The 118278-nt window shown below is 41.2% G+C and overlaps 10 protein-coding genes across 18 annotated transcripts; 3 read left to right on the forward strand and 7 right to left on the reverse strand.

Annotated features, from left to right (window-relative positions):
* The first annotated feature begins 692 nt into the window (after positions 1–692).
* dnmt3ba (DNA (cytosine-5-)-methyltransferase 3 beta, duplicate a) lies at positions 693–21105 on the forward strand. 3 transcript variants are annotated; one of them, XM_084553490.1, is made up of 26 exons: positions 693–1185; positions 2555–2691; positions 2790–2935; positions 5464–5584; positions 5696–7419; positions 7519–7642; positions 7786–7845; positions 8042–8097; positions 8454–8603; positions 11596–11661; positions 11774–11923; positions 12009–12116; positions 12873–13002; positions 13422–13535; positions 13631–13675; positions 13762–13841; positions 13996–14108; positions 14361–14544; positions 15532–15616; positions 15827–15972; positions 16101–16191; positions 16299–16447; positions 16552–16637; positions 16718–16787; positions 16924–17042; positions 17632–21105. In XM_084553490.1, exons 2-26 carry the CDS (start codon positions 2568–2570, stop codon positions 17771–17773), a joined length of 4383 nt encoding a protein of 1460 aa, XP_084409616.1. In that variant the 5' UTR covers positions 693–1185; positions 2555–2567; the 3' UTR covers positions 17774–21105. The 3 variants fall into 3 exon arrangements, with proteins under 3 accessions (XP_084409616.1, XP_084409615.1, XP_084409617.1); XM_084553489.1 differs by lacking the exon at positions 693–1185 and having other exon boundaries at positions 2077–2691; XM_084553491.1 differs by lacking the exons at positions 693–1185; positions 8454–8603 and having other exon boundaries at positions 2077–2691.
* Positions 21106–21191: 86 nt separating this feature from the next.
* On the reverse strand, positions 21192–23458 carry LOC311494443 (uncharacterized protein). Its single transcript, XM_084553503.1, has 2 exons — positions 23300–23458; positions 21192–22691 (listed from the first exon to the last, which is right to left on the reverse strand). Exons 1-2 carry the CDS (start codon positions 23440–23442, stop codon positions 22385–22387), a joined length of 450 nt encoding a protein of 149 aa, XP_084409629.1. The 5' UTR covers positions 23443–23458; the 3' UTR covers positions 21192–22384.
* Positions 23459–25462: 2004 nt separating this feature from the next.
* LOC311494444 (uncharacterized protein) lies at positions 25463–26194 on the reverse strand. Its single transcript, XM_084553504.1, has 2 exons — positions 25912–26194; positions 25463–25715 (listed from the first exon to the last, which is right to left on the reverse strand). The coding sequence occupies exons 1-2, from the start codon at positions 26179–26181 to the stop codon at positions 25566–25568; spliced, it is 420 nt and encodes a 139-aa protein (XP_084409630.1). The 5' UTR covers positions 26182–26194; the 3' UTR covers positions 25463–25565.
* Positions 26195–26231: 37 nt separating this feature from the next.
* Positions 26232–35609, reverse strand: LOC311493817 (uncharacterized protein; the record flags this gene model as incomplete). Its single annotated transcript, XM_084552601.1, has 9 exons — positions 34654–35609; positions 32507–32731; positions 31715–31879; positions 29753–29824; positions 28468–29649; positions 28236–28355; positions 27312–27361; positions 26373–27097; positions 26232–26269 (listed from the first exon to the last, which is right to left on the reverse strand). Exons 1-9 carry the CDS (start codon positions 35272–35274, stop codon positions 26232–26234), a joined length of 3198 nt encoding a protein of 1065 aa, XP_084408727.1. The 5' UTR covers positions 35275–35609.
* A 1407-nt stretch (positions 35610–37016) lies between these two features.
* On the forward strand, positions 37017–45903 carry LOC311494438 (oxysterol-binding protein-related protein 2-like). 3 transcript variants are annotated; one of them, XM_084553496.1, is made up of 14 exons: positions 37017–37208; positions 37515–37660; positions 37785–37893; positions 38142–38217; positions 39023–39157; positions 39484–39581; positions 39663–39845; positions 40371–40478; positions 40562–40651; positions 40734–40860; positions 41307–41426; positions 42643–42766; positions 42905–42995; positions 43762–45903. In XM_084553496.1, exons 2-14 carry the CDS (start codon positions 37624–37626, stop codon positions 43862–43864), a joined length of 1401 nt encoding a protein of 466 aa, XP_084409622.1. In that variant the 5' UTR covers positions 37017–37208; positions 37515–37623; the 3' UTR covers positions 43865–45903. The 3 variants fall into 3 exon arrangements, with proteins under 3 accessions (XP_084409622.1, XP_084409621.1, XP_084409623.1); XM_084553495.1 differs by having other exon boundaries at positions 37017–37660; XM_084553497.1 differs by lacking the exon at positions 37785–37893 and having other exon boundaries at positions 37018–37660.
* Positions 45904–46568: 665 nt separating this feature from the next.
* Positions 46569–53918, forward strand: LOC311494440 (proteasomal ubiquitin receptor ADRM1-like). The gene is made up of 10 exons (XM_084553499.1): positions 46569–46600; positions 48134–48361; positions 48445–48561; positions 48732–48855; positions 48940–49026; positions 49128–49230; positions 50416–50657; positions 51797–51954; positions 52228–52330; positions 53594–53918. Exons 2-10 carry the CDS (start codon positions 48152–48154, stop codon positions 53695–53697), a joined length of 1248 nt encoding a protein of 415 aa, XP_084409625.1. The 5' UTR covers positions 46569–46600; positions 48134–48151; the 3' UTR covers positions 53698–53918.
* Positions 53919–54104: 186 nt separating this feature from the next.
* Positions 54105–62484, reverse strand: cables2a (Cdk5 and Abl enzyme substrate 2a; the record flags this gene model as incomplete). 2 transcript variants are annotated; one of them, XM_084553493.1, is made up of 9 exons in its annotated part: positions 54105–55549; positions 56782–56986; positions 57140–57246; positions 57841–57938; positions 58027–58195; positions 58271–58370; positions 58526–58603; positions 61453–61545; positions 61931–62484. In XM_084553493.1, the coding sequence occupies 9 exons, from the start codon at positions 62482–62484 to the stop codon at positions 55409–55411; spliced, it is 1545 nt and encodes a 514-aa protein (XP_084409619.1). In that variant the 3' UTR covers positions 54105–55408. The 2 variants fall into 2 exon arrangements, with proteins under 2 accessions (XP_084409619.1, XP_084409620.1); XM_084553494.1 differs by lacking the exon at positions 58526–58603.
* Positions 62485–66987: 4503 nt separating this feature from the next.
* On the reverse strand, positions 66988–71023 carry xkr7a (XK related 7a). The gene is made up of 3 exons (XM_084553500.1): positions 70473–71023; positions 68184–68383; positions 66988–67987 (listed from the first exon to the last, which is right to left on the reverse strand). Exons 1-3 carry the CDS (start codon positions 71006–71008, stop codon positions 67032–67034), a joined length of 1692 nt encoding a protein of 563 aa, XP_084409626.1. The 5' UTR covers positions 71009–71023; the 3' UTR covers positions 66988–67031.
* Positions 71024–72463: 1440 nt separating this feature from the next.
* Positions 72464–82226, reverse strand: rap1aa (RAP1A, member of RAS oncogene family a). 2 transcript variants are annotated; one of them, XM_084553501.1, is made up of 9 exons: positions 82185–82226; positions 80625–80758; positions 78815–78902; positions 78181–78249; positions 78040–78096; positions 77814–77954; positions 75830–75973; positions 75116–75231; positions 72464–73199 (listed from the first exon to the last, which is right to left on the reverse strand). In XM_084553501.1, exons 3-8 carry the CDS (start codon positions 78869–78871, stop codon positions 75145–75147), a joined length of 555 nt encoding a protein of 184 aa, XP_084409627.1. In that variant the 5' UTR covers positions 78872–78902; positions 80625–80758; positions 82185–82226; the 3' UTR covers positions 72464–73199; positions 75116–75144. The 2 variants fall into 2 exon arrangements, with proteins under 2 accessions (XP_084409627.1, XP_084409628.1); XM_084553502.1 differs by having other exon boundaries at positions 80625–80780; positions 82185–82194.
* Positions 82227–87904: 5678 nt separating this feature from the next.
* On the reverse strand, positions 87905–109093 carry kdm5bb (lysine demethylase 5Bb). Of its 3 annotated transcripts, none has more exons than XM_084553487.1 (28): positions 108528–109093; positions 107106–107183; positions 106588–106710; positions 106328–106498; positions 105769–105825; positions 104688–104843; positions 104208–104301; positions 103691–103809; positions 103144–103302; positions 99681–99800; positions 99437–99595; positions 99154–99335; positions 98878–99040; positions 98645–98764; positions 97855–98049; positions 97394–97575; positions 97132–97256; positions 95816–95966; positions 95588–95702; positions 94719–95074; positions 93871–94009; positions 93606–93785; positions 92141–92302; positions 91330–91815; positions 91156–91240; positions 90838–91046; positions 90486–90752; positions 87905–89050 (listed from the first exon to the last, which is right to left on the reverse strand). In XM_084553487.1, the coding sequence occupies exons 1-28, from the start codon at positions 108678–108680 to the stop codon at positions 88913–88915; spliced, it is 4644 nt and encodes a 1547-aa protein (XP_084409613.1). In that variant the 5' UTR covers positions 108681–109093; the 3' UTR covers positions 87905–88912. The 3 variants fall into 3 exon arrangements, with proteins under 3 accessions (XP_084409613.1, XP_084409612.1, XP_084409614.1); XM_084553486.1 differs by having other exon boundaries at positions 104178–104301; XM_084553488.1 differs by lacking the exon at positions 105769–105825.
* Positions 109094–118278: the final 9185 nt, after the last annotated feature.

Here is a 118278-nt window from a genome sequence, read left to right on the forward strand (position 1 = left end):
AATGCCCGAGGAGGGTATAAGGGTTAAAGACGCACACACAAACTCTGCCTCTGGTTTAATGGCTTCACTTGTTCTGTTGATTTCACAAAATGGCCACCGAACGTTTTGGCCTGGAAAATCATAGGTGTTTCATAACAGATCTACATTCAGGAGAACTAATTCCAGGAACATTTTACAGTATGATTAATTATGTCTCTTGTTTTACAGGGACATGTAATAAAACAACAACAAAAAAACCCCGCATCGCAATGATCAACAAAACTCGTCCAGCTTTCCTCGCACGTAAGTGAAAAGCGGTTAGGCGCCATTTTGTTTCTTTTAACCGTCATTCCGCTCTGGGTAGTGGACAACATGTTTCTCTTTCTATTTCATAACCACAACAGCCATTAATGCCTGATATAGTGACAGTGATGCTGACTTCGTGGGATTGTTTTCTCCTCAGACAACCACAATCGTTGGACGTGACACAGCCGCCATTACTACACTGCCATAAACGCTGGAGTGGGATTAATTATGAAGTTGTGCGAAAATTGGCTAGTTTAGCTAAGGTTTTAGCTAGCCAGGTAGCTACCATATTTACATATTAGCTAGCCAAACAACATACAAGTGAGTTAAAAACTCTTCTACTCAAATGAAAAATAATATTCAACTCTTATTTTCTGTCAATAAATTGCAGCAATGTATTTATTTATAGTTGTTAGCCTTACAAAAGAGCAATCTGCCAAATAGGCTAAGCTAAAAACTAACGCTAATACCACGCAAATTCAGCTTTGCTTATTCGGCAGCTAAATTTCAATTGGTCAAATTATTGATTAATCTGCGCTAGTTTTCATTGGGATAATTGACATACTATTGTGCGAAATTGTCGTGGCGTACTTGTTTGTCCGCTGTTACATTTGTGGCCAACAGAAAATCACTGTGTTTTTTTTTTTTCATCTACGATATGGTACTAGCATTACCGTGATGCGGGACAACATTTGGCTGAAACTGTGCTTCTTCGGAGGGGGGTGGCTGTTTCGGGAGCCAGTTTAATGGCTAGCAGTCTTCGATGGGACAGCCTCCCACATCTGTCGACCAATGGGTTAATCCGGACGTCACAAGGGCCCATCTCCCATCAGAAATTGCTTCGGGACGGAACTGAGAGTCGGAAGGAGGACCGTCTGTAGTAACAGGGGAACTGCCGAGGTAAGTCTTAACTATTTGTGTATATACAGAAACAAGTCGCTTTTGCTTTCTCCACGGCTTTTGAAATATAGACTGTTTACTGGTGATACATACATAACCATGCTTTCACTATCGTTTTATTGTCTTGTTCTGTTGTATATCCAGCCTTTTGCCGGCTCTCAACACAAAGACCGGCTCATACAAAACCCACGGAGACACTAGCAGATAGTTCCCGTGGACGTTTTGACTTCCTAATAACTGCAATTGACTTCAATTAGTTTCTTTAACATCGGTTGTTGAAATCACTGCTAAATGCACTGATAGTAACGCTGTAATGACATTTTCCTAAACGGTTGTCGGATGGTAAGGATCAGTTTTAGCCACTTACTATAACATTAAATGATAAAGATTGCTTCTCCTCGTGAGAAACAAGACTGGCGGTGCTGCACCGTGCGTGGACTGAGAAAGAGGAATCTGCAGAAATGAAATGCCGGTCGGCGTATTGTCACTGCACCGCCTCAGATGCACTTTATTTGTTTGTTTTTCTTATTGATTTGAGTACTTATGTGGTGGCTTAAGTTTCCTTTTCGGAGAAAGTTGCGTGAACTGAGGACGTTCGCGGCAAAAAAGAAGACAACGCGAGATTTCATCGACGTTTTCTATACATTGAGGAAAAGGGGAGGGGAGAGCTGCAGCGTGGCTCCAATGTCCCGCAGCTTATACCATAGCTCCGTGTCTCTATGTACACAAGCCAAGAGGGCAGTCAAAAGCAATCGAAAGATGTACAGGTTAATATTTTTAATACGTGTCAGAAAGCCTTAATGCTCCACAATCAAGACAAACAATAGGGGATTAGGCAACCCACCCACTGGCCTCATACCCACCACCACCCCTAGAAGTCAGTCACTGGTAAACACTAGCTTTAGCAACATTTACTGCTAAACAGTACCAATGTGAAAGTTACAGGAAAAGCAACACTAAATGATTGTGTGTGTGTCAGCGATTTATGAATCGCTGACCTGCAAAAACTACAGCAGTACACATTACATGCAGCATCGCTCAAAGCGCTATTACACATAAATATAACTTTACAAAGAAGAGCACTGGCAGTAAACAAAGGCTTGAATGAAAAGTTGGCACTCAGTTTTTCACTGGAAAAGTTGTGACTTAATAATTAACAATTATAATATTTAAACAATGAAACAGTCCATAGATGTGGGCTGGTATAAAGCCGCTTATGGGCAAATGGTTTGCTTTAATTTAAGGACTGGGTCGCAAGGTATTTTGCAAGGTTATCATGCAAATTAGGATTCACTGTCTTGCTTGTACAGGACAGGAAATGCCAGTGATTTAGCAGCTCCCTCCACCTAATGTTGTTTTATTTTTTTAGAGAGAGCCCCAAGATGGAAAGTAGACTGATTGTGACTCCTGACACCTCCCGTGATAAATCCAGTCGTTTTTATGTGATGACCTGGGTCAACAACCTCCTGAAGACAAACTTCAAAGATGTGGGGGAGATGAGTTCAGGTGATTCATGAGTTTTCTAATGCAGCTTTTCAATTTGCTTGGTTGCTCTAGCTTACTTTAATCACTCACTGCCAACCTGTTTGTGTGTAATTGAACAGGTGCGTATCACTGTCAGATCATGAACCACATTATACCCGGATCTATTGACATGACCAACGTGAAGTTTGATGCACGGACTGATGAAGACTGTAAGCACAACTTTGCTCTCCTTCTTGAGGCCTTCATCAAGCATGGTATCCCAAGGGTATGTACATCAACTGTTGTCATTTACTGAATATATCCATTATTAAGGAAGCACTTACAGTACAAGGGGTGTTTTTGCATGTGTAGATCCTGTTTGATGATTGTTTCACATATGATACAATGCAAATATGGTACAGCCAGGAGCACTCACTTCCTGGAATCTGTGCTTGTTGTCTCGTCACCATTGTTACAGAAGTGGAGTCTGTGCTTGTTTGTTATATTGTTGTATGCTTTTGTATGCATTAAACAAAAACACAAAACACACGAAACAAACATGATAGAACATGATTGTTTTGTGAGCTTTAGAGATCTTAAGCAAATGTTTGTACAGGTTTACCAGCGGCTGCCTCCTGTATCTAGTCTTGATAAGCTATGAACGAATGACCCTTATCGTCATTGTACACACAACAGTGAGATACGTTCTGCTTCTCTCCATTCACCCATAAAAGACACAAAGACAAAAACAAGACAACAAGACATAAATAGTAAATAAATAAATCTTAAGGTAATAGCAGGAAATTAACAGACACAGATATTAAGATCAGCAGTGAATAAAACAGAAATAGCAGCTTGACTTAAAATTAAAAGCAGCAGCACGAATATGGGAAATAATAGCACCAGAATTTAATCTAATCTGCATCAGATTTGTGCTTTCAATGCAACCCTTATTTGTGTATGTTTTCACTGCCCTTTACTGGTTGGCAGTGATCCAAAGGAGGAGTGGCGTATGAGATGTATGTTGTCCCTGAATAACCCATTTGCCGTTGTTACATCCCTAGACCGCACCAGGGAAATTTAGCGACAAACACACGACAAGTCAGACTAGAGGCCAGATTATATTTTATAGTAAAACTAAAAGTAACCTAAAAAAGCTCATACGGATACACACTGGGGAAGGATTGACCTGGTATGTAACACCCCTACACTTACAACAAACGACATACAATGAAGTTGGGAGTCAGAGTCGAAGAAAAACCTAGAGATCTATTTTACCGCCCAAAACATTAGAGAAGGCTTTACACACAAACAGTATGGAAGGATTGGATCATGTGGTTGCACCAAATAAACAAATCTAAACAATATAACAAACAAGACCTGACTAACGTACTTGTCTAAGCTAAAAACAACAAACAAAAGGCCTTACTGTCGTGTCTACAAAGAGGCATTATCAAAAATATATAAGCGACACCACCAATAATCTTTTTGCTGAACGAGCTGGGTCCGGCTGGGTCCCTTTTCATAAGGGCCCTGGACAACAGTCGAACAGTCAGGGGTTGAATCAACCAATTAGCAGGAACTATCAGACTTCACAGGTGGAAACAAGCCTATTAACCTATTTAGTGGTATCCCAATTAGGGAGCTCCAGCCTGTTGATGCACTGCACGATGCAGGTCTTTCCTCAGCAGATGTTCTACGTCAGTTTAGGAGTGAGTTGTTGCCCGGCAGTACACCTATATTTGTGATGAGGGTGTTGTAGGTGTGCCTCCCTATTCTTATATGCTGTGTACTGCCCAAAAAGAAGTCCAAGGTGCTTATCAAGATAGGATGGAATGTTTTTGATGTGTAACAACACTAGTTTCTCAAAGTACTTTACTTCCCATATACACTTCAAAGTAGTTTTTTTAGGCACTGGCATGTTGGTGGTGGATTGAAGGAAAGTGGGAACAGCAACATACTGAAGAGAGATGTTAAATGTGTCTGAACTCTACAGCAAGCTCATCAACACATGCTTTTAGTACCGATTAAGGCCGCTGCCTTGCTCGCCTTGATCGGCTTGATCAGCTTGATCGGCTTGATCAGCTTGATTCTCTCCAGTAATTACCTGATGCTGCTGGAAGTGCCAGTGTTGACTTATCATCAGCTGGATGCATGAAGGGAATGTCAGATTAGCTGAAAAACTGGTTGAGGACATTCAGCAGTTTGCCATCATCATTTGTCAGGTTTTGTAGTCCCATCAGTGCCTTGTTACCGTTCCATATGCTATGTTGTTGTTGGCTTTCTGCACTGTTTGTATTTGCGGTTTGTGGCCCCGATGCTTTTTGGGAGGAGCAGTGTCTCGCATAACCAGACTGGAACGTGAACACAAACAAAGTTTGGCCACACAGGCTGATGCCATCATGCACATAGGTGGTTTAACAGATCCTGGGTTTATAAGCTGGCGCCAGCGTTAGGAAAATATGATCTGATTGTCCAGGATATGCTGCTGGAATATTGATGTAGACCTGATCTAGTGTCTTATTCTCTCTCGTGTGGAACGTCACATACCTGCTGACTGTAGCTTTATAATTAGTGATACAGATATAAGATTTGTGTCAGTCGTATGAAACATCTAAAGAAAACTACAAATAACTGAAAATGAAAAAATCCAGTTTTAAGAGGAAGGAAATGTACTTTTGGATTACTAACATTTGATACTTTCTTTGCTGTTAGGGTGTAACTTTGACATCCATTTTTGATCAAACTGTATTTTTCAGTAAGATGTATTATAGCATTTTTAAATGTTGACACGTCTTATTTTCTTTGCTGCAGGCCATTCCAGTTCAGAATCTCATAAAAGGGGATTTTAAAAGCAACTTTGAGTTCCTGAAGTGGTTCAAAGTTTTCTACACAGCAAATGTGAAAAGTACAGTCAACAGATCTCCCACGTCCCGTAAGTGTAATTTAACTATTTCTTTCACTTTGATTATGAAATAAGACGGTGTGTATATATGTATACATATACATCACTTGTGTAGTAATATTTTATCTCTTACTTTGTCAGGAAAATCCAAATTGGAATCAGACACGGAAGAGAATGGCAATCTAACACCAAGTAAAAGATTTCCTTACAATGAAAAGTGGAAGAGTACTTTCGTTTGGGCTGACTGTAGTCCGCTTGGAGAGAAATATACCTACTGCACCTCTTGTGGCAACAACCTAAGCACATACTTTAAAGGCATTTTTGAACTTAGGCGACACATGGAAACAAAGAAACACATAAAAAGAGCTAAGATTTTCAAACGTGTTGGCCAGAAGAGCCAGGTTGTTGAGCCACTGCCCTGTAGCAATGCAGCTATTCGGTTTATTCACAGTCACTTTAAAACTGGATCTGTGAAAGGTGAAAAGGGGTCTAGGAATTTTGTACGCTCTAAGCTCGGGTCGCAGTACCCTAAACATATTGTATCTGTTTGCCAACACACTCCTTACTGCGCTTACATCTATGGAGGGGTGTCAGTAGGAAAGGATGACACTGTGTCAGTAGTCCTTGTTGGGTTTTTTGACGCTGAAGCGTCCTGTCACTCCATCTACTTTCTGGACGCTCTTCAGTCAGTTGATGATGCAGGAGATCAAGCAGCAGCAGTGGTGGAGACCCTTAAGAAATTCGGGCTAGCCACAGATAATCTTGTTGCCATTTATGTCAGTGGTAATGCTGTGGCCTCAGAGCAGATCTGCTCACAGCTCAAGGAGCTCAACCCAAACATAACAGCCTTAGGTGGCTTGTACACCCTCGCTGATGCTGCTTGTCATGCTGGGGTTAAGGAACTCTCCAGTCAGACTCAAGAGTTGTTGGTAGACCTGCATGCGTATTACTCCTCCTGCCCCACTGAGAATGACAACCTCAAGGCCCTTTTTGGCTCCGATGTCAGTGGGGACAGCACATCATTTGACCTTGACACCAGCTGCCATAGATTTTGCGTGTTTGTCACAAAAATCTTGGAAATATGGTCAGATCTCAGGTTGTACTTTAGCTCTTGCTGTGACGACAACAAGAAGGCTAAGTTAATCTGCTCCCAGTTGAAGGATCCCAAAGTCAAGGCAACATTTATGTTCCTGGAGCAGGCCTTAAAGCCTCTGCACAGTTTCCATAGGCAAACACAGGGAGAAAACCGGGCTGATATGCTGCTTATCCTAGAAGAAGCCAGTAGCCTGCTAGGCACCTACACCTCTTACTTCCTTCATTCTCAAGCTGTTCTTCGCTTTCTCAAGAAACGGGATGCCCAAATCCTTAAGAACAAGGGGTGCCACTTATCAAGCCCTGAGCTCTACCTGGGTGGTGAAACTGTGGAAGACTTCCTGAAAGAGTCTAAAGAGTCACTACCACTGTTACATAAGGAGGCCTTGTCATTCTACATTGCAGTCACGGGTAGCATTGCAGAGAGGCTGCCTTTAAATGACGACACGCTAAAGAGCATCTCTCAGCTGCTGAACCCCCAGAAGAGGGTGGGTGTGACAGGGAAAGAAGTAGGGGATCTTGCAACCAAGCTGGGAATCTGCAGCTCCCAGGAGGCGGTCGAACAGCTCACTAGTGAATTCCTGAAGTATCAGACAGCCGAGGAGGGAGAGAGTGAAGAGGGAGCAATGGAAAACTCAGCAGTGGTTTCACTGGAGAAGCACTGGACAGGTGTACTGAAGGACACCAAGCCAGATTCAGTCTTCAGGAAGCTTGTTTTGACCCTGCTGTCTTTCCCGTGTCCTCCACTTGATGCTCAGCAAGTTTTTACTCAGGTATGTGAGTAGATGAGCCGTGTCACCATCTTTTCTCCATTTTAGCTTTTGAGAGTTTTATTAATTTTTCTGGCTTTTTGGCTGTATGTCCCATCTAAGGCCTTAGCGGGTGACATTGGCGCACCATTCTCTGAGAGTGAAGCCTTAACAGATAGCGACTCTGAGACCGACAACAATCTCTCCGACAGCACCAGCAACAAGGACTCCAAAATTTACGTTAATGGTAAGAAGAAAACCAGTTCATCAGTTAAACAAGTAGGGTAAATATGCATCTAATTAACTGTAATAACCTGATAAATAAACCGAATTTCATTATTAAAATGAGCAGAAGTAATGACATTACTACACTTTCATGTCTTTCTCTAGGACTGAATGGCCTTAATGTGGCAGTGAAGCCATGTGAAATCCGCCTTACAAAGATAAACGGTAAGGAAAACAATTTAATTTACATAACTTTAAGAAACTGCTGAGTATGTACTCATATAATGTTGAATATACCTTTATTTTGTAGGATAAATTCTTCTTAATCTGTAACTGAGAAAAGTTAAATCTTTTTTATTTAAGTATTTTGTAGGCATCATCCTCTGAACTTTTATTTTGAACATCCTTTATGTTTCCAAAGAGTCACTTACTGAACACAACGGCATCTCTGGAGTGAATGGTGCTTCGTGGAAAGAGGTAACAGATATTCTTCTCCCTTTGTGTGAATTCTTTGTTTTTAATGACAAAGATCCAGTGATTTTTCTGACTTTAGAAGCAAATGTGAAGTCTATTATTGGAACACAAATACTGTCAGCTACCTATGATATCTGAAACCAGAACAGCACAGTAAAATACATTTTTGTGAAAGGAATCTTTCACTCTTCACTCCCTCTCATATATATTAACAGCTTGTTGCTCTTCTGTATACCTTTCCTCTTTGTAATCACTGGTGGGATGAGGTGTGGTTGGTCTTCCCTGATGTGTGTGTGTTTTGGTTAACATTTGCACGTGCATGATATTTGAATGTGTAATGGGAGTGTGCTATCTCTCAGGGGACCAGTAGGGGAAATCATGACTGGGTCAGCAGCTTGCGCCAGAAGCCACAGACTCGTACAGTGTTTCAGGCTGGTGCTAGCACCTGGTCCAAACCCATAGCTCTTGATAAGGACAGCAAAAATGTTCCGGAGTCTCCACGTGAGGTGGTAGGTATACTACTCAGCGTATACTACCAAAATACTACTACAAGAACAAAAACTTAAATGAAGTACCTGACAACAAATGATTCAAAACCATGTGTTAGAAATAACCTACTATTTTATATAGGTACTATATCTATATATATTATTGTGACAAATCAACATCAAAATTGACACTGTTTAGGGTATTAAAATATCATTGATTTACAAAAAGTAAAAAAGATCTTTGTCTTGCCTTGCCTTAACTTTTCTTGTAAACTGTTTTGCTGACGTTCAGGAGATACCTTAAACCACAAGCGAAACTTTAGTTAGAGACTGGTTTATTCTTTTATGTGGTGTTTCAGTCAGCACCATCACAGCTGCCTGTCTTTGTAGCTTTTGATTCCTTTGGCCAGGTATCAGATTAAGAAAAAGCTTAAATTAACTCATCTACTTGACTCCTGTCACATAATCTGATTAATTAACTATTTATGTTAGTGCCCCAAAGTATACAGTTATGTAATATCATTCAGCTGACTCTGTGATATCTTAAAACATACTTTTATGAGAGGGCCTTTCATGGGTTTTACTTGAGTTCTAAGTTTAATTGAGATTTAAATTTTTTAAACATTGTTTTACGTGCATTTTTTAAAATGGCAGATTATTATCATCATCATAGTGATTTGGCGCAAACCAGCACTAATGTATTTCCTCAGACTTAGTGCTGGCCAATCAACAGAGATTTATTTTAGATTCTATGATCTATTTAACCTAAACTACACTGCAAGAGGAACATTTATCCCGTTTTTCCCATTTCGTGTGAGAAAGCTCACAGGAAAACTGGTGGCCTTAATCAGTCTTTATAGATACTGTTAATAAGTTTACAACCTACATAGTAGGGGTGTAACGATACACAAATATCACGGTTCGATACGTACCTCGTGCTTGTTAATTATTTGTGAACCAACAATTTATTCTAACATTATACAAAATATGAAAATAAAAAACAGAATACGATCTCAAAGTGCTGCCTCGTAATAAGTTAGATAAAATATTCTCAAATAAACAAAATATATATAAAATAAGCTTTCCAATAAATCAAATATTTTCAAATAAACAAAAAATATATGAAATATTATAAAAAAATAAAACAGCGTGTTAACAAAGCTTTTCATCTGCTTGAATGCCGAAGTCAGCTGCATTTGCAGAAAGGTGTTTTTTTTCCCTAGTAGCAGTGATATGCACACTCGGGTGGTGCCGTTTCAGGTGAGTGAGCATGTTTGTCGTGTTGCCGGAAATGTACTCGATCTCAGCTGAGTGTGTCGGCACGCTCCCCTCGTTTTATCCCCTTGTCTTTCTCCGTTGCAATATTTAACCAGGAAGCCTAAGTGTTGCCAAGCAGGAGACTTGAAGCTCTAGGTTATCACAAGCAGTAGCAATGATGCACGTGGTGCATGTGTAGCTGCAGGCTACACAACACACACAACTTCCTTTCTGGGAACTCACCCATGCACAGCCCTGTACCAAACCAAACGTCCTGTACTGAAACCGCTCAATACAAATACACGTATCGTTACACCCCTGCTACATAGTGAATAGTGAGTTATTGTGTTCGCCTGATAGATCTCTTTTGAGGAAAGGGACAAAAGAAAGAGAGTCAAGAACCCATAATTTGTCTTTGTTAAGTGTACAAACGCAAAATGACAGGTGTAACTGCTGTGTGATATGACTGAGTAATGAACATCAAAAGAGCCAGCCACTAATATTCAGACCGACCTCTGACACACCCTCATTTAAGATTCATCATTTGCTTTGTTCACCTGGTAAAGTGGCAGCGTATACAAATGTGAAATGACATGGAAACCTCCTAAGCATTATACTAGCTGTCTAAAAAAGGGTTACAGTGCAGAAAACACTTTAATTGATCTGGTACTTCCAGTTTGGTTACAACCAGAGGTGGACAGAGTAAACACCTTCACTACTTGAGTAAAAATACAGATACTCCTTGTCAAATATTACTCCAATGCAAGTAAAAGTAGCTTAGTCAAAATATTACTTAAGTACTAAAGTATTTGCTTAAAAAAATACTTAAGTAAAAGTATTTAAAAAGTATCTCAAGAAATACAGGAAAGGGAAGTAGCTTTATGTCATAATACAATCCACTGATGCGATTCTAAGGCACGCGCACCCATCCACCCACCCACCCTCTCTCTCTCTCTCTCTCTCTCTCTCTCCCCCCCCCCCCCCCCCCCCCCCCCATACCGCGACGTGCCTTTTCAGGTTTGTAAGACGAGTTCTTGTAGGCTGTGATATAATTTGCTCCGAAAGCACAACAAACATTTAAACTGAAACGAATCAGTTTTTGTGGCCTTATCTCAAACATGGGTTTGAGATAAGGCCTCGGGTGCTCGGTGGAAGTTTCTCCAGTTGTTTCTCCAGTTTCTTCCTCCATTGTATGGATTGTATGGCATGACGTATACGACTAAGACAAACCATATGCGAATCAGCAGAAACAGTTTTTCTCAGAATTTTGAAAAAAATAAATAAATCAGTTGACGTAAGCTCAAAAGTAGCGAGTAACGAGAGCATCAACAGAAATGTAGTGGAGTAAAAAGTACAATATTTGTCCTTCAAATGTATTGGAGTGAAAGTAAAAGTATCCCCCAAAAATAATACTCAAGTAAAGTACAGATACTCAAAAACTGTACTTAAGTACAGTACTCAAGTAAAGTCGTTACTGTCCACCACTGGTTACAACACAGTCTACTAAGCTGCAGTGAACAAAACAAATAAATGAATATGAACGCATGATGACCTCCATTGTTTTTACATTTTTAACAGATTCTTTCCCTAACCAACTTTGATCAACGCTGACTGAATGTTGTTCGATCTAGAAACATATTCTCAAAATGTAGATACATAAAAATTATAGTTATGTTTATTCTCCACAAAGTACACAGGTCTTCTCCTAAATTATTATTCTCTTTCTGACTGTGAACTAAATGTGGTCAATTTTCAGTTGGAAGAAACATCACCGCCCAGTAAACTCACACCAAACAGAGGACGACGAAAACATGCCTACCAGGTAAAAGTCCCACAATATTGTTGCTCTCAGACTCTGCTAGTCATATTATAAAAACATCTGTGTCTGTGTCTGTGTTGAAAATATGCTTAACCTGCGTTGGTGTTTTGTGCAGGATGGGAAAGGATTTCTCACTGGAGAGCTGGTGTGGGGTAAACTGAAGGGGTTCTCCTTGTGGCCTGGGCTGGTGGTGCCTTGGAAAACTAAGTTTGCTCCTCCTGGTATGCGCAGGGTGGAGTGGTTCGGAGACGGGATGTTCTCAGAGGTTAGAACTACAGTGCTTGGCTGTGAATGGTCTACTTTAGATGATGAAACACTTGATTTTTACATCATCATGCTTTCTCATGCAGGTCTATACAGACAGTCTGACGCCATTTGGTTCCTTCTCCAAGTTCTTCTGCAAAAATTCCTTTGCCGCCTTGCCCATCTACAAGAGAGCCATCTACCAAATCATCGAGGTAATGCATGTGTCTCTGTGTTGACAGCCAACATGTAAAGTGACCAATTTATTACATCCTGCGTCTTAAGACTGATTTTCATGTCATTTCCATGCAGTTTCTCTTCTTCCACACCCTCAACATCTTCCTTGCCTGTCATAGTATTTCTAATTGCAGTATTGTGAAAGAATGTAGAAGTCAAGAAACTACAGCTAAATAACCTTCATGCTAGTGGCACTGTAATGCTGTGCGGTGCAGCTTTGTCACTGTCAACAAACAGTGAGTGGAAAGTTACAGTGTAACAGCAATCTGTCTGTTCTTTGAGTTTGAAAAAATATATAATCTAAATGTTTGCTGAGACAGAACTTTGCAAAATAATCAGATCAACGCTACTTAAAAAAACACTTCAAATGTGGGAGCTTCTCGTTTGTTGGACTCTTACAGTGAAAACTGTATGTGGTAGTGCCGTTGGTATCTTAAAATGGTTTACGTTGTTTAAATCCTGAGGCTTTGTGGTTACAAATGATAGCATGTCAAATCTGATTCACAATCAGTTGATGCTGTTAAAAATACAGCAACAGGATTTTCACTAGGCTCAAATTTCGATCTGTGGGGTTAACAACAGATTAAAGTTCAATTATGAAACACACTTTTACAAAGTTAACAAACAGGAGATAGACCATTTGGCCAAGACGTTTCACAGTATTATCATTGCGTTGAGTAACACTAAGGTGCCAGGAAATGTTTCACATGCTTAACCTCATCTCTAATCTGCAGTTGGCTGGTGAGCGATGTCGAAAGTCTTTTGCTGAAGCACATGGTAATAAAGAAAAAGAGCTGAAGCTGATGCTGGACTGGGCTTTTGAAGGATTTCTGCCCACAGGACCTGAAGGATTTTTACCTCCTGGTATGTGCACATTTATAAACCCTGAAAAACCTCTACTACAGATATTTTGTAGCTGTAGGTGTTTACTTTAAACATGAAGTGCCGGGTTGTAAGTACATTTCACACATTAAGGCACTTCTTCATGGCTCATCTTTTTGAAAGCTCGAGAAGGTTTTAGATAATTCTGATAATCTAAGTATTAAAGGGCTTGTGTTTAAGACATAGGGACATCTAGTGGTGAAGTTACAAATTACAAACATCTTTCCAAGCACGTGGAAAAATCTACTTTGGACACTACTTCAATGTAAGAAGCTGATTGGAAAATCTCATTCTAAGTTGAGAAAGGAACAATGATTCTTATTTTCAGGTGATTATATACTAATGAAAACTTGTTCTTCAAATCATGAATGTTTACACAAAACTTTTTCCTGGTCCTTAAGATTCCGCTGCACATCAGGACTCTGACTCCGCCCTGTCCGACTACCAGCCCCCGCCTAAAAAAAAATATGTTCTTAAAAACAAATCAAACGTCTCTCCCGTCATCTTTAACAGAGGTACTTGATATTTTTCATTATGCTCCTATACATGTGAAGAATTACGTAATCGTTTTTTCTCCCTTATTTATGATGTGTTTCACTATTCTTCATAGAATCAATACCAGAAAAGGTCAAAGAGAAAGGCAAAACAATTGAAGGTACGTCTGAGTGTGGAAGAGGTTTGTGATTATAATCTTCGATGTTAATACAAAATTCTTAATGTTAAAGTCATGTTTTATTTCAGATTTTTGTTTGTCTTGTTCGTCATCTGAGATTGAAGTGCAGCACCCGTTGTTTGAAGGTGGTCTTTGTATAAAGTGCAAGGTAATCTAGTAACACAATGATCTATCTCTGTCCCTAACCCTATGTGGTCTGCTTTACTCCATCCCAGCCCAATCTCTGAATGTTTAACCTCCATCTGAAACAAAGCTGCAACTAACACCCGAAACTCTGCAAACAACCTTTTCACCATTTGCAGGAGAACTTCTCAGAGACGCTGTATCGCTATGACGAAGATGGCTACCAGTCCTACTGCACTGTGTGCTGCGCAGGCTCGGAGGTCATTCTGTGTGGCAATGATAGCTGCTGCAGGTAAACACTGCCCAGGTGTTATTTTTCTCTCTCTACTATTTTTGGCAGCAGTTCTAGCAGTCAGATGTTAATGTGTCCAACCTTCTGGTGTATTTTTTCATTTACATTCCTGTCAATTTTGAACCATAATAAATAGCAAATATGGGCAATGGCGACTGGTCACCCTCACACACTTCCACTCAGAGGGCTCATGAAGATCGTTATCATCTGACATGTCTCACCTATGTTCTTGGGTGTCTCTGTCTCTCACAGATGTTTCTGTAAGGACTGCCTGGACATCCTGGTGGGCCCAGGCACCTTTGACAAGCTGAAAGATGTCGATCCCTGGAGCTGCTACATGTGCAAACCAGCAGAGTGTAAAGGTCTCCTCAAACTCAGACCAGACTGGAGTGTGAAAGTTCAAGACTTCTTTGCCAACAACAGCGCCATGGAGTTTGTATGTACAACACTTTACTCCAGTTTATTTAAAGAATGATTACAGTGTTCTGATGATAAGTCGAGATTCGTCTGTTCTTTAATGGAAACCGCCTGCTTTTCTTCCACTATACGATGATTTAGTAGTAGACATGGGAGTCAAGCTACAAACTAATTCTCATCTTTGTTTTAAAGGTTTATTGTGGTTTTGGCTAGATAAACAGCATGTCCCAGATTTGGCAAGAGGACATTATTGGGGTTACAAATAATATTGATTTTAATAACTACTGATTGTTGGTCAATAAAATATCAGACAACACTGAAAAGTATCCATCTACCACAAAGACATAGTGCTGTGTATATAGATGTGTATTAGTTAAACTTTGGTTAAAACTTGAAGGACATTAATACTGGACATTTTAGGCCGTTAGTGCGGCACTGAAGTGTCACCACCTCAAGAAATTTTGCTTAAAATTCAATTTAAATTATAATTGTTCAAATAAATAATAATACGGTTAAATTATCCTCACCAGGGGACTTTCTTATGTGTAGTATTTTATTATTATATCTTAATTGAGGACTGGTAGAGGGGCTATTTTGTGATGTTGCCTTCAGCTCTGTGTATGGACCAGTCTGCTCTGTTGACATGTTAAGTCATCAAACATGTCACATTAGGAGTAAAATCATTATTAAAAGTGTCAGCCATGCCACTTTTATTAATAATGGGTCACTTTCAACTGTAATTACTGCTGGAAGCAGTGTGGAGGACTTGTTCCTGGATTTTTTTTTTTTAGTAATCTGAAGAACATGGAGCCATTTTACTTCAGAGTGAGAAAATATTCAGACCTAGATTTTCCTATATGTCTCAGTCAGAGCTTTTACAATAAGCGTTTGAAGTGGACTTAAGTTTATTTCTCGTGTCAATGGCACAAGCAAGTTAAAGAGAAGATCAGGGGTTTCATCTCATTTTTTATTCTAGATGTTTACTTGTGTTTGGTTTTTGTCACAGGAGCCTCACAGAGTATACCCCTGCATCCCCGCTGATCAGCGCAGACCGATCAAGGTGCTCTCGCTTTTTGATGGCATCGCAACAGGTGGGCTCAAATAAAGTCAAAAGTCACCATCTTAGTCAACACTGCACTTACTTACACCAAAGCAATACACCTACAAAGTGAGAAGCACTTTGTCAAGACAATAGACACATCCACACATCCAGGGTTCTTTGCTTTACTGCTGAGATGTGTGAATTTATTTTGTTATTAACTGTTATTAACTTGTTTTTAAATACTGTGGCCTCCTAACAGGATACCTGGTGCTCAAAGACCTGGGCTTCAAGATTGAACGCTACATTGCATCAGAGATTTGTGACGATTCGATCGTTGTAGGGATGACCAAGCACGAGGGAAAGATTGAGTATGTCAACGATGTTCGCACCATTACAAGGAAACATGTGAGTACAAGCTGGAGAGACACTACTCTGAAAAATCACCTGAATTCAGTCATTCATTTAAATTCATTGTTGATCTGCTTGTTACTTGCGTATTAAAATATAAACCAAACTTGTGCTTTGTGTTTCAGCTGGCTGAATGGGGTCCATTTGATCTGCTGATTGGAGGCAGTCCGTGTAACGACCTGTCGATGGTCAACCCCCTGCGAAAAGGATTATTTGGTATGGAGCGTCTAAATTCCTGCATTTGCTCAACGGCGAGTAATCTCATGTATAAACTCGTATTTAATGGAGCAGCCTCTCTGTTTGTTTGTCTGTTTGTCCTGCAGAGGGCACCGGAAGGCTCTTTTTCGAGTTCTACCGCATACTGACCTTGTTGAAGCCGAAGGAGGGAGACAACCGTCCATTTTTCTGGTTGTTTGAGAACGTGGTTTTCATGAGCGCCAACGATAAATCAGATATCTGCAGATTTCTCGAGGTGACTATATTTGATTATCTTTGAAAGATCACCGCCAGCCATACGGCTTGGAACAGACTGCACTAAGATTTAAAGTTTAATATTTTAATTCTGCCTTTTTTCAGTGTAATCCAATTCTTATCGATGCAGTGAAAGTCAGTCCCGCTCACAGAGCACGCTACTTTTGGGGAAACCTTCCTGGCATGAACAGGTACGTACTCATACATTTATAATCCTTCCATTGAGCATATTGATTGTTTAGTTCACGTTCCTGTCCGTGCTTTCTTCTAGATCTGTCGCTTCATCTCTGGATGACAAAGTCAGTCTGCAGGATTGTTTGGAAGCTGGACGCCAGGCAAAGGTAGAAAGAAGTATTTAGCTTAATTGATTTTCATCCTATTTTTCATATAATGCTAAGTTTGTAGTTTGTTTTTGCATTAACAGTTGTGTGAGTTGTTTTTGAGGAGCTGGTTAAATACTGTCATCTCTCCCTGCAGTTTGACAAAGTCCGTACTATCACAACAAAGTCTAACTCCATAAGGCAGGGGAAGACGGGATCCCTACCTGTCACCATGAACGGCAAAGAGGACTACCTGTGGTGCACCGAAATGGAACAGTAAGCATAACATATTACTGTTTGTTTCCAGGGAGATAGTTCCTGCTGTTGAGATGCTAATCTTGTTCTGAATTCAGAATAAACATTGATCCCTTCCTCACCGTGTTGGTTAAGCTTTTGTAAAAGCTGAGGTTGTTTCCAAGTGAAGACACATTCAGTCTGCAACCGTCTCCAAACAACAAGCTCTTTCAGTTCATTTTGGGTTTGCAGGTCAAATGTTTGAGAAATTAATGTTTTATTTAGGGAATAGTTTTCAGCGTGACTTTCAGATTGTTCAGATAGACTAGTCACACTAGTTGTGTCTTTGACTACAGTTACATGGACAGTATTTGTTCAACCTGACTGAAGTCATTAGATTCCACCTTCACCATGTACGTGGAATAAATGATCTGATAAGATAAATGTGTTTATACGCCTCGATCTCATTTAGTGCTCTTCAGTGTGCAGCATTAAGTCTTGATAAGTACACGTCATCAGAAATCTAAATGTGGTCAATGTTCACACAGGCTGCCACTGCATCGTGACCTTATAACTCTTCTCTTCGTTTGAATGATATTTATGACATGATGTGTGTGTTTGACACTTTTAGGATCTTTGGCTTCCCCAAACACTATACGGATGTCAACAACATGGGCCGGATGCAAAGGCAGAAAGTCCTGGGTCGCTCGTGGAGTGTCCCTGTAATCCGTCACCTCTTCGCTCCACTGAAGGATTATTATGAATGTGAATAGCAACTGAATGTGAAGTGAATCTTCACACCTGAGCAGCAGCGGTAAACCAAATTCTGCCCTGCATTAATAGCTAGTTTGAACTCTCTGGTATCCTTTTACCCTGTGATTTCAGTCATGATCCTCTATCACCAGCAGACACTTTCAGTTAGTTTTAATTTTTTTTTTTCAGGTTTCGTTTGAGAAACGACAGTGCTGTGATTAATCAATAATGGTGCTTCGAACATAGGCCTGTGTCACTAAGAGAGATGAGGCTGCCTCACTTTTAACTTGGGAGATCACCATGGTAACCGTACCATGTTAACATCAGAGGACCAGATCAAAACATCCAAAACATCTAGTCTGGATCTGTAGAGTCACTCTGCATGTCAGAGAGCTTGAAAACCTGCTGCATTCAGTTGCTTTTGACAGCAGCACAGACACAGACAGTTGTGAGTAAACAATTAACAAGTTGTCTGCATCGACGTAAAGGGGGATCATGGGTTAACTCTTTTCTGCTGGTATGTGGACTACAATCTGGTATTGCAGGTTTTACTTTTTCTTGAACCTTTTTTAAATCCATCATGTGTTTATAAGAGTTTATCATGACAAAAAGGTGCTACAAAATGTCTCCTCTCAGCTTGGCACAGGCCCAATCTCTCTACCTCAACATGGATTTATTGGGTGAAATCTGCAGTTACACTTTGTTAATTTATGAATATGAAGCATGTTAGGTTTCTGTGTTTTATGTAGTTTTATTGTGTAATCTTACCAGGGATTTTAAGTGTGATCCTGTTCTTCCTGACTAGATCATACATATGGATTTCATCAGTGAATTTTTTACTTAAACTTTTTACTCTGCATTTTACTAGCCCTCCGTGGTGGATCAGTGACCTCGCTGGGTTTGCATTGGTGCTCACATCTTATCCATTTTACTGTTGACTGTTATTTATACAAGACCAAAAAATATTTTCAGTCTACTCACTGAAGGGCTGTGACTGTTGACAATATTTTAACTGGAGTGTCTAATATACCACAGAGGCCTGACAACATGTCATATCAGCGTCTCCAGAAGTAGGCGACACGTACGCAAGAACAGTCTTGGTGCATTTAATCCATTCTGCAAAATGTGCATATTATATTGAAAAAGGTATCTGAAAAAAGCTGCACAAAAGCTAAAAACAACAGCGGCATGAATCTTCCTCAGGGTCAAACAACAACACACAGATGAAGAACAAAAGACTAAAGCATACGTCTACTATGGCTTTGTTCTGGTCTGGTTTGTTTTTGAAGCAACACATCGGCAAATTAACAAATGATGAATAAATATAAATGAAAGACAAACCACTAAATGAGAATGGAGCACCTAATTCAAAGCTGACTGATCTATAACATCATTAGGTGAGGATATATTGATGACCCACCTGTTAATGAGCTTGAGAAGCGTACTGTTGTGAGATACCAGCATTTTTTAAATCATGTTGCCTCAGTGATAAATAATCAAATTAGACCTTCAACGATGCAGCGAGCCATGAACTCATTCAGCTGCTGTCTGGGCCATTATTTGTTCTGGTTGTGATAGAAAATACACTCCGAGTATGTAGTCTGCTTTATTCTTAGCTGTAGTCTTGTCATAATATAAACAGTTTATTCAGCTGCCGGAGACTTGGACAACTGTCAAAATATGGACCGTAACCATGAAAAACACATTTGATTCTCCTTTAATGTTGTTTAATTCTGCCAACTGTTGATTTTTATTTATTTCCAGCAGCCTCCCGTGTCTTTTCTTGAAAGCCTGTTTTTATTATTTATGTACTATTGACAAGACAATTACACAACCAAAGGTCAAACACCTGCTTGTCTGAAATGAAGCTGGCATCATGAAACAGACAGACATTGGGATAAAAATAAATGAAACTGGAAACACATTTCAAAGAAGTGTATAAAACTGCTGGAAACAAATAGAAATGACTCGCAATTAACTCTCACTGTGAAAAGAAACGGGATGTTAAGGAAGTATTTCATGGTTATAATCCATATTTTGGTCATACAAGCATTTAATTCATAGTTTATTTATTCACCTCATTTTTTATCACAGTTCACATCAACCATGTTTTCTGATTGTTTGTCCATCGTGCTGCTGTGTGAGAAGAAAAAACACTAATCTGTGCACCTAATTCTGATCTGAAACTAAATGTGATCATTGCTCTGTTGATATTCATGCCTCTTTCTTGGCTGGAAGCTGTAGCAAACAGCTGCAGTTGTTAGTTAATCAACTGATAGTTTCATGAAATGACTTAGCAAATATTTATTTTAAACTGTTGTTTATTGCTCTTCTCAGACATCATAGTAGCTTCAAAGCAATCAATGTGATTCATTAGTTTCTGATAGCTGATTAGTCATTTTTCAAGCAAAGAGTTGTTTTAGTCATGCAGCACATTCACTGTTTCCAGCTTTCCAAACAGGCCCCTTTTGTTCCCACTAGTTTTCCTCGAATAATCACAAACTTTCAAAAGTGTCTTTTAAAACTAAACAAAACATTTTGACCGAGCAGCTGTGAGGGCCATATTTTCCAAAAATAGTTGTTCTCATTTGCAAACGTTTCGAGACATTGGTGCCTTCAACTGTCTTTCAGTGACGGCACTTTTTACTCCAAGAAAATTAATTTTCACAGTTTTCTGATGTTTTATTAGCTGAACATTTTGTTGATTAATCAATAATGAAAATAATGATTTGAGTGTGCGTTGTTTGTACACGTACGAATGTCTTTTATTTTTACCTCTTTTAAATGTTTGGTGCGACAACTTCTGTAACGATTTTAAAACACAAACGGTTCTGTTCAGGTGTTATTCATGGTTTATTTTCCTGTGGTTGATCACACATTATTATGTGACTGTACTGCATTTGTTTATAATAGTCGTGACGAACGGGCCTACAGTGAAATGTTGTGGCTCTTCGGTGGTGCTGTGGTAACGGTGCTAACTTTGCATGTACGGTTCTGTTTTTTATTACCTCTGATCTTAGCTGGCAGCAGATGAAAATGAATTTCTTATGGTTTCTGTTTTGCAATATTTTCATTGTTTAGTTGTTTGTTTTTATTAAACAAAAAAAATGTTGTAGAGAAATTAGAATATTAGTTTGTGGTGAAAACAAAAGTCAGGGCACAATGAATAGAAGTGTGTGATTTGTACTCAGACGTAATCTCTGATTAAGGGCAGATTTTTTTTTTTTTATTTTGTATTTTTTTTTTTTTATTGTATTTTTCATTTCTAATTTTGACTAATTTAGCTAAAAAATACATTTCTTTAGCCAAAACCTGTTTAATCGCTTGACTAATTAAAGATGATTTAAAGGGCTCTGGTCTGTTAATAAAAAATAAATGAATAAAAAACTGCTGCAGATGTGTCTCTGCAGGGTCATTATACGCAAGCCCCCTCCTCTATAAACACTCTTTAAAGTGTTTGATCATTTATGTATTTTCTAAGATCGACAATCAGACGCCTGCTTTAAGCAATGATTGGCCTGCTCTTCTCTTCAGCTCTTCATTTGTTACAGAACTAATTCTTGCATTTTTCAGCAGAGCGCAAAGCTCTGAATGTCCCTGATACAACTCTCCAAAGATGTGTGCTGTTATTCCAACTTAAAAATAAAACCTTTAGCACATTAGGAATATAAATACCAGCTCCCCTTCTCCATGACGTCTGTTCTTCCCCTGCTTTCCAGTTTCGTCATTCAAGAATACCTTTATTCCCAGTGTGATGGGACAAGAGGTCTTAGTACTGAGAGACTATGAACTTGACCATGAAAGTGCCTCTGCTGTTTATATAAAGTGATGAAACACATATACTCCCAACACAGCAGCTACACGGTGATCACAAGTAAACTGGTGAATCATTTGAAACACAGCTCCATTTGGACCAGACTTTTGTTTACATTCTTAAACCTGCTGTGTTAATCCTACTCAAAAATACTTCCTCAGAAAATATTAGCAGCTCTCTTTAGGGATTTTAAATCCAGCATTGTGATCATACTACATTACTGTCTTAATCTGTTGGCATACTGGCAAATGTCTTCACTTCCTGAAGATCAAGGTGGACATGAGAAGAACAACTCCACAGTGACGTAGTGACAACGACATCTAAAACTCCACAGAGGACCTTTAAGATGCCTCAGTGGCTTACACTGATCCCAGGGGGTTTAGGTTTGTAATAACTGCCTCATGTCAAACTTTAAGTGTAGTCTGTTGATTAAGTATAATGGTGTCTCATTTGAAAGTCTAAAGATTAGTTGGTCCCCTTTTCCACGCTGCTCTTGAATGCAGCATTAGTGTGAGCTACTCTGAGACCTCCTCTCACATTTAGCAGCCAGTGACACAAATGTAAACACCAGTTTGCAGCTACTTAAACCTCCAGAAGAAGAGAGTCTATGTGAACCCTCAGACTTCATTTGTCTTCATTTGTACACATTTTAAACTGGAATAATTGACCTCTGTTGGGTCTTTTCCCTTCATCTATGACTTGTTATTGCTCTGCTGTTTAACCCTAGTTAAAATGACAATGTATTTGACTTGACTTTCTACACTCTTTATTATAAAATATGGATTTGTATGTACACAGTGGTGCAAAGTGTGAAAGGTCACTTGGAAGGTGGCGCCGCTTCCCATGGTTTCAGCATCCGGTTCATCTGAGAAGGCGTGGGGCTCTCGTTGCTCGGCTGTATGTCCAGTTTTGTCACTCCAGGGACTTCCTTTCCCTCCTGAACCAGTCGCATCACCTCCGCAAAGGAAAGCTGCGTTGTCTCTGTGTGTGCGGATGCTTCTGCTCTTTGGTTTTTACCGGAGTCAGTGTCTGAGTGTGAAGGCATCCTCTGCTCAACAGCTGCCCCATGAGAAGAACAGGAGCTCCATTGTTTGTAGCTGGTGCGGTCTATGGGCTCAACAAACCTGGTGATGACAAGACAGGACATGAGTGTCTCCAGTTAAGAGTACATGATGTGAATGATCTCGAAATGTGCTTCTCCACAGAGTAAAGAACATGAACATTGTAAATAAAAGTATTGCCATTAGATGCACTGATATCTCTGTAAAACACGTGAATTTGAAGCATATTTACATATATCTCTCTTTTCTTTTTTCATTAAAATCTAAAAACAGCAATTCTGGAAGAAGTGAAACGACCTCCACATGGTCCACCAACCTTCAAGAGTAAAATGCTGCTTAAAAATAAAAATAAAAATAATGATTATAATGTTATAGGGGTGAACTTTCTCCTGACCACATATTATTTTACTTATGCTGTCATTACAGGACATTTCCTTTTTATCCAAGTATTGATTACTGTCAAATAATCTGCATTTTCATACAGTTAAATCAACTTGCTCGCATCATTTATTTAATGTTTAGCTACTTAATTCTATGCAGATAAGTAGTTTAATATAATATATTGCATGTGAAATAATAACATCAACTCCACAGAATAGTCCAACCATTTTTTTTTTAATCTGAAGCAGAAAGAGTAAATACAACATAACAACAGCAAATAAATAACCAACCTGTTATAAAAGAACAGTTTCATGTCCAGTGTTTCTGCTTCGTCTCTGCTGCTGTCGGACGCGTTTAAAGATTTCAATCCAGCCACAAACCGCTGATCAGCATCAAAGTTATACGAGTCAAACCGCAGGAAAACAGGCTCCATGTTCACTCTGGTTTGAGTCAAATTCTGCCCATGTATCCTCAGCTGATGGTAACTTCCGGTACTGTTTGTATTTGGCGTCAACAAGTTCATATAAAGAAGGAACAGAGCTGAAGAAAGCAGCAGAGCGTCGCCTGCAGCGCCCCCTTAGATGTAAATCGGTACTGCAGCGTCAAACTGACGACCACCCTGGGAGGAACATCAACATCTTACACTCAAATGAACAGGGTTGGGTAGTAACTGATTACATGTAATCTAGATTACGTAATCAGATTACAAAAATCAAGTAACTGTAATCAGCCCAGACTACAATACAAAAATGCGTAATTAGATTACAGTTACATTGTTGGGGATTACCTGATTACATTTTATCATGCAAACAATGCAACTTTTTTATGATAGCCTAGCCAGTGTTTTCTATCCCCAGTGGGCTGACGGTGGTCCGCCAGCCTCTTGCTATCTGGGAATAGACCTGTTCCAGTCGGCAAAAATACGTTCAGTACTTGGCAACATCGCCACAACTTTGAATTAAAGACAGAGGAAAATAAGATTGTGTATGTCTTGTACAAGTTGTGTAAAAAGTAATCCTAAAGTAATCAGATTACGTTACATGTTTTGGGTAATCCAATAGATTACGTTACTGATTACAAAATTTGCCATGTAATCTGTAATCAGTAATCGATTACATTTCAAAGTAATCTGACCCAACCCTGCAAATGAAAGTAGTAATAATTAAGGTAGGTACAATTACAGAAGTAATATCAAATAAATAAAAGTGTGTAAATAATAAAATGTCTGTAAATGACAGTTTGTATGAATTTAAAACAACATTTCCACAATAGTTTATAACAACACTAACAACATCATATTATTGGGTTGTTGTCTTTACATGTTGGGATAAAAGAGTTTCTATAGCAATGTATGTCTTTTTAAGAGACAATGGAGGTGGAATGAAATCAGGGTAGATAACATGCGGCGAAGCTCCTCGGACACCCGATTAATTAATCTGAAACAAAACCTAAAACCACAAAGGAGCTTTTTGCCCACGAATAGCACAGGTTTCCATTTGGTGCCCACGAACCAGGCATAAAGGCTGCTGTGATGTTCTCATTGTAAAATTAAGGAGATTCTGTTTTATTTTTACTTAATTTAAATGAATTAATTAATTATCTGCAGCTATAAGTAACCCATAATCACTACTGAACTTTTGTTAAAGTTTTATTTAGCAGTGCAAATCTTCAGATCAAGCTAATCACCTAAATGTCCTAAAACTAATTTTATCTAGGACGTTTGAGGTGTTGGTTGCAGTTTGCTTTTTCATCTTGTTTCTTGTGTAACTGGGTTATGGTGGACTGAAGGTACTCCGCTGGGGGAATAACCAGCATAGTTGTGAGGAACAGTAGAAGATGAACACGTGTGGTGAGAGGAAACGTGACCCCGTGTGATTGTGGGCGTCCTCCACTCCCTCTGTCCTTGAACGCAGCCCGCCTGCTGCAAACTGAGAGAATATCTGAGCTCCTGTCTGACAGTGAATCAAAATTTCATCTCTATTTTTATTTATATCTCTTACTGTATTTATATAATTAAAGTTATACATGAGCTGGTTGTGGTTCATTTAATCGACTGAAAGTCAATACTCACTCAATTGGAGGATGAAAGGAAGGGGCTCATGCTCCAAACAGGTGAGGAAATCTCATCTTGTTAACTACTTAGTGGTTACTTTTTCTTTTTTTGAGCGTGTGAGGTAACAACCAGACCTGAAGGAGCCGATCACTACAGAGTAAAGCACTTTCTGAAGCTTAAATAAATGAGTCCAGTTGCATGACGGTAAAACAAGACACATATGTAGATAAATTACACAGTTAAATGTAGGCCTGTTAAACATTTATTAAATCAATGGGTTCATTTCTACAAAACACCTTTAAAGATAGTATAAAATCAAACACAAGTATGTAACTGAAACAAGGATTAAGTTCACCTGTGAAAGGAGATGAGAGTTTTTAATTGCACCAAAGAAATCTAACGGTTTACTGTCAGTTCTCCAGACCCTGGAGCTACATGTAAAGATTACAGATCACATTTGTTGTCTGTGGCATCAGTGTAAGAGCTGCCGTTTCTCCTGCCGCTCAGATGGAGTCTGCAGCCACGCTCACAGGAGGCGAGTATCTGTGCCGGGGGAGTTTACCCGGGTTTGACGTCGGTCTCTGGGTGGAGCGAGACGAACGAGCAAAGCAGAAGCTCAACGAGCTGCTGGAGCTGCACTCGTAGTTTCCCTCCTGATCAGAGAAAGAGATGGCAAACTTGTTTCAAAGGTGGATGAAATAGTGGACACTCTTTATCTATCTGTGCAGCTGATCGCATGAGTCAGCATGAAGTGACTTTGCACTACTCCCTCTGATTAACATCCTGGGACAAATATTTGTCTGTTAAAGCTTTAATCACACAGATCAGTTAAGTATGATAATGACTGACCTCAGCTGTGACGGTACTCAGGTTGTGTCTGACGCTCTGGATCAGGCTGCCCGTCTTCTCCTCTCTCTGGGTTCGACTGGCCTCCTCTCTCTGCTTCATGAACCTCTGGTTGACGATCCTGGTCACGCTGTCGTTCCTATGCAACGGGGCGGCGGGAGGCCTCGTTGGAACACGTTCCACGTTCTTCAGGCCGTTTTTCGTTTTCTGGCCTGCACCAGGAACTGGTCTGTCCACCCGGCCACTCACCCTGCGTAGGAATTCTGTCACCATGCCGTACCGGTTGGCGCCGGTAGATTTGCTGGGTGTCTTGGCGCTGTTGCTCAGAGAGCTGTGGCTCTGTCCTGCTCCTGATCGCGGACTGCTTTGGCGAGCCCATGTCAGGCTAGAATGGCTCTGGTGCGACAGGTTCCACAGTGCCCGATCTCTAGAAGTGGAGGTGGAGGAGGAGGAGGAGCTCAGACTGGAGGATGAGTGAGGAGAGGAGGCACCAGATGCAGAGTGTCTCCGGTACAGTTTGGGCGAGGAGGTGGAGGCTCTGGGCCTCTCGACTCGGCCTGCTATCCCATCCAGAGAGGAAGACATGTGGTGAGAGCGGGCAGACACCAGGGAGGAGACTCGAGAAGGGCTGTTTCTCATGGTGACCGAACCCTGAGTCCCATCTGTCTGCTGACCAACACTCACCATCTGTGGCCTCATGTGGGTCTGAGTACCTGAGCAGGCCACGTCCACCCATCGGCCTTCTGATCTCCCCCTCTGCTCCTGATAACTTCCGTGAGCTGTCTGCCTCCAGCTGGACGTCATTTCCTTCATGTCATCGCTCAGGTTAGCAGACGAGTCCAGACAGAGCGGAGAGAAGGAGGTTGGCGGTGTGCACCAGGGAGAGAGAGTGTCGACAGAATCTCTGTCTGTGACTGGGCTTTGCTTCAGCTGAGCCAGCTGGACTCGACGGGCTGACGGGGGACTGTAGTAGATACGAAAGGCTGACTTCTCTGGGGCGGTGTGGCTTCTCTCCTTGGACATCTGCTCGAAGTCAAGATCAGGGAAGCTATGCGGCAGAATTATATGGTCCCATGTCTTAACCGGGTCCTCGTGGTCCACCTGGGCCGCCTCCTGGTTCAGATAGCACCAGTTCTTCGTCTTAGAGCCGTGCGGAGGAGAGTGTCTTCTGAATCGTTTCCCCTTTGAGCTGCAGATTATATGAAAACACCAGGAGATGAGTGAGCTTCGATGAACTCACAAACATGCTGCCTTAAAATGCAACTTGCAAGCTTATTGGTTCCAACACAGGATGTCGTGTACTCGACAAGTGAGCTCAGCCACTCATGAGGCTGTCAATACCACGTTCATATGGAGTTTGCCAAGAAACCATTTGAAGGCACAAATGTGCGAGAAACACTGACCTGTCAGCTTCACATTGTTGTCCATCATGAAAAAGGCTGCTGACGGCACGCTGAGCCAAGAGAGAAAAAACATGTTAGCTGAATAACCACTGAGTGAATATGTCAGCTGCTATTCTGTGGATTGCCATCTTAAATACATGTTCACGGTCCCCAGAAGATGAATCTGAATGTATGTGCTGATCCTCTGACTGTGGTTTTAAGGAAAATCTGTCCACGTCCTGTAAAACTACTAATATATAATGGTAGCGATGGGAAAGATGGACATGTTTATGACTTCCAAGTAATGTCAAGGTGTTTCGACAACAACAATATGGTGCTTTCATGATCTCTGGCTGATGTTAGGCGTCTTCTGGGTTAAATGCAGTCAGTAATAAGGCTTTTAAGAAGTGGAAAACAGAATTGTGATAACTCGCTGCTTGCAGTTAAAGCCCAAGTACAGCCTCACAAAGCTGCTGGCATGCTGCGGAGTCTTTTTTTACTATGGCAAACTAAATGTTCGTCTGAGGAAAAGAGGGATTACCGTCTAGTCAGTGGAGTAAGGAGGAAAAACAGCCAGTAAAGAAATAAATCTGTTCCTTCAAAGCAGCTCTTGAGTCACGCTGTGATTAAAACTCTTTTTCTATTTGCATTTCAGCAAGCAGGTGGAAACAAAACAAAAGCTGAGGAGTAGCACATTTGAAGAACTGATTTTGGACAATGCAGTTGCATGTATTTTCGTGCAACACTTTTCAACATGCCCGTCTTGTTTGGCTGCGGCCGCTGCAAGAGATTAGCCTAAATACTTTGGCCTGAGTCTTTTCATGATGCCTGTTGAACCGAGGACGCGCCGCCAGAGAAACAGATCATCAGCAGGACTTCCCGCTGTATCACACAGCCTCACGCGCAGCAGGCGACGCACGCCTGAAGGGTAAACACCATCCTTACCTCAGCTGCCGTGGCCAGAGTGGCCTTGGCCGCGCTGTCAGATTCAATCCGCTCATCTCGAAGCTCTGCGCCGAGGTCTTGCAACAACGTTTGCAGCACGGAAATGGTTTTGTCTTTAATCTGAATAAAAGAATCCAAACATATTTACATATTTGCACCTGAACATTTAAAGAAACAGATATTTAATGTTTGTTATACAGAGCACAGATAAAGCTTATTTAATTAATTGTACCTCTTTTCCCTCCAGGTCGGGCCCTTTAACTTGACACCACTGATGGAGGATCCCGAGAATCTGCAGTGAAAGTTGCATTTTTGTATCCCTGCAGCCATCAACTAGATCCGTTTGGAGGGAAAGTGCTTTACTCATTTGCATAGCTTTCTTCTTCACCTCTGGGGTGCGGAGGTCTTCTGCACACTCCTGCTTACACTGCGACTCCTTTAAATTGTGACTATCCGTGTAGGAATCCCAAACATATCCCTCCTTGTGAACAGAGTTCCTGAACGCATCTTCTGCTGTCAGTAGCGTGTCCATTCTCCTGATGAAAGCCAGCAGCATGGCCTGCAGAAGCTCTAAAGCCCCATTTAAAGACTCCGACACGAGTGTCGCCTGTGGCTTACAGTTCAAGTCTACATCCACCTGAGAAGTTAAAGAACAGGAGGCAGATGAGCCGTGATCGCTTTTAGGTGGCACCGTCAGGAGCTGAATGGCTGAACTCAAAATGCAGGCGTGATCTCTGAGAGCAAGAAGAGTTTCAAAGTCTTTCACGGTCATGCCATTCAATCCTCTGTCAAGTTTTTTGTTGTCACTCTCATGACTGTCTGAAGGGTCCCACTCTCCGCCTACAGGACCTTCTCGAGTAATGTGACAAGCAGCAATCATCCCTTCAGTCTGTGGCTGGCTGCAAATCAAAGATGCCTCAACATCACCTTTTGCTTTCTCTGACTCCTCGTCCTGACCCTGCTCGTACACCTCAGCTCCCATTTTCAAACTTTTCTGTCCCCCCTCTCTGTCCTTCATCTCTGCTGATAAATTTTCCTCCAAAACACCCCGGTTCTCTTCAACCTCCTCTTCCCCTCCTCCTCCTCCTCCTCCAATTTTCTCTCTAAGATCGCTCATCTCCGCTCTCAGCCCGCGGTTCTCCACCTCCAGTTCGACGATGCGCCGGCTCAGGAGCGTGGCCTCCTCTTCCACAAGTTTCAGATGAACTTTGACCTCCACCTCCCTGGCATGGGCGGAATTCTGTTTGCCTTCAGGTGATTGGATGGCGTCTACGTCGCCGTAGGCTGAGCGGTATTTGGCCAGCTCTTCGCGCATGGCCTCGCTCTCTGACACCAACTTGGTGAGCTTCTTGCACATGAGAGCTAATTCCTCTTTGGCAAAGTGGAGCTGGCACTTGAGATCGGCGCTGTCATCCTTTTGGCAAACAAGCGACAGTGACGGCAATCATAATCACATCAAATAACCCCCGGGTGCAGCCACTATTAGAAATCAGACATGAATTACAAACATATCAAACCTCTATCTGCTGAGAGAGCCTCTTCTCCGCCTTACTGACGGCTGATCTGAAGCTTTTCTTCTTCAAAGTGCTCTGAGGAATAGAAAGTTTGATCATGAATGCCATGCATACACTCATACTTTGCCCCATAACAGATCAGACTTAGCAACTACTCACTGATGCATCATTTTAAAGTGAGTTTTAGATCCTTTAGGTCCTAATGTCTTTAAGATTTAGGATTCAGGTGAGACTGCATACATTTTTATTTGACTTCAAAACAAAGCTATTCATGATATAGAAATTACCTGGATACTTTAGTAAATGTATAAATACAAATTAATGAATAATTATGCATTTATTGGTAGATTTATAGAAGATTTGTATCATTCTCTCATATGTGTGTCAGGGAGCTGTGGCGTAGTGGTTAGAGAAGCAGCTTGGGACTGAAGGGTCACATGTAGGTGTCCTCACATCCCCCCTTGTCCATGAGGAAGCCCTGCTCTGTGTGTACACACCACCGTGTGACAAATTCTCCATGAGGAATCAATAAAGGAATATTTCTTTACTATTCTATCTAACTTCATGATTTTCTTGTACCTTAGTTTTCAGAGAGGACTATAGTGCGTTAAATGTGACAGTTTCTCACCTCCAGCTCCTTCCCTTCTCCACATGAGTCAGTTTATTTGTGAGCCTGGGCATGAGAGGAATGTAAGCTTGTGTCTGCCGGCATTGTCTCTCTCTTAAACACTAGACAGGATGTCACTGTGTTAATAATAGGATTATCTTAGAGGGTGCAAGCATAAGGAGTGAGTTTTCAGTTCAAGGTCAGTGGCTCTGGGGGCTGTATGGAGATACTATGACCTGAAATGTGATATTTCAATGGAAGTTTCATGGTTTGAACATGAACTGAACATTTGGCATAATTTGTGCAGCCGCTTTAGTCTTTTAAGGGCCCTATAAGGATTTTGTTATTGTTCAGGTGTACGTTTCCGTTTAACTCCTACTGACAGGGTCGCAGACAGTCGAGCAGCGGAGTGAGTCTCTGAAATCCTCCTTCACATCTATCTCCTCTGTGTTTTGTGCTCCTAGATTAGGTAATCTAAGTGGATTTCCCTGCTGGGATCAAGGGGACTAGCAGCTGTCTCAGATGAGTGGACCAAACTGAGCTCATGCCAAAGCACCGAATCCTGGATTAAACCGAACACGTGTCACCGTAGTGCACGGCGGTTCTCAGCACCGAGGGAGGAGGGGCCGCAGGAATACAAGGTATACTGTGAATTCAGTCAGTGCCAGGGAGCGGTCTGCCGCCGTTTGATGGAAGCATGTTTAGTGATGGTTGTAGGTCACTATGTCTGCCCAGCTTTTCTGAATGCCATAATACACGCTGATCCAGATTTAGTTGGGCTTAATGCAGGCAGAGAGGGAGAAAGCAAGTCTATTTTTGTAATCTCTCGCACCCGCCTTGCTCGGCCGACGACATCAGCTGTGCCTGGAGTTCAGGCTTCAGCATACCAGGCTGCTTCACCCAGCCCAGGCACCAGGCAGCTGCCGGCCGAGCCCCTCCGCTCGTATCGCTGATCCGCAACCAGGGTCATGTGTCACCTGACATCAGTGGGATGAGGTGGACAACTGGCTGGATGGGTGCAGCTGTGTGGGGGAATGCAGAGGAGGACGCCTGACCAGAGGGATGGAGGTTTATGTTTCTGTCAAGGTTTATAGGTCGCATATAGAGACCAAATGATTTATTAAAGAAACCCTTCTGACATGTTTTATGAGAGTAACGGCTTTTGAGGCAGCTTTAAAACCTTGTCAGCTTAAGATTTACGCAAAATCCTAAATGAATTTAATTTACGTTTAACTGGCTGATCCCCTTTATTCACATTACTGAGCTCCAGGTAACACTATTTTAGTTTATCATTAAAGAATAATTAAAACTTCAAGGATAACTAGATAATGAGAATGTGATGGGGGGCTTTCACGTACGTTCACCTCTTTGGCTTTCTCCACCTCGCTCTGTAAGACCTGCTTGGCCACTTCCAGTTCCTGCGTCTTTTCACGCAGAGCCTCATTTTCCCACTCCAGATGGGAATTCTTCTTCTGCACCGCCTCCAGTTCGCTGTAAAGGCGCAGGGACACACTCTTTGCAACCTGCAAGCCATAAAAAATAAAAACACCAGGTTATTGTCCGGAAATCAAATCTTTTTCGTTTAACGCAGGGGAACATATTCTTTGCGGCAGTTGCCTTGGTAAAGCCGAGAGACTTTACAAGGAAATTCCACCATGTGTGAGGATGGAGGGGGGTTGAGGCTGACAGGAATCCTACACCACACACACCCTGCCCTGGTTCACAGGAACAGAGTCAGTTCAACCCCGGTGATTGACCCGCTGTGATTCTGATAAAGAGAGCTCTGCTTTCATTCTGCTTCACTCACGGAGAACAGCTCACCACATAATTACACTGCAGTTTTACAAAAATATAAACAGGATGCATGATGAAGACATTTCAGCCTAATGAAACGCTTGCGGTGCGGACCAGCAGCAGGGAGCACTTTACGGCACAGCAAACAGCCGTGACTCAGGGTGCAGTCGACTGATTCCAGTCCTCCAGTGTGTATGAACAAGACGATCGCTATTTAATGAACTGAAATGAGAGACATTTTGTGGCACCGCAGCAACAGGAAGTGCAGTGATTCAGTCAAAGTCAACTTTGAGAAAAGGAGCTTTCACTATTGCTCGGTGGTGAGTGAGTTTTAACAAGACCGCAAGACCTCTGACCTTGATATCATGCTCCAGGCTCCTGACCAGCTCCCCGTCCACCTGCCCAGTCTGAGCCACTCGGATGCTGCGGCGCTCGGCCTTACGCAGGCGGTAATGCAGGATGCGGCACGTCTTGTTGGCCTGCTCCAGCTGCAGTCGCAGCTCCTGGAGCTGGTAGACCTCCTCCTCCTGGAACATGTCGCGCATTTCCAGCATCTCACAACGAAGCTCCTCCACCTCGTCCTGGGAGACATATGAAAAAAAATTAAAAACAGAAAGAGTCTGCTTGTCCTGTTAACCTGTCCAACATACACATACAAAAAAAAAAAAATTATGTGAAAGTGGGACTGAGAAGGCTACGTCTCTACCTTTGAGTCAAATAGTGCATGAGGCTGGGAAGCTTGGTTGATTTTGGACAAAATATTTCCACTCAGTGGGACAGTGTCAGATTTCAGACTTGGAAAATTGGTTTCCAGACGGCAGCTAAGAAAGGTCATGATCAGAACATGTGAAGGAGAGATCTTTGTCTGCATCGCAGCTTGACCTAATCGCAGGGTTCCTTCTAGTTCGGTTTGATTTTGGAAATATGAATGAAGTGTGTTACTTTGCACAGCCTGAGTGCGTGTTGTGCACATGAGGAAGAGGAAAGCATCTTAATGAGACCAAAGTCCAAAGCCATTATGATGGAAATCCTGCTGGATGGTTTAGTTAAAAACTCCACATATATCAAAATCTACAGTTTTATCTTGCAACATCATTTCAGACACTGGAGAAGGATTCAAACTCTTTATGACTCTAGTCTGTACTATGTTCAATGTAGTTATGAAGCAGAAAGAACCAGTGAGAAGGAACCTCCTGGTTTACCTTTCAGAAATTTAAAGTCATTTTAATATTGAGCACTTCTTTCCCAATTTTTATTTACTAACACATTAATTGTTTTATTCGTCCATCTGATGCCCTAATGTGCTCTTTCTGCCATAAGGCATCTATTTATATAACAATAATTATAATTTGCATAATCAGTGGGAGTTGTTACTTCTGAGTAACATCCTCTTCAAAGTTGTTCAGTTATCCAGTTATTAATTCCAGATATCTAACTTGGTGTTCATTTATATAGAAGTTAAAACCAAGCAAACATGGGCGTCTCATGACAGCCAGTGACTGTTGTTCAGCACAGTCAGACTTAAATTCAATAGATGTTATGTCATATATCGTCACTGTGCATTGTTTTAGTCTAGTCTTTAGTCTTGATGAACACTAGTAAATCTCTACCATGCGAATCCTTCTCAGCTCTGCCATTCTCTTCATATGACACAGCCAAGGAGGCATCGTGACAAACGCTATCCAGTTGCATCATGGGAAATATTTTCCACATTGTTTTCTGTTTTGTAGCTTGATTAACCCATAGCTACTTGTGACTTTCTTCAAATTTGACTCCTCTCTTTAAAATCTTGCCTTTTTAACTCGTACAACTTTATGAAAGTGCAACACTAAATGACTGAATCATTCCTTTAAATGCAGAAAAGGGAAAATAAACAATCAATACACAGGCACAGAGCCTTTGGATGGGTTCGGTTAAACGCCTAACTCAATCAAAACAAAACCCTTTTTAGTTTTCTTAATATCTCTTCATAAAACAAATCTCACACAATAAAGGAGGGGCATAGGTTGTCTCCAGATATATTTCTGCAAATAAATGAATGAGCTAGTTACTGCTTCGAGTTTCATTTCCTGCCCGTTGAAATGAACTAATAAAAAGAGGGAATGCGGTCAGCAGTGCCTCCTCTAATCTAATCCTATTTGAAACTCAGTCAAGAGTTTCTCATTTACAATCAAATCTGAGAGACATGGCGACTTGTTTCATTAATTTCCACCCTTTTACCTCTTCTGATGAACACTGATAATTTAAGTCAGCAGTGACTCTTGATTCTTGCCTTAGAGCAGCTCCTCACTTGAAGTCACTAATGAAGACTGACATGGCCTATAAGCATTTACAGAAAATCGGCTCTGGTGTCTCTGGACTCTCAGACATCCAGACGCTACAAGATGTCATAAATAAGCAAAAACGAAAACTTGGAAATTCACATCTACATCGAGGTAATCACCATTTCAAACTAAACTGAACCAAAAGAATTCATTAATCAGATTAAGGTGGATTAACTTACTTTCAAATACTCATTCTCTGATCTCAGGTCTTCAACTTCCCTGACAAGATCCTCCGTTGTCGCCCCCATTATGAGATCCATTAAAGCCCCCGAGGAGTTAAACAAACCGAGACCACCTCCGGCAGCATCCGGCTGCAGCGCGCAGGTATCTCTCGGTGATTTTACGCACGGTTTTCCGTCGCCGTCCGGGCTCAAATAAGCTCTGCCGTCTATCCAGCTTAAGTCATTGTCGCTACTGGTGGAGTCCTGCTTGTTGCCCTCTGAGGGGCAGTCTGAGATTTCTGAGCTGCTGTCAGAGTTGGAGAGTTTTCCAGACGGACAGCCGGAGTCTTTGCTCAGGTCCTCTGAAGCGTTGCTTGCGTCGGACAGCTTCCTCTGCGCGCCCGGGCTGCTCTGGCACTCAGTGCTGCTACTTGAAGATACTTTCCCTGCTCGCTTACTCTGCGGTCCGGATGTTTTCACATCCTTCACAGATTCACACTGACCTGACTGCGTGTCCTTTGAGTAGGAGACACTTTGTCCATCTTTTGCGGACACGTCCTTCCTCTTCTTCTGGACCAAAGCATGGTGCGCTCTTGGTTGCTTCTGGCTTCGGAGCGTTGTCTTTGCGTCTCTGTTCATCCCGACTTTTATTTAGTCCCTTCTTAGTTTTCTTCAGTTTCCAAACAAGAGAGCAGCTTTTCAAGTCAGATGATCATCGTGTTTTATTATAAAATATCCGCAGCTCACAGCTCACTGACTGAGGAGGTCAGACTGTCTGCTCCCCATCCTCAAGACTGAAACAGAGGAGACAGATATCACAGTGACCCATTGACAGTCGCAGCAACACAGCCTAGTTTTGACTTCCGTTCACTGCTTACAAAATAAAAGCATTTCAAAATAAAGTAAAACTATATTTCTAAATTCATCTGCAACCAAAGCACATTTGTAAGTGTGAATTTAACCCCGCTGGATATTAACACATGTCTGAAAATACAATAATGATTAAAATCATTTAGTGTGAAAGAATTTGTTTCTCATTATGGAAATCATTAAAAAGGCACCCTAGCTACCACCAACCCTGACTCTTTAGGGTTTAGATTTACATTTTAAATGTAATTGTGATATAAACGTTGAGTTAATTGATCACATGTGTAAAGCTGCCACCTTGTGGATCATCTGAGCTTTGTTTGTAGGATTAGAGGAGGACTTCTGAACTGATGTTTTTCTGTAACATCCATCAGCCAGCATGCAGATATAGAGTCAAACAGATGGCGCTCATTCACACAGGTCACATCAAATTATAACCATCTAAATCACATCTCCGTTGTCTTGAGACTGCTCCGCATTACACCAGAGTAGGTGTGGAGTCTGTGGACACCGAATATCCACCATAGAAAAATAGAGACACATAGAGAGGGAAGGTCCGGATGAGGAACAGCCTTCACAAAGAAAGTTTAGTTTAGTTTAAAACTGCTTAATTAATAATGATTCAGAACACAAGGAGCTCTTTTTAATCTCCACAGTGCATTAATGAAAGGGATATTGGTTTATGATTTATGAAGGAATTCTAAATCATATCTTTATTTATAAATAATTTATCAGTTCTTTATGAGCCATTACAAGAACACATATAGGCTGCATGGCCATGAAACCACCCACTTCCATTTGTATATTATACATTTTTCTCTTTCATTCATCTGTAGATTATCCAACTTTATTTATGAAGCACTTTAACCACCAAAGTGAACCGTAGTGATGTACAGAAGAAATAAATAAAAGACACAAATATAAAAAACAAACATAAAACATTATATTTTTAGATTTATTCACATTTCCAGGGCCCCCGCGACTCTTCACAAGACAAATAGTTGCAGAATATGAATGAATGGATGAATGAATGATTTATTCACATTATAACTGCAGAATTAATATATAATGACTTGCTGCATTATTACTACAACATGAATTAATGAGTGTTTTATCAAAAAATGTGGCTCACATATCTCACAGCTGACACAATATAACCAAATCCATAAATGTTTTAGCTTACATAAACGCATTAAACGTAGGTAATTGTGGTGTAATAAGATATAAACCTAATTCCAGTCCTTATTACAGTATTTTTATCTGAGTATTAGTATTTGCACAGTGAAAGGGGGCAAATAAAATGAAGAATTATATCTAAATAGTGTTTACCCCCAAGAATCCCTTAAAAGCCTGTGCCATAAATGTTCAATTATTTAACCAATTAATTACCACCATGTTTGGAGTTAACTTGAACCTAATTATGATCATTATTTTAAGGTGAAAATGTGGGTGTGTATTGTTACATACTAAGTACTACTCTTGTGTTGCCGTTTTAATGTCACATAAATGAATGTGTGTTGAAAACATTAATAGTTGCTGGATCTGCTCTTTGCCTTCTATTTCTGGACAGCTGCTGGCTGCGACCTGATTGGCTGACGCAGCTGTCAATCACAGTGTCCTTCCCGCCCACTTCCGCCCAGCTTCAGAGGTGCAACACTCTTCGATTGTTTATGTTTCCAGCGCATTCATTTGACCTTAATTCCCAGGTATATTTAACTTAACTGTATTTAAGTGTCCGTGTCAGTGACTGTGCAGGTTCGACAGTGACCGTGTAGATGTCCTTGGGTGATTTCTGCTCCGGCTGACGTTTTAAATCACTGCAGCGGCGATGCTAACGGCTAGTTAGCTAGTGGGGACGCTAGCTGGTAGTTGAGGCTCTCTCAGGATCAGAGCGGCTGACAGCGAGCTGGCAAGCCGATATTATTTTAGTCATAGTATGCACTGGATAATGTTTGGCTTTAACGACCCCAGGCAGCTGCTCTGCTTGGTTTAACGAGCTGTTCGTGTTGCAGGTGGTGTGTTTGGCTGTCTGTGATGCTTGGAGGGCGACTGGGCTGCAGGGACAGGCCGATGATGGAAACATGACTTCTGAGTAACGTTTAGTTACTTTCTGTGCTCAGTATGAACAGCGAGGAGGAGTTTTACGACGCTGAAACAGGTGAGAGAGGCTAAAGAATATTAATATAAATTCAATAAACCTGCTCATTTTGCCTGAATGAATGAATGAATGAGTGTGTGTGAATCTGTGTTTTCCCTCTTCACCATCCTCTGGGTATCATTAGGGCTGGAGTCAGATGATTCCTGTGAGGTCAGTTTTAAAGATGCCCTGGTGTTTGAAAGCAAAGGGACTGAGGGCAGCGCCTCACAGGAGAATGGAGTACTGGAGCGCAGGTGAGAAATCTGCAGACGAGTGGTATGCATGTATGTGATGTACTATGTCTGCATGCATGTTTCCACATGTGTCTGTGAGAAACGTTTGGAAGGTTTCGTCATGCATGCACTCACACGTGTTAGCTGAGGAAGCCAGTGCAACCACATTTTTGTGCTGTCCTCTGCAGAGCGTTTGTAGCGAGTCAGTTTACTCCTTCGTCTGATTTCTCAAGATCCTTTTAATCTCGTCTGATCCAAATGTCTGCCAGGAAAACGCTGCCAGCCGAGATGATCTCCAGAAACAACTTCAGTGTGTGGAATATACTGAAGAAATGCATCGGCATGGTGAGTACTACCCGCCTCTGAACACGTGTCTGACAATACAAATCTACAAACTTGCCAGTTCATTAGGTACACGAGAGCACTAAATTCCCCTTCATGACTGTTATAATGTTCAGTTTATGTTGAAACAACGTCAGAAAGCTGGTAATTATGATCATTTTAGGGGGATGTAGTTTGTGGTGCTGTTAAACTGTATTGAACACAGAATTGTTTCTGTCATTTAGTCTAGAAACGTGTGTCGTAACAAAACTGTTCAGTTCAACAGTACTACAAATCATATCCTCCACGATGAAAACACAGTTGAACCAGCAGCTCTTTTTATTATTTATTTATTTTAAACAAATCAAGAATACCATAACCTTCATGAAGTTAAATTAGAATACATTCATTTTCACTAGTGTACCTAATGTTTTGGCAAGTGAGTCTATAGGTACAAACAAGCTGCAGTTAGACTATGGGCTGGTGTTTTTTAGTTTTTAATTATTTAACACCTTACATAATTTACTGTCATTGCTTTGCTCTTTGATCAGCCACTATGTTTGTCTTTGAAAATGATTTTTGCAGCCATCTGAAAAAAAAAAAAAACAGAATAAGTAAGATGAAAATGTGAATAGAGGGAGCATTAAAGCCAAGCAGTGCTTTTGTAATGCTTAAAAGTTAAGTGATATGATGCATGAGCTGCACAAGTGATGTCTTTTGTTCAATAGTGATCTGCTACTCTTTAAATTAGGTACAACACTTTGTTGTTTTTTGTTATTTACATCATATGCATCTTAACTCAGTTGATTCTTTTGTTATGGTGTCACAGGAGCTGTCCAAAATAGCGATGCCTGTCGTGTTTAATGAGCCACTGAGCTTTCTCCAGAGAATCTCGGAGTACATGGAGCACACTCACCTCATCCACAGAGCCTGCAGTTTATCTGACTCTATAGACCGCATGCAGGTAGAGATGACACATCAACGTGATGTTTTTCTCCTGGAAATTAATAAAACTGATCTCATGCTGTTTAAGTCATTATTTGGTCTTTAAAATGTTTGGAAATAGTGGAAAAATTCCCATGAATCAGTCTACATAAATCTTTTTTTTTTGTTCAGTAGTCAAAAAAACATTATTATTGCCTCTCACACAATGCAAAGAAATGTTACTCCCACAAATGAAAAGCAGGATTAAAGGATTGTTTGGAGTTTTTACTGTAGAAAATGTCTGTCTATTTATTTTTCATCAGTCCCTGTAGCGCTCCTCTGATTCACTTTATGTCTCTGTTGTAGGTTGTTGCTGCGTTTGCTGTTTCGGCGGTAGCATCTCAATGGGAAAGGACTGGAAAGCCATTTAATCCTTTACTGGGGGAGACATATGAACTCATAAGGTATTGGACAAGACGGATAGAATCTCTGTTACGCCTCGATGATCAAACTCTTTTCAATTGAAATGATTTTTCTTTTCAAAGAGAGGACGACGGATACAGATTGATCTCGGAGCAGGTGAGCCACCACCCTCCTATCAGTGCCTTCCACGCTGAGTCTCTGAAGCAGGACTTTGAGTTTCATGGCTCCATCTACCCAAAACTTAAGTTCTGGGGCAAAAGTGTGGAGGCGGAGCCCAAAGGCACCATGACGCTGGAATTACTAAAGTGAGTATTTGTGTTTTCCGCTCGCTCTGCTGTTGAACAGTTGTCATTTTTATTCAGTGTGAGGCTGCTTAGCTTAGCCTAAAGTTTGGAAATGGTAAAGGCTACCTTAAACAAGGCGACGGTCAACTGTTTGCTGCTGTTGGGTAGTTGATAAACATAGTCATAGTGACCCTAGTTTTGGCAGCGTGTCCTGCAGCATTGCCACTAGTTGGACGTTTGACAGTACCATAGCTCAGTTTGTTGAATGGACAGTGGAGAGATCACTCTGATTGGCTGTTCAATTTAGCAAACTAGTCCCTGAGAAGAGAAACTGATGAAAAGTAAACAAAACAACGAAGTCCAAATGGCATGCAGAAGGCTCTTCTAGTTTCTCATCTTCATTTTATCAATGTTCAAATATACAAATATTTTCTCAGTTTTCTGCAGTTCCCAGTCTAAATACTAAGTTAACAAGTTGTTCCTTCATATTTATCTCAGATGTGAGTGTGATAACAATCTGTGCATGTTGTTCTGATTTTGCTACAGACATAAAGAAGTTTACACTTGGACAAATCCAATGTGCTGTGTGCATAACATCATCTTGGGAAAACTCTGGATTGAACAATATGGAACCGTGGAGATAGTCAACCACAGGTAGAATATCGCATTAAAGATGTTTATGATTTTTGGATGAGTGGTCATTGGTGACACATTTCTTTTTGCTTTCAATTAACCAGCACTGGAGAGAAGTGTGTGTTGAACTTCAAACCGTGTGGGATGTTTGGAAAAGAGCTGCACAAAGTAGAAGGTCACATCCAGGACAAAAGGTAAGAGCTTGACCACAACAGCGCTGTCGATAAGACATTGTGGTTCCTTTTCTCTGATTGGAGTGTGGTGTTGTTGAATCAGTAAGAAGAAGCGGCGAGTGATTTATGGGAAGTGGACGGAGTGCATGTACAGCGTGGACCCCAAGGTTTACGACACACACAAGAAGTCGGAGAAGAAGAGCGGGGGCGACACAAAAAAGCTGAAACCGGTGAGAAAGCACAACGAGATTCTGAAATCTGCTTGAGGTGAAATGCCGCTTAAGAGTTTGCGCTCGCGTTTGTCTTTAACGTGTTTTGTATGTGACTTTTGCTCATCACTGTGAAACTGTTTTCTCAAACGGTATCTTTTCCTTTCACAATACCATGCAGTGGCATTAGTAGAAGGTAAGGTAAAAAGTGTATTTGATATCTGTAGTGTGCTACTGCTGTTGTCTAGTTCGAGTTATGTTCGAAGTGTAGTGTATGATTAGATCATTGCCAGCACTAATCCATAATGCCTTGCAATGACGTGCATTGTTGCTTGAGAGACATGTTGAATTTGTGGCAACTGTAGTTCTGTGAACGACCTGTTTGCACCCGAACTGTTCGTACCGTAGGCTCAACACAGTTAGTCCATGTTTCATTTACCTGAATGCGTCCCTGCATCTGTGTGTAGGATCATGGCTGTGAAGCCGAAGAGGCAGACGAGGTGCCAGAAGTTCAAGAGACTGTGACTGTGATACCAGGAAGTGCCTTACTGTGGAGGATAACGCCTCGGCCCGCTCACTCGGCACAGGTCAGTGTCTCACGCAGCTGCTTTGGATGAAAGCTGGTTATGTTACCTGAAAAGAAAACATGGCAAGGATCAACTACTGTCATGAAGTTTGTATTTTGATGGAGGAGAAGTAGTTAACATAGTGTACTGACCAGATAGTATTCAGCATAGGATGAGCTAACATTGGTGGATCCCAGCAACAAACTCCGGGACTGGCTCTATTCTTATATATGAGTTCAATGTGGAGGTACAACTTGTTAGCTTAGCATGAAAACTAGAAACAGGTGCTAGATGATAGTTAATCTATAAACCAGCACACATTGACTGGTAGCTCAGCTGAGGCATCTGTCGATAAATGTCATTCAGTGGTCTTTATTTAAGCTGCTTTAGCCTTCAACCAGAAGTTGTGCTCCGACTACTGGAGTTTTAAAATCTGAACAAATTTTCAAATCATATTGAATCACATACGGAAGAAGACTCAGACACAGATATTCACTTCTCTAATCTCAAACCTGCAGGATTTGAGACATAACAGCACAACACACACTACAGGGTGTTACTGAGATTATCGTGTCAGATCACTGAATGCACCACCTCATGTGATCTTACAGGGAAGTGGTAAACAAAATGGCGACTCTGTTGCAACGGCTCGCTGTGACTTTGTAATATTTTGCAGTGAGAAAACCCGCCCACCAGAAAGCAAACCCTCAAACAGCTCTTTGAAGGTATATCAGCAAGTGAGCACCAGCTAAAATGTCTTCACTCAGACTAGATCTCACAAAGATAAGACAACCCAGGTCACACACGTAGTCTGCCATCTTTCTATTTCGTTAGATTTTTAAGTTCGATCTGTTTGTTGATGCTCCATAATCAAATACACGTTCTCACTCAGCTACAGTGATATCTAGCCGTGCAGATGGTTTTGGTTTTATTTGCTCATTTTAAAGTTATCTGTCTCTGAGATTTCTGCCTCCAGCACAGTTCAGTAGACATGAAAGGATTTTTGTTTTGTTGTGCACATAGCCTTGAAAAATGACATTTAAATCTTCAGATGTGATTCAATCTTCTCTGCAGCTACTCTTCAAGCAAACAAATGGCTCCTATTTAAATCACAACATGTTCAGCATCTCTGCACAGAGATGATGCTGCTGCTCTTGAATATTTTATTAGAAGCTATGTGAGCAGCAGAACCAAATGTCTTTTCACCTTCATTTTGTCACGTCTCTTCTTTTTGTAGATGTATAACTTCACCAGCTTTGCCATGACACTAAACGAGCTGGAGCCCGGCATGGAGAGACTGCTGCCGCCAACAGACTGCCGGCTGAGGCCCGACATCAGAGCCATGGAAAATGGAGACATAGGTAACTACAGCCTCACACTAAACACAAAGAAACAACATTTATACATGCCGAGTAAAACTGTACATATGTGCTTTTTTATTACCAGGACCTTCATATGATCCTCTAAAGACTTTTTCATTCATTTTTGTGTTTTTATAGAGTCAGCAAGTACAGAGAAAGAGCGTTTAGAGGATAAACAGAGGGCTGCACGCAGGGAGCGCTCCAAGGACGAGGAGGAGTGGTCAACCAGGCAAGTCTTTATGAGGCTTTGTACAAACTTTTCTATTTTCTAGATCTTCCATTTAGATATAAATCTCGTTATAACAACTGTGATGGCGGTTTAGTTTAATGGTCTTATGTTGGAGAACCTGCTGACGTAAAAGTCACAATGGCAACATTATTACTTTTATCAAATCAAACCTTGTAATGCTTCCAAAGTCAGAATGTCAAACCATGAGATTAAAGACCACAAACGCTTGAAGTTAAACATGTAGAGTCAACAAACAGTCTGGTAATCAACACGGCAAAAACACCTTCACACACAGTTTCAGAAAAAATCCTCCAATCATACAAGGTACAGACACACCAAACCGACATCAAAAAAATGCACTTGAACACACCACACCTGAACACCTGAATCATGCAGATCAGTTGGTCTGCAGTTAATGTTATACTAGATGATCATGTCATTGAATGCTCAGATGAGATGTAGATTAAAAACAAAGAGAGCCCCTTTGGCTGTTTTGTTTACTTTCGTCACTTCAGTTTCTCCTCTCCTTTATGGGTTCGCTAAACTGATCAGCCAATCACAGTGATCCCTCTGACTGACTTGTTAAATGCTAAACTGACTGAACAGCCACCAACAAGGTTCTGACTTGTGCCAATGCTGCTGGACACACTGCAAAGAAAAGGACCACAGACACTCACTGACAGCGCAACGCTGGCAAACACTGACTACTGTTCCATATTTCTGGTAACGCTGTGACTAAAATCATGTCTGTTTCACGTCTCTTCAGGTGGTTTAAGCTGGGAACGAACCCTCATACAGGAGCCGAGGATTGGCTGTACACAGGGGGATACTTTGACAGGAACTACACAAACTGTCCCAACATTTATTGACACAGGACGTGCTCAGTGTAAAGATCCTCTGTTTTGTGACTTTGTTATGGCCAGACACTCACTGGTACTGTGTCTTTGTTAGAATCAGTGACAACTGATTATCTGCAACTGACTGTGAATGCAGAGAAGTGTAGTAATAATAATAATAGGAATTTTTAGAGTTTACTTACTGTAAATGTTGACACCTTTATCTTTATACGCCCCAAACATGTCTGTTACACGCCACCAGTCTGATCCCTGGAGTGGTGAAGCTGCTGCTGCAGGACACAAAGGATCTCAGTTTTAGTTCAGGTAACATAAACTGTAGGCGACCCACACACTTCTGTCAGGATACATTCAGGTATCGGGGGTTATTTAAACACATCTGCTACTTTTATATTTGGAACCTAGATGTTTATTTTAGTTAGCACTAAACCTCCCTTAAGTGTCACAAGTGTTTCTGTGAATAGAGACTTACAGTAGAAATGGAAAGCTGCTTCTAACTGCGTTTACTGCCACAGTAAACAGCTGTTGTTGGTACATTATATCTTTGTCCGCTGTAACATAGATGAGGTGTATGATTCCTGGTGCATGCATGGTCACCAAGATGATTGATTACACAAGTTAAAGCCATAAAAACCATTTTCTGCACTGAATTTAATTCATTTAAACTTTAAACTAAAGGGATACAGACAGTCTGTCTCCATAGCCCCCTCAACCACTACGCACTGTGAAACCGTTGTTAAGGCACTAATCATCTGTACTGAACGGATAAAAATAATGATTAGGAGAAACTCCAAGCCTTACTTCTGTAACATAACATAAAAAGACAAATCTCAGATTATCTCGTCTTTCTTCTGTTAAGACCTTCTGGGCCACTAAACAGGAAGTATTATGTTGTGGCTTTAAGCTACAACCTGAAACATGTTTTTTGGCTCCATTCCATGTTTGCTGAATTAATCACAATAGCAGTTTTTTGTTGCACTGTAGCTGTGGATGTACAGACCGCTGTCATTAGAGTAGTTAAATGCCGGCAAAAAAACAACAACATAAAAAAGTGATGATTTCTGTCAAGTTCAGTGGGTTTAAAGAACATCTTGTTTCCAGATGGTTCATTTCTAGTGGATTCTTGGATGTTTAACTGCACATTGACTGTGTCTCCCAGGGGAGGTACACTTACGCAGTTAGAAAACCTAAGGAGAAAACTGTGTCATATTGACCCCTGATAGCCTTTTGTCTACACGCATGCACAATAATGAAGAGACACTATTCCATCAGTCTGAGCTGTGATTTCATGCACAATAAATAAGACAGGCCGCTCCAGGCTTCATTGACCTATGCAAACTGATCTTCACAGTCTGCCCTCCTGAAATGTGAAAAATAAAACACTAAACTCCTCTGCAGCTAGTAGCCAGTGTGTGCTTCAGACACCACAGAGGCTGCAGCCAATGAATGTCATTTGTGCTCGTAGTGTAACACTTACATACAGCGCTGCGGTTGTTGGACAGTGTAGTTTCTTTTTCTTTTCCAAGCACTAACTTTGCGTAAAACTGCACATTTTGAACACCACAGTCCTATGCACATAAATGTACAGTGAAATGTTCATCATGTCTTCCCCCAGCTCTTATCTTCACTCTGAATTCAAAGCACTTTGTGACGCTTGCAGCCGCTCAGAGCTGCAGGTACAACCTCATAGTCCTTCTGTTCTCTTTAACCCTCCTCTCTCTTTGTCGAGCCTCCATTTGAAAATGTTTACATTGTATGTTTGTTGATATCTTGTCCCCCTCTTCATACTGTCAGACACACACAAACATATGCACACAAAGCATATTTAAGAAATAAATTATGGACTACAAAATTGTCAGCCTGTCATTTTGTCTCATGGTTCTTTCAGCGTGTGTCCTGGTTTGCCAAACTGATCGACACAAAATCAACCCAAGTGTTTGCAGGGGATTTAAGGGAAAGTGAAAAAGAACCAAAGCAAACATTCCTTCATGAATTATTTTGAATTATTATGTCTTCTTTGCCCTTTTTCATCCAAGTCATTGAAACCCATAAAAACAACATGCTGACTTCCTTACTGGTTATACATTTAAATAAATAGTCGACTGTTTTCCTCTGCAGATTTAGCACAGTGTGTATTTATGGCAGCATGTGGGTTAATCTCACTATTAATAATTATGATCATCAAAGGTAACTAGAGCTTTTTGCTAATTGTTTAGCTAGATTAATGAGAACAATTATGTAAAATAGAAAATTTTATATATTTAGACTAAACGTTTCACAGGTTATAATAAAGAAATCTCTGTCTAAATTTAGTTCAATCGTGTATTTTAACTAAAATACCTAAACATGTACAGAGTCACCGGGACACACACCTCCAATGGGAAAGTTTGTTCGCAAAGATTATAAAGTAAACTCCACACTACAGGCCGTGGCGACATATGTCTCCACTATTAAAGAAACGACAACTGAGATGAAAACCGACTGTCGCGGCCACGCAGGAGAAACCAGCGGTGAGTTAAACATGGACTATCCGTCTGGAGGAGCCCACAGTGCGGCTACACACACTGCCATACATGTACATAGAACAGGGTACCGTGATCTCTCTACCGAACTTGCTTAGCGCGTTTAAAGCCCGCCTTATTGACGCACGGTTCGACCAATCAGAGCGAAGCACCGGCAACGCTCGGCCAATCACAGTAATCGTCACCGACTTGGACCGTTCTGCGGCCGCACGACAATTCAGAGAGAAATGTGAGTATAAACATCTTATGTTTTTTAAACACGGTTAGAGTTTTTGACACGCGCGGCAGGTGCATGTTTAGTCCGTGTGTCTGAGACGTGAAGCCGCGGCTTAGTCGTGACCGCACCGAGCTGAAAACAAGATGCTAGCTGCAGGATGCACAGTCATCCGAGATGCGTCTGTGGCCGGAGTCTGCTCCAGTTTCTGTTATTATGGGAGCACTGGGACCAGTCCGAGTCCAGTTTATATTGTCCGATTCAGATGTCCCTCTAAATCATGGGCTCTGTTGGATTTTTTTCTATTGTCATGTCAAGTCAGGAAAGCTTTACTGTCCCTTAAAGGTTGTGACAAAACGATGCGTGTATATTAAACAGACGAGCAGGTACACAAAATGTACATAAATGAATACACAAAGAGTAGTTACATAAAAGCTGCCTTCATTGTCCTCAGTTATTCATTCAGAGATCATGTGTTCATGGGTGAGAATAAAAACAGTATATTGTGGCGCTGCAGAAATTAGCTGATTAAAAAAATAGAATTAATCCTCAAATATTCCTGTAATATTTCACCAAAACATGTCCTCAAATGTGTAGAAATAAGCCATTTAATGACCTTGTTTATTTTTGACTGGGAGAAATTAAGTTTAAAATCTATATAGTTGCATTTCTTATACTATATGTGTGTCTGATGCCTTCAGGTTTTCTTTTAATACGTTTTATTTAAGCAGGATTAAAGAGTCTCATATATTTATGTCCCACTGTTAAACACACACTTGCCAGTTTGTGGTACAGTTAAACTGTCTTCCTGGCTGTTATAATGTTCAGTTTATGTTTAAGCAGTGTTAGAAATGTCATATTTCAACTGGATGATCATTTTGGAGGATGTAGTTTGTGGCTCTGTTAAACTGGATTGAAGTGTTTCTGTTATTTAGCCCAGCCCACTCACTGAACTGAGGTTGTCAAAATAGCAGACATGTGTTGGCAATAGTACTACATACAGCCTCTAAAATTAAAACACAATTGAACCAACAGCTCTCTCAGTTCATTTAGACAAACACTGAACACCAGAACCTTCATGAAGCTAAGATTTAGTGCAAGACTGTTATATTAGAATGAATTCATTTTCACCAGTGTACCTAATGAAATGACAAGTCAAAGAGACTTGGCAGGATAAAAAAAAAAAATGTTTGGATGTGTTAAAAAAGAAAATATAGCACATGACTGTAATTATTAACCACAACAATCAGATGTTATAATTTATCCCTCTGTCTATGATGGAACAGTCTGGACATAGACAGTATTTTTAGTCATGATTGTGATGCTAAATTTAGTATGGATTGTATTGTATGGATGTCAGACTTAAACACAGATATTAGAAGTTTGAGGACATGATATCACACACTTTCCTAAGAAATATGTTAGCAAGAACAAGTCTGTTGTATATCAACTGATGTATTTTTCTAATCTTGTAAAGTTATCTTGTATGCTTAAAGTCAGTAAACTGCCTGTAACAATCTGAAGCCTCCCTCGTCTCTGCCCTTGCAGCAGTCCAACCTCCTCATCATGGCGTCTGGAGCATTGTTCCCTAGCATGGTATCTGGCTCCCGTGGCTCCTCCAGCAAGTACCTGGTGGAGTTTCGGGCTGGTAAGATGACCATGAAGGGCAGCACGGTGACCCCAGACAAGCGTAAAGGTCAGGTCTACATCCAGCAGACTGACGACTCCCTCATCCACTTCTGCTGGAAGGATCGGACCACTGGGAATGTGGATGACGTAGGTGACGCTGTCTGGACGTTTCTGACTTGTGTTTGACTTTTTACTATTACTCTAACTATATTTATGTCCCATTCACGTAGGACCTGATCATCTTCCCTGATGACTGTGAGTTCAAACGGGTGAACCAGTGCACCACCGGACGGGTTTATGTGCTGAAGTTTAAAGCAGGGTCCAAAAGACTTTTCTTCTGGATGCAGGTATGCAGCTGCTCCATGCATTGTTTTACCTTCAATCAAGGTGAAAGTGATCAGTGCAGAAAGAAAATGTTATGTTAACTAATTAAATAAAATGTATTTATTTAATTAAATAGCAAGCACGGAAACGGTGTTAGATGAAACGTTTCTCAGTTTTGTTTTTCTGATCTCAGGAGCCGAAGACCGAGAAGGACGAGGAGTACTGCCGTAAAGTGAACGAGTATCTGAACAACCCACCCATGCCGGGCGCTCTCGGCAGCGGTGGCAGTGGAGGACATGATCTGTCTGCACTGGGAGGTAACAGACGCTCACTTCCTACTTATCATATTCAAACTCCGTCACAGGCACCAAGCTGAAACGTCTCTATGTTTGCATGTCAAGGGGAGGGCGGTCTGCAGAGCCTTCTGGGTAACATGAGCCACAACCAGCTCATGCAGCTCATCGGACCAACCGGACTGGGAGGCATCGGTACGTACCTTCTTAACAGAGTCCACAGGCTGTGCAGCCAACAGTATAAAGACCTTTAAAGACAAACGTCTTGTCTCTGTGTCTGTGTCTCTGAATGTCAGGTGGTCTCGGGGCGCTGGCTGGTCCAGGTTTGGCCAACCTTCTGGGCAGCAGCAGCAGCAGCAGCAGCAGCAGCGTTCCTGCAGCCAGCAACTCCTCCACAAGGTGCCTTTTAGGCGTATTATTTTCATTACTGCTGGAAAACTGTCAAACATAGAAGACAAGACATTGCCAAGATGTATTTGAGACAGAAGGTTTGCCAGCTGAAGCAATGAGAGATTTTAAAGGCTAATTCTTCACTATCAACCTTTCTGGTAATACATGTTTAGAGCTGAAATTTCCAACAGGAGGGTTTCAACTGATGATTATTTATATTATTAGATGATGTGTAGAGTATTTTTCAGTTAGAGATTTTGGAGGCAGAACTGATATTAATGTATTTCATATATAAATAGAAACACAAACATTTGTGATAACTGTCCCTCTTTTAAGAACGGCCAACAGATCAGATTGATCGCAGACAAAGTATCAGAAACCTCCACTGTTCCAAATTGTTTTAAATGTGTCGTTGGCGTTGCTTTACTGCCATTTATCATTTATTGGCCAGCGTATATGCAGGAATTGACATAGCTGCATTAAGCTAATTTCAAAGCTAATTGTCAGTTTCTAGGTTGATGCTGGATAACAGTAGCCTGGTCGTTACCATCCTACGTTTCCGCCCGAAATTTGATTTCGGTCTGGCACGGAGTCTGGCCAAATTGCACTTCCGCGGTTCGCGTGTAACCGCGCCAATCAGCGAACAGTTGAGTGATGACGCGGAACTCGCATGCCGAGTTGCTTGTAGTCCAGCGAAGCTTGTAGTTCAACAGCATAGCAACAATGGCGACGGAGGAAGAGACGCTAGAAGCCATCCGCGAAGTTGTCTCAACTCTCGAGAGCATCACGGAATTAAAACCAGAACAAGAGGCTTGTCTTGTCAATTTTACAAATGGCAAGGACGTCGTAGGTCTCCTTCCAACTGGCTTTGGGAAAAGTTTGATTTATTTAACTGGAAGCGGAAGTGGTAAGCGTAAGAGCCTGAACTCCGGCGCACAATATACGTCATTACCAAATGTTGCTGATTGGTTAAGGGAACTCCAATGATTTTAAACCTCAAAATAAGCATCCGCCCATTACGGAGACAGATTCCTATTACACTGGGCCAGACTAACGTGCCAGACCGAAATCAAATTTCGGGCGGAAACGTAGGATGGTAACGACCAGGCTAGGATAACAGCGCCTCCTGCTGGACTGCTGTCCATTAGGTGATCTTTAAGAGACTGAATTATGGCGTTTTATTTCTCCTCTCAGTCCATCCACGGCCGTCACCCCGACCTCTACATCTACTGCCAGCCGGCTCGGCTCCACCCAGGTGCCCACCACTCCCATCACTCCCTCTGCCACCTCAGCTGCCTCCCCGACAGCCACCACCCCCTCCACCCCTGCTGTGTCCTCTGTGGCAGCAGGGGCGGCCAACCCCACACAGCCCATCCAGCTGAGAGACCTGCAGAGCATCCTGGCCACCATGAACGTACCTGCCAGCAGCCAGGGAGGTGAGGAGTCGACTGTAGAGAACGTAGCTTCAAGCGGACCGAAACCTGTTCTCACAGATGAGACAGCATGAAAACTTTAAAATTCACAGAAGGGAACATACAGTTAGGTACAATTAGGCCTAATTAGAGAAATTTCATCAAGCAGCGTCTGTGATACAGTTTAACATAATAAATTAAGATGCAGAAGCAGGAACCCCCTGAAATAATGTCTGTTACAGTTTGGATTTAATCTTTTTTTTTCATCTTAACTTTGCTTCCTGCTTCAGAGACACTGTTTATCCTTATCACCATGACAACAGATTCGAAACTAGATACTGCTGAAGGAGTCGAACGAGAATGAAGGTAAAACAGGGCAAGAAAAAAGGGCCGAAGAGGTGCGGAAAAAGTGCATCAGCTGAGGTTTTAGCGGCTGAAAACTTGCCACTGTTCACAACTTGCTTGTATGTGACAGTGACTAAAATAGAAATTCAAAGTTCTTCTCACCTCTATGGAGCTTTGTAGAAAATGTCAGCCTGTCTTCTTATTTGACCACAGCAGGGAGCTGTGTTCAGTGAATGGAGTTAAGAGGACACAGTGCAGCATTTAGCCCCTAAACACCTTTTCCTAACAAAACATCTGGGTCTTTAGCTGAAATTATAAATACTCGAATCTGAATGAATGCAATTATTACAAAAAAAAAACAAAAAAAAAACAGTGAAAGTAGCCTAATAAAAGCAGGTCCATCAGTGGTAAAATAGGACTTGAAGAGTGGAGGTGTAAATTATATATCTACTGTGAGGTTGCTTTCAAGAATGGTTCCATAAAACAAGAAATCAGCAGTTTTTTTTCTTACGTTTTATATTTAAAAGGATGAATGAATTAATAAATGGGAGACTGGTTGATGATGAAAATAAAGTTTGTGTGTTTGTGTGTGGACAGAACTTTCTTCCACAACTTCAGCACCAGGATATCCTGCTGCAATTGAATGCACCAGTGGCTGCAAAGTAGCTTTTTGCTCAGATGTTGACAAACACATTATCATCTAGAGGGATGTACTTCCTGTCCATGATACAGCCTCATAGTATTTGTTATAGAAGGTATTTTGTAACTGGTTGGTTTTAAAATCTGGAGAACATGTGTGTGGTGTTTCTTACCTGCAGTGGACCTCGCCAGCGTCCTGACACCGGAGATCATGGCTCCCATCCTGGCCAACCCTGAGGTGCAGCAGAGGTTGATGCCCTATCTGCCCTCTGGAGAGTCTCTGCCTCAGAGCTCAGAGGAGCTCCACAACACGCTCAGCTCTCCTCAGTTTCAGCAGGTAGACTGTTTTGCAACATGGTCTTGAAAACAACCGATGGTTTTCTTTTTAGCTCTAGAAACACATGTGCCTCAGTTCAAAGTGAAAACCACATACCCTTGCTTGTGCAACACATCTGATAAACACACAAATTGCTCCTGGGTTTATTTTCCAGCTTGGCACTAAACTTCACATTTTTTGTCCTTCGAGGCAGAAACAGATTAAGGTCGAGTGTGAGGCTCTTTTGTTGGTATTTAATGTCTTGTTGTGGTATTTGTGCTTGTTCCTCTTCAGGCTATGAGCATGTTCAGCAGCGCTCTAGCGTCCGGACAGTTGGGGCCTCTAATGAACCAGTTTGGTTTGCCTGCAGAGGCTGTCGATGCAGCCAACAAAGGAGGTCAGTATGTGGCTCACATCAAGCAGAAAAACTATCTTTTATTTTTACAAAGCATATTCTGATTGTAATGAATTGTACCTCTTGTTCACCTGGGCCCAAAGGGAAATACTTTATTTTTACTTCATATCCCTTATCTGTCATTTGTGGGCAATTTGCAAATAAAGCACTTGGTTATATGAAATGTAAGGTATTGATTTAACCTCCAAACAGAATATTTTCTCATTAACTCCCGATGTGAGGGCAAACAAACATTGAATACATATCTTTTCTTACAAAACATTTCCAAAGAAGGCACTTATTTCAAATAAAAAATCGTTTGCTGGCAGTTTTCTTCTTCCAGCCTTCCCCTTATCGATTCCTACTCCGTTCATCTTTTCAAACACTTGTTTTTCTTTCTCCACGTTTCTGTCTCCCCTCGAAACTCGTCACCTAAGGTTTACGCCTCTTGAGGCAAACGTGATGAATTATTTATAGCATGCAGAGAGAAATGACTGGATCAAGTGTTTATATACATGGTTATATGGCGCGAATATTTTCCTACTGAACAGATTATCAATGGTTTGCACCAGCTCTCTTAATCCGATTCCTTTCTAATCAGGGCAGTCTGTTCTGACTCATATGGGCATTTTATTTAGCATCCTTTAAAACAGTTAAACTTGAATCTGAACGTGAATCAATTGCACAAACTTCTCAAAGTGTAATGCAGCCTGTGTTTTCTCTGTTATTGTGGTAAGTCAGAATGTCTTTGGAGAGAAAGGTCTGTTTGCAGAGCTGTGTGTAACGTCCTCACGCATGTGCACGAGGCAAACAACAGTGGGCTTGTAGATAAGCAGCTCAACAGTGCTAGTAGAGGTCAGTTTGCCGATAATAGGTTTAACTTTGAAATACAAAGTTTTATAAAACCTCAAAAAAGCATAAAACGGGATGACAGAATGAAGTTTGAATTAAGTTTCCAAAGTTGTCATTACATACAAGGAGAGAAGTACAGCTGTGATTTTGTAACAAGAAAAACTCTAGTATTTGTTTTCTTCTGATAGAGATGTAGTGATTAGTTGATCAATCAATGACAAAAAAAGATACAGTAGCTGCTGCTTTTCTCTCATTTATATAGTTGTACACTGCAGAAATTTAATTCTGGTACTTTTTGATCTTCCAGAATATTTTACAGGTTTTAAAGGATGATCAATAAACTACTGTAAATGACACCGTCAGTTAAAATGGCCTGTAGCTGCAGCTCTAATTTCTGGACATGTTTCTTCACAGATGTCGAGGCTTTTGCCAAAGCCATGGAGACGGAGACAAAGTCAGACCAGGACGGGGACTCCAAAGACAAGAAAGATGATGATGAAGACATGAGTTTGGACTAAGTTACCTTTTAAGATACCAACTAATATTATTTAATGTATTTATTTAGCTACCTCTGCTGTTTTGATTAAGGATTAAGATTATGGTAACTAGCAGAATCTGTGTGAATTAATATCTAGTGATTTAACTGAACATGTCCTGTACCTGCATGTCAGCTTGTAGCCCATCTTGTCTGAACACAAGGGAACAGTAAAGTCATACAAACACACTTATCTGTTGTGTTAATTTTTCACCTTTCTCAGCAGTTGTGCTGATCTGTGAACAATTACTTTAGTTTTTATTTAGTACCGTGAGTGAAAAAAAAACATTGCATACGCACAGAGGAAAACAAACAAGCTCTTCACTTTTCACCGTCTTAAAATATATTTCAAAATCATTCATTTTACAATACAGTTTTAACACACGACGGACATTTACCAGTTAGACACCCACCGTACATTTCCTGCAGTAACAGACGTATTATTTGGTCTGTTACTGCATGTATATTTTTAACACATTTTTCACCACGGTAGACGCACAGGATAAACTGAATCACCATCACGTCTACAAAGAAATGTGATTATACTCCCAAGATGAAAACGTTTAAAGATAGACCACAGTGAGATGGAGAAATGTCAATGCTAAGTAATTACTTATTATGATTGTTAACCATTTCTCTGCCACTGAGGTTTCAGGCACTTTTTCCCCCCACACATGTACACCTATCTGTCTAGTACTCGCAGAAACAACTTTTACATCGATTCATGTAGCCATGAGTCACAGAAAAAGCCACACAATCAATTATCTTCGACTGACTTGCAATAGAGCACAGGTGATTTCAGTGACGACTTCTTTGGGTTTGATTTTATGAGCTATTTAAAAAATGAAAAGAAAAAATTCCTGAGAACTGAAAGATGACAACTAGCAACTAGTCCAGTGCAAAATGTGTCCCTGGATAATGACATAGAATAACAACAAAAAAACACATTTACTATAAATAATATGACCCCATGGTCTTGTTTTTGTTTTTGCTTTGTTGTTCGTTCGACAATAAACTCCCAAAGCTGCCAAGAGTCTGAACTAATGTCACTATCGGAGATAAATCTTAACAACTGTGATACAAACAGTATAAAATATCAAAGGAACAAATTAAAGGCCACGTCCTTCACTAAAGATGCTTTCCGCCCACAGTCTACAGTATCATGTTTCAGTCTAATGGCAAAAAAATGCTTCAGTGTCACAGTGGGTTTAAAAGTCATTTACAAAAACTCCACAATATGTTTTTTTCGTCAGTAAAAATAAATAAATACACACGGACTGTAAAGTAATGAGAAAGGTGCAGGTGAGGACTTTTTTCACAAACACAGACATCACAGCGTACGTTTCATTTAAATAGACGTCAAGAATATTCATTTTAAAAAAAATGAATATAAACGAGAAACCAAAATAGAAGCACAATCAACGTGCTCATTGAACATCTCTAACATAGAGCTCATGACTGGATCAACACCTGAACGTCACATACATGAAGACATTCGACACATACCATCGAGTGTAAACCAGTTATCTGTGATTTACAGTGAAAATAAATACCAGAAGTACCAGAATTATTCCTTTTAAACACCACGGCTTATAGGCTGGTTGACCCATCACGCTTACTCTGGTTTGAATGAATTCTTCTCACACACACACACAGACACACATGCTTGCTGGTGTCAAATGCCACCACGTCCACTAACCCTGCTGCACCAGTCTGCGGTAGTGCGGCATGACCTTGCTCTCCGGGAGGTAAAGTCCCATCTCCAAGGCAACCAGCACTGCGAACTCCAGAGGAATCAGCTCCCGTCTGTTTATACGAAAACGCTCCTCCAGCTTCTGCTCGCCCACAGGGAGAATAACAGAAGAGTTTAAAGGGACGAAGTGGTTTGAGACTAAAAACTAAAAGAAGAAGCAGATGACGATGAACTATGAAATATTAAAAGTGTGGGTTCTGTGTCCCGGCGTTGCAATGTAGCCAATAAAAATGTGGATTTTGTCAGCAGTAATTATGATCTTTGTAGGCATGGACCTCAAAATAAATAAATGAATTTACTTTTATTAGATAATTTGAGACCTTCTCATATTTCTTAACAGAGGTTGCTGTGTGGACTACAGCTGCTGACCTGCTTCCTTAAGCTACAGGTGTGTCAGTATAGGTGCGGTCTGTCAAAAATAAATACTACCTGCAATAAATACTACCCTACTGAGTTTTTACTGAGTGATGCATAAACATCTATTTAGAAAACCTATAACTGTGCTTCTGTGTTGTTTTTTTAATTCATTAAACTTGTTGACCATTAAACTCTTATTGATAGAACAGCACAATGAGCAGATCAACACCAACAGTATGTGTCTTATTAATGTAAACATAGAAATAAAAGATCTATATTATATTCCAGCCTTTCAGAGTGACAACAACCCCTCATCAGGCCTGATCCTGTGAAGCGTGACGCATAAAAAGTGGTGGGAGTTGTTTTCGTGATATTGTGTCGTCCCTTTTAGTTTTTATTTTGTTTTCAAAGCAAACGGAGAGCACGCTGAGCTGGCTGACTAAGCAGATAAGTCGCTGCTGCAGACCAAAAAAAGCTATTAAAGCCATTTAATTTTAGCATCTGATTCACTGCACTGCAAACTGAAACACCAGCTGTTCTTCTTGGGCTCAGTGAGTGTTATATACCCTCGAATTGTGGGACCTGAGATGTTAAACTGCAGTTGCTGTTACTACGGAAACCACAGGTGGCACCACTCCAACCAAGATTACAATTATGAGGACTTCAATAATTTAAAAAGTTATTCCACTTTGTGTGTAAACTGAACAAACAAAGACTGGTGTTAAATGGAAATATTTAAATTAAATGTTTAGCATTAGTTAGATATCATTATTTAGGACATGTTTCCAGTCTGATAGAACATACGCTGTTGACAGGATAAACAACACAGAGCTAGTATTACATGTGCTACAGGTTTGTCCACTTGTCTTTTTAACATTAGAAGGTAACAAATGAACTTGCCCTGTTTTTGTTTATATTCTTTTTTTAATGCTGTGTGTGTGTGGAAACATTACTCACATCAATGAGCTGCTTGACGTCGGGCTTCCGCAGGTCGCTGCTGATCTTTGCAGCCAGCAGCACACACGCTGCCGCCACCAGCTTCCTGTTCTGCTTGTTGAGACGTCCCTGCAGCACCAGCTTCTCAAAGTAAACAAAAGCCATCGCTATGGTGACCGGCTGGAGGCCGCACTCCTCACTCACGGCCCTCATCTCCCTCTTCAGGCTGAGGGAAGGGAGAAGACACAGTAACTGATCTGTTTTCTAAGAAAGAGTGCATTGTGCGTCAACTTTGAACCAGATTCAAAACCAAGATTCAACCTTTTAAAGGCTCTTAGACGACAGACTGAAATCAAAGGGAAATTAAATATGTCCACACCTTCTTATCTTGCTCAGTGTCAGCTTAATGTGAGGGAACTTCTCTTTGAAAGTCTCATTCATGTCTTTCTTCAGGTCAGACGGTTTCACATACTCAATAACAGTCGTCTGCAGGGATGGAAAGACAAAGCAGCTGATCAGAACAGATTACTGCTGCCATAATTCACGAGCAGAGTGTCTGTTAAATGCTCGTTTCACACACACACTCATGATAGAGGTTATAGTCTTGTGACGCAATCTAGTGAGAAGCAATAAAAATCTTGTAAACAAGGCATAATGGATGTATTTTACTCTCTAACATGGCTGGAGGTTGAGTCACAGCTGCTCTGTGAGAACAATTTACTAGTCAAATGATCTGACTCTGAAACAATGGTGACACAAGTAACCATGACATTTACAAAAACCTGGTGATCGAAGATCTATACACAAGTATACAAGTCTATACATACAGATCAGTAACTATTTTTCACATTTTTAATACCTGACAGAATTAAATGTAATCAAACAGCGTGGAACAGAATTATGTATTGCTATATTTTTTCTGTCATTCCCAGCGGTGTGTAATAATCAATTCTACAAACATATCTCAGCATCAATCTAGAAAAAAAAGGGTTTATTCACCTATTCTTTTGCTAAAATCTTCACTTATATGTGTTGATGAGATGATGATTAAGAAATAATGAAAATAAAAGCCCTGCCCACCACGTATGATGCAAATATAAGAACCCTCTTGTGCCTCCCACAGGGCCACTGAGGGTCGCTGAGCAGGTTGGGGTCGTACTCTGCCACCTCCTCTGTGCCTGAAACACAGACAGAGCAAAGTAAACAATGACATCTACGGTCAGGAGTGTGCCAGGGTGTGTCAGGGAGCTCAGACTGGAGTCATACATGGGTCCTGTGCCACGCTGCTGTTCAGACGAGCAGGGGTAAAGTTCTTCTGCCCGTTGCCACGGAAACGCGACTGAGGGGTGTGAGCTGTGCAGTTCTCCGTTGCGCCGCCGCCCTTCTGTCTCACCAAGGCATTGGTCGGATAAAGGAACTGAGCGTAGGACACGGTCTGGGGAGGAAGAATGAATGTCAGTGACAGCACCGTTGCTGGACTTCTATGTATTTCTACGTATCAGACATTCACCTTGCCATAGGCGCCCAGCTCCACACCTTCCAGGGAGGGAAGCAGGTCAACAGCCACCACGGAGGACAGTCTTTGTCTCTGAACCTCCAGCTTGGGATCACTGTTCATAAAGAGACACACTTATGTGATTTACAGCACATGCCGCAAACACACTGCCCTTTGCTGAGAATGACATGGATCACACAGAGGATGATGGAAACATAAAAGCGAGGAGGGGTGGGTGATCTCTGCTTGGGACGGTGCCTTTCTTTGTACCTGAGATGAGCACTCTCTCCATAGGGCAGCACTGAGAAAGCAGCATATAGCGACCGCTTGGCACAAATCAGCATGATCCTGCAGGACACAGCAAGTACAGGCAGACAAAACAGATGGTGTGTCAGTCTACAGGCAACGACTACAGTCACTGCTACTCAGCGGCTGGTGTAGGCAGGCCATTCATCAGCTGCATTGATGAAGCCATTTCTATGCAGATCACTACCAAAGCTACACAGCCACCTACAACAATCTGAAGCTCACAGCAGGAGGAGGCACATCTGAGCTACTCGTGTATTACTGTTACATTCAAGTCACAGAGGTACTTTTCAGATCTGGATCACTATTTATTCATCAAACAGAAAGTGGTGTTGAGCACTTAATATTTGACTCTGTCTTCAGTGATCTTAAATGTCTCCAGTTAATACACTGTTTAGTTTGTTAGATAAAATAAGACACTTGAAGGCATCCCATTGGATGTTTTCTTACATTCACATTAGCAGATTAATCAATAAAAACATGTGTTAGTTACAGAACTATGCTCATGATGCAAATATAAAGAGCTTTTTCTAAACCCAGGCACATAAAGCTGAAAGCATTTGAACCACATGGATCAAAAAACGCGAGAAAGAACATCCTCTTTTTCTATGTGTCATCTGGGTTACACTGAAATATACACCGCCTGGCCAAAGTCACCACCTGGATTTAACTAAGCAAATAGGTACAAGCCTCGTATTGGATAATTACTGCATGGGCGATTATCTTTCAGCTGGCAACAAGTTATTTAACCCCAACTGATGTAATGAGTAGCTTCTCATTTCTTAAACAACCATGTTGAAAGACACATCACGTGTCATGGAAAAGTTTGTTTGAGAAGGGTCAAATCAGTGGCATGCATCAAGCAGAGAAAACTTCTAAGGAGATTGAAGAAACTACTAAAATTGGGTTAAGAACTGTCCAACGCATTATTAAAAACTGGAAGGATAGTGGGGAACCATCGTCTTCGAGTGGTAGGAAAAAAATCCTGAAATCAGGGTAAGAAGAGGGGCAGATGAAGTGATGCACCCATCATGCCTCATGCCTAGTGTACAAGCCTGTGGGGGCAGTGCTATGATCTGGGGTTGCTGCAGTTGCTCAGGTCTAGGTTCAGAAACATTATGTGTCCAAAGAATGAGGTCAGCTGACTACCTGAGTATACTGAATGACCAGGTTATTACATCAATCCCTGATGGCATCGGCATAGTCCAAGATGGCAATGCCAGAATTCATCGGGCTCAAATTGTGAAAGATTTTCACACGTGGATTGGCCACCACAGAGTGAAAAATGGATGGAAATAAATCTTGTGACATTACAGAAGCCTATTGAAACAATGCCACAGCGAATGCATGCTGTAACCAAAGCTAAAGGTGGTCCTACAAAATATTTTTAGTGGCAAATCTTCTTTCGGCCAAGCAGTGTATATTAAACACTTCTATTAAGATATTAAAATAACACTTTAATATCTTTCTAGCTACCTAGATTAGCACCTTCAGTTTTCATTTGATACAAATCTTAACTGCGCATCAAACTAAATATTTTTAATGTTAAAGAGATCTTTATAAAAACAGAATCTCAACGGGTTGCAATCAGTGATTTGTCATGTAACCCAGGTAGGCCGAAACAACATCAGTGCTTGTTTTATTAAACACAAGCCAAATATGAAAAGTGTAATTGGAATGAAAATATGATACATAGGAAGGAAAATAAAAAATGTAATTCTGGATTAATGGGAACTAATTGAGAGAGGAGACAAATGTTTAGCAAAATTTGCTGTTGATTAGCAGCTGTTAATTAGCAATTAGTAGCGTCTCTGTACATCAGACAATGTTTTAATGTTGCTGACTAGAGTCTGGACTGTGTTTTTTTAAAATATATTTTTTAATAAAAACTGTTTGACTCAAATGTATTGGTAACGCACAAGAAACAGCATCTAGTTGGACTAGCAAAAACCATGAACACACAGCCAATAAACACTGTACACATTCACTACAACTCTACAGTGCTGACAGGAATGTGGACAAACTGACCGATCACAGTCTACTCAACAGCACCACAACCAGTGAATACAAAAAAACAAAAACAAAAAAACAGCCGGAGGTTTCAGCTCCTCACGAAACATCGATAACCTACAGCGAGCAGTCTCTGCCAGGGACACTCGGCTGTAAACACCCAGGCCAGACCTTGAGGGAGAGACATCAAATCTCTTACAATGCTGACAATCTACTAGTGTTAATTACCTTAAGTTACATAACCAAGGCAACTTCCCTTCCGCTCAGGATATAACGTGTGACGTGCCTTGACACAGAGACAGAAATCCAAACCTGTTGGACCATTTAGGATTGCTACATCATTGGTCTGCACACACCCACAGGAAACTCATGACACATAAGCACACATATGTATGTGGAAATGGATATGGAGTGGATGTTGGCAAAGTGAAAGAGAAATGAAACATGGGCAATAAAATATTCAAGAGTATGTGACGTGTTTGTGTTTCATGTAATAAAATCCTAACAAATACTTATACCACACTCTTGTGGTGTCCAGCTTGATAGAGTGCCAGTGGTGTGGTATTTGAGGCCTTGCCTCTTGCTATGGGGGTTACCCTACTCGTGGTGCAATGGGGTGTTAGATTTCATTCCTGCACCTCTTTTGGCTTTTGCTAAGCCTCCAAGTGTGATTAAATTCACTGTAGCAATCGGCAGTCGGCAGCTGTACCCCCTGTTATTCCTCTACAGCCTTTATGCCTTAAGCAGCTTATTACAATACTCACAGGAGGACTATAACAAGGGATGGCCTGTTTCAGAGTCCAAAACAAAACTCCTTTTTTCCATACATTCCTCTACTATACTCTGTATGTAGATGTATGGAAATGTATTTGCAGACTCACCTACATCCTCTGGTATCATACTGTCTCATACTCTTGATGAAGTGGACTTTCTTTGGCACCTTGGGTCCAGGAGAACCAGACACGTTCCTCAGCCTGAGCAGAAAGACCATTTGTGAAGTAATGCTTTCATAATGTCAACCAAACAAAGACCTTTCACATGATACAGCTTCCTCTGTAATAAATCTCACAGGTCCTGAGCTGAGGCTGACACAGGAGGTCAAATTCAGCCTTCCTTATTTAAGATATCAAGTATTTTTTTTACCATAAAACACCTTAGACACCGGCTTCAAGTGAAGGCTAGAATGAATTTCTCACATCATACTGTAGCTATGTTGTATTAGAGAAAATGCCGGAACACATGAAAATGAAAGTGACTTCCTCTGATCATAGCTGCTGTTGTCATTCATACGGAAGTCGGTGTCCCCGTTTAAAGGCCCCCTGTGCTGTATGGTGAGACACCGGCTACTAACAGGCTCACCTCTGTCGTGAATCCAGAGGATTACCGGCAGGGACCGGGCTGAGTACGGCGGGCGTTGACCTGACACGAGAGCAGGGCTGGTGTGCGGTGGGGACCGGAGACAGAGGGGTGTCCGGGGTTAGCGTCTCGGCCGCGCTGCCACCCTCCAAAAATACCTCGTTGGCTCCCACAACACTTGCCCCGGCAGGTCCCGGAGACATTACCAAAGAAGGTCGGGCAGGACTGACCACCCCTGGGAAGCTGGAGGACGAGCCATTACCGGACGGAGCGGGGTCTGTCACCTGGGCGACTGGTCCTTGACTGTCCGCCGGTAGAGGCACGGCCGCTGTGCTGCCATCTCCGTCCCTGAATGGGGGCTCCTCGGTGGCTTTTTGGTCGGCATTTTTATCACTAACCGGGAACTGAGGCCGTCCGTCGAGAGAGATGTTGTTGAGAAACAACAGAGCCGCCTGTCTTCGCCGGGAGTCCTTCGCTTTCCTCCGCTGCTCTCGGTGAGTCTTGGTTGATTTACTGGTGGTGCCGGTGGACTGCAGACCGCAGAGAGCAGTCGCCATTCTAATTTGAAATGTGGCTGTTGAAAGCGGAGGCAACGAGTAACCGGTAGCGGCGTTGTAGCCCCGCCTCTCTGATTGGCTGAGAGGGTAATTTTGTAACCGAAACCTTATAGGTCCTCGTTGCTGATTGGATAGCTAGCAACGATGGCCTTGTTGCTCGTCGGTGATTGGCTGTAGCGTTGTAGTGGGTGGAGAAATAGTAACAAAGGAAATATTCAATAATACCAACTGTAAAGGCGATATATTGGAGTTGACAACTACATTATAACGCTTTTACAGTATATAACTGATTTATTAACGTTAATATTAAATTATTAAGTTGCTTGTCACCTCTTTTTATGACCCAATTTACAGTTTTTTCTAAACAAATTTCTTATGAATTTATACCGATCAGGCATAACATTATGACCACCTTCCTAGTATTGTGTAGGTCTCCCTTGTGCCTCCAAAACAGTTCTGGCTCATCAGAGAATGGACATGGACCTTCTGAGGGTGTCCTGTTTTGTCTGGCAACAGAATGTTGTTAGTGGGGTCTTTGGGTCCTATGGGTTGAGAGGAGGGGCCTCTGTGGATCATCCCACAGATACTTGATCAGTTTGGGATCAAGGAAATTTGGAGGCCAGGTCAACACCTTGTGCTGTTTTTCATGTTTTCTGAGTTGTTCCTAATCCCTTTTTCGTGTGTGTGCTTGTGTCAGGCTGCATCCTGCTGGGGATGGCTGCTGCCATCAAGGAGTGTCATTGCTATGGGGTGGGGGTGCCTGGTCTGGTCTAGGTGGGTGTTACATGTCTAAGTAACATCCACATGAATGAATGCCAGGTCCAAAGGTTTCCCAACATTGAACTATCACAAGATGGTCAAAGTTATTTACTTCTTCTGTCAGTAGTTTTAATGTTGTGGCTGATCGATGTATCTGAGTATATGTTAAAAAAAAAAAAAAAAAGTCTTTCTGTGCTATCTTTTTGGCAATAATATGCAGAATTAATTTGGTAATTTAATTACAAATTGAGAATTATGCTTTGCAAGTCATTCAAACAAGAAGCATTTATTTATTTTTTTAAATGTAACAGTATTTATTCAGTCTGTAAATCTGTCCTTTGAAGGATCTTAAAGTGGCGACAGAAATATTTTTCACAATTTGGCAGCCCCAAAGATACCCTTTTATAAATGATGTCTTATAAACACATTTAACAATAGTGCCATTTATTTTAATGTTTTATTATTTTATTCACAACCTATCTAGACCCATATTAGATATTGTTCACACAGACTATAAAAAAAAATCCTCCTCTTCTTGTGGCTGTCCATGATTTAAAGTTTATCAGAATAAATCAGTTTAACTGAATCATCCTCTGTGAAGTCCAGACATGTTTTCACATCACTGTTCTCGGCTTCAGCTATCTGTTTAGCATCTGTGAACGACTCAGTGGAATGTGAGACGTGTGATCAAAGACAAGATCCAGCAAACAGCTCGGCTGCTTGATCTCTCGTTTAACTACAGCAACAGGATTCAGTGGGATAGTCTGCATGAGATTTTCATTTTGGTTTCACACCTCACTGACTGAGTGACACAAACTTTTTTTTTCTCCTAGGTGGACGGTAGCAACCAATAAATCCCTTCACAGTTTAGGAGAATTTCAATGCTAGCATTTTGCAGTTTGTGCTGTGTTGTTGTCTGGAGAATAGGTTCATCTGTTGTGAGGTCACTGACCTCTGTGGATGTAGGTGGTGGTGACAAGTTCAGTGTTGCTAATCCACTGATCCATGGCAGAGATGGGATTAGGTCTCAATCTATTCAGAACAATCTGCTACCATCTATCTATCTAGCTATCTATCTATCTATCTATTATAAATACACTTTCATATAACATTTATGCAAAAAAATTCCAATAATTCATTACAAAGAAACAATATTAGTGTTTGCCACCACAACAAAACAAAACGTGGCACCAGGACATTATGTAGAGAAAAACAATTCATAGAAATCTCACTTTCAAAATGAAATATCTCAAAAAGCATTCAGAAGATTGCCATCAATCTTGATGCAGGTGTTCTTGGTTGTCAGAAGCTGTATCATGTTGGTTTCAGTGATTAGCTGACTTTTCCTGGTTTGGGAACAAATACCTAATGAACTAGTTTGTCAAAAAAAATGGATTCAGACGTTAATTACACCTTAAGGAAGAAGACGTTTTTGTCGCATATCATCAACAGGTCATAGTGATGATATTTCTGTCTACCTTAACTGTAGTACTTGTTAGCGTGCTAACATGCTAAACTAAGATGGCATAAGGCGGTTATTATCTACACCTTATTATCTTACATGACTTTTACATTTGCTTTGGGTGTTCATTCCACCTTAAGAAGGAACTAGGCTCTTTATCTTATGCCATAATTGGTGTGAAACTAATGACCTTATCCGCATCAGTTTAAACTATCTATCTAATGATTGATCTGAGGGAACTTTAAACTCTACACCTCTACATGTACAGTATATGTTGCCTTTTTAAGACTAATATCCAGTTGTAAATTCACTTTTATGTAACATTTCATTGTGTTTATGTAAAAAAACAAATATCATTTTTGAATCTATCTAGTTTCTGGTGTGTAAAAAGGCACTTACAGCAAAGGTAAACACATTGCTCTTTATTTTAGCAACACCAACGTAATGAAATTGTCTTCTTTTTTTTTTTCTTGCTCTGACCAGCAACAGTCTGGCATGACCAGCTTAAGGCTTTTTAACTTTTAGCTTTGTGTTTGAGGTACAGCCCCGCCCAACTAACAGCTCCCTGCCACAACAAGCTCATTTTTTCATGGTACCCCGTGTGGTTGTTACGTGATGGACTCAAAACAGTTAGCACCATAATCGAAGCCACTTTTTTTTGCGCATGGCAGGACTCTCTCCCACCCCCCTCCCCACATACACACATGCTGGTATGTGAGCTCTCACACAGACAAGCACACGCTTCAGATGTTCAAATGTTGCTCCTGTGACTATCCTATTGAAAAACAACCCTGGTAAAGGAACGCATGGTAAAGGTTCATTTTACAGCTCCATATAGTTCTTATAATTTCCTTCAGTTCAATGCAGTTTCTCACTGATTATACTTACAATACAGACTTGGTTCTGTGGGTGTAAAGCAGGTCGGCTGATCATGTAAAACTGTGTGCAATGTGCGTGTTTCTAACAATTAGTGGATGATGAATGAATTAAATAGAGCAGAAAATTCTTCTGGAAATCAGCAACATAAAACTAGCAGCGGTGAACTTTGTCTATATTTTGTGGTAACATTTTTTACCAAATTACATTTTTTTTCTCAAGGATAGTTTTGAGGAAATCACAAGAAAATAAGAGGCCGGTAAATTAAAGCTTTCCCAGAGTACATATCTGTACCAATCAATAATATCAAAGCTTCTCTGTTAGGAGTCTGCTGCTATTTTTCTAAAAACCGTTTTTCAGACAACAAAGTATGGATACAGTACAATTACAGACTGTGCTGTCCCTCTGCAAATTCATCTTCATTGTACAGTAATTTACATGTAAATGAACGTCGGTCTTGTTGCTTTTGTTGTGGATGCGGTATGAAAATACAACAGCTGAGAGTCTTATCCTTGGAATTCCTGTAAATGTAGTCGAAATCATAACGTGTGCTATTGTTCAGTGCATACACATTCTGGAGGAAGGTGCATCTTGTTGTCATGACAGTGATAGCATATCTCAAAAGTAACAGATTGCTTGTAAACACACAAAGATCTCTAGCTTTTGTAAAAAAAAAAAAAAAAAAAAAAGAAAAGAAACAAACAAAACCAAATATAGTACCACAGGAATGTTGTAAACCCCACTAACAGCATGAAAAATCTCAAAAGCCTTGTCACAAATAATCACATTTTCAACTGTTTTTACATTCAACTCAAATGTTGCTTTTTGAACTGCCCTCGAAGCAGCATTTTTCAGAGACTCCTTCAACATGAGTGAGTAGCTATGGATAAGTGTGATTATGAAGATCACAACCTGTGTTTATTGTAGACTAGGTTTTAAAATTACAGTGCAAGTCTGCCGTCTTTGAACGTCTCGCCTACTCACCAGGGATGCTTCAGTTCTAGCTGCCATAAATAATCATGCATGTTGAAGGCTTGTCTCTGTTGTCGACCACCTGGAGAGGATGTGCTGAAGCACCGTCACTGAGGAGGGCTTTCTGCCTCTGATTGATAACAGCTCCACTTCTCTGCCTGCCTGTGCTTCTCTCTATGTTCACTGTACAGTGAGCATTGTGGCTAACTTCCGCCTGTACCACGTCTTGACCTGAGAAATGATACAGAAACCAAAATATGCACCATCATCAGACAATATCACAGATTCTTGCCTTTGTAGGAAATAAAGACACAACACTCAGTGCGTTTCTCTGCTTGTTTGTGTCCTGTGCCTGACAGAGCCATCAAGCAGGCGAGGAGCTGAAGCAGACAGCTCAACGACAGTCATCCTCCTGCCATTTTTATTTAAGGCAGGACGTCCACGCGCCAGCGAGCTGAGTCACAGCACCTTCAGCACATTACACGGTGGTCTCATACTCCATCACTTCTTTGGGTGTGCCCAGGCAACGGTACTGAATCCTTGGCGTAACTGGGGCAGCACTCTCGAGCACCAGAATGGTTTTGCGCAGCCGGCGGTCGATGAAGTGGGCATCCCAGGCGGGGTACTTCTTCCTGGGCAGATCTATTCGGATGACTGGCCCCTCTGTCCTGGGTGTGAGGTGGGGCACTGGAGCTTGAGCTCCCCGAGGCGGCCGAACCTGAAACACGTCTCCATCTATCACAGGCCCCTGCTCTCTTTCTGACCCTTTAGTTCTCTGAAGAGTCCTGGGGGGGCTGCTCACCAGGTCAGGGGGCAAGCTGGAAACTGGGGAAGCCAGCGACTCCACGGGTACCTCCTTCTCCACTATATAACCCCACCCTGAGACTGAGCCGTCGGGGTGCAGCAGACAGTAATACACAAACATGAAGAATGTGCCCAGAGCGTAGCTGCTGGCCACCACACACACCATGACGACTGCGTAGAAGTCCGAGGTACGAGAGCCGCGGTACACGTACCAGGCCGTGGTGAGCGCCACATTCTCAACGAACACAGTCAGGCTGTAGATGAGCATCCTGCAGCGAGTGCGCCCCTCTCTGACGCTGAACCAGCAGAAAACATACACAATGCCCACCATCATGTTGTAGATGATCTCCTCCCATTTGGACATGCAGAAGTCCGTTTCACCTTGAATGATCCAAAAGGTCATGATGCACCAGTGGGCCACGATGAAGATGCCAAAATAAAGCTGGAACACAGAGGCAAACAGGGCAAAGGCCAGAGTGCGAGCTCCGATGGTGAACAAGTGCCACAGGATCTGAACTATGACGGCCTTGTAGGTCATGGGTAGCTTATCATCTCGGGAGTCCCTCAGGACTTTCTGATAGGAGGAGATCATCCAGGCGAGGGATATCAGTGAGGCAGAAGCTGAAAGCCCTGGGGGAGAGAGTGAAGAGGAGGGAGATTTAGAAAGAGGGGTTGGATGGGATGGAAAAAACAATGGATAAAATACAATCCTCCGACTCTGTGGAGGCCTGACTGAGGCGAGTGACTCATCATGCAGACGCCTGACGGACTGATGTGATGACTTATTTTTGACATGTTGATGACTGGTCTTTTTTCGGGCACTCACCCTGAAGGGGCAGCACCTGACTGGCTTGGATCATGATGCTGAGCTGCAGCACCAGCTGAGGGGCGCTCTTCAGGAAAGACTCCAGCAGACGCAGCATGCTGATATCAGCGCTCGCAAACATCATGCGCCAGTAGTAGTGACGTCGCTCCGGGTCTCCGTGCCAGCGGCTCTGCACACCCAAGTACAAGGCGTGAACATACCTGTGTGTCGGAGGAGGACAGAAGTCAGACACATTCATCACCGCTTTAGGCTTTGTTGGGAAGAAAAAAAAAGTGAGGAGATTAGGTTTTAATGCTGTGCTTCAAAAACGTCTGGGCTTCAAACACAGACTCTCAGAAGTCAGAACTTATTCTTCCAAACTCTGGGAGCTGTCAGTAGTTCTCGCCAAAAAGCTGGTTACTTGGTCTTCTGGGATTTAGATTAGACAGAAACTGAATTAAGCAGCTCTGTGGTTATAATTTCAGTGCAGGCATCGGAGTGGGGGGGGGGCTGTCTCTCATCAAATAAAATAAGTACAAAGACCGTAGGAAAATGCTCTAGATTGAAGGTTAGAGGGGGGAAAGGGCTGACCTAAGTCCCTTGTCGAACTCCTGAGCTTGGCTGACATTTAGTCCCACTCCGTCTCAGCTTGTCTGCAATGACCTTGTGTAACTAACACACATCATTCTGTAGACACACACCGGATCGCGTATGTTTGCTGTGCAAACATATCCCTGCACAAATTTGTTTGTACTATGCAAATATACCGACTATCATTACAGTGCATCTAACTGTTTGAAAAACACCAGCGGCTGCCACCGAGGACAGGAGCTATAAATGTCTCAGTAATTGCCTTAGGGAGAAGGGTCAGAAGAGCCCTATGTCAACAAGCCCACCGAACCACAAGGGAGTTTGTGTAACCCTTTTTTGTTCTGGTCCCTGCTACACAAAGTGTGCCTTGGGATATAACACACTGAGAAAATGGAGCATATGTGTAGTAATGAGGGTCAAAGTCTGAGCCAGGCAGGAGGACAACACAGCTTCTATGAACGCTCCGTCTATGACACCACCCCTATCACATCTCATGTGCGCTGACATTTAATTCTGGTAGCCAGTCCAAATTGATCCTGGTTCACCTGACTAACTGTGTATCAATGACGGATCAATCCTGAGTTAACAGCTGAGGGTGAAACACGCGGCGGTAATCCTCTTAATGTGCAGACACACCAGTCTGAGAGCAGCAGCGATGAACGGGGCATGCACACCAGCTTTAATGGCATTACCGGTAATTCTGTGCCGCCACAACATTTTAATGTGCTCCTGGACACACTTTCACACACACATAAGTCGAGTACTCCAGGAGGAAATAAGGAATCAATATATATTACCCACAGGGCTGTCTAAAGAGGCAGGAAGAGAGAGGCCACAAAGAGAGAACGACAGAGAGATTATGTAGACGTTCAGTTAAATCAAACAATTGATTTGCATCTGATTTCAGTAGATTTGTCTTTCAATACTAACACGTCTTTAAAATGTGACCCTTCTTTCAATGTGAGCATGTACTGTATAACCCTCCTCCCACTACAGTTCAACAGAATGCCTCCTCCTGGCTGGCAGCAGCTCAAACCTGTCAAAATCTATCAGAGCACTCTAAGCTTGAGCACCGACTCACCATCACTGACTGAGTAGCTGACCTACAGACCTACTGCCATCCATGTGAGAGGAACGCCAAAGTGTGCATGGGTTTGTTTTTAGTCTCCATGGTAATTAAACCTGTTTTGGTCCAAACCTGTCTTGAAAAACCACTGGGAGACTTGATGGAAACACAACTAAAACACTAAACACACTACACAGTGATAAAGATGTACACACATCCCTGCAAATAGGAAGACATTCATGACTACTCCGTTTTCACCAGCTCCGTTGTGCCTAAACCATTTTAGACAAAGGGATATTTTTTTATTTTTAATAATTTGTCTTTATAAGGCGACTGGTGTGGGTGACTTGATGATTTTCTGAGATATTGACCTAGAAGCCCATCAGGAGGGTTGAAGGGTGGGTGGAGTGGGTGGAGTCTACTTCTCCTTCCCAAGCCTGACAGAGACATCAAACAATACAAAAGACATTCTGGCATTTTGGACACAGTCCTCCGTGAATGATTAGCTTTCATAACTACAGGACATCACACACGCGCGCGCGCACACACGCACGCACACGCATACACACACAAAGGCAGAATGTGTAGTGCGACCCCCCCACACCCCCCTCACCCCACCCCTCTCAGGTCAAGCTATGAGTATTCAGGCTTACCTCCAGACCTGCGCCAGCTGAAAGATATGAATGATGGCCTGGAAGAGCCACATGAAGACTGTGCAGCAGCCCAGTGCTCCTCCCCCGGTGCCCGGCCCTGGCAGCACCCCGGCCGCGGCGGTGCGGCCAGCGCCCCGCTCGCCGCTGTCCTTGGTGCTGAAGTCGCTCTCCTCCGCTCCCGACGCCGCCACCACGGCGGCCGCGGCCGTGCCGCTCTCGACGGTTTCCGAGAAATCGTAGGCGAACCATCGGAAGCTCAAGACTTGCACGACCACGGACGGGACTATCACAAAGACCAGAGTCAGTGCAAAGAACCAGTAGTCCCTCCTTAGGTAGTAGTCCGCGGCCAGCCACAGGTCTGAGGCCCCGTCCGAGAAGAAGACCAAAAGGGCGCACAGCGTCCAGCAGCAGTCCGACAGGGAGTAGCGCTGCTCGGCGGGACCGCGCTGCGGAGGCCGCGGGTCCGACCTGGAAGGACACTCGGGTGGAATTTCGTTTCGTAGAGAAATGGGTGCACCATCAGATTTCGCGGCCATGTTTGTTGTAGGGAAGAGAGTGAGTAAGAGATGGGAAAATGATGGAAGGGGGGGAGGGGGGTCGCGTAGCCTGTCGGTCTGTATGCATGCGTGTGGGAGAGAGGGAGGGGAAAGGAGGCAGAGAGGAGGAGGAGGGCCGGGGGAAGGTGAGAGAGACGGGGAGTCACCGAAGCTCATCAATAAGCTGTGATCATGTAGAAAAATGAGACTTGAAGACATGTAAGCTGCAGGTGTGGTCAGCTGCACCGAGGGGCGTTTACATGTCTGAGGTGATTTCTCCTTCATATTCCTGCATAGAAATTCAGCATTTGAGCAATCACTTGCAGCCAGTGGTGGAAGAAGTGTCCAGATATACTACAAGAAGTCGTTTTGTATTTAAAATCCCACCTAAGTAGTCAATGAACATGTATTAAATTCTACAGATTGTGGCTCTTGTAATAGTACAAATTATAAATGATATTCAAATGATGAGTTGCATCTATTTAAATATGTAAGCAGGTCTGGGTGGAGTGGATTTAAATACTTGAACCACAGATGGGACCTGTCCAGGGTGTATCCCGCATCTCGCCCGATAACAGTTGGGATAAACTCCAGCACCCCCGCGACCCTCCAGAGGACAAGCGGTTACAGAAAATGAATGAATGAATGAACTAACTTTAAGGAATTAGATGTCTTTTTACTGGAAATGTTAACCACTCATACTGGGAAGTTGGGAATCCCTTCTTCAATCTTTTATAACGCTTTTTTTTAAAATATTAAATTTCATTCTGCAAAGCAACTATAGCTGTCACAGGACTGATGCATTAGAGAATGAGAACTGGTGTCTAATGGGGAGATAATTTGACTTTTATTAGTATGAGTCACTCAACAGTCTTCGAGTAGATGTACCGCCTTGTTTTAAAACTCAAAGGTGATATTAACAGGTTTGCACCTAAATGTTAAAATAAGCTTTTGTTGAACTCAGCAGCACCCTAAAGTGGGGCAGCTGAGTGAGCCTCTCCTCCCTCCTCACGCTCGAGTTCTTCCCAGTCTCTATTCTGCTTTTTGCTGCCTTCACTTCACGCCCTGTCTGTCGACTGCTGACGCTCTGGTGTCCGGGTTCCTCTTTCGGCTCAAACATCCGCTGCAGATCAGCCGAGCCAACTCGTCCACTAAAACTGCTCTGGCGACTCGGGCTGAGGCCGTCATTTCTGCCAACAGGAAACACTCTTGTTACGCTTTTAGTCTGTCAATGCTCTCTGGAGGTATTGATCTTCTTCCACTGCTGTATTGGTGTCCCAGACGACCAAAGCTTCACCAATACATTACCGACTTTAGCTGATGTCTAATGTGGAGACAACTCATGGTTAGGCCATTACAAGATGTGTTCATTACAAATAATTAGAGTTCAGTTTGAGACTTTTAAAACACTCTAAAGTAAAACGAATAAAGGACAAAAACCAGACTAAAAGTAATGAAAATGTACTAAAATTTAATCATTCATAAAAGCTGGAAAATCATCTGTGACAGGGTAACACAAGAAGCAATATTAGAGTTGGTTTAGTACAATATATTTTCAGCCTCAAGACACAAATCAGAACAAACCATTTCCCCCATCAGTCTATAAAATACTAATTTCCTTAGCTTTATTATGCAAAAAATGGAAGTAGAATATATTATGGGAAATATGGAAGGCTTGCAGCGCTCAATATAAAACAAAGTCACTTAGGAAAGATGTTATCTCATCAACACACATCCTTGTAAGTAGGAGCGAGTAACTTGATGGCAATGATGCATTTTCATTGACACTGTTAGTGCAGAAATGTACAAGAAGACCAACATTTCACAAGGATTCATTTGCAAATGTCACAATATGCCAAAGATGTTACGTTTAATAAAACGGTTTAGTTCCCATATATGGATATAAATCCATGGTCTCCTCTTTTACATTGATATTTCCAAAAGAAAGACACCTTGGAGAAGAGAGAAAAATAAACAAAAACAGAACAGAGTTGTCATCAGGCTGACAGTACGAAAGAAGAGGTGGATTTCTTTGCCATTAAAAAGCAGAAAAGAGTATCTTGAGAGTATGTGCCGTCTCCTGCCATTTTGCGAGTGGTGAAGTTTCTCTGTCAGCCTATTTCAAAATGCTCTGGAGAGGACTTGGAATGCTGGCACGATCCACTGGGAAACAGTTAATCATTACAAGTTTCTGCAAGCAGGAAAACATACAGTCAGTAAATATAATTCAAAATGTGTACGACACAAGCTGCTTGTAAGGAAGTAGGAGTCTGAGATTAAAGCAGAAATCACTAGACCCACTGGCCAGGTTGTTTTCTCCTTCAGGTGCAGCTTCAACAATCCAATGCTTTCAGTAAATCAGCAAATATTAAATATATACACTCTGAAACTCAGCAAATGTTCCTTTTTCCTCTGCTTCGGACACGTTCTTCTGCCACTTATCTTTAGAGAACAGCAGTGTTCTGCTTTCAGATGAGACAGGAAGTTGTAAAACTGAAACTAAAATAATCAGGTGTACACCCCTCTGTCCTGAAACAGCCTGTTCTTCTGGTAAATACACTATAAAATATTAAATTACCATCCACCTCCACCATTTGTGAACTCGGATCTTACTGAAAACTTTGGTTGTGAATACACTCAGTGAGGACTCAGTCCGCTTTTACTTGCTGTAATTATTGATCATTTTTATCTGAGGCTTCAGCAGTCTGAGCAGTAGCAGTGTGAAGCAACAGAGGACAAACTACCAGGAAAAATGGAAATGCACAACTGAAATGTGAACGATACTGACCGTCTCGTGTTCAGAAAAGTCTGGGTGGATCGGTCAGTGAGTCATACCAAGGACATATGGGCATTTCTTTTACTTTATTTTATGTGCTTTGTTCAGATAAGAGAAGTATTTTTGTACTTGCAGCCAGTAGTAAAAAGTAATACAGTAAAAACAGTAATAATTACACACACCACACAAGGTAAACAATATTAACATTGAAGTATAGTGCTTTGGGTCCTATAAGTTGTCACATAACGGGAGAGAAAGTAGACAAAAATCTAACAATCTTTCTGTCAGAAAGTCGTAAGGTGTTACGGATGCAGCCAAAATTGTCAATTCCGATACACTGCGCCGGATAAAACGATCAGCTGTCACTCCTAAAACTCATTTTCTTCCAAGGTGACTGCCCTTTGTGTCTTCTAGCTGAGCTGCAGGAGATTTTTTCCTTTACTGAAAGGTCAGTAACTTTTGAAGATCCCCGCAAGGATTTAGCTCCCTCATCATTTACACTGGAGACAAATTAGACGCGGCTTCTTAACAACTAGTATGAGGCATGAGAAATAACTGCAGCAAGCAAAAACTATCAATACCTGAACATAAACAAAGTATTGATCTTTATTTATTTTCTACTTCCTATGGTTTAGGACTCTGTGGGCCGTTATCATCATGTTTTATTTCATTGACTGAGTCGCCACCAAGCTTCACACCTCCTGAGGCCGACTTTCACACCACAGTGAGAGGACCGTACAGAAGTCATTTACACTCACAAACATGTGGAAGCAGAGACAAAGATACTACGGCATGCTTTGGGAAACGGTGGCTGGTGACATAAAGTCCAGTTTGTTGTAGAAAGTGGATCAGAACATTTACAGTTGCACTGCTCTGTCACCAGATGGAGACACAACATTCAATAAAGCTGACAAATGTAAATAAACCATTTAAACAATCTCTGATCACATTAAAAGAGGAACACTAAAATGGATTTTTATATATTTAGGTTATATGGGAAGGCTAAAGGCTTCATGTTTTCCTTTAAAATAACTTAATTTCTTCAGTACAGATTAAAATAGAGGACTAACCGGCACAGGGCAAAAATGGGATTTGAGAGTGTTGTAGTTTATTCAATTTCTCCCGAGTGTACTGTTTCAGTGAGGCTTTTACCTCCATCTACTAAGTCCAGCTCATCGCTGAAACACTTTCTTGTTTACTATCAAAACTAATGAAACCACTTCAATAATTACTGCAACAATCCTCTAAATGCTAAGCCACAACCAAGAGCTCAGCGAGCCGAGTGATTCCTGCAATTGTCTGGAATAAACGTTGTTTAAACACCCACTCACCTGGCCTGGAGATACCGTGGGAGGGCGTTTTAGAGCAATGTGCAACTTGACTTCTTTTTTGGCTTCTTTTCCATCGGCGTTTTTCTGTTGATCTGTCGCACCAGATCATAGAAAATCTGCACAAGAGAAAATGGAACGGTCTCAGTGTTTAGTTTCAGCCGTGAGCGGATTATGTGAAGTCTGAGGAGAGTGAAAGCTGCTCATAAAAGATGTGACGTGACCATTTTAAGGCACTCAGAAATGCTTAAGAAGGTGGACATTTTACATGGTTTCTTTTTCCTGAGTCACTGATGCATATATATTTAAACAGCGTCTACAACACTCAGGCAGCTTTGGGCGACATTAATTGTACAGGAAGCTGATTTTGATCATTTGAGGAACACGGGCCGTATCAAACAGGAACAAGATAAATCTTTGGACAGACGTGTTCGAACAATCAAAATGTGGAAATATTTAAACCTGAGTCTAAATGGATCATTTTAAACTTGAATACAGTTTGTCTAAGAGGAAACAGTCTTGTAGTTTTAGACTCATGTAACAATCCTTGTTTTTATACTGGTTGTGTAAACTGAGTGTGTTTAATAGCCTGGTTTTGCATAAATGTTCACTGTGTATATAGTGTCCTGGGTGGCGCTACGTCTGGCTATATATCTATAAACAACAAACCAATAAACGGGCGATACATGCTGTTCAGTATGTAGCAGCAGCGCTTACCTCATTAACATTGATCTTTGATTTAGCTGAAGTCTCTAAAAAGGCACAGTTGTTCCACTGACGGGCCAAGTTCTGACCCTGCTCCTTGCCGACCACACGCTCGTCCTCCAGGTCACACTTGTTTCCCACCAGGATCATGGGAACCTGATCGATAAGAAGAAATGTCAGATCTTCAGAATGACCACGTTCACATGAATGAAGCGCACGGATGGACAACGTGAAAACATTATACCTCCAGCCACAGTTGTCGCCAGGGACAGAAGCATAAAAACAAACGTCTACAAATGTCTACAGAGTCTATCTTAACGATCCTGTGTGTCTGATCAATAACAGTGATAAAACCCTGTATTGATACAGTTTGTCAGGAGTGAAGCTCTGCCTGTTAACAGTGATGTGAGATGTTACTTTTATATAACACCTGGCTCAATGTAAAGCGTATCCAGTGTCTGGTTTATTTTGATGAAGGAGCAGGAGATTCATGTATGCTAATGTTACACAACAATAACCAGAATGAACCAATGGCCTAAGCTTGTGCAGCAGGGTGATGTGTTTTAGCAGCTTTTAACCAACACTTAAGACACATTTCTCTGTACTTACAGTGCTAAGTTTGTGTACTTCTTTATCTAGTGTCATGACTGCTGCTAGTTTGTAACTATTATAACTATTACGTACTCTGTGCAGCAATAACGTGGCCAAATCTACATAATTCAATTCACAACACGATGTTCACCTCACCCTGTACTGACTGGAGATCTTGTGTAGAGTTGATCTACACATTCAGGAGCAAAAATGTCTAGCAGGTTGACACCTAAACCAAGACACACAGGCCGGTCGAGCAAGTCGCTATGAATAAATAAAGCCCACACTCAGCATGCTGCACATCCTCTCTCTACATCAAGAGATGAAGACTGAAAGTGGCAGATAGCGTCTCACTACAGCTCTGACATTTCCACCCCCTTACAAAGTTCCTGCCCCCCTTCGCTCTGCCCTCTCTCCTGCAGCGGTGGCTCTAATGAGGCAGCGATGAGACCGAGAGGTGACCCAGGCAGATTATACACTGACACACCATGAGCTATCACTTAAGACAAACTCTCTGTGGACGTAGGAGGTGCCTTACACAATTACAGGAGCAGGTGATTCAAGCAGAAATGTTTATACGCCATTTTCTTACTCATATATACAATATAATCGTTGTCAAATGGAAACTAAATTTGTAGATTGTGAATTATATTAAATGTTTTTCTTAAAAAAAAAATGGAGTCATTGTATATGTATTCATTCCTCTTTCTGTGTGTCTCAGCTTGCAGTATTTATGCTTTCTCTTATCTGTGAAAACATCTGGCCAATGGTGGCCCAGTGTCTTCCTTCCTGGTTGGATTTTTTATTTTTTTTTGTGGGTAACACGTGTTTGTGGGTTGTCTCAGACTGTGAACATGTATCTTACTGAAAATGTCAGTTATGAATACATACTGGCATAATGCTCCAACTCGATTAAAGCAAATTAAGCTGAAATTATTTGCATGCATCATTTCAATTTCTGTTATTGTTTACTCGTAAATTTTTTCCTTTTATGCTTTTGTGAGAAACAAAGGGTTTACAGCTATTATTCAATGTTGTGTTGCTTAATGATCATTAAACTCATTCTTGAAAATTTTATAAATTTTCAGTAGTGAGTTGTGTTGCTTTTTGTGGTCTTGAATTAAAATAATCACCTTGGGCTGTAGTTCAGCTTATTCACAATAATTCCATGAAAATGTGATGTTTTGGGACACGGATGTCATCCAAAACATTTTTGATTTGATGTCTGAATGCCAATAAATGCTTAGTATTTTAGTGTAATACCAGCATTTTGCTATGTGTCACACTTCTTTTAAACTACAACAATGAATCATCATTTTACTCCTCAACAATCCCTATAATCGGTGTGAGAATGAATTCACAGGAGAAAACTAATTATAATGTTTTAAAAGAGTGTTGCACTCACGTCCTCGGTGTCCTTTACTCGCAGGATCTGCTCCCGGAGGTCCTGTAGGTCATTAAATGTCGACTGCGCTGTAATGGAGTACACTAAAGCGAAGCCTTGGCCGTTCTTCATGTACAGGTCCCTCATAGCCGTGAACTGTTCCTACAGACCGATAACAGACAGCATGAGCAAACTCTTTGCTTATAAAGACCCCTTCATCCAACCACCCGTGTTTGACTTGACTTACTGTTCCAGCCGTGTCCAAGATTTCGAGCATGCATTGCTGCCCATCGACCTCGACTTGCTGTTGGATAAAAACGAACAGATGATTTTCTTTGATAATGCTCAGGAGTCAAATGAGGTGTTACACGTGTGTTTCTGGTCATACCTTTCTGTAGGAGTCTTCTATTGTGGGGTCATACTTCTCCACAAAAATGCCTTGCACAAATTGAACTGTCTGCAAAGGGAAGAGAAGACCGACACAGTACATCAGTGCTAATCAAAAACATAATCATAACTTATTTGAATTGGAATATTACAATCAATCACCAACAATATAAGCATTAAGGCCTTAAGGTAGGTTAGTTTAAAGTTGAGGGTTAAAATTACCTCTATTTTATGAAGACATGGAGGCTGTATGTTTTATTTATTATGTGTTAGGTCAGGTTTGTTAGGTACAGCTATCATCCTTCTTTAAGAAGATTATGATGTTGGAGTTTTGTTTCTCTTTTACAGACACATCGATTCAGGTTTTGTAATTTGTTGTGCAAGTGTTGGCTTAGTAAGGTGGACGTTCAATGTTTAATTCAAGAAACACCTCCTGGTTGAGAGCTAAACCATTCAACAGCAGTCAAATCGATAACTCTCTGCAACGTTTTCAACAAAAACTGAACGCTACAACCTCCACGAAAGGAGGATTTATGCACACCGGTTGTCTTAAACAGCAAAATACACAGTTTTACTTTATAAAAAAATAAATACGTTGACTGAGTTTTCAGGGCTTGGAAGCAAGCATGACTCACCAGTGCAGATTTTCCCACACCTCCTGATCCCAGCACCACTAGCTTGTACTCGCGCATGGTGGGCAACTTCACTGGACAGCACAAGAGTCTGTGAAAGAACAGAGGAAGGATGATAAAATGGGACAGAGGATCGTTGTGTTATTTTCAGCTACAGAACAAATTAACAATTGTTTCCAAATGACCCTGTTCATAGGAAAATACTTGAATCAATGTGTTGACAAAAAACAGCGGTTATTTTTGCAGCGGTACAAGAAAATCTGTCTGACAACTCAACCCAGTGAATTTATTGACAAAGCCGTTGTTAGAGTGAACACCCTGTCTGTATAGTATCTTCAGCAGATTGAAACTTCATTCCTCTGCCAAAAAATGAGTTCTCTTTCACACCCACTACCAAGGGACTACAGTTGTCATGATGATATAGGCGTTGCCTCTTTAAAAAAAAAAAAAAAAAGAAAAAAACAGAAAAACTGAAGAAAACCATAGACTGGTTCTTAACTCTGGGAAATAGAACAAGTGTTTCATCTGGTATTAACACTGGATAATGAAGTACATCTATAACTGTGCACTGTTGGAGCTGAGGACTCAAAGACATGTAATAGATCCTGAAAATGGCAGTGCAGTCGGTAGGTAAGTGTTCTGGTGCCACAAATAACTCAATCTCATTACAATACAGAGGAGAAAGGCCACAGAGAATGACCTATCACCAACTCCATCAGCCTGACACAGTTTAGACAGCGTTCATGGCCTAGAAAATATTGGCAGCGAGATGAACACATGATCACCGGCATGAAAATGTTTAGGATGAAGAAAGACGTTTCCTCTAAGATCATTCAAAGATAAAAAAAAAAAAAAACAGTATGTAAAAGGAAAGAACACTTTTGACTACATCGACTTTTTGTGAACACCAGTTCAAAGAAAATCCCCACCTCAGATGTTATCATTAGACCTGTCATGAAGTGAGTCTCATGAGCAACACGTCAGATTATTTTAGATAAAAGATGAGTCAATCTACTTAGTTTCCTGTGTACATGAACAATTTAAAGGCTGTGAAAGCAGTGTGTCTGACAATTGTGTTTTCAAATGCTATTCTGAAATGCAAATGTTATCTTCATTTGATGTATAAATGTCAAAGAGGGGGTGATGCATGGCAAAATCTTATTTAAGAACCTCTTTGAATATACTAATTATGCTAGGTCTGTAGGACCTTTGTCAAATGTTGAGACAAACAATACAAAAACCACTCTGTCACACTCGACCCGGCATTTGCAATTCTAACTGCGACGTATGAAGCACCACCAGAAACCCACAGCGTGAGCCAGGCATACGAGGCACTCTACAAAGAGCCATTGTAATGACCCTCCCCTACTCAAGCACACCATACAAACAGAGAATGGAGATCAGAGGGAGCATGCATGACCACTGCTCTGAAATCATTACTGGGGCGAAGGGGGTGCACCTAAGTAGTGACGCCAGTGTGTGCCTGATGCATTTGTTAGCCTAGAAAAAAAACAGTATTTGAATTGTTAATTTATGTGGGTGTCACAAAACTTGCTTAAAAGCCTCGACATCAGATAAGCAACCCAAGCCTTTCCCTGATTAGATGCGAGTCTAGACTCCAACAGTGGAAATATCAAGCCGTCGAGATGACAACCTTCACCAATCCTACACATACATTTTTGTGCTTTCTCTGAATACAATAACTCTGAATATGACTCCTTTTACAAACGAACAATGCTTCTACAAACGTGTCCTCTGCACAAGCAACCTGCACCGTAAAAAAGAAGAATTGATTTCAAACAGCTTAACCTACTGTGTACACGGCTGCTGCAGATGACAACTCCCTCTACATCTGGGGAAGAGGGGCCGACAGATCCTCAGGTACACTGCTGTCAGCGGGAAGGTGCTGAGGGTTGCTTGGGAGCCAGAAAGAAAGGCTACGCCAAACTGTTCAGACAGGAAACCAACTCTAAATTACACCAACCACATATTCATATGTCAGCACGAGATGACTGGATAAAACTGGACTAATCAATAACACAATGTTTTAATAATTAATAAAATAATCCACTGTGCTGATTTTGACGAAGGACATTTTATTGCCAATCTAACCATTTTTTCCCCCTTGACATGAACAAAACTCTTTTAAAGACCTGTTGCTGATCAGCACATAAACATTTAAAATATGCTCATCTTAATTATTAAAAACACAAAATGTGCGGTTTTTAAGGTGGTATGGCTGACCAGGAGACTCAAACTACTCCTCAGTTAAAAACAACAAACAGACAAACTTGTATAATGTGTCAGAGCCAGAAGGGGGCAAATGGATTTAACTTCAACAAAAACAAACATACTTCCGGTTAAAGTCCTTTAATTAAACTTTTTTTTTTTTCATTTTTTCTTTTTTTTAACGGTCTATCGTGTAAAAATAAACTCAAATTTAAACGAGCAGAGCAGTGTTTGGATTCGAGATATGATATGAAGTTATTTTCGGGACAACTTGTAACGTAGTTAGTTTCGAAAGGAAGGGTGTGGCTATTAGTTTCCCAACGCAACAAACTGCGACTGATACACCGTTTAAAATAACCGGTACACGTCGAGAGTATTAACGGGTCAACGTAAATTAAAAGTAAATTTAACGCCATATTTGAGAGGCTGTAGATGTTACCAAAAAGTAGATGAAATGCGACGAGCTGAGCTTGACAACCCCAACGTTAGCATTGAGCTAGCAAGTTCTGGTAAACCGTGGCTAGCGTTAACGGGTGGTAGCTCGACAGGGATACGGTGAGCTGGGCAGCGCAAACACCGCGTTAACTGATGTCGGCATGGCGGAGAAAATAAATCTGAGCTCACGGGTTAACGTTAGCTCCTGTTTGACAAACATTAAACTTCATTTTAAGTTGCTTGACGGCTAACAAAACTGTTTGGCTAAGACCGGGCTAATAAGTTAGCTAGCCAGTTAGCATCGGGCTGAACTCTGAAATGTCGTGTTGTATTTCCTCTCCGGTTTCAGCTTTAAGACCCTGGTTGAGGGTGTGTTAGTGTGCGGATAAACTACTACATATGCGAGGATAAATAAGACACGATCGGGCACTAAATTACTTGGCCATCAAAACATGTTTGTATCGACAACTCGTTAGTTAGTCACTAGCTGACGTTAGCTACTCAACCCAGTCTTCTACTGTAAGTTAGCTTCTAAGCTAAGCTATTTTACTCACAATTATTATTTCACTACAGATGAGCTGGAAGTAAGTTTAGTGTCTCGTCGGAGACAAACAACTACCCTGGGACTAATTATTAAACTAATGAACCCACAAGCTGCGTAATTAGCTATTAAATTTTACTCGGGGGTAAAGCTTCACAAGACACTTACCGTGTTCCGCTATGTGTGCGCTAAATGAGACTGTGGATGTACGGAAGGGTCGGCACGGCGGCTGCTGATTGGACGAGGAGCAGCCAATCAGCGCGATCCAGGTTACGGCACCATTAAAACCTCCACTTCAAACCAAACACACTTTAATTCTCATTAGTGTCTTTTACACATGGATTGGAGGATGTACTCGGATTCTTTACTTAAATAAATGTACAAATACCATACAGGTTGACTGTGAAAAAATACAGGAAAAAGTGTTGTACTTAATATGTTAGTGAAAGAAAAATTTGTGAGGTAATGAAAAAAAAAGTACTGAAAATAAATGTTTTTAATGTGGAGAATGCGTTCACTGCCATGTCCTGTATCATAAAAATATATTATAACAAGAATAATTACTCATATATTAATGTAAAAATAAGATTTTACCCCCATTGTCAAGGTGGACTTGGCTTTGGACCGCTTCGTTTGAAATCCATTTATACAACATTTGTAGTACTGTCGCATTGTACTGTGTTGCACCAACACATGTTCCTATTATTTTAACAACATGGGCTAAGCTAAATAAGAGAAGCACTATTTAACAGCACACCACAAACTACATCTTGCAGGAGTATAATACTACAATATATTTCTTTTCAATAGTGTACCTAATGAAATGGCAAGTAAGTGTTATTAAGCAAAATATAATATAAAAGTTCCTCATTGTATTGTAGTTTAATTTATAACAAAACATCCATTTTCTCAGGCTTTCCTGTTTTTGCTTGTATAGTTTCTAATTTAGAATAAAAGTGACTACTTATTGCTGCTGATAAATGTATAAGAGTAATGATAATGATTGAAAAAACAAGTCCTTCATATATGTAGAACACTTAAGTAAATGTACTATACCACTGGTTCTATAATTATATTTTATAACGTCCCAATAAAAGTTATAAAAAGAGGCGTACACCATAGTAACTGTTGTCACTGTTAGCAATAATCACAACACTGATGTCACCAGGAAACGGAAAGCACGTTTTGTTTACAAAGCTGGGACGCAGGCGTTGCAGGAGAGGACATCTGATAGTCAAGCACTCCAAGAAGAAAACACGCAGCAGAGAGAAAACAGATGGATCATGAAAAGTAGCACAGCTGCACTGAGGACCAATGTTTGGCAGGTGACTATAGAGGCCGAGCGTTTGAAATTGAGGTGCTTTGATGTATGGAATAATAATTTAACATGACAGCCATTCATTTTGAGATGTTACATGTGAACTGAGAGGTGGCAGAAAGCTTGTTTCTTGACAGATTTAAAGTCATATAACAATATCAGGAACTGTCTATATCTATTTATCATTGTATTTTATTTTTTCCATATCTCAGCTACTTTCACATTGTTCTCATACTCGTGTCATTTTTGGTGCAATACTTGTTTTTCAAGAGCAATTGGAGTATGTCATTACTCATGATATTCATGAATGTCAATAATATTCAGCCTCCACCACTTCAGCCTTTTATTCAGTTTTGGTTGGATTTTCACCAAACTGTAGTTATTATTATTAGTAGTGATTGTGCGCTGTCTGTCCCTAGCGGGGATCAATAAAGTCTTATATTACATTGTTGTCTTGTCTCTGTTCCTGGTTTTTGTGCCGCGAAGCTCCAGTCTCATGATGTTAGTCCCTCGTTGCTCGAGGGACCAGGCTATATACAGCTCTCGTGTTTAACGTGTGATGTGATCTTTTGGAGCAGGTTCAGTCTCGAGCTGAAACACATGTACTTGCAATATGAACTGTTTTCCCTTTTAACTCGTGTCTTATTCACCCTGTCAGTGTGTGTTGGTCATTATCGCATCTGGTGATCAGCAAAACGCAGCACGAGAGCTGAATGCTTCTCTCTTTTGGTTCACCCACAAAGGTTCATGTGTAAACAGTGCTGTCATTTCAGGAAGTACACAGCACACGTGAGCCGCTGTTCAGTATTTCCAAGAGAACAACTTAAAGCATATTTAATTTTAAGAAGCAAGCAGTCAGTTTATTAATTTATCCTCTGGGTTTTATGATTATTTCAGTGCTCTGTCAGACTTGATCTGTATTTTCACACTGAGACAGCTTTTAGATGGATTGCTACGACCGTTTTGCTGTCCCCTGAGGATGACTCCAGTTTATTTTGTTGCCACCAGCAGGTCAGCTTTATTTTTCAATAAAATATACTCCAGTATGTCCACTTGTATGGATTGGAACAAAATGTGATGTTTAACGTCTCCCGGTGACTTTGGGGGTTTTAAGCACAGATTATGGCCCAGTCAGGATTAGTTGTAGTATCTTTCCCTTTACTTTTCTTCTAGATCTACCGTCAGGTAAACGTTTCAGTAAGTTTGGTAGTTAGATTTATTGTCAGAGGGGAAGGATTTTATAGTACCTTGTGTACACTGACTGTTCTTGTCAGTAACAAGGAGAGAAGCGCAGTCACAGCACAGGGCTACAAAACAAATACAGACATCACCGCTACATGTCCCCACCCAGAAATTATACACAAGGTACAACACAACCTCACAAACAGTTCCAGACAGACAGGTGTCAGCATGAAATAAAAAACAAAACATGTGGTTCCTCACCCTGTTGCTATGGTGACAGGTATCAGGACTTTGTCACAGCTAGTCCTCCTGCACCTGAGCAGGACAGGGACGTGGTGGTTCAGTAGATGCATCATATCCTGTGCTATTGTATTTTTAATTCATGTAATAGCTTTATAATAGAGCTCTGATAAGTTTTGTGTGTGGAGGCCCATTATCTATCTGTTATCTATCTACGGTTATATATGAGTTGTGCCTGTCTGTGACAGGGAGCATGCTGAAGAAACTGAAGATGGACTGAACTTGATACAACAGAAGGAGATGATGGCATCAATACAGAGTTCTTTATATGTATGGATAGCTTCTTGGCTTTGATTTCTCTTTTATGAATGCATTTCATAAGATGATCAAAGCCAAGTTTATTGTCACTATGACGTATTTGAAACTGTCAACCACTTCATCTCTGATGGGATTTGTCCAAAACGTTTACATATTTGTCAGTTTATAACTGACAAAGATCAACCCACTCACTTTGAGTTACTCATCAAATATTCACAAGATAAAAATGAAAATGATGAACGTGACAAATGTTTAATATTAGCACATTAGCATTTAGCTCAAAATCAAACAGCTACAGACTCTTGGCGACTGTTTTAAGCACTTAGCTGGTCAGCTAACATTACGTCCGTTGCTGAGACATCTTTAATGTACGTGGGTGTGTTGCATTGTTGGCAGTTGTTTCCTTCACTTTGATATTTTCCTCTGTCATTGTGTGTCGGCCCATTCTCTGTGACTGCTGACATGACAAAGGGCCCGCATGAAAGAGGCAGAGGACGCCCAGCCGGTCATGGAGTAGAAGGGTTACTCTGGCTGCATATCTTCCTCATTACGATGGCTAAATATGGACACTGAGTTCATGGCAGACAAGAGGCTGCTCATCATCCCATGACTTACGATGGCAAATATCATTTCATGAGCTGCAGGCCGATGACAGCGTTGCTGTGTTATTCAAACAAAAGGTCCCTGCATATTTAAACAGACATCCTAATTAAAAAGTTATAGCCACAGTCATAAACAATACATATGGAAGTTGAAATTAGATTGTAATGAAAGAATTTATTCCATTTAGTTTTAATGGTGCTCTGTCTTTCTGCAGACTCTGCTATGATGCTGTTTGAATTCATCATAAACAGACTTCATCTTAAAAGTGGTATCAAGTGTTGAATAATTAGGAGAAAAGGACGTACTCAGTCTCTGTTCACTGAAGATGTTGGGTACTTTACAGAGTGTAGAGACCATTGAAGGATAAGTTTGACTCTGATATTGGACTATTGATAAATAAAATTTACTTTGAGTTAATATACACACTGCAACCTAACTCAATTTGTCAGTTTCATGAGCTGTAAACCACATACAATGGAAGAAATACACCAATCAGGCATAACATTATGACCACCTTCCTAATATTGTGTAGGTCCCCAAAACAGTTCTGGCTCATCAGAGAATGGACATGGGCCTTCTGAGGGTGTCCTGTGGTGTCTGGCAAAACAGGATGTTGTTAGTGGGGGGCCTTTGGGTCCTATGGGTTGAGGGGAGGGGCCTCTGTGGATCATCCCACAGATACTTGATCAGTTTGGGATCTAGTGAATTTGGAGGTTTGTTGAGTTGTTCCTAAACCGTTTTTGTGTGTGTGCCTGTGTCAGGCTGCATCTTGCTGGGGATGTCTGCTGCCATCAAGGAGTGTCATTGCTATGGGGTGGGGGTGCCTGGTCTGGTCTAGGTGGGTGCTACATGTCTAAGTAACATCCACATGAATAACAGGTCCAAAAGTTTCCCATCAGAACAGTGAATTGTCACAAGATGGTCAATGTTATTTACTTCTCCTGTCAGTGGTTTTAATGTTGTGGCTGATCAGTGGATAAACATTAGTAATATTCATTGTGTACTTAAACCTTGAGTTGTGGATTTTCTCCAATAACCTTTACAAATGATCCCCTTCTTGGACTGTAGAAACAGAAACTAAGACACAGGGGAACAGAAAGTGAACGTTTTGCTCTATAAAGCCACATCATCATATGTCCATCTTGGTCTTGAGGTTCCACTGTACTTCATAAATGAATTTAATATACAGTGGAGTTGAAAAGTCTGATACATATAGTGAAGATGCTTTAATGACAGCAGCTATCACAGTGCTGTTTCGTCATCCATGTGCTGTCGGGGGCTTTAGGCACAGCCATGTTTATAACAGGTGAACAATGACTGCATGTTAACCCTTGAACAGGATGACTTGATGACTGGATCAAATCCAGCGAGTATCAATGGATACAGCTCAAGGATATCTGACCACATCTGACCTCATCATCACAAGTTCCTTAAAAATTCGGACCATTTCCAGGTTTACATGAAAATATGACAGATATGTGATGTGGTCTCAGACTTTTGGAGCCCTGCTATATTTCATTTCATCATTTTCCTTTCGTCAGCGTTTTCTGGTAGACCGGTGAATGGTCTTTGTAACATATACTGAGCCTTTTAAAATGGCAGCAGCCTTCTATAAATGAATTTAATTGAACTTCTCTGCTGGCTGTTAGAGGAGGATACTTCCGCCCCAAAGACTTCAGATAAAAGAAGAGAGGAAATGAGTACGCTGTGTCATAGCACACGTTCATTCATGTTTTACAGCTTTGCTCTGAGCTTTTCGTGAGCAAAATAATCATGTCACTGTGGATGTTTGGAGTCTATTAGGATCTGTTGTAGGTTCATAGAAATTTTATTGTATTTTCACCGACTTGGTGATGCTGGAGAATAAAAGCACGTCTCTCAAGAGATAACATGATCAATCACATGCATGCAAAGAAAAGTCCGTCAGGGAAATTCTGCCGTCATCTCTGTATTATGAATTGTTTTTAGTAGTTATGATTAATAAATTGTGAACTATTCTGCCAGAATTAACAACAATCTGGTATATTTTTTGGTTTACTAACAGGTCATTGGCTGAAAATGAAACTGAATTCTGCTGCTAAATGATAAAACATTGACTGCTGACAAATTAAATCAAGATTTATTATCTGAGGACCTGATGCAGTTTCACATACATTTACCTCTTCCTGACTGCACTGACATATTTAACCACATCCTGCCTTTTACAAAACCTATAGGAATATTCAACTTTGGTTGTGAACAATGTATTTATTTTTATTTAAAATTATGACAAACAAAGCCCTAACATTCAGCCTTCAAAATCCTTGAGTCACTGTTAATTATCATTGTCATCTAAGATCTTTATTTTACCGTCACAACAAGCACTTAAGTTAGAGCTGAACTGAAATGCTCAGAATACATGTAAAGATTAAAAGTTTTAAATCATGGTTATGAGGACATCTAGTGGTTTGTGTCTAAGTGAATAGACCAGACTTCTCCCTAGAACAAAAGGGCTTTATTCCACAATATAAACTTGTAACATCTTCTGCTACCCCGAGTCCTTCCAGCTGCGTCCTGTTCAGAGTTACACGCCGTTGTCCGACACGTCAGCAGCGTCTCAACAGCTGTAACCACCTGTGTAGCTTCCAGTACATCACACCACCAACGCTAGAGCACAACTCAGCCGAGATCAAGCCTTGTAAGTCAGTTCAGACAAAAAATTATTGCTCAGATAAATAAAACTATCCTACAAAAAAATGGAAATAATTATATTAAGATGCATGTACTAAACACCGGAGTTCAAAGAAAGAAAAATGTAATTTTGTGGGGTTTATAAGGGGGTGAAAACTTCAACTTCTGTCCTTTTAACTCTGGTTTAACATGCAAGGAGGTTCCAAAGAAGATAATATTAACCCTTGATTATCTCGTTAATTATCATGGTGTAAGACTCCTCTGCTGATGTAATGGAATCCCATGCATCACACTTCACATCCTGTGTTTTTGTTTTTTCAATTTAGACAACCACAAACAATTCAGAAGAAAGAAATATATATATAATATATATATGTAAAAATACAAAAAAATAACTAAACATTATAGTTCTGGACAACAAGTCAAAGAGGAGATAGCACCGTTGTTACAAAAGGGTCGGACAGACGGGAGGAGGGGGGTGAGGAGGGGGTAAGGGATCAGTGACACTTCCAGACCGGAGGCTCCGGTAACGGAATGAGGACACGCAGACTTCTGACAAACGGCTTCATTTCCTCATGTGTCCGTCATTCAGTGTACATGTGACGCAAATGTAGTCCTCCTTCTCGGCCATCTCCGCCGTGACACCAACGCAGACCTGGTGAAACCACTGGTTACAGCTGCCGTCACACTGGACCCAATCCACCTGCACACACAAGAGATCTAACACTAAAACCAGCAATGACAGACAGTTTATGGCCACAGTTATTTACATGATCAACATCATCATTCATGTAGGTTTTGTTTTTGATCTCTCTCAGTTCCCGCTGCTAAAGGTTACACTGTATTCACCAGCCAGTCTCTAACTCCCCCTGTTTACTGTTTGATACTGAGCAAACACGGACCGAGGGTTTTTATCATTTCAAACATGTAGCTTGAAGATACTCAGGATACTTTCAAGGACCCGAAAAATCTACATAAAATATTGTAATTTATTCAGACTTCTCTCAGATTTTTGTCTTTTTCTTGTGGGAAAACTCCACAACGAAGCCTCTAAAAATTCAAATAAAACAAAAATCCACAGATAATAAATACATTTATCTGGACAATATGTCTTTAACTTGACAAAGATCCTTCTGAACTGTTTACATTGGACGCTAAAACAAATGACCTGACAAGATATATGTGTGTTTATATGACACAAAACATTCTTCAAAATAAAACCTTTTTTGACAAAGTGGTTCTAACTGCTGCTGGGCGTTGAATCTGCCAACTTTACTGACAATACTGAATTCATTAAATAGTAACGCTTGTTTGTATAACTTATTTTGCTACCGCCATGTTTCTGTCCATCACAGAAATTTGTCCAACCCCTCATGTTTACCCCACGTGGGGCAACATGTGCGACTAACTGATCACGCATTAGCATTAGGGATGTCCCGATCAGGTTTTTTTGCCCCCGAGTCCGAGTCCGAGTCATTTGATTTTGAGTATCTGCCGATACCGAGTCCCGATCCGATACTTCTACAGTACATTAAAAAAAATGAAGTGACGTCATGCCGCATACGTTGTTTCTGTGTGGAGTTGAGACGGTCTGACTCTGTACCACCACATAACAGCAAATACTAAGCTGTTATTTTTCCCATTTGTTTTGAAATATTATAGATCTGATAAAAAAAATAATGAGAATAAATATAAATATATATATATATATATTCGATCCCTGATCGGGATGTAACGTCCGATTCCGATCGAGTCTGAAACCACGTGATCGACCCCGATTTCCGATCACGTGATCGGATCGGGACATCCCTAATTAGCATGGTTAAAAAGTAGTAATATATTCCTGTTATTAGGAAAACCGATTATCAATGTTTTATTTCACTGCTCTTAATATGATTAAAAAGGTCTTCCAACTGAGGCATTTTTATTCTGGTTATTGGTGAAATATTGGTGTTCATATAAACACAGCCACTAAAATGCTACTCAGACTTTGATTATATCCATAATCTGCTGCTAAACTCAATTTATTTTATTACATTGTATTCATTATGTAGAGTCTATAGTCACATAACAGCTCTCTAAAGTGTCCTCTGCAGATTTATGAGGTTATTCCGACTCTTTGCAAACATTTTCCTCACCTCATCTCCTTCTGGCAGCAGACACGTCTCTGCTGGACACACGGCCATTTCCTCGTCAGAGTCATCGGACTGGGAGAAATCTGAGCGCGGGGAGGATGATGTCGAGGTTGGCCTGCGCTGCCGGTTCTTTTTATTCATCTTCTGACGTTTGTGAGAGTGCTTTTTGTCCTTCCCCCTGCGCTCAGCATCTAAACCTTCCCTCTCCAGATGCCTCTTTGCTTTCTTTTCTGAGCCGATCACGGTCTCCCTCACATCGCTGGCTTCATCCTGACAATAGAATAAACACAACAAAACTGATGCAGAGGAAGCTTTGATGGTTTTAATGAATTATTTAAGTGGTAAGAGTCTGTACCTGGTTCAGTGGCAGAATTGTTCCCTGAGAGTTGAACTGCATGTGTTTGTCACAGTCTGTGGGCTTCTCCTGTGATGGCGACATGCATCTGTTTGTGTGCTGGCTGCTGGCTCTGTCCAATAAAACGTGGTAGAGGTTCTGGACTTCTGGCAGAGACACCTGTAGCAGGAGCCCCTCCACCATCAGCTCCTCCAGCTCGTGGCTTAAGCCTGTCATGCACACCAAGAGACAGAACTTCAAAAAGAATCCCCTAAAATAATAATGAACCACTGTTTTCAAACACAATTCTTCATCTAGCGGCAGCTGAAGCACACTGACCCTGCAGCGGTATGCATCTTTGCTCGGTGTAGAAGACAGTCTGAGCATGGCTTGTCCTGTTCCACTCTGGAGTCAAACATGGAGCCTGTATCAAAAAACATCAAACCCCAAAATTAACACTTGCAAATAGCGAATTGTTAAAAAAAAAAGTGTCACAAAGAGATGAAGGGTGACCTGAGTGTCGTTGTGCACGTTTTCGCTGCCTGATACCCAGCGGGTTAGTGTGGGAGGGGTTCCTGGTCTCTCTTCTAGTTCAGGTAGATTACACACCTGTGAAATCTGCTGTGCACGCTGCTGCCAGTTAATCGTCCTCTCAACCAGATATTGCAGCGCGTCACCCTCTGGCAGGCGCACCCCTATGCACCGCAGAGACGCTAGCAGCGAGAGGACTTTGCTTAATGGGGGCTTTTCTGACAGCTGGCACTGTGGACAGAGCCATGGCTGTGTCTCACAGGAGTCTGATGGGTCCCTGACGCACACACTGTGGAAAGCATCCCTGCAGAGCTCACACTGCAGCATCGCACCCATCGGTGCCTTCTGACAGAAACACACCCTCAGGTCCATGCAGTCTGCTGTGGGAAGGAGCTTTGACTCATTTGCTGCCCTGAGATTAGAGAAAGCCTCCATCTCCCTCACACGCAGCTCCTCCAGAGTTGCCATCTGGTGAAAAAAATGTGGAGTCAGTACATTTTCTGACAGTGAAACTTCAGCAGACATTTCTAAAACATTTCTAAAAAGAGGAAGTTCAGAGAGGAAGCTCTGTTCCATTCTTTGTTTCTGTGACGTACAATATTACACCATTACAACTGTTCTACTTTACCTTTTCCCCAAACTGTCAAAATCCCTTCATTATTTGACCACACTCCTTACCCTTATTCGTAATTCAACCTATAAACAGTACTTCTCATCACCAGGGTCTTACTGCCCAAACCTTTCTCTTAATACCTCAGTATGTGTATGAAGTATCTTAATAATATATACTTACTGCAGAGGTAGAATCCTTGGTCTCCGATAGCACTTTTTCCACATCACTGAGAGTGTTGAGCCTGGGTGTCTTCTTCTTGTTAACTTTAGGTGATTCTTTCCCTTTCTTGGCCTTCCTCTTTGGAGAACCCAGATTTCCAACTTCACATCTTGGACACAGAACCTGTAACGAACAAAATAACTGAGTCTTTTTGAACCTAACATCCAGCGTCATGTCACTCTGCTGCTCCACTGTGTTTACATGCCAGCAATTGGCTGAGCTCTCAGAAGCATTTTTAAATGAATATAGAGGTCTGTATTTTATTCACATGACATGATATCTTCAGTATTTATGTCTTGTCTATAAAATGTCAAAAAACAGTGGAAAACGCCCAAAGGCCATCTTCAAATGTCTTGTTGTTTCTAACCAACAGTGTAAAAGTGTTCACTATCAGATGTGAAAAGAAAAACAATAAAGGCTGTAAATTAGGCTGGAGATTATATAAAAATAAAATAAATTAAACAATTATCACAACAGCGGATTAATTTACTGTTGATGATCAATTCACGACAAACCTTTGTGGCTCTACCATTAACGTAAAATGAATTTGCCGACTCTGTCTTTTTGAAAGACAGACAGAAAAAAGGAAAACTTTATCCCCTCTCAGAAACTCATGACATAGTTGTTCTTATTTAAACATTTTCAGTTTCTATTGAGGGACAACAGCTTCAGCTATAAGACGTGATTAATAGTGGCTCATGAATTCCGGGTAGACTGAGTCGCCACTGCATTATCACTTGTACGTAGTATCCCCAACCTTTCTCTCCTTTCTATACTCTTAATAAGCTCACACACACTCAACGGTTCTCCTGTTTGGGCAGAACAACATCAAGTGTATCTTTGCACTGGAAAATCTGCATTTTGATACAAAACTGTCATTAGCTAGCTTCTGGAATGAGCTGGGATGAGCTAGCTGCTAGCTGACATAACAAAACTGATTGGAGAGGCATGTCACTGAGGATGAGAGGTCTACTAAGTAGCCTTCTAGTGTTTAGTGAGAACCAAAAAATACCAGTTTAAATGTTTCTATCTACGTAGTTTTCATTATGCAGCAAATGTGTCAGTACCATTTTATCTAACATGTGTATGTCTAATTTTGACAACCTCAGACTGGTTGGTTCCCCTCCTGGCTCAGACCTCAAACCATGGTGTTAGACTATGTCAACGGGTGAGCTGTGGGATGAGATCACAGACAAATTGGGTTGTCTTCTCATAGTCCAACCACAAAGCGTCCGTTCCCACACGTGTCGTCAGAAATGAGCTACACGCGTTTATCTTGTATTTTTGTAAAACTAAAAATGACGGCACCACAACTAATGTGGTTGATGATGAAAAGACAAAACATTTCCAGCGTTACATCCAGTGAAGAAGAGTAGTAAGTGAGCTGAACCTCACTAAACTCAATAGTAAATTTGTCTGATTTTACCTCCAGTAAGGTAAGTGTTGTATCTTTCTGGAGGAAAGCTGCCGCTGCTGATTCTTTCCATTCCTTCACTTCCACCATTAAAGACTCCAGCCTGTCTAAAGGTTCCAGGTGGACTTGAATGGCTTGTCCTCGTAACACCATGTCAGAGAGGCATTCCATCAACGGGATGCAACCGGTGGCCTGAAATTATCAGATCATCTACAGTCACTCTCAAATCAACCTGAGTCATTTCCTCTCTGTCATAAACTACCATGTGTGCTCTAACCTGAATCTCCTCAGCTTCCTGAAGCCACTCCCGGGCTTTTCTGATGGTGTCTTTCAGGAGGAGACAGTTTGGGAGGTAAGCAGAGATGCCAGACGCCTTCTCAGCAGCAGCACTAAGAGTCTCTATGGAGTGTGGGGGTCTGTTGGGGCGATAAAAACAGTAATGATACAATGTCGGCGATAAACTTTGGCTTAAAATCTGCATCAGTACCACTAACTACGACAAGAACTGCCATGGCATTTTTGTTCAGAAGCTTTCTGAATATTTATTTTTCAACTGAATTTTTGAAAATATCTTGGACACATATTTTTGTAGCACTACAGGAAACCACGTGGACAGTAACTTTTAATTCTCAAACATCTAAAGATACGTTCTATTTTAAATGCTGGGAAGCCCCAAATTGAAAGCTGCAGAAAACTAAGCATGATGAACCCTGTGTAGAAACCCTGACTTGAGATTAGTTCACTGGATAATGGAGAAAAAGAGATGCACATTCCCGACAGCCATGCCATTAAAAGCCTGTGAGAAGCACTTATGACAGTTAATACTGAACAGCACTGAGTACCAATGGAATGAGGGCAGAACTAAACATGATGCTCACTTTTTGTTGGTCTTGTTGAATATTCTAGCAGCGGCATTTTGCACTAGCTGTAATTAAAATGAAGCAAAATCAGGAGCACTGACGTCATATTACATGATTCAGTTACAATCAGTGCAAATACCTGGAGAGAAAGTTAAAACTAAGAAAGTCAGAGCATGACAACCTATCGGAACGTGCTCTAGTTGTTGTTTTGGACGTTTTTTCTACCCTGTGGCTTACATCACGGGTCAATAATTGCTGCCCTCACCTGGCTTTCAGAAGGCTGCTCGCCTTATCCTCCCAGTGCTCGGACACAGTGAGCTGCTCTTGAAGGCGTGCCATGGCTTTCTCCACAGACGGATGAGGTGCCAAACCTACTCCCTGATCAATGAGCCTCCTCATTGCCTCCAGAGTCAGTGTGGCGGGCTGAGCACTGGCCTGCTGCACCCCCTCCAGCCACCGGGCCTGTTCCAGCCTCACTCTCAGGCGAGGCAGCTCTGGCAGGTCCACGTCAAAGTCAAAGCTGACATCTAACAGGCTCTGGATCTCGGCGACGCTGGGAACTTCATCTGCCAGGACCTTCTCACTGTGCTGCTGGAAGTCTTCAATGCGATTCAAGAGTTCCTAAAGACAGACATGATCATTTAGAAAACACAGGAAGTCTAAATAATGCTTTTGCAAACTTGATTTCTGCGTTAATCTAAATCACGTATATTATATCCCCCAACAAACTGTGTGTTTCTGTACAGATTAATTCAAATTTAAATCTTAATTTATTTTCTACCATTACTTCTTGGTGGCTGAATTTCTCCCATATTGGTTGTTGTTCAGTTTGGGGGGGGGGGGGGGGGGGGGCTCATTATGCTTAATCAATCGCCTGACACAATGTGAAACTGACAATTCAGCAGTGTGGCCAGTCCCATGGTCTGATTTCCATCATGGCTCCTGTCACAAGATTATTTATCAACGGCAAAATGTATTAGTAGTAAGTAGCGCTGCCTTTCCCTCCTTGTGTGTCTACATTGTTGAGGGAACAATCTGAATAAATTAAAATACTTATACTAAGATATAAAATCAGTTCAGATCGAGCTGATTTGAGAACAAAATTTTACTGAGATAAAATCCTCTCCAGCTCACCTTCAACATGGGCGCCTGAGGAAGACTGCAGGAGAGGTTATAGAGCTGCCTCACAAATGAACTCAGCTCCTCCACTGTCAGCTGGCTGCGTGACTTCACACTACCATACCGATTCCTGGGAAAGAATTCAACTCTGTTAAGGCCTTAATACTATTTTAAAACACAACGAAACATGAAGGACAATTTGTGGTCAAATGAACTACGAGTTTATTTGCTGTTCATTGTTACCTGGTCTGCCTCTTGCCGTTCAGTAGCTGCTGTGCCACCGAAGAGCACTTCTCTGCATCTTGTGTGACCACACGAAGCCGACGCAGGAGGTCGTTGTCAGGGAACAGATTGGACTCTGATTCAGCGAGAAGGGAGCGAAAGACTGGCAGGCCTGAGGAGTGAACACTTGGTTAATCAGTCTGACACACATCGTAAATAACCCAACACACTGCTGAGTAACACAGTAAATCCTGTCTATAACTCATGTAACTGACATTAATGACAACCTATTCATTCACGTGGTGCAGTCATTTTTTAACATGTTCCCCCTCCTTTCAAAGAGCTCATTGTATTCAGATCATTAAACTTTACAAGCTGACATGGAAAACTTGATCTACTGGTTTTTGATGAACTTCATTTTATATCTTCAAAGTGTTAATCATGCAAAGGTTGAAGAAAGCTGTGTTAAATAGTCTTTAAAAATTAGCAGTAGCTTTGTCACAGAATGTAAATGCACCATCTGTGTGGAGTTGCTTTCAGAGTGAAACAGAAAGACCAGCAAACTACTTTCCAAAACTAGTTCCCCAAGTAGTAACTAGTAAGTAAATGTTAATACCATGCAGAGGAGCTCAAATAAGACAAAGACTACACACGTCTATCAGTTTGACCCAAAATACACAGAGGAGAGTTTGCTGAAGCAAGCAGTGTGAGGAAGGACATCGACTGACAGCAGGTGGTCACACATGACTAACTTTGTAATACACAACAGTGTTTTAACTTGTATGAATAGGCCAAGTAACCAAAACAATACATGTAATAGTATTATATTCTAAGAATACAAACTGTTAATAATGTGTGAGGAGGGACGGCTCTTTGGCATAATACTTGGCGATTCTGTGCAGTTCAATAATCTGTCTTGTTTCACAATCAGAGTAAATTATTTTTTGTTTCTTTGGCTTGGCAGGCATTTTTAATGTATTTACTGCAGTAGTTATGGTAAGTAACTATGGCGATGTGACGGCCATGCCATTTGTCCCTGCAATAGAATTCAGTCAGCGTGGACGTAATATATATCGCAAAGCTGGACGAGTGAGGCAGTAATAAAGTGGATAAACCTACAAGAGAGATGAGCCACTCAGATATCATCCCTCCTAGCTACAATGTTGTCATGAGTGATGCATTTTATGAGCAAAAATGATGTTTTTCAGACGTTTTAGATGTTTCCGTTAAGCACTACATTGTAAGAAGGGTGTATCACCTTAAGACATTTGTACAATAACATTGTTATGGCTCTTTATTGCGCTGTTTATCTTTTTTTACTGGCTCTTGCTGCTTACCTTTCTTCTTCTCCAGTTTAGCCTCTAGAGTCTCCGTCACACGAGAGGCCCATTCATCATACAGCTCAGCTCTCTGCTTCACAGCATTCATCATGGGGAACAGGTCGTCCAGTGTGTATCTGTAACTGCAGCAGCAAACAAAGCACTATTAAGACGCACAAATCTAGTTATAAGCAAACAGAGTATGAAGAATTAATATGAATAATTGCAGACATATTTGATATGTCTGTTAATAACATCTGCATCAGTTCCAGCGACTTACTTCAGTGTGTAGTTGGTGACAGGGCAGGAGCAGAGGTCGTTGATGTGGTACAGACAGACAAGGACTCCTGGGCTACAGGGGCAGGTGATGGCCGACAGGTAGCAGGTGGTCCTGCACTTGGCACACTGCCGCTCGTCATCCTGGAGGTGATCGTATCTTGCTTCCTTGCAGTGCACCACTCCCTGAAGGTGGGAGACAGCAACAGATGTGTTCAAAGCAAATCCAAGTAGAGCGAGACCCTGTGACTGTGTTTGCATGAGTAGTCATGATATGTCTCTGTACTGTGTTTAACTGTTGACATAGTCTTAAATCCTGTACATCTAGCTAGCAACAAAACCTTTCTAAAAGCGACACAGTATTACACATTTCTACACTAAGCGAACACTATGAAATGTAATTGTTTATACACAACACACAGTGTGTATAGTGTTAATTGTGGTAACATGAAAGCAATACTATACCATTTTCTTAACTTTCTCCCTCAGTTCCTGCTCGTCCCGGATCATGATGAGCATGTCCTTGTGGACAGCTGAGGCCAGGACCATGTTGAGCGTGTCTGCCTTTGAGGCCATGTTGCACACCATCTCATCATGGGAGAACACATTGTACCGATGCAGCATACGATAATGGTCAACGCACTGTCTCCCGAGCGGCATCTTATAGTATAAAAAAAAGATAAAAAATAAATAAATAAAAATGGATTGAGAGGACAGTTTACATCATGTAAAGTGTACTGTGTTTACATGGACACTAGTATTCCACTAATTGTCAAAGTAATAGCCCAATCAAAACAATTACTTTATATAACCACCTCAGTTAAACAGACTGGCTTGATTTGCCACAATGAGAAGGAATTTTCAGCCATATTAAAAGGGGTGGTGTAAATATTCGATAATCCGTTCAAAAAGAAATGTTAGGCGTAACGGTGATATGATGAGTTTCAGAGCAATAGAGGTACTAAAACAACCAGTGTAAGTCAGAATTCACCTGGGCAGTGTGGGCAGCAATTCAGTGTTGTAAATAAATTTGAGGAAGAAAAAATAATTCTTCTGTTTTATTTCCAGCAGTTCTGTTGTGTATTTAATAAATACAGCGTATCTCATCTGATCATTTTATTTGCCGTCCATGTTAACAGCTAAGTTGTAATTGAAAATCATAAACAAATAAAAAATTAAATCATAATTGTAAATTCATTTTGAGTATTTTTTCAAAAAACAAACTAAAAAGTAAAGTAAGTAAAGAGACATTTACCCAGTCCACAGTGCAGAAGTTGACCGCCTCAGCGAAGTTAAAGCCCTGATTGAAGCCACTGTGATAAGCCCTAGGAAACGTGATGACGAACTCACCAGCACACTGGTTTGTTCTGTAAATCTGAAACAGATGAGAGACAAAAGAAAATCTTGTAAGAAATACAAGCCACCTTATCATTTAAAAATCAACTGCTGTGGATAGAGAAAGGTGAAAGCAGAAACATATGCACGTACTGGGACTCCATGGGCCATTAGGGTGTTGGGGTTCATGATGGTGACCAGCTGGTGTAGCAGGTCAGGCTGAGACTCAAACAGCTCTGGGGCCAGTTTCCTCATCACTTCCTCCAGTTGTTCTGCAGCAAAACCCGGAGCTCCATACCAGGTTTTGGGTTCCCCCCTTGAAGAAGATAAAATTCACTGCTACTGAGCCAAAACTGAGGAGATTTTAGGAACACAAGCCAAACTAGACCTGCATAAACAGCTGAGCTTAGTATCAAAAAACTTTTGTACCAATGCAGGTAGTTGATGGAGTAGCTCCAGTGATCCTCAATGTGCCAGCAGAAGGAGGAGAAACACATGCCAACATAAAGCCATGGCAGCGTCATCCCACAGATGTCAGCTGTTACGTGAGTCAGGACAGACGGCTTCATCATCGCCAGGTTGTTGAGGTTCCAGCCACATTTGAGGTATTTCTGCAGGAGGAGCAACATACTCAGATCATTAAGACAGAAGTGATCCTGCTCACTTCACAAAAGATGAAACTTGGTTCCACAGATATAAAGACGTGACGCACCTCATCTGCTGGGGAAACCTTAAATTTTCCATTCGGGATAGGAAATCCACTCCCAAACTCCTTTGAAGCGATATCTGCCCCATATTCTACTGTAACGTCCTCTTCGATAGCTCCAACCAGACGCCAGAACTCCTTCTCCACCAGCTCTGTAGGTACCATCTATCAAGACAATGTGGGGATTCAAGTTTCAAATACTCATAACAAGAGTGACTGACAGATTTATGTTGAAACCTTTTCTACTTACATGAACTGGCATGTTGAAGTAATCAGATTTGAATGCATCTGCCATTTGCCCAAACGCACGCAGGGAATAGTCCCTGTATGCTTGTTCAAACCCGAACGCCTCGTGAGGTTTGCTGCATTCCTGTGGGTGAGATTAGAAACTGGTTAAATGCTAAATATGCTAAACATTCATAGACATTTATACATTAGTTTGTTATCAGTTTTCTGTCATGTCATGCTTTATGCTAGAAAATGTATCTTATTTCAATTTTTTCCCTTATTTAACCCATTCAGACCGGATCACGCATCTGTGCGTGTTTACCTTTAAGACCGGATCACGCATCTATGCGTAGTTACCATTAAGACCGGCAAACGTGTCATTTTGAGCGTTATCGTCTTTTTCGAGGCACATGGCCAATTATATGCACTGTGATTGGCTGAAATATTCTTGGGTGAGTGACAGAGATGCTTAGGGATTTTTTTTAAACTCATGTGACTAATAAAACGCTTTGTGATTGGCCGAAATAAGCCTACACGTGGAGTATGTTTTGGTCGAAAATTTTAAACACCGTGCTAGCGATCCGTCATGGCTGACTCAAGTGAAGGAAGTGATATTGACGAAGTAATTGAAAAAATAGATCTTTACTGATTTTCAAAATTTTAAAAATGTTTGGTGTTTATTGATTTTTAAAAAAAATGCATTTGAAGATTATGCCCTAGCAAGTCAGTCAAGTTGAAAAGCCAAAGAAGTAAGCTGTCAAATGCTTTTTATCTCATGTTTTTATCTGCTACAGAGCCTGAGAAATTAAGGTTTTAGTAAGCGTTGACATATTTTGAAAAACCTCAGGTTTTGAGAGGGGCTTTACAGAAGAGTGTTTAGGCCTAAATGGGTTAAACAACATTCAGTGCACACTTGAGGCTATACTAAGAGAAAATACGTCAGTGTGAATCTTCTGGACAGAATTTAGATCTTGGCATTAGCAAAATGCTAAACTACCTGCTCCATTTATCAGATACACAACCACCCCTCACCTCCTTAGTTCACTACTGCTTCTGCGGTTATACAAGTGAAACTGAAACTATGTTTTGTGGCTCAGCGGGTCACCTGCACACAAAGCCCTGGTGAGTATACGGTTTTAATAGGTGATTCTGAAAAGTGTCAAACATCTACATTTATAGCTGATGGGCTAAGTATTATCACAGTGTCCAGAGTGGCAGTGGTATTGTGTTATCTTTCAGCAGATCATTGTTCCTCATTGCAGGCTTTATTAAGTTACGCCTTCTGACTCACTCGCTGCACGAGAATACACCTGTGCTCACACAGCATTATCTGCTCATGATTCATTACGGTGTGGACCATATCATAAAGTTTGCGTGGAAAAACAGCAATCTGGTTAGTCATATGGGATTCTTTACAGCAGTGTCAGAAAAGCATAAAAAAGTCTGCAGACTTACATAACCTATTGCTATGTTAATGTCTATTCATATATTTCGGATTAGGGCTCAAACATAAATAGAAGAAGTAAGAAGCTGACATTTTGAGTAAAGAGTGAGAAAATGACAGTGTTTGTTTTTTTAGCTTGTAGATGTCTGATAATCGAGAGACTTGGCTTAATGGGATAGGAACAACAGGAATTAATTGTAACTCAACAGAAATATTTTAAAAATCAAACTAATGAAACTAGCCTGGATAAAAATGATGGTACCCCTAACTTAGCATTAGTTTGCACAAACCTTTAAGGCAATCACTGCAATCAAGCAATTTCTGTAACTCTAAATGAGACTTCTGAATCTGTTGACAGGTATTTTGGCCCACTCCTCGTCTCCTTGTGAGCAAACTGCTCCAGCTGTCTCAGGTTTGAAGGGTGCCTTCTCCAGACTGCATGTTTCAGCTTTATCTACAGATGTTCAATAGGATTTAGATCCAGGCTCATGGACGGCCACTTTAGAATAGTCCAATGTTTTGTTCTCAGCCGTTTGCGGTTTTCATCTGTTTGTTTTGGGACATGATCCTGTTGGAGGAGCTATGACCTACTGAGAACAAGCTTTCTGGGCACTGGACACTGGGCAGCACATTTAGCTCCAGAATGCCTTGATAGTCTAGAGATTACACTGCACACTGCACAGTTTCAACCCCCCCTGTGCCAGATGCAGCAAAGCAGCCCAAGAACATAAACGAGCCTCCTCCATGTCTCACAGTGGGTACAGTGTTCTTTTCTTTGGATGCTTCAGTTTTGGATCTGTGGACATAGAGCTGATGTGGCTTGCCAAAAAGCTCCAGTTTTGTTTCATTTGTCCAAAGGACATTCTCCCAGAAGCTTTGTGGCTTGTCAATGTGCATTTAGGCAAATTCCAACCCAACAGTGGAGCTGTCCTCGGCCGTCTTCTATTAAATAAACTTTGGCTCAAACAGCAAGATTTTTCCCTTGCGGCCACATCCAGGGAGGTTGGCTACCGTCCCGTGTACCTTAAACTTCTGAATAATATTTACAGCTGTAGTCACATGAACATCTAGCTTCTTGGAGATGGTCTTATAGCCTTTAGCTTGTTTGTAATTTAGTTTCTAATCTCCTGTGACAACTCTCTTAGTTTTGAACCCCCCTTTCAAACGTGCAGGACATTTATACAAAATGCTGCAGGTTAAGGGCCAAGACGATCCTGGAACAGCCCAGCCACCCCGGACACTCTCTCTTCTCCCTACTGCCATCAGGCAAACCATGGGTTTTTCTTTCTTTAACGCAGTGGTTCCCGAACTTTCTCTGCTGGGCCCCCCTTTGGTACATAAGAACCCCCCCCCGAAAAAAATAAATATTTTGTTTTCAGACTCCATCGTAGTTTATTTATTTCACACATCGTAATTAATACAAACCTCAACCTTTTTTGAACAAATAAAAGTAACCTTTACTGTATAATTATGTTCAGTGTAACAGGTTTGGGTTTGCGTGGGAGCCCGTAAAAAACTCGTCCATCTCATCGCTAGCAGTGTCCTCTATTGATTCATTCATTCCATCTAGAGGGTGACACGGGAATCAATTGTCGCTCCCATCCCATCCCGAGCCCACAAAAATACTCCCCAAGTCCCGTCCCGCTCCCTATGTTGTTCTCTAAAGTTGGGCGCACTCACCGCATTGCAGTGTCATTTTATAATTTAATCTCCGGCTCCGTCCCGCTGATTATTTGCTCTATCCCGTTCCTATCACGTTACCAACAGTGAAATTGACTCCCGTACCGCGGGACTCCCGCAGGAATATCGTGACTTGGGGGAGTCCCGAAAAATTATCACCCTCTAATTCCATCCATGCCTCCCCCCCCCGCAATGGCTCTGCGCCCGCCCTAGGGGGCGCGCCCCCCACTTTGGGAACCACTGCTTTAACGGAAGGGTACCAACAATTTTGTCCACGTGTGTAGATCTGTAAATATGCATGATGTACTCCCTTTAATTATTAAAGCATCACTTTAATCAGACTTTAACAGTTTATCCCCACCTGAGCCAGGCACCTGGGGCACCTCCAGTCTCCTTTAGGGACGTCGTGCAGAGGAGGAATCAAACAGAAGGTGTGGTAGCTGTCGTCACAGCCGTCACACAGCAACAGACGGTCTTCATCTCCCCCACTGCCGCACACCAGACACACAACCAGATCCACCTGGACGACAAGAAGAGCAGTTTGTAATGAGGCAACAGAAAGGAACTATAACATGAAAAGCAATCTTTCTTCAACAAAATTTATTACAACATAAAGAGCATCAAAGCGCATGTGAAGAATATTCTTGGGAATGTTGACTCATGTAAATGTACTCTTATAAGGCCACCGCCTGATGTAGGAGTGGAAACCTGTTTTTAAACACATTATTCCTTTATCCATGTCACTTCTTCCAGCTGGAAATGTCAGATTTGTGTGTTATTTGTGCACACCAGCGAACCACAGGAGATTTGAATGTCGGACGATGCATTAATCTGACTAAACTTAAAATTTCGTATCTCAACACAGGCTAGTCTCAGTTGGAGAGCAGATAAAAAATTATTCTACTCACGGGGCTCGGAGGAACCGGAGGGAAGATTTTCTTGTACCGTGACTTCAGTTTGTCAGCTTCAATTATAAGTTCCTTACTTTCAACAGGCTCCTGTTTGACCAGAATGGGAATCTCTTTTTCTGCAAGACGACAGAAAACATTAATAACAAGACTAACAAGTGCTTTAACATTAACTTTAACTGGAGGCAGTTTACGTTAACACCACGTTATAAGAAGTATATAATAATAATCAATAAATGGTTCACTTAATTGAAGTTGTATACAGATGTAGGTACACTTTTAAGGGTGTTCATTTATTTGTATTGTCAGCAGCTATGCAGTTACAAATGCTTTTTACTATAATGCCTTTTATTATGTGTGAAGTTGTCAATTCCCACAGGAGTTTTTTAAATTGCTTGATTGCACATAAGACTGTTATAAACCATTTGTGAATGATGATGTAATGCTCACAGATTCTAAATAGGGAGGCCAAAAGAATGAGTGTTACCATAATTCAGCAGAGTTTCTTCAGTCTGACCTGGCTCTGGCTTGACGACAAAAGAACCCATCCTCCGCCTCAAGTTCGGCTTGCTCTCGCCTGGCTCACCTGGTTCAGTCTTCACACAAAGGGCCTACAGGAAACAGATAGAAGTGAAACTAGCGTCAGGTTAAAGCTACCACAATCAGGATGCAGCCTACGTGGTGAAGTCTGTACTGCAGGTATCAGAGGAGTTTTAGTCAGATGTCGGCTTTTAAAATATTTACGTGTTGCCTCTCACATATGACAGTCCTCATCTATAATACGGTACTTTAATATTACTTGTGTATCTATTTCAACAACTTTCAACAACTTTTAGTGCACACATTAGACCGACAGCAAGAGACAAGACATCAGTATGAATCTTCTCGATAGGGTTTAGACCTAACTAATGTCACACTATGTGAGAATATGCGGTGAACACTTAAGTCTGTACTGGCGGTTTCAGGGCAGTTTTAGTCAAGCGTTTGTGGCTCCCACCTCACACTTCATGCGCTTGGCCCTGCGAGCACTGGGGCAAATGTCAGGCATCTGGGCAGGCAGCCTCTTAGCCTGATCCTGCAGAATCTGCTCCTTGGTGTCTGAGCTCTCCTTGCTCCCCAGGCTCTCCACCGGCTGGACGGGCTTCTGAACACACTGGAGGAAAAGAATAATTGAGCCAATTAAAACCACAACAAACTGACTAATACCACTTTTAAAATAGCACTACCTAACTGGAAATACTGGTTCACTCAGATGTAGAGAAAAGTTAACTTATCAATGGAATGGTAGATTCAGTATGAAGTCAGGCAGGATAGATTTAAGATAGAGTTTAGAGTACGGTACATTTTAAATGGAAGTGTATATATAACTATTGCTATTGTAATAGTGTACAATATAATATGACTACTACTTCAGTGGCAATAAAATAAGCAGGACTACCACATGGGTTGATTATCAAATCTGGTTGAAAGATGGGGACGAACTCAACTGATTTGGTATTAACTGTGTTAACCGTGTAAGACAAAAGGCCAGGAGGAGGATGTGGTTAGTGACTGGTGATTATTTTTTTTAGTTCAACAAATTACAGTTTGTTGTGCAGAGAACATGCTCAGAACATGTCACAATAACTGTAGAAAACACACAAACGGATGGAGCACTGTGACATTATGCACGCAAACTTTATTCCAAAAAAATGTATTCCAAAAAAAAGACGCTTTATCCCCACATTTCATTTTTAATATAATAACGTTTGCGCTGCATAACTGTCAAAAAGCTCTGGCCCCTTTACATGTATTTGTTTACTTTCTCCAGTAACATTGAGACACACAGAGGACATTTAAACTTAGCACCTGCTCAATGTCACAACAGCAAAAGTACGTTTGTCCATAGATCGCAATAGAATATAGACGACGCAGAGGTACTGATGCGAATAAAGCAGACCGAAGAAAGGTTAAATTCCCAATATCATGTCTGCCAATATAATCCCATTAATGCGTAAATACTGTGGACTACCCAGCCACACATAAATAAACATGCATTTTGTTAATTGTGTGGCTTCTTATTCACGACACAAACGTACCTTTTCAAATTCAGGATCAGCCTCCAAACGCATCAGTTTGGAAGCTGGATCTGGTGCCTGAGGCAAGAGAGAGCTCAGGTAATTAAACAATTTAGAGTGACCTATCAAAGAGGTCACACAGCACCAATTCAGTGATACTGGATAAGCTCTCTTGCAATGTGTTACACAATATGAGGGTGTAAAAGTAATTAAATGACATGACTAGACACCAGATAACAAATTCAATGGCAGCTTATTAGTCAGAAGACAGAGTTAACTTAAACATTTCTCCAAAACTCAAATAGATCTCTAAAGAAAGTATAATATGTAAGTTGTAATTAAACACAGAACATGCACGTCCTAATAATGCGGTTATTTGTGTTTATACTAGTCATATATACTTCGTCCTTGTAAACTGCTTATTAAAAAAGGTAAACTGAACTGTTTCAGAGTGATTCATTTGTAATTGAACTTTGACCGTTACATTAACGAGTTGCATTATTAGAGATTTGTTCATGATGAGCCACAGACTCACCAGGAACACAATATGCCGTCACACTGATGCATGCGCCCAACTCACCAGCAGGTTTGCTCCGGTCTGAAACAGATTGTAGGGATAAAGGATTCTCTCGTAATGCCCTCGCAGGTGTGAGCCAACAGCTTTGCCAGGAGCGTAGCCCATTTGTAGTGCAATCTTAGTCCATCGCCTGTCCCGGCAGACAATGTCAAATCCACCCTCCTCTGCTACCAGCTATAATGACACAGGTTAATGAAGTTAAGTTGTCTCATTGCATTTTAAAACACATACATCAGATGATCAAAAAATAATCAATAATTAACCTTATTTAGCTTATATAGATCCAAAATCTTCCTCTCCACATGGGGAATCTTCAGAGAACATCCCTGCAAATCCCAAAATTTGGCAATCTGGTCCAAGAAGTTGAGCTTGACTCTGGTCTGTGCCTGAGAAAGGATGTAGGCAGTGGGTTATAAATAAATTAAATGCAACACAATCAATTAACACTATGGACTCAGCGCATTCTGGTAGTAACACAATAACAGTGGATTAGAAAAAAATATATAAATATAATAAAATTACAATTGATTGTATAATAAATGCACTTTCATCAGTAACAATTAATCCTTGTAATATCCAGTCTAAATGCTGTGTTACATAACATTATTACAAGACATTAATAGAACCGCTCTTTGTTCCACTATTGCATTATTTCTGCAGCCTGCATGAAGCTAGTAATTGCATTAATGAGCTAAAAATAGGAACTGGTTTTAGAGTGGTGATGCACAGACAGATAAAGTAGTCAAATGACGTCTGGTATAATCTGACTAACAAAACTCACCTCAAGTTCATTGAGCCTCTGGATCCGAGGAACAAAGTGAAGCCTGTCGACGTCGCAGGCAAACGGAGGCTGCCAACCCTTAAACAACAACAAAAGCACATACGTATCAGCTGAAGCGGTGGGAGGTTTTTATTACTTTCATTTTTGCGTGGATATATCATATTACGAAGGCTAAGCGTTTTTCTGTTTGTGGTAGTTGTGTACTCTTAATTACGGAGGCAATCAAGTATGGATGACTCAATTAAAGTGAAATTAAGCAGGTAAATAAAACTGTTTTTTCTTTTCTTTTCTTAAACTGATGACAGAATCAAGTTAGGTAAAGAAAGCCAGGTCTGCAGATTACTGAAAGAACACAGTGCTCTACTCTCATTTTGTAGCTCACAACACCAATCAATAATACCACACACAGCTTGGCATTAACAATAAAAACACCCCCATTGTACAAGCCGGGCCCCCCAAGTTTGTGTTTTGAGTCTGGAGCCAACATCATCCCCCCACTGGCACACAAAATGGCCAGATGGAAGACTCACTCACAGGCTTACCACAAAGCCAACATGGAGGACAACACCCTACAACACAGGCTCATACATGAACAGTGGCTCACTCTCATGAAACTCTTAATTTTATTAATATGAACCACAGCTATGATGTTGTGTAATATGGCGGATTTCACCACAACTTCTTCAAAAGTCCTATTATTCAAGAAGAGTAGTTTCTACAATTAAAAAACACAGTGTACTTTTTGTTCCGGCGTGGAGCAAAAATAAAAAATAAATGACATTAGAACAAAATATTGCAGTAATTCATCCAGACTCATTAAATAATTACTGTTTATTAGATAATGACCGAAAAGTGATGGAGCTCACAGTGAATGAGTTGCTTCATGATGCTCTCCAACAAATTAACCGATAATAATGTCAACTTCACGGCTGTCAGGACATTTATGGACAAATATATATAAAAAATAAAGTGAATATTAATGTCTATTATGAAATCATTATTATCATAGTCTTCTTCTACGCAGCTGAACGGCTTCCGCATAGCCACCTATGTCAAAGCAGCTAAATTATGACAGGTTGGCTATTAGCTAGCGTTAGCCTGCTAGCTAAGTGGCTCAATGACCGGAGCACCGAGGCTTTGTTGACACACGGTGAACGGCAACTATAACCCACTTATAATACACCGAGACGTCTATATTACCGCTAATGAGCTCAAGGTCGACCAAAACGGCTCAGTAGTAAATAAAGATAAATATTGGGTAGCTAGCGGTGGCAGCACAAAGAATGAACACAGCCGTGCATCCGCCATGTTGAACAGTCCCTTTAAATCCCCAGCGCTCGGTTCATCTACAGCCCGTCTTAACGGTCAACTACTCCAGCATCCGCGCCTCGGTAACGTTTAATCAGCTGCTACGGCACTCACCGGAGGCGGCCGGACTTTGCAAATGCCCGTCTTTTCGGCGATGGGACGGATCTTGTTGATGAAAGCAAAGGGATCACGGAATTCTTCCCAGCTGGGCTCGAAGACCGGGCACTCCGGAGGAGGCTTGAACTCGTCCGGCCGAGGGTGGCTCATGGTTGCGGACCGACCCGGTGGTTGCTCGGACAGGACAGGTCACCGCTCGTGTCGGTTCTCCCCGAGTGTGCTTTGCTCTAATTTATTTAAAAAATCCCGTCTATTCGCCGTCAGAGTCGGTGGCAGTCGGTCGACATCAACACGAGAGGAGGCAGCTTAGACACACACACACAGAGCCTACACACACATCCACACACACACATCCACGCACAGTGAAGAGACTGTTCCAAGGCAGTCAGCACGTCCGCCCGAAAAACTAGACACCACACTATTCTTATTAATGCATGTGTGATTTCTCTGTTTGCTTCAGTGTTTGCAGTTAAATCCCCGCATTCGTCGGTAACTAGAGCTAAACACGGCTTCAGTTCTGTCGTGTAATAAATCAGTCGTTAACTATTCCTCACTATACCCCGCTGTACATAATAAACAATACATCATAATATTTTATCATGAATCTAATCTTTTCATGTCTTGATGCTTTGTAACTTCACTGTATAGTTTCCTAGAGCAGGATACTGTCCAATTAAAGTTAAACTAATAAGAGATGAAGCCTCCCTGTTGTATAAATGTAAATGCTACAGATAAAATCAACATCTGAAACTCAAACCTTTATAGAAATGTATAATAATTATATAATTAGATTACCCTTCACTGACAAAAGTCAAAGGATATATGAATGCTATATGTTTAATCAAAGCACAAGCATTTCCAGTAGTCAGTAGTATAATTATAAATACAATTTTATACTGTACTGCTACTTGTTTAAACTCCACTACAAATTCAGTAGGCAGTTGTTTACTCCCCAGATCAGACTAATACCTCTCAATGCAATCAACAAATAAAGCTGCATTTGTAATAAAAGATTAAGATAAGATAAAACTTTATCCAAGCAGTCAGCCCCACCCTTTGCAGCTGCAGCATTAAAATGGCGCACTGTTAAAAATGCATTCATGCTGTATGGTGGCAGTGACTTCAAGTGTAAAACAGGTAAAACCTGATGTTTATTTTTACTAATACAAACTTGTAGATTTGTATGTGCTGGCATCATGTTTCTGTTAATGTATGTCAGACATCTAAAAAGTCCAATGACGTTTCACACTTCAAAAAGTCCAATGTAAATGTATGTAAATATTTAACTCTTTCTTTTATACAGTGCATTATACATAACAACTGGTTTTAGTTGTCCTACTTTATACATGTTTTTTATCATTTTGTTTGGTACTTTTCAATTTTGAATGCAGGGTTTTTTAATGATCTAGGTCCCGCCTGTGTTATCACTATTTACAAATGAACACGGTCACATCCAGTGCAGTAAATCCTACGTGATAACACACTCGTCTGCAGTCCACGGGAGACCATGACGCCTCCACAGCCTCAAATGCTACACACCATCTTTTACACCAACGATTGCAACGACTCTTGACTTCTTCCACTCCAGCATCGGCCCTCAGTAACATGTCGTCTGACTGTGCACAACGTCTCGCTCCGTGTTATAAGGAAATGGTTAATGGTAGTGTGTGAAACAATCTTCCTCTTTGTACAATGTCTTGTGTTTACACTCGCGCGGATGGATATGTGCAGGTGACACCTTCACGGCTGCCGGGACTTGTTGTTTAAATAGGCAGCAGTTTGATTGGACGTTTCTCATAAAAAGACATCTGCTGCTTAACGACCAGAGAGGACCAGAGAGGACCAGAGACACTGTCAGCTGTTTAATGGGACGGCTATCAAGACACAATGAAATGAAAGAGAGAGAAAATCTGTTTAAAATGTAGCACTTTTCTTTCTCACTTCCCTCTTGTAGTGTGTATACATGCAAAATTAATGATATGAATAGTTTTCATTATGAATTAACTTCCAAAAAAGTTCAGGGGAAAAAAATATGAATCTAATCCATAACTGTTCTAACTCTATGGCTCTTCCCTTGTAATCCCAACTCACTCTATGATGTTGTTCCTCATTCTTTATATGGCTGATCATGTCTCAGGCTGTATTTTAATCAGACGTCTCCCCTGATGGTCCCGTGTGATGGAGAAGTTTATTTGCACAGTGCCGTATATGCAAATCCAGGGTTGCTGTAATAAACCGGTGAATGGCTGCTACTACAAACACACTTCAAACTTTCAAACATAAATCAAGTGAAAGTGAAAGTGACGCTACTCTACTCATTTGAATTTGAGATCAAAGGTAGACGCTGCCTTTGCCCTAATTTCACAAAATATATTTGCATACAAGTTTGCAATACAAGTTAAATATATATGTATAATGTATAAATAAAATTATGTATGTATAAATACCACTGAGAAGGGCCCTGAGAAAAATGATGACACTTGTGTGACATTTTTATACTGGGATGTGTCATGAACTAAAATTATAGTTAGTTTTCATGATAGAAATAGTTCTATAGCTAATATTGTATTTGCAGTCAGCAAAGAAGGCTTTGTTTGTCTTTCAGTTCAATTCAGTTTTATTTGTATACTGTCAATAACAATACAAATTGTCTCAAGATGCTTAACAGATCCTAGAACTTGAAAACCCCAGAGTAAGCACTAAGGTGACATTGGCCTTTTAACAGGTGTCAGTCAGAAGTCAACCAACAGACTGTTTATTTAAACCAGTAAAAGACAGAACATCATGCCACTTTTAGCATTGTACACTGGCTACGTGTTTGTTTAGGATTGACCGTAAGAGTATACTGATTACTTTTAAGGCTCTTCATGGCCAGGCCATATTTCAGACCTGCTCTATCTACTTGTCAACCTGTGAGCAGCCTGAAGCCTTCAGACTCAGACCAGAATTTAGAGGTTCGTTTTGGTGATAGTCTGCAGGTTTTCCATCAATCTCCATGTAACCCCAAGAGCCTGCTGCAACAAGGATGGTAGACTATGAGAAAAAAAATAAGCGATCCCCAACCCCTCCACCCACAAACCTGGTATACCAGGTTTGTCAAAATCTTTTGTATTCATCTGCTAGTAAGTAGGTCATTCATTAGGGTGTATGGTATTTTATGGTCCTTTGCCTACATTTCATAGGCAATGAGACCTTTACAACAATATGTAACATGCCTTTGTGACTTGTTTCCCTGGGGAGTTAGCTGAGTACATAACAGCCATAGGAAATATTAGTATTTTTATAGAATCTATAATGTGCACAACAGTAGAATTTGTGCAGGCTAAATAACATGGCCTACGGCTGAATTTTGTGCACATTGCCTCCAGCAGTGGGAAACAGCAGTATTTTGTTTCCAGATTCCTTTACTAATGATTAAAAAATCTTCCACTGAACACTCTCCTTTCAGGTTTATAAAGAGTTAATGATGTTAAGCAATGTCATTACACAGTCAGTTATAAAGATCAACAGTCTCACTTTCTGAGCCTTTTCCTCTCTGGGAATAGAGCTAAACAAGAAGTTTCGAAAGCAACAGTCTTGGCAAGACAAGACAAGAGAAGACATGGTAAGAGACAAATGACATTTAGAAACATGGGAAAAAAGGGGTCACGTGATGACGCCGAGTAAGATGGCTGCTTAGGCTGAGAGCTGCGGCACCACCCTTTGACATTTTGTGTGAATATATCGGCTTTTGCATTTTTTTTCCCACATTTTTCTCTCACAAATTGCCGATTGTAACTTTTTCTCACCACCGATATGCCGAATAACCGGAAAAATGATGCAAGTGCATCTCAACAACAACAGAGCACCAGGGCTAACGCTAGCCTTAGAGCTAACCCGGCCTCTCCTGTTGCGCCTGCCCGGCAGCCCGTGGATGAGTCAACTTCCATTGCTAAAATACATGAGCTTCTTCAGGAACTATCAGAGTCTCAAACGAAAATCCTCAACGACCAAACCAAACACTTTGCAGACATCCGCAAAGACGTGTCAGAAACGAGAAGAGCTGTCGAGGCGGTCGAAGCTAAATTAGCTGACGTGCTAACCAGGATGACTAGCGCCGAGGCTCGTTTGGACATGCTAGAAGAAGCAGAGAGGCAGCGGTGCGACTCGCCCCCGGCTGCGGCTTCTGAAGTTGAAAGGCTGAACGCCAAGCTAACTGAGTATGAGGACCGGGAAAGGCGAGTTAATCTACGCATTTATGGATTCCCAGAACGGGTTGAAGATAAAGATGCTATATCGTTTTTGAGAGATACCCTCCCTGAAATCCTCCGAGATGACTTCCAAGGGGGTCTGGATTTGGAGCGTGCCCATCGATCGTTATTGCCAGCTAAGCCCGGAGCCCCCCCAAGGCCTTTCATCGTGCGCTTCCTGAGGTTTCAACAGAAGGAGCGGGTGAGACAACTGGCGAGAGAAATCGGAGACGTCCGTTGGCAGAATCACAAAATAAGCTTCTATCAAGATTTCTCCAAGGCCACGCAGGAGCGACGACACTCCTTTCTGGAGTGTAAACGTCTGCTTCACTCAGCTAAAATCCCGTTTGGCATCGGGTATCCAGCTGTGCTTTCATTCACAACAGCAAGCGGGGTAAAGCATCGTTTTGATGACCCCAAGAAGGCACTGAGATGCATCAAAAACCTGTAAGTGACACTGACTTCAAATGACCCCCCCCATCCCCCGTCAGGGTGACCTGGGTAAGACAACGTGATTTATGTTTATCTTCATATCTTCAGCCCCCTCTCTGATGGACATTTAGATGAACATTTTTCGTTTCATTATATTGAAGATGGGAATGTTTTGTTTTGTTTTGCTCCTTCATCCCAGCGTCATCACTATTGTTTTTATTGGCATAATCTATAGGCCATATGTGTACATCAGTAGGTGTGCATTCATACTGTATCTGTGCCTAGGCTACAAGTGATGTGGATCCACGGGGTGTGTATGTGGGATGGGGAGCTTGTCCAAAGATGTCACAGACTGCTAAAGGTGCCACATAATGTTTACAAACCAGATGTGTTATTGCTAGAAGAGGGGAAAAAAAAAAAAAAAAAAAAGTTCACACTGCTGCTATTTTTGATATTTGATAATTGGTGGTGTTGCTGCCTTACTTGAGTGGCCAGAAACTCATAGTTCTCTGAGTTAGTTGTCCGGTTGTGGACTTGTCAGGAAGGTTTGAAAGTACTTTTCTTCTTCACCTTCCTTTGCTCTTTTTGGTGTTTTTGATGTTTTTTGTCCTTTCTTGTTTTGGGGTGTTTTTTTTTTTTTTTTTTTTGGATCCAGACTTCTCTCTTACTACTATGGAGGCAACTTCATCTATTTTTTATTTTTTACAACTTCTTTTAGCGTATGACTGCTCTTAATCTCATTTCAGTCAATGCCAGGGGTCTTAACATTCCACATAAAAGAACTACTGTACTAGATTTTCTCCGCAAGAAAAATATAGATTTTGCTATGATTCAGGAATCACATCTTTTATCCAAAGATGCGGGTCGCTTAGCTAATAAGTTTTATCACCCCATTGCAACTTCTTCTGCATCTACTAAATGTAGAGGAGTAATGGTACTGTGTAAACGAAAACTGAAATTTGATATGATTGACTCTTGGGCAGACGATGCGGGTCGGATGGCCATTGCCAAAATCCGTATGGATGGGAAAAACATTGCACTTATTTCTGCTTATGCCCCTAACGCATTTGATGCCGCTTTTTATGGATTATTAACTAAAGCTTTGCTTGATCTCACAGGATTTCATTTAGTTCTAGGGGCAGATTTCAATGCGGTTTGGGACAGCAGTATGGACAAAACGGGCGGCATTGAGACCAGAGACCAACGTCTTGCATCCGAGGCGCTACGCCAGTGGGCAGCTGATACAGGCATGGTTGATATTTGGCGTATGTTAAACCCTTCTCTAAAAGACTTCTCATTTTACTCAGGGAGACATAAATCCTTTTCGAGGTTAGATTTTATCTTCGCCTCCCAAGATTTATTTCAAAATATTCAAAATGCGCATTATATTCCAGTTACCTGGTCTGACCACAAACCAATACATTGTTCGGTTACTGTTCGTCCATCTTCTACTAAAGCCCCTAGGTGGCGCTTTAACTCATCCTTACTTCGAGATGAAACATTTAAAACTCAGTTTGAAAGCAATTTTAGCGAATTTCTGGAGTTTAATGTCGGCTCTGTTTCTGATCCTAGAATACTTTGGGAGGCAGTGAAGGGCTTTATAAGAAGCAACACCACCTTATATGCCTCAACACGAAATAAGGAGCGCTCGGCCAAATTGGAGGCTTTAGAATTAAAATATGCAACTCTTGATGCCACCTTGCAACATAATTTTAATGATCATGCAGCCCTACAGAAAGAAATGATTAAAAAAGAGATTAACTCTCTTCTGAAACGCCGTTCAGAATTCCTCATGCACAAAACGAGGCAAACTTACTATTTTAACTCCTCTAAACCCAGTCATCTCCTAGCAATGAAGCTTCGAAAGGATGAGCACTTTGCTGATATTTTTTGCATTAAAGATAAAGATGGCATCATACAATCTGACCCAAAAAAAGTAAATGCTTCTCTTGCCTCCTTTTATCAGGAGCTGTATAGTTCGGAAAATCATTTTGATAAACATGCCTGCAATAATTTCTTAAATGACATTAAATTATCTCGCCTTAGCGAAGATGACTCTGTAAAACTAGATGCCTCTGTTACTTTACAGGAGTGTGAAGCAGCCGTCAGAGACATGCGTAAAGGTAGATCACCAGGGCCGGACGGAATCCCACCCGAATTTTATCTTACTTTCTGGCCTTTGATTGGTCCACTGCTAGTGGACATGATCCAATATTCAATAGAAGTGGGTTCATTTTCGAGAGATGTTAATTCGGCTTTAATCTCACTCCTTCTTAAAAAGGGAAAGGATCCGGTCGAGTGCTCCAGTTACAGGCCCCTTTCACTTTTAAATGCAGATTTAAAGGTTTTTGCCAAATTACTGGCCCGGCGGCTTCAAGGCCATATGACAGAGTTGGTTCACAGTGACCAAACAGGGTTTATAAAGTCTAGATTGGCAACGGATAACGTTAGACGACTATTGCATGCTATAGATGGTGCTCAAACCTTGAGTTCCCCTGCTGCTGTTCTTTCACTAGATGCGATGAAGGCCTTCGACCGCCTCGAGTGGCCCTTTCTATGGTCAGTGCTTGAGTTTATGGGATTTGGCATGCCGTTCATTAATATGATTAAGGTGCTGTATAAAAACCCAACAGCCGTGGTGCTTTCAGGCAAAACTAGCTCTCCTCCCTTTGCTATATCGAGGGGATCGAGGCAGGGCTGTCCTCTCAGCCCTCTGTTATTCGCCCTTTCTCTTGAACCACTGGCACAGGCCATCCGTATATCTCCCACAATTTCTCCAATTACCATTAGAGGAACACACCATCACATTTCGCTTTATGCTGATGATGTTTTATTGTATTTAAACAACCCAGTGCAATGTATCCCACATGTTTTGTCAACCTTTGAAGATTATGGCAAGCTTTCCGGTTTTAAAATAAATTGGCAGAAATCAGCCTTGCTCCCTTTGAATCAGGCCATGTGTAATGTTTCTATCCCTGCATCCATTCCAGTTTCTAAAAACTTTATTTATCTGGGGATTGATATCTACTCTTCTGTACAGACAATAGCTAAAAACAATTTTGGTAATACACTTAATAAAATCATTGCAGATCTGGACAGGTGGTCTAACCTGCCAAATTCACTCCGTGGCAGGGTAGCTATAATTAAAATGAATATTCTGCCCAGAGTCAATTTTGTGAGCTCAATGCTCCCCCTTCCTCCGCCCCCTCAATATTGGTGTAAATTACAATCAGCTATAACAAAATTTATTTGGCGTGGTAGACGACCCCGCATTAATCTCACCACAATGCAGCGAGAAAGACAAGCCGGCGGTTTGTCTCTCCCAAACTTTAAAATTTATAAGTGGGCCTTTACACTTCGACCTTTATTAACTTGGTTTCAACCTAATGCTCAGGTATCATGGCGTGCCCTAGAGGAGCAGATACTAGCCCCATATTCGTTTGCTAGCTTTTTGCATTCTAACATTTCAGTCCACCAATGTCGTTTAAGATTTGGTTCCATAATTTCATATTTATTATTTGTATGGAGGAGGGTGGAGAAGTTAGTTGGTTGTTCTTCTGGATGGGGCCCACATACTCCAATATTTAACAATGATAGATTGTTGATCGGAGGTCAACACATTCGTTTTCCTGACTGGGAAAGAAAAAACATTTGTACACTTAACGATATCTTTGGGGAAAAGGGGTTACTTACCTTTCAGGACATTTGTATTAAATATGGTATAACGTGTACCTCCTTTTTCTTTTATTTGCAACTGAGATCTACCTTAAAAAACAATGGTATTTCATTACAGAGCCCTCTTGTAACACACCCAATCCGCAAATTGTTCGACTCTGTTAGAAATACAAGTGGTTTTGTTTCAAGACTTTATTGGTTCGTGTTGCGACACTCTTACAGACCTCTGGCATTAGATAAAACATGGAGGAAAGATATCCCAAATTTGAAAGCTACATTTAATTGGGATAGAGTATGGGTTGATGTAAGTTTAGCATCCAGAAATCCTGACCATCAACAAATACACTATAATTATATACATAGAATATACTTTACTCCTAGGAAGCTTCATTTGATGAAAGTTATAAATGATCCTACATGTACGTTATGTTCTTCCAAAGTGATCGGCAGTTATTTTCACATGTTCTGGGAGTGCACACCAGTGGCGGAATTTTGGAAAATGGTTGCCTTGAATCTGTCCCAGTTGTTCAAGATCAGGCTGCCTTGTTTGCCTACCACACTAATTTTAAATGACTTGTCAGGGCTGGGTCTGACACTGGACGGGAGGAGAGCTTTGCTGGCGGGAATCACAGCTGCAAAAAAACTAATTGCCACACGCTGGAAACCTCCTCACTCACTTTCCTTCCGAGCATGGATTTTAACGTACCTGGACATTGTCTATTTAGAGTTGTCGACAGCTCGAGTACACGGAGCCAAAGAATCCGCAATAGAGGCTTGGAACTCGCTCCTAACTGTCCTCCGTGCGCTTTAACTGTAGTGTGTGATTAAGGCTATTGGAATCTGGATCCAGGGGGTGGGTGGATTGTGTTTGGGGTAATCATTTTATTTATGTATTTTGTTATTTTTTCTTTGACCTTATTACATGCACATGTAATTTATTATTATTTTATTTTATTTTATTTTTATTATTATTTTAGTTTTATTGTTCACTTTCATGTATCTATACAGTACGTTTATAAGTATGGGTATATATGAATACGTGGCTTATGATTTATTGTTGTATTATTGACTTGTACCTGTAAGTTTTTTCAGTATAAAAAAGAAAATAAAAAGTTGATCACAAAAAAGAAACATGGGAAAAAAGATATGATGACTGGTTTCATAAGTGCACTGGTTCCGTTTGGGATCACAAATTTCTTTGTGTAACAAAGATTTTTATTTCATATTCTCTATATCTGTGATTGGTGTATTTACCTTTAAAACAGGTCTGTTTAGACATCTATGACTGCGATTTAACTCACGTTCAATACAAGTAATGTCTCTGTTCACAAAGTGTACTGTGCATTTCTTTCTCTGTGACCAACTTTTTGACAGGAAATGAAATGTCTATATTTTGTCTGTTAGTGTATAGA

The sequence above is a fragment of the Chelon labrosus genome (assembly GCF_963514085.1).
Source record: "Chelon labrosus genome assembly, chromosome: 10".
Classification (NCBI taxonomy): domain Eukaryota; kingdom Metazoa; phylum Chordata; class Actinopteri; order Mugiliformes; family Mugilidae; genus Chelon; species Chelon labrosus.

Bases quoted from the DNA above. Each gene is read 5' to 3' on its own strand.
- xkr7a (XM_084553500.1), bottom strand. From the start codon at position 71,008: ATGGCCGCGAAATCTGATGGTGCACCCATTTCTCTACGAAACGAAATT. The intron at 68,384-70,472 runs GTAAGCCTGAAT...TCCGACACACAG, and splicing joins CAGCTGGCGCAGGTCTGGAG to GTATGTTCACGCCTTGTACT. The intron at 67,988-68,183 runs GTGAGTGCCCGA...TCTCTCCCCCAG, and splicing joins TCAGGTGCTGCCCCTTCAGG to GGCTTTCAGCTTCTGCCTCA.
- rap1aa (XM_084553501.1), bottom strand. From the start codon at position 78,871: ATGCGCGAGTACAAGCTAGTGGTGCTGGGATCAGGAGGTGTGGGAAAA. The intron at 78,097-78,180 runs GTATGACCAGAA...TTTATCCAACAG, and splicing joins TAGAAGACTCCTACAGAAAG to CAAGTCGAGGTCGATGGGCA. The intron at 75,974-77,813 runs GTGAGTGCAACA...CTTATCGATCAG, and splicing joins GAGTAAAGGACACCGAGGAC to GTTCCCATGATCCTGGTGGG.
- LOC311494443 (XM_084553503.1), bottom strand. From the start codon at position 23,442: ATGGAGCCTGTTTTCCTGCGGTTTGACTCGTATAACTTTGATGCTGAT. The intron at 22,692-23,299 runs GTTGGTTATTTA...TGTCATCACCAG, and splicing joins AAACTGTTCTTTTATAACAG to GTTTGTTGAGCCCATAGACC.
- kdm5bb (XM_084553486.1), bottom strand. From the start codon at position 108,680: ATGAGCCACCCTCGGCCGGACGAGTTCAAGCCTCCTCCGGAGTGCCCG. The intron at 99,596-99,680 runs GTAAGTAGAAAA...TTGTCTTGATAG, and splicing joins ACTTCAACATGCCAGTTCAT to ATGGTACCTACAGAGCTGGT. The intron at 98,050-98,644 runs GTAAATGTCTCT...TTATACTATAAG, and splicing joins ACTTCTGCACTGTGGACTGG to ATGCCGCTCGGGAGACAGTG.
- LOC311494440 (XM_084553499.1), top strand. From the start codon at position 48,152: ATGGCGTCTGGAGCATTGTTCCCTAGCATGGTATCTGGCTCCCGTGGC. The intron at 48,856-48,939 runs GTAACAGACGCT...TTGCATGTCAAG, and splicing joins TGATCTGTCTGCACTGGGAG to GGGAGGGCGGTCTGCAGAGC. The intron at 50,658-51,796 runs GTGAGGAGTCGA...TCTTACCTGCAG, and splicing joins ACCTGCCAGCAGCCAGGGAG to TGGACCTCGCCAGCGTCCTG.
- dnmt3ba (XM_084553489.1), top strand. From the start codon at position 2,535: ATGTTGTTTTATTTTTTTAGAGAGAGCCCCAAGATGGAAAGTAGACTG. The intron at 16,192-16,298 runs GTATGGAGCGTC...TTTGTCCTGCAG, and splicing joins CCTGCGAAAAGGATTATTTG to AGGGCACCGGAAGGCTCTTT. The intron at 16,448-16,551 runs GTGACTATATTT...GCCTTTTTTCAG, and splicing joins ATATCTGCAGATTTCTCGAG to TGTAATCCAATTCTTATCGA.
- LOC311494438 (XM_084553495.1), top strand. From the start codon at position 37,624: ATGAACAGCGAGGAGGAGTTTTACGACGCTGAAACAG. The intron at 37,894-38,141 runs GTGAGAAATCTG...AATGTCTGCCAG, and splicing joins AATGGAGTACTGGAGCGCAG to GAAAACGCTGCCAGCCGAGA. The intron at 41,427-42,642 runs GTCAGTGTCTCA...TTCTTTTTGTAG, and splicing joins GGCCCGCTCACTCGGCACAG to ATGTATAACTTCACCAGCTT.
- LOC311494444 (XM_084553504.1), bottom strand. From the start codon at position 26,181: ATGGTGACAGAATTCCTACGCAGGGTGAGTGGCCGGGTGGACAGACCA. The intron at 25,716-25,911 runs GTCAGTCATTAT...TTCTCTGATCAG, and splicing joins TGAGTACCGTCACAGCTGAG to GAGGGAAACTACGAGTGCAG.